Genomic DNA, 144,179 nt, shown 5'->3' with positions numbered 1-144,179 from the left:
TAAACTAGGATCAAAAACTCTCCACTTAATACACTGATATGCCATAGTAAAAAAAATTAATGCTCCCCTGTGCATTGCTCCTTTTCTCTGTATACACTTACCCTTGGACTAATTCCTTTGTCTTGTTCTTTTGACTCTTTGCTGAAAGGATATACAGACATACTTTCTGTGCTTGGAACTGCCTTCCGAGATAGCTTTCTACCCCCGCTCCTTTACCCCCTCTTCAGCTCTACAAACAGCATAAATGTGCACTAGTTAGCCCGATTCTTGCTCTTATGTCATATCTTGATTTATTGAACAAGTTCCTGTTTGGACACTTGATGTTCCCAAGGCCAAGGGAAAGTACAAAATCTGGCTATTTGGTTATACAGAGGGTTCCATGCTGTTCACAGCCTAATTCATTCTTTGGCAGAAACATAGATTCTTAAGCTCTAAACACAGATTCCTAAGAGCTCAAATGAGCTCTCTCAAACTAGTAGTAGATCACAGAGAACACTAGAGCTATCAAGGATCTTACAGCAACAATACACTACTAAATACACTACTAAGTGACTGAGCCACCCAGGCGCCCCATTGAGTGATTTCTATTAGAAAAAAAATACAAACCCAAAACATGATCAGTAGAAGAAGATATATTAACAGCATTTCATCCAGGATAAACTTACAAATGTATAATTACTTGAAATTGTATTGAATTTTAAATTCAAGTGGAAAAGCGTACTATGCCTCACATGTAACTTAATTCTCTTTAAGTATCACATTTACATTAAGATGCTCTTGTCTTTCAGAGAACAGGAACTGATTAAACGATTAGGATGTATAATAGAACCAGTTTTCAAGTACAATAAAATATAAGTTTCATTTCCATATAAACCAATTATATAACAGGTCTTATAAAGTATCCATTTTTGTCTTGCAAAACCAAATGCTAAACCACCTCGACTCCATTTCTCATTTTAAGATAATGCTATCTTGTCCAAAACAATGTAGTTGTAGAAAGACAAGAAATCACATAACTCTTTAGAACAATGGCATTCAGTGGTTTCAACTTGATTAAACAACATCTAAAACTTCATCCATAACCAGGCATTAATAATTTTGCAATGGTTCACAGAGATTTATGGGAACAAGGTTATGTGGTTGTTGTGCTCCTCTTATAGATTTTAGCCACACTTTTAAATTCTGATCCTTTTTCTCCTTGAGGAAATAGTATACCACACAGTAATTTGTAATCACTTGATTCTTAAATGAGATGTGACAAGTCTTTCTTATTTATAATATGAGGTGGCAACTAAGCTAATTCCTTAACAAAGAGTAGACATGAAAAACCTTCCTTAAGAGGTAATCACAGATTTTAGATAGATTTTCTAATGCCCAGTGTCCCATAAAAAGACTTGGAGGTACTTTGTCTTTCTGGTATCATTTTCAAAGCCAGCCTTTTTAAAAATCATAATAAACAGGTGAGTCAACCCACAATGCAACCACATCAGACAGATCTATGGAGAATAGGGGAGAATAAAGGAAAAGCCTTTAAAGGAATATGTTTGATCTCAGGTTAAACTTTTTTTTTAAGCAATGATTTCATGTTTACATATTAGGTAAAATCTTCCTACTGTACTACTGTGCAGAAAAACTGTATTATAAATATAGAGAGAACTCAGATAGGAAATTATATTAACCTCACTGAGACCTTTTTGCTTAGCTTCTGTTGATGTGGTTTTGAAATTTTAAATACAGGATTCTGAGTTTTTCATTTAATCATTCACGGGCTAATTAGTATAAACTATCAAACATGTTATTTAGCATCACCAATAGCCATTCTCAAGCTGCTTCAAAATTCTCACTTTGATGACACATTAATGAGTTTAAAAGAAAAACAGCAAAATAATTTCATAATTAATCATTGAAGCACTAGTAAAAGAAGGCAAATACAGAGAGAAGCATATGATGTTATACAGGCTAAACATAAACTTTCTTCTCACCTACACTCCCCCTTGCAGTAAATTATGATGTGTTATAGTGATTCAAGGCCACTAGGATGCACTGTAATGAATGGTAGAGGCTGTTCACACCTCCTTTAGGCTATGAAAACTAATCTGTGTTCTTTTCCCTTTGTGTAACAGTAAATATTTTGTTCCGATACGTAGCCTCCCACCATAGAGTGACTTGAACTATTACAAAATCGGTCCAAGTCCTATTTTTGCAATTACTAAATGCTTATGCAAAAATTTAGCAAAAGAAAAATGTTCTAGCAAGATAGGAATTCTGGCATACAGTATTCTTTTCTTAAGGAAGAGATTTAAACACCAGTTTGATGAATGTCATCAAGCCTAGAAATATTTATAATCTCTTCCCATAGAATTGTATATCTTCCTGTAGTCTTATTAAGAGTCACAAAATGAAAAAAGCAAGTGGTGTCTTGGAGGCCACAGTTGAATCTCAAGTGTCTTAGTGGGAGAGAGCCAAAGCATAAAAGACTCTTAAAAACTGAGAACAAACTGAGGGTTGATGGGGGGTGGGAGGGAGGGGAGGGTGGGTGATGGGTATTGAGAGGGCACCTTTTGGGATGAGCACTGGGTGTTGTAATGGAAACCAATTTGACAATAAATTTCAAAAAAAAAAAGAATCTCAAGTGTCTTAAAAGCTGAATTTCCAAGGCTGTACTGTGTATCACAAGGGGATACTGTGTATCACAAGGGGTAGGGGTTAAGTCTAAACCTAACTTCTAGCTCCTCTACTCTTAGTCCTTACCACCCTTGTGTCCCTTTCTAAATCTTTCTAGTAGCCAGAAAATCTTTCTGTAATAAAAGGAGTGCCATAATTCTTGAAGAAAACTGAGCCACCTGATGTCAGCAGAGTTCTTTAGAATCAGAATCTCAGCCTCCTCCATTTAGAAACCACTTTCTAAAAGTGACCCCAAGGTTGGCCAGTAGGTCATGACACTCTTGACTCATAGTCAATGGGAATTTGGAAGAGATCAGTGGAAGCTGCAAACATATGGGTTTTAAAAAGTTAATTTTCTAAGCCTTTAAGTGCTACCAAATGACCACCACATGCTCATTTCTACATCTAGAGTTACAAATGCCCCTGAAACTGAGATTTACACTTCTCCAAAGTTTTAATGAGTAGTGCAAGTCAAAAAAGGGATGAGAGTATAAGAACAAGGGGAAGAGGACAAGAGAGGGCCATTCAGAAAGGAGATTCTCAAAGAGCCCTCAGTGCGCTAAGGAAGAGAAAGGAAGACAGATGTTGGGCCCTTTCACATTGCTGCTGACAAGTAAACCCTATCTGTTAAAACTACAATAAATCTCTCCAGTGATGTCCCAAGTTTGATGACCAAGAATCCTTTGAGAATGCTACCGGGTTAACTCTAATATAATGAAAACCCCCGCAAGGGGGGGAAGATCCTGAGATGTTAGAACCTGGAAGCACCTTAAAAGTCATCACCTAATTTAAGCCCATCATTGTACAGAAAAAAAGAAAATTAAGGCTCAGGCTGTTGAAGGCACTTGCTAGCTCTACAGCTAGTTAGGGGGTAATTAACAATAGAGACCATAGGATTTCCCAATCTGGTGTCATAGGGATCCTTCTCCTGTTTATTTTAACCCTTTCTGTTCCCAGGCACTGCCGGAGGTATTCTGAAACACGTCCCTGTGTGTTCCCACCCATATCCTCTTTCGCTTCCCCATTTCCTCTTCCATACAGTCAATCCGAAAATCTTTGCTTTCGGGTTTCACAATTTCTAGAGGAGCTTGGCTGAGCAACTGGGCATGCTCAGTAGCCGGATAGGCTCCCCCCCCACCCCGCCCCCCGACCTCCCCCTTCTCTCGCCCAAACAGAACTTTCAAGAGCTCAAAGAATTGCAGGCAGGTGAGCCTTACAGCAGGGACGCTCACTGGATGTGAATCTGTCACCTACCTCTTCGGGTGAACATTTACGGTAAATGCTCCCACCCTGCACAGGAGCGACCCTCTGAGCAGTAGCCATGAAGTCACTATCCACCCGGTAACCACGGGGGCATGTTTAAAGAAGCAGACGGCTTCGGATGTTAATTTTTGTTAAGTAAATGGTGCTGGAGGCCATGTGAGAGGAAGCAGGAGAAACCAAAACAGAGATTTAAAAAACAAAACTAAAAACTGCCTGCGAGGTGAGACGTGCGAGGGAGACGTGATTCCGAGTCCTGGCCTCGCCCCAGGCAGCAGAAAAAGGGCAGGGCCGCAAGGTGCGGGCGGAGCACCCACCCCTTCCCCTCCCGCCCCCGGCGTCTGGAGCTGCAGCCCTGCGGGAGAAAAGTCCTCCCTGTCCCCGCGCTGGCCCGCCCTTCATCCCCAGCCCGCACCTCGCACCGGATAGGGTCCGCGGGCTCCCTCCGCACGGGCTGGCTCGGGGGTGCTGGGGAGCCGGTACGTACCGAAGAGGCTGTGGTCCTGCCGGGTGCCCTGCACGCTGCCGTCGGGCAAGATCTGCAGGTGGAAGCCCGTGCGGCAGTAGAGCTGCCGGCGGCGCAGGATGCCGTGCAGGTGCGCCAGCTCCGCGGCCCGGGGCCCGCCGCGGGCGCCCCTCTCCGCCGCGCCGCGGCGCTCGCCCAGCAGAGGCGGCCGCTCCCCTGCTGGAGGCAGCAGGAAGTGCGAGCCCACCTGCTGGCCCAAGCCCTCCAGGCCGCCGAGGAAGCCCCCGACTTCGGCCAGGGGAGCCATGGAGGGGCCCGAGGGAGAGGCGGACGGTCCGGAAGACAAAAGACCCCCCCCCCCCAGAAAAAAAAAATGTAGCGGGGATGGGGGAGTGACTGGAGGAAAAATATAGCAAAACAAGCGCAAAAAGGCCCGGTTACTCCTGTGAGGTCGCTGACTGGACTTTGCACTGAGATAGCAGGGGAGTTTTCACTGTCTTGGAGCGATCTTCTCTCCTTGGGCGGGTGGGAGCCGGCTGCTGGCTTTGCAGAAACATCTATAGCTGCCGCTGCCAATACCGGGCTGGGCCTGGGGCTGGGACCGGGGGCTGAGGCTCCAACTCCGCCAACTGATCAGATCAGAGTCCTGTGTACATACACACCGAGTATATATGCGGGTCCTCTTGACATATGCTAATCAAGTCCTTTCATGCGCGCTGGGGAGGTGCTGTTTGAAATCTTAAACCGGCCTCCTCTCGACACGTTTTTGCTCTTCGGAAGTGACCAAAAGGGGCCCTTGACGGTCCTCTATCCATGCTGTCGCAAAAACCATTCCCACACTGGGCCAAAGCTAGCCAGCAACTTTGGGGAGGCGCAACTAAGGCCCCTCTTTGGGGTTGTCTTTGGAACAACCGTGATGCCGTTCAGCTACTGCTGTGCAGCCGCCTTTGATGTGAACTCCTTTGCAGTGATAGATGGCTGCTAAAAAGGAGCCCAGCTTGGCAGGTATATAGAAGAAGGGGAAGGGGGAGGGAGGTGGAGGAGGCGGGAGGAGGGGGTGGAGGAGGGGATGGGTAGGAGGAGGAAAAAGGGGAGAAGAGGAGGAGAATTGGACTCCTTGGGAGCCTGCAGTGGACAGGTGCAAAGAAAAGTACGAGACAGAGAAGGAAAAAGGGCGTTACCTGAGGCTTAGGCCTGCCCAGACACACATGAAAGGAAAATCAAAGCTTTGACAGTTTAACTCACTAATTTTAAAACACTAATAAAATGTACAAGCATTACTTTTTTCTTTTATCATTTAGATGGGGGATTTTCTTTACATAATCAAGGTTAGGTTAGGAACACAACCCCCCCCCCCCTTCCCAGGTTCGCTTTAATGTTTATCTTTTCTCAGATAGCACATGATCTAACCAAGATTGCCCTATATCTACATGGAAGTTTTAAGTCGTGTGCTAAGGTCATGGGCTTTTCATCAACACAATAAAATAACATAGTATAAACAGGAATGTAGGGATTAAGGGTACACCCAAATACGTTGAAAAAAGATGGTTTACATTCTTATATTTGCCACAAATAGAAAATGAGTAGTGCCATAAACGATGAGTGGCCTCTGGGGCCCTTATCCAATCTAAGAGCATTTCCCTGTTCTGTTTAGTTGCATTTTCTTTAAGGTTAGATTTTGTCGTTGGTGTTGTTGTTGTTCATATTTTAATTATAAAAATGAGTCGATAGTGTTGATTCTCGACGTGTTTTTGAGTCAGGAGAAGTTACTGGTAAAAATGGAAGAGTGCCTGTGTGTATTTGTAAACTAAAAAGTCATTGAAGTGAAGGAGATGAATACTTATCCATGTAAACCGTAAAACTTTGGTTTTGTACCACTAGTGAAATTCAAGATCTTCCCATTAAAATTTTTCAGTGGCAAAAGAGTTGAGAATCATTCGTCAGATTTATGTTCCCCCTAAGCAAAAAGTGTTAGGGAATCACTAAAGATTCATTTTTCAGTCTTATTTCACGGTCTGTTCAGCAAAAGCCTGAACCTGGGAGCACAAATGGATGTGACTGCTTTATTTTATTTGCTCGGCAGGGTTTTTGGCTAATTAGCTGGCAGGTGCTTTAGAGTAGGTAAAGTTACACCTTTTCATCACTGCAGCCCTAAGTACTTACCCTTGTGCAACCAAGTTATAAAAGAATCCTGAAAGCAAGTGATTTACTGTTGATAGATATGAAATAAAACAAAAACACTAGCTAAAAACAATAAACAGAAAAATCACTCTAGAAATGTATATTCTAAGTCTGTTTTAAAGGTTGTACCAGGTAAATGTCGTATTACTTCACTTTTCAAATAACAGCGGTCTGTCTTGTAGTAGGACCCCCAAATCCACCATAAGCAAGATTTCAAAGCACATCTGTGTAAACATTATCACATCAGTGTAAAACATCAACCAATGAGCTTTTACTTTGAACCAAATCTTCTTAATTGCAGTGTTAAATCAAAGAAAGTTAGATCAAAGTTGTGTGAATCTCATAGCAGGATAACTAAAGTAGCCAGCGCATACATTGATTACTTTTAAAGAGGAGATACTTAAAGGTTTTAAAACTAAGATCAGGTGCTTTTAATGAGGTTTGTTTCAAGGTCTAAGTTCTGTACAACATCCAATACTGTTAATTATTCCGCAATGGATATCTAGCATCGTCACCTGCTCCTTGAGGTACCTGTTCAGTCTCTGAACTATTTCCCCACATGAACACTTTAAGCCCTGCTGTATGATCTATAGCCCTTAGACTGGTTAAGTCTCTTGTATTACTTCTAGATATTAATATCAGGAAATTTTACACATGGTCACCAAAAGCCCCAATACTCTAATAATAGAGTTACCTTCTCTTTGTACAACTTGAGCATTTTCAAGTGCATTACCTTAACTGATCACCACAATAACCCTATGAGATCAACACATCCCACTTTATAAAGAAAAACAAAAATGTCCTGGATTCTAGCTCCAGATTTAGTCCAGAGTCCTACATCTCAGGGTAATTTCTTTAAACTCTCTAAATGCCCCTGTTTCAGCTTTGTAAAGGAAGTACAATATAATTCCTGCCTCATTCACTATGCCTAGGCTTGCTATGGGAATGTGGTTTTAAAACTATAGTTTTCTGTGCATCTAAGATGCTAGACTTTTCAGTTGTTGGGAAAATGTTTGCTTCATAATATAGCAAATGTGATTTGTTTGAAATACATAATAAATCTTTTTTCCCCCAAACCAAACCTTTAATGTGTAAGTTTTGAATGGTGCTTAATGCCATTTTATAAAGGGCCAGAATAGAAACAAAAAGATAAGGATTTCTTTTGTTTGTACTAGTCATGTGACAGGAAAAGATAACACTAAAGTTTTTTTTTTTTTGCACATGCTGTGATGATATCATGGGAAGTTAAATAATTTTGAAGAGTGTTTTACAAGAGTGCATTATTCAACTTTTAAGTATACACTGCAATCTAATCAACTTCACCTATACTTCCTAGAGACCACACTTGCCTTGCTGTTATACAAATATGTGGTACAATTTCTACTTCCACAAAATGTAGTTACAGTTTTCCAGGCCATATAATTCCTATATAGCTTTTCAGCAAGCATATTGTCATGAATCTTTGTTTTTAACACACGAAAAAGAAGTCAATGGCTTTTGATACTTCTACATGTGTTTAACTTGAGAGAAAGAAAAAAAAAACGGATTTAAAAGTTTTGACTTACACCCTCAATAAAATAAAAGTACGTTTGCCCAACATTATTTATTATTTGTAATTACAAAATATTGGCAACAGCGTAAATTTCCATACACAGGACACTAAATGAATAAATTACAGTACATTCATACAATGGAGCATTGTACAGCCGGGAAAAGAATGAGAAAGATGATATTATTAATGAAAAGAGCAAAGCTTTTGCACACTTTAAATATAGTGTAAAAACATGTATATGCCTTTCTTTTTTTTTTTTTTTTCAAAGTTAAACATGGGATAGACAAACCAGAAACTAATGATATTGGTTACCTTGTTCATTCATTATCTGGGATGGATGTGAATGGATTAGAAGACATGAGGGAGTGACACTTCTTTGAGAGCAACTTTTCATAGAGCTTTGACTTTTGCAGAAATATGTTTTCAATTTTTTTTTAGGTGAAATAAAATTAAAAAGAATCAAGAGGTGGGGGCAGGGAACGAAACCAGCAACAAATGACCTAAGTGAATTCAAGTGACACAAAAAGGAGTAATGATCAGTTAAAAAACACTTAGTAATTTTCAAATGGAACTCTTTGACCAAATAACCAAGGTCTAAAGACCAAAAGAAAAATACATGAACAAATATTAAATTTCAGTTACTAAGACTGTTTTTCTTAGTTGTAGAGGTTAGATTACTGTTTTGTAAGATCGAACAAATGAGTAAATATGTTGACGATGAGACTTCAGTGTTTCACAGAGAATGGAGATACAAATATGAAAACAGACAAGACTAGAATGAATCCTGTAGTAATGAATTGGAATTGCAGTGATCAGTATCAGCATGTGGGGCGTGTGTGTGTGTGCGTGTGTGTGTGTGTGTGTGTGTGTCAATGTGTACCTCCATTCTGACAACTAAAGAGGCCTAGATGCAAAGATACACCAGAGGCAAATGAGCACATGTCTCACATGAGCACATGTCTAGATCTTAGTTTCTTGATTTAATCTTCCATTAAAATGACCCAGGGAAAATGTCTGGTCCCAGGACTGGGGCAGCTCTCTTTCTTTCTTAAGACTATTTTTTAAGAGCAGTTTTAGGTTCACAGCAAATAAGAGTAGAGATTAGAGATTTCACATCTTCCACCAGAGTGGTATATTTATTACAATTGATGGACCTATACTGACAGGTCATTATCACCTAAAGGTCATAGTTTGCATTAGGGTTCACTTTTGGTGTGTTGTATATTGTGTTCATGGGCCTAGGCAAGTGTATAACGATATGTATCCATCACTATACTATCATACAGAGTAGTTCTATTGCCCGAAAAACCTTCTGTGTTCACTCACTCATCCTTCCTCCCCTTCCAACTCCTGGCACCACTGCTCTTTTTACTGTCTTCATAGTTTTGCCCTTTCCAGAGTGTCATGTACTTTGTATCATACAGTACGTAGCCTTTTCAGATTGCCTTCTTTCACTTAGTAATATACACTTAAGATTGATTCCTCTATGTCTTTTTACGGCTTTTATAGCTTATTATCCCTTAGTACTGAATGCTATTTCATTGTCTGGATATACCACAGTTTATTTATCCATTCACCCACTAAAGGTTTTCCTGGTTGCTTCCAAGTTTTGTCAACTATGAGTAAAGCGTCTATAAGCATCTGTGTGCATACTTTTGTGTGGACATGACTTTTCAACTCCTTTGGGTAAATATCAAGGAGTGTGACCTCTGGATTGTATGTTAGACTATGTTTAGTTTTGCAAGAAAATGCCAAATGTCTTCCAAAGTAGGTGTACAATTTTGGATTCCCTCCAGTAGTGAATGAGGGTTCCTATTTGCTGCACATTCTCACCAGCATTAGATGTTGTCAGAGTTTTTATATTTGACTGTTTTAATCGGTATGTAATAATATTTCATCTTAATTTGTGATTCCCTAATGACATATGATGCAAAGCATCTTTTTATATGCTTATTTGCCATATGTGAGGTATCTGTGAAAGCCTGTGGCACATTTTTAAATCTGGTTATTTGTTTCCTTGTTGTTGAATTTTAAGAGTTCTTTACATATTTTGGATAATAGCCATTTATCAGATGTGTCTTCCGCAAATATCTTCTCTCAGTCTGTGTCTTGTCTTCTCCTTCTCTTAACATTGTCCTTCACAGAGCAGAAGGTTTTAATTTTAATGAATTCCAACTTATCAAGTGTATCTGTCATGAATTGTGGAGAACTTTTCCTTATGGAAGAATATCAACTAATAAATACTGAAGGAATGATGGAACTACAAAATGGCCATTTTGCAGCCTTCATAGGATCATTGCTAATCCAGTGATATCATCAATGCATGCTAAAACTAGGGGGTAAAAGTTAGATGAAGAAGAGACTATTTACATAATCTCAAGTACTCCCTCAAAAATTGTTTCTCGATCACAAAAAGAAAACAGTAGCTTCTAGTGGATTAATCTAGAGAATACTATTTTAACCACATCATAAAAGTAAATAACGATAATGGGACAAACCAGTGCCATGTGCCTCTCAATATCTTAGGGAAGGATACGATGTCATTTATTTGGGGTTCCTGTCAAAAATGCATAATCTACTCATGAGGAAACATCAGATAAACCCCAATTGAGGTACATTCTGTGAAACAACTGGCCTACATGCTTCTAAAATGTCAAAATTAAGAAACACAAAGAAAGGTTGAGGAGCTGCTCCATACTAAAGGAAACTAAAACAGACGTGAAAACTAAATGTGTCGTATGATCCTGGGATGGAGTGTGAACCAGAAAAAAAATAAAACTATAGGGGACATTATTGAAACAACTGGCAAAATTTTAATATGGATTGTGAGTTAAATAATAGTTTTGTATCTACATTAAATTTCCTGATTTTGCCAGTGTACTGTGTTTATATAAGGAAAAGTCTTAGGGAATCCAAAATAGAACTTTATGGATAAAGGGGCATGATGTCTGCAAAATTATTCTCCAGTGGTTCAGAAAAAATTATATATGCAACCATAAACAGAAAAAGAGAATAGATAACAAATCAGGTGGAGTGAAATGTCAACAAAGAATGTGAACAGAGGGCCACTTGTAAGTATGAAATTACATCAACAAAAAAATTTTAATGTAGATTTTGAAAGATCACATCTCAGATATTAGAAGCACTTTAATTATAGGAAAGAAAAATGTAAATTCAACAGGTATTATGTAAGATAATTGACATAAAACCAGAATTCCTGGGCTATTTGCATAGAAGAGTTTCAGTCTGCACAAAATCCTAAATCTGGATCAGAACAGGTTTGATATTTTCTGTGAACAATATTGACCACACATGGAAAAAGGAAAATTAGCTGACCATGAAATCACATAATTTTGGGGACCAAATTTAAGCGGAATAAAATGTTGACACAAATTGAACATCTTTGTTGTTGCCTACTTGTTTCGGGAGCATCAACTACTCTAATCCAGCCCCCCTCCCACTTTACCCATCTCAGAGAATAACGAGAAATTAACAACACAGCTTGATTTTTACCTTGTATTTTTTTCTTTCCTTACTCACTTTTCCAGATACAAGCAAGCTATTGCCACTGAATGGTTATGAGACCTTGAGAAAGTTACATCACTAGAGCCCATGAGCTCAATTTTTTCCTCTATAAAATTGGACTAATAACATATATTCTATCCAACTTGCAGAAGTATTGTCGGAATCCTAGGTGTATGAAAATCCATTAGTGCTACAGCATCTAAGTGATTATTATTTTTTTAATTTTTTTTATCTTTGAGAGAGAGAGAGAGAGAGAGCGCGCACAACTGGGGAAGGGGCAGAGAGAGAGGGAGACAGAATCCAAAGCAGGCTCCAGGCTCCAAGCTGTCAGCACAGAGCCGGTTGTGGGTTTCGAACTGACAAGTCCTGAGATCACGGCCTGAGCCTAAGTCGGATCCTTAACAAACTGAGCCACTCAGGCACCCCAGTAAGTGATCGTTTTCATGACAACAATCATTGCCAGTTTTCCCTGGGTTTGGGGCCACTTGGAAGTAGCCTATTTCACGGCATCTGGCAAAATTTACATAATTTTTTCACATGTCATGTGATCTTCTGTCATCATTTGAATATATCATAAAATTATAGTGTGAAAGTATTTCCTATTTTTCATGTCATGGAAGGAAATTGCCAACTCACCTCAACCAAACACCTTCATTTTGCAGATGAGGAAAGATTGCTTTCAGGAAAATGCCACCTCGTTAATGGAGAAACCCTAATTAAAATTAAAATGGTTCACATCTATTTCCAACGCTGTTCCGACCCAACCTGCTGCAAATACCCAAGTATGTAAAAGAAGTCGATTCTCTGGAGCAACTGAAATATACCTGATTAAAAAAAAAATGTGATACAAGTTGACATCATCACTCGTACACGTTACTTTATTTGGTTCCTCCCAGAATCAGCAATTACAGAGTGGATTAAGAAAAATGATGATAGTTGCTTTTTTTTTCATTGCTTATTACCTATGAATGCTTATTAACTATGAATGTATCCACAGATGCCACTAAGCCTCTTTGTTTTTCGTTTCTCCATTTTCAAAGTAAAGAAACAATATTTTAAATAGAATGTGTTTTGTCCTACTGAAACATAATGCACATGAACACCAAAAGAATATTATTATTATAATAAGTAAAAATCAAATCATCAGTATTCAAATGAATTGCATTTTTTGAGGGCATAAAGTTACCATCAAAAATCTGATTTTTTTTAAAATGACACTCTTCCAAATAAAGAATCTATTCATAAAATTCAGGAAGTCGATAGATTTAAATAATTAATGAGTTTGTTCATTGTCTCTCCTTAGAATGAGTTAGAAATAAAACACACCATTATAAGCATGGAGATACAAGAGTTTAATTTATTGTAACATCAATAATATGGATGAATTACATTCTTTTTGAAACAACAGAAAATGGAAAAGTGATTAATTAAACTAACTTGAAATTTCATATCTTTCCAGCAAAGTAATATGATAAGAGTAACTGAAGCTTTATTTACCCATTTTTCTCCTCTAATTAGAGGCCTCCGATAACCAGTCCTGTTTTTGCAGAACTGGAGCCTTGCGGAGAGCAAAAACTGCTCAGAGGACTGGAGCTAAGTAAGTGCTGGAGTAGAGAGGAGAATGGGGAGAAGGGGAGAGGAGTGAGGGCTCAAAGGCACTTCTGACATTTTGGCACACAATTTAGGAAGACGTAAATAGCTTTCTAGAACGGTCACTCTGCACAGCATTAGTTAGCACATGGGAGGCTAGCGATGCTTCTGGTAACAGCTGTGCAGGTGACATGTTGCCAGCTACCTCCACCCTGCCCTGAAGGCGTGTTAGAGAAGACAAGGCAAACCTCAATTACATTACTGAATGCCAAGAATACAGGTCCCAGTAGTACAGCTATTGAAATACGTCACATTTACATGCAATCTGGTTTGAATGTCAATCCAAAGGGAAACACATTCCTAACCGTGGTCCTCATCCTAGAATGTATGGTCCCTGCAGGCAGAGATCTTTGTCTCTTTTGTTCATTAACGTATATCAAGCCCCTACAAAAGCACCTGGCATATTTTTTTAGACTTGATAAATATCTATTGGTTAATGGATATATATACACCTGAAGATTTCTCCATAAAACATGAAGGACTTGCTTAGATGTTTTAATTGATTTTTATATTTTCCCCTGAGAGTTTCTAAGTCATAGAATGTATATTCAATGGTGTAAAATTTAATTTGGCTGTTAGAAAACATGAGCACGCTAGGAGAAATATTCTTTATCCTAAGAAATAATAATCTCTGCTCATAACCCATGCCCTGAGGGAAAGGACCGTTCTCACCACAGTGGCAGAGAAGCAGCTGGTCTCCCATGGGGTCAGCCACTAGAGGACGGTGTGAGTACACACGCTGCGAGACCCTTGGTAAGGCCAACAGGGACCTTGATAGACAAGAATGAATGCTGCCAAGTTTCACTTCAGCCTCTAGTCATACTGTTGGTAAATTCCTCCTGCAAGTCTCCCTTCCAAAAAATGAAAACAGAAAACGGCACAATTATAACGAGCGTGTCATTGGCGAAGATAAAAAAAAAAAAAAAAACCACAGAAAAACTGTGAAGGTGTCAATAATCTTAGCAGGAATAAAATGCAGCTCAGCACATACTGTACAGCTGTCAGGAACCCGTGAAGTGTTGACGCTGAAACTATTTGACTCCGGCTATTCTTGCGAACAAGGCTATAAGTTTCTAGCCGGCGATGAAATTGAGAAGGAGTTCAAGGACAGGGAGCAGAGTCAAGTAAATGGCAAGGAACGACTAAGTTGCGAGTAGGTTGCTGTCATACCAGACAAGTAAGAACAGCAGTTCTTTGAGAATTTTAACACCCTTAAACCTGCGTGTGTCAGAATCTACACCCAAAACACATGATCACAGCAGCAAATAGCCTCCCTCTGGGTTTTGGACATAAGAGATGAAAAGTTTGGACCGCAGCCTTTTATGATTGACTTCAGTAAACTCAGATCCACGACTATTTCCTCAAAGTTATCAGTGTAAATACTAATGAGGTGTAACAATTGGAATGTTTTTTTCAGGACAATCATTGAACCTAGTTTATTGGCCTGTTTTTCTGAATGTGACCAATAATTTTTTTTTTTACTTTTTTTTTTAATTTGAGAGAGAGAGAGAGAGAGAGAGAGAATGCAAGCAGAAGAGAGGGCAGAAGGAGAAAGAGAGAGGATCCCGAGAAGCCTCCACACTGAGGGATCCCATGACCCTGGGATCATGACCTGAATCATAATCAAGAGTCAGACGCTTAACCAACTGAACCACCCAGGCGCCCGCACCAATAATTTAATTCATACCTTTATTCTTTATTATCCTAAAGAAAGCACGTCTATTCATGTTAAATTTGCATGGATTTTTTTGTAATTTTATAAAAACAAGTATTTGTCTTTCATTAAAAAATATATGTTCTTTTTCTAAGTGTGTTTATTTTAAGATAGAGCATGAGCATGAAAGGGGCAGAGGGAAAGGGAAAGAGGGAATCCCAAGCAGCCTGAGGCTTGATCCCACGACCCCGGAATCATGAGCTGAGCCAAAGTCAAGAGTTGGACGACGCTTAACCAACTGAGCCACCTAGGCACAAAAATATATAAGTTCTTACTACACAACAGGTACTGTCTGTGTTTGGTAAAAGGCAAAACCCAATCTCTATCTTCCTGCTGCTTATGGTCTAGCTGGCTGATGTAAACAAGGAGAACAGTATAACAGTGACACTATGAGGAGGAAGTTCAGAGTACTTCGTTGAAAGCACACAGCAGGTTAGGCTAAACTGGCCTTGGAACTGGGAAGCATTTAGAAGAAGTTACACCTAAGCAGAGTCCTGTTAAGAAATGCCAAAGAAAGGAGGAGAAGCGGACAGAAGCCAAATCCGGAAATATGTCCCAGTAAGGCACGACCCAAACAATTTCCTCCTCTCTAACACTCAGGCCTTAGACTAAATTATCTCTACGGTCCCATTCAATCTAACATTTTATGATTGTTATCCAAATTTCAAGGTAAAATTTAATTGAAAAAGAAAATTCAGTAGCTTTGCTGTAAAGATTAATTTTCACAAACCTCTCTCTTCAAATCATTAAAAAAAATTTTTAACGTTTACTTATTTTTGAGAGATAGAGACAGAGCATAAGAAGAGAGAGAAGACACAGAATCTGAAGCAAGATCCAGGCTCAGAGCCCAACAAGGGCTCAAACTCACGAACCGAACCGTGAGATCATGACCTGAGCCAAAGTCAGATGCTTAACTGACTGAGTCATCCAGATGCCCCTCTCTTTAAATCATTTAAATTCTCGTTTTGGGGCGCTTGGGTGGCTCAGTCAGTTGAGCGTCTCACTCCAGCTCAGGTCATGATCTCATGGTCTGTGGGTTCGAGCCCTGCATCGGGCTCGACAGCTCAGAGTCTGGAGCCTGCTTCAGATTCTGTGTCTCCCTCTCTCTCTGCCCCTTCCCTGCTCATGCTCTGTCTCTCTCTCTCTCTCTCTCAAAAATAAATAAACATTAAAAAATTTTTTTTTAATTCTCCTTTTCTTGAAACCAGAACTTCAAAGAAGATAAGAAAGGTTCTAATGATGAAACTCAAACACTGACATTTTATCAAAAGAAATATGTAGATAATGATATTTCTCTGTATACGTGAGATTCCAACTTCTGAAATTCCCTTAAACATAATTTCTGTAGATGTATCTGCAAGTTCCCATTATATGTGACTTACTATTTTTGTCTCTAACATAATCCACTTACAGCATATGTAAACTGTCTTTCAAAGTATGATTTTTTTAAATTAATATCACATTTAAAGCTCAACTAAATTTCAATGCAAAGCTGTGTCATGGTCAGTTACCACCTTTAAGACCTCTCTTCCAAAGCTCTAGTTTCATGTTTCAACATGGCCTCTTCTAGCTGGATGTCATAGGAGTCCTTCATAGTTATCAGAGAAAGGTTAGAAGAAAATTAATTTTCATCTGCAGACTTGGAAATAAGAAGAAAGGAGCATTCACAAAATGTTCTGAAATTCATTTCTCATTTGTTTTCACTTTTAAAAGACTTAATGATGAGTTGCTCTATTACCCTGACTTTTAGTTCATCCTTCTTCTTCATATGGTTCATTTTCAGTTTGAAAAAGTGCATGGGTTGGATAATGACCTTGAGTTTCACACACCGTTGTCATCATCATTTGATGTTTCTCTTTATTTAAAATTCACTCTAGGGACACACTCTTCACAGGCACATAGATGTTTAATAAGTCCGTGTAATTATTATAGTTAGCCATAGCCAAGAGGTCAATGATTAATTCTAGATATCATAGAACACAGGTCTCCATTACATAGGTTTTGATCAAAGCATATGCCCTGAAACAAATACCACACACAATAAAATTCTAATTAAATATGGTTTCCTTACATGACATTGGAAGGATGGAGGAACAGACCTACTTAATCTGGAATAATTTGTTGAAGGAGACCCATGCACCTGCATGATGATGTTAGAGCAGCTCATTGAGTGGTTTTCTACAAAGTCTTATCATCAAGTGAAAGGTTCATTTCATTTCCCTTGATGTGGTGGTCTGAGGTTTACAGGTTCCCGAACAGAATGTTTGCAATAATCTGGAAAAAATTGCAATCCTTTCCAAAGGGCAAGAGTTTTGATATGCTTCAGTTGCCAAGGAACTTATGAACACCTATATTTTCAGACTTTTAGTTTTTAGATCAGTCTCCAGTGTTTGAGGCACACTGATTTATTTTAACAGAAAAAGATATTGCATGGTGACCTAAATCACTTGATTACTTTGGCTTAAGTATCACTACCTTCCTGTGGACAAAATATAAATTTTAAGTGCAATAAATATTAGGTATTCTTTAGATGCATTATATTACTGTATTGTAAATTTGAAATAATATATTTTGATCAAACCTGAAGATTAACATTAACATAAAGCAAGATCTAATTAGCTGGTAAGATCAGAGCTGATTCTTATTGAGTATCAGCTGTTAAATGCACAGCTTTTTAACTGGAGCTTTGCAGACTCTGCTCGAGTGGTCTCCACCTCCTCCCTTCCAAAAAAGAACAAAGAGTAACCTCCACCCAAATAATCTGACGGTTGCCAGAGGGGCAGGGAGGGGGGATGGGCAAAATTGGCAAAAGGGGGCAGAGAGACAGGTTTCTAGTTATGGAATAAATAAGTCATGGAGCTAAGAGGTACAGCATAGAAAATACAGTCAATGGCATAGCATTGGATGTGACAGATGGTTGCTACACTTGTGATGGGCGCAGCATAGCGTACAGACTTGTCCAATCACTATGTTGTATACTGAAACTAATGGAACGTTGTGTGTCAATTATATTCAATTTAAAAAAGAAACGTAGTCTCCAGCTGGTTCTGGGTAGTCAGTTGTTGCCATCCAGACCCGGGATGATTCTTCAACTTCAAGTCTTTGGAACAGCAAATATAATTAATTGGAAAGAGTAAAAATAATTCCGCAGTAATATCTTTATATAGGTTGACTGAAACCAATTAATAACCCCAAGAAGGGAAGGAAAGTTGTTAACCCCTACTGGCTAAAACATGGGTCAATTAATTTGCTGTTTGTGGCTAAAGATAAATTTTTAATTCTAACCTTTTTTTTTTTTTCTTTCTTTGGCTTAGTCTTATGTCCTATTCATGGTGTTTCCTTCTGTGTGAAACATCGGTCTTCAAAACTCCCAAACACTCTAACGGATGTGATCATCATCAGGTGCCCACTACTAGTGTGCCGAATCCAGCTTGATAGAACAATTCAGCTCAATAGAACTGATTATTGAATTTTCGGGAATTTAGTGAGCCAGTTGTTAGAGGTCGAGACATTATTAAAAATTAAAATATATAAACTTAAAATTAGATACATTGTATTAAATCAAAGGTAACAAGTACTAAACACTTATCACTCCCCAATTATTTTTCTATAGCTATTACATCTTTCTATGTGTATAGTGGAAATTCTTTATGACAATGTACTACTCATGTTCATAGCAGTGGACCACGTAGGTCTCACTACATAGGTCTCTAGAGCTGATCTCGTTACCATCCTTCCTGAGACTCAGTACCACTTTTCCCTGGGGCGATATGATTTTATCCTAAAAATATGTCTTTATTTGAGCTAGTGACATTTCTTTGTATTTCTTGCAAGTTAACGTGCCTTAAAAAAAATAAACTGTTTCAAATTCTGTTTCTGATTCCAGTATAGAAACTATATAGATGTAGGGCAGAATATCAAGGTGCAAGTCCTGATTGTGTGACCCAGAGAAGATTCTTTAACTGACAGCCTCTCAGTTTCTTCATCAGAAAAAAGTTAAAACTGCAGACATTTTAGTGGTTTTTAAGGTTTAAGATTTTACAGAAATGTTTCAGGCCTGGCTATGGGAGTTTAGAAGGAGGCTTTAAGTTCACAACGTCTGAACACCCTCCTATGTTCAGCTAGAAACATTCTGCTGTTATTTACTTTGTATTGGGGGGTTTCTAGATCAGATTTCTTTTGACAGTTTCCAGTCGGTACTCCCCAGCCTACCCCTAAGAACTTTATAAGTTTACAAACTTTCCAGATCAATCTATCTCTATACATTCTTTTCAGTCTGCTAAATCTTTCAAGGGCAAATATAAAATGTTCACATGCATATTACAGAAACATTTAAACATTTTCCACTTTTTCTGTTCTATTATTTACGCTGTCTTCTCTGATTAGAGAGTTGCAAGGAAACCAAGGTGGTCCCATAACACAGCTCAGCCCAATCTGATAGCCTGCTTTTCACAGACATATTCATTTACCAACGTACTTCTTCCTGTGAATTCTGGCCCTGATCTGAAAATTTTGCTCAGCACAGTGTTCTGCATAAGCAATACCAATCGATTGGCTTTGGCAAGAAATGAAACTGGTTTGCCATCTCACTAAGCTTCTGTATGTATGTATATGGACTTACTTTATGCTATATTTGATTTCTCTGATGGTCCCCTCTTGGTGTTGATCTTCCCATCTGTTCTGAAGGCTGCCCTTCTGTTTGGTTATCTGCCCTTTCAGCAATTTCCCATCCAACACCTGACAGTTTGGAATAAGAGCCAGAGACAAGGGTATATAGTGGTTGTACCACCAGATACCTACTGGGTCTGTCCATATGGACATTGTACAGGAGAAAGTGTTGTAAGTCATAGAAGGTAAAACACTGAGTTGTGGCTTAAAGTTCTTGTTTTGGTATTTTCTTAGCAAATAAGGAAAATATCTACTGAGCATCTTCTTAAAGGTTTTCAGGCACTAAAAGCCTTTTAGTAAGATACTCCTTGGTTAAATCTCTTCAGACTATATCAAAATTATCTACCTTTTCCATTAATTTCCAACTCTTCAATCAACTCTTCATAATTGAGCCAGTCCTCTAGTATATAACATATTCATGTGAGAGCATTAGGAAGAAAATCTACTTTTTATTTCATATAAACTTTTTATTGAAGTATAAGACACATTAAAAGTATATACAAATTATAAGTAGACAGATTTATGAATTTTCAGGGTGAAAACACTATCTACTCTGCATCAAGATCAAGAAATAAAATATGAACAGAGCACCAGAATCCCACTTAGCCATTTTCTAGTTACTACTCTGCATCAGAGGAACCACTATCATGATTTCTTATACCACGTGTGTGTATGTATATGTATATATTGTTATTGTTTTTGAACATTATAAATGGAATAATATACTTGAATCTTTTGTGCTCACCTTCTTTGACTCAACTTTCTGTTTGTGAAACTCATCGACGTGAATGCATGTAGTGGCCGCTCAGTAATTTCTACTGCTATATAGCATTCAGTTGTGTTTGAAAACACCACACTTTTAAAAACCAAATCCAAAAAATAATAAAAATAAAAAATAAAGATAGAAACCATATCTAGGCCACTGTTGATAAACATGTGGAGACGTTTTAGTCTTTGGCCCCTTACTACTATCTCTCTATGTGTCTTTGGGTACAAATAAATATTTATTTCTGTTGAGTGTTTCACCTATGAGTGAAATTAATGGATGATAGGGTATACATGTGTTCAACTCTTGTAGTTACTGCCAACAGTTTTAGAAAGATTGTATCATTAGTCATGCTTGCGTAATGGACGGTCATTATATTGCTCTGAGGGTATTCTCTTTCAGAAGACAGCTTTTAATGGGCAGAGAAGTTTCGGTCACTATAAGGCATGGAAATGACTATGGGGCAACTGAGAAAGGCCTCACTTATTTTCAGGCACGAGAAGGCTTTGCTAATAGCAGGTCTGAGTGACTGTTCCTTGTTTCCCAAATATATAAGAAAACAAGTTCTTGCCACCCAATGGAGGACAAAAACAGCAAGAATTGAACAGTGAGACACTTGGCAAAGACCCTGGAAATCATATAAAGTCAGAAACTGTACAAATCAGACTGGACAGATATAATAGTCAAAGTGGGTTTATTTCTTGTCTTAAAGTTAAGAACTTAAATGTGTACAACTGACAGCTTGGTTGTTGTCACCAGTGAGATCTGTAATAACAAAAAGGGAAGGAAGTATCAAGGTCAATTCACTGACCTTCAGCCATGGATCATGCTGGGATTCCTCCAAAGACCAAAAGAATCTGATGGAACCCTGTTGCTTTAAGGCTTGAAGTCCAGCAGGATTATGCCAAAATATGATATGTACAAGGAGGACTTCAAATCACAAAATTTATTATTCCCAAATCAACCCTTCTCCACAACCACACTCTATCTTTGATCCTTCCTTGCCAACCCCTTGCTTTCTCCTTTCGGTCTTCTGTTTGCATTAATTGTATTTCCAGATATGCAACTTGGTTTATCAGCTCCTTTAGCCTCTGATGAAGTACTTTATTTCCTTGTCTCCTGAATTGCCTTTCCATCTTGGCCTCTTCCCCCTACAATGATAAAAAATTCCCTTCTTCATTTAATAAACACTTATTGAGGCCCTACTCTGTGCCAGCAGCTGGACTAAATACATGCTCTGGCCTAATAGAACTTAGACACAGCTTAGTTTAGACTAAGGGGGGAAACAGGGGACAAAACGTTGTCAGTTTGTCTTTGGGGGCAGAAGATAGTCAAAAGAAAAAACAGACCCTTAGTGACTTGGGTCATTTGTTTTCATAGCACTGGATGCTGAAGAATGGAGTTCCAGACTCCTAGTGGCTAGCCCCATGAAGACCAAAGACCAAGAAAACACTGTGACCCCAGAAAACACATCTCCCCCACCACTTTCTCCTTTAAATTTGTTAATTGTACCTGAAGATGGGGACAATATGTATGACAACTTTCCCAAGAGACAAGGGACTTCCTGAAGCTTTGCTCTTTGGCTGGTAGCTTCCCTCTGTCGGAATTGAGTGCACCTGCTGGTAGGGGGCTCATATGCCCCGATGTAGAACCTTAGATAAAACTGCTCCTTTTTTTAACTAGTCAAGATTTCGGTGTTCAGAGTGAGTAACATAAGGTGAGAGGAATATTTTAATAGGAGTTTTGTTAAGCAAGACATTTCTGCCTAGGCATGACACATATTACACTTAAAGTTCACATTTCCAAAATGTAAAAGTCACTCATTTTTTTGCAATTTAAAAAGTAGTGAAAAGTTAAAATAACTAGGTGATAGTATGGAATTTTAATAGGGAAGTATTAAAGCAATTGTAGGGCAGTTGTAGGTTTTGAAAAGAGAAATGACATGTGAAAAATGCTCTGAAGTATTTATATATGCTTTACTGGTATGCTTGGAGCATTTGGGTTAATTAGGACCGTGGGCTTGGAAGGTGATCACCTATTCAATTCTATTATTGTACAGGAAACTGTGTCTTCCAAAGCATTATAAGGTTATGTTACTGAGACAGCAAAATCAAGAGTCCAAATCTTTTGCTGGCTAGTGTATCACTCTATATTGATAATATGCTTCCTTGAAAAACCTTCTTTTGGCTTGATCCCTGCTGTTGTAAACATTTAAAAATGCTTCAGAACATTTCTTTTTGCTTAGACCATAGTGAACATAAATGAATGTTTTTTTGAATGTGTAGACTCTCACTGTGGAGTAGGGACATTTTTTGGATATCATTAACGTGCAGGAGAATTGACAAAATTTGAAGAGGGGCACCTGGGTGGCTCAGTTGGTTCATCGTCTGACTCTGGATTTTGGTTCAGGTCATGACCTCTCAGGTCGTAAGTTTGAACCCCGTGTCGGGCTCTGCACTGACAGTTCAGAGCCCGTTTGGAATTCTCTCTCCTTCTCTCTCTGCCCCCACTCCACTCGTGCTCTCTCTCTCAAAATACATATATAAACTTAAAAAAAAGAAATTTTGCTTTTCGAGGGAAAGTATTGTGGACAGTTATAAACAGAATAATTTTTGCATACAGAGAGAGCTCTATCCAAAGCCCTGCAGATACTTGACAAACCTAAATCCAGCACCTCTCACAGCAGAACTTGGTTTCTAGCCAGAGAAATGACTTGCAGGGGCTATATTAAATTTATTTGAGCTAGAAAGAACATATATGCGTACTTGAAGTGTGTAGATGGAGACTTTCTGTCATTTTCCTGATCTGTAATATGATGCTACTGTGTTACCACCTTAATTCCCCTTAGAGCTCTTCAGCTTTTAATATGCAGGCAATAAAAATTCATCAGTCTGTCCAAGAATTCTGCCATTAGGCCCTGTTGGAAATTTATGAGGAAATCCGGAAATTGTGTTCAGTTCAAAGTAAACAATGCCAGAAAAAGAACTGTGTTATATATCCACAGAGTAAATGTTTCTTTAGGAATACTAAAATTTCCCAAAATTCAGAGAAGGCAGGAATTGAAGGAATCTTGGTGATAATACAAGGAGACACTGAGCCTTCCTCCCAGCATTATTTAAGAACTACAGGATAGAAGTAAAAGAAACATAACGTGATAGCATCCTAACATAAGCACGTTTTTGTTCATCTGCTACAGAGGATTTTTCTGTTTAGTGACTTTAAGAAAATTTCATTAGCCTTCATTAAAAGAAGATATAACTGAGTTGTATCTTATGGATTCCTTATAGGCAAGGGGTTCATGGGAAATGGAAATAGCAGGTTTTGTGTCAGAAAATCTCATTTTGTTTGCCCTTAGTCTTTATAAGAATTGCCTGAATCAACTGATCTAATTCCCTTTGGACTGCAGTTCAATTGAGACAACTGGATTTTGTCATTTACACCCTTAGACCCAGAATATTTTAAGGGATCCTGGCACCATTCCAGAGTCTAGAGACCACAGCTAGCATTACTCAGCCTGCCAAAATTGGGCTCAGGGGCGGGGAAGTGATGAGAATGTCACATACACTTTCTCACAATAGTGACACTGCCAGTGTAGCAAACCAACTTGTATAGCAATTAACAAAAATAGATGACACAATCACACTTACTCTTTTATATTTATACCAACAGCCTCCTCACAAAAGGCTATTTTTCAAGACACTTCTGATTTGTTGGATTAAGGTATGGTAATGTTTAAAAAACAACAACAACACCTATTAACCCTAACTAAAAATCGTTAGCATTCCCCCCATTAAAAGTCCAGAATTGGACACCCTCGCCCACGAGGGCTCTTTTAAGTTCTGCTGACTTGGCCGTAGCCTGCGGTGTTGGGTTCTCGCGCAGTCAGGTGCTGCCGGGGGGCAGGCGCAGTTATTTGTGACTGCGGGGTGGAGACCGGCGTGCCGGGCGGAGGAGTAGGCGGGATCCGCCCCCTTCGCCGGCATCTCGCGGCCGGAGACCCCCGGTCGCCCCAGCTGAAGGCCCCCTACGGGGTACCCCAGGCCGCACGTTTGCAGGGGTCGCTCTCGGGCAGCATCGAGCCTCCGCACACCGACTTCTCGCGAGGTTTCGCCCCCCCCCCCCCCCCCCGCCCGCTCCTAGTTCTGGTGCGGGCAGCTCCCGCAATGGCTGCACTGCGGAGGCTCCTGTGGCCGCCGCCTCGGCTCCCGCCTCCGCCCTCCCCTCACCATCCATTCCCAGGGGTGTGGGGGCGGCCGGCAGGGATAGCCCCGGGCCCGCCTGGCCGGCCCTTCTCCTGCCGGGAGGAGGAAGAGGGGGCTGTGGCTGAGGCGGCTTGGAGGCGGCGGAGGCGCTGGGGGGAGCTGAGCATCGCGGCGGCAGCCGGCGGGGGTCTGGTCGGCCTCGTGTGCTACCAGCTGTACGGGGACCCTAGGGCCGACTCCGCCTGGACACCCGCCCTCGAGCGCCCCTCGGAGAGCTCGGCCTCAGAGCCGGAGGACCCGCCCCGCGGCCGGGGGCTGATTCCCATCCCCGTGGCGGCTGCCAAGGAAACGGTAGGTGCGTGAGCGCGTGCGCGCTCTGGGGCTGCCCCGAAGGTGACGCTGGAGGGTAGGGCCCCCAGGTGTTCCACCTGAGCTCGGGGAGGGGAAGTGTGACAGTCATGCTCGGTGCGCTGGGGACTGTGGGCCCCTGTGACACCGGACATCGGAGGTTGTGGCAGCGTGAGCTCTGCGGCCGCAGACGGGGACCTCCTGTGAGTGAGACTGAGACCTAGGCCAGGCGGGCAGCCCAGGGGTTGGTCACCCAGGTGTTGGGAAGATACAGATGATGCTGCCATTGAGGCCAGGACCTTAAAGGTGGCTGCAGGTACCACCTGCCAACCAAAACCTCAAACCAAGACAAAATAAAACGAGAAAACGGCCGCCAAGAAGTCAACAGGCAGAAAGTGGGGAGCTGGGTATTTGAGAGATAGGAACTGTCAGGCTGGGCCGGACAACAGCAAATGATCCAGGAGGTCCAGTGCCGTAGGAGGAGCTTTGAAGCAGTGGTCTGAGGTCTTAGGAGCGGCTACATTATTGTATAGCAGTTTAGTAGTCCCAAGGGTATTCTACTTCCGGCCCCCCAATTCGGGCCTCAAGACAAAATCTTTTAAGTATAGGACAGCACAAATAGGAAACTGAATGAAGCTAACTCCTACAGAAGATCTTCAAATGGAAATGTTCAAGTACCATTATGTCGTTAATAATATAAGGTAAAGATGAGAATAAGACAAGTTAGTAAAGGGGTACGATGTGGTTTTTTTTTGTCCTATCAGTATGTTTAATAGTCATGTAAATGACTAGGAGTTATCTAGGAAAATTTCCTTTTTAAGACTTAAGAGTGTGAAGGGCTTAGATGACAGTAATTTAGAAAAGAGACAGCTATTCTGTTTTTAACTTAAATGAAAGGTATAGATGCTTTATTCTTTGCCCAAATATATGTTGGTTATATGATGTAAGTGCATTAGTTCTTTTGGTGGAAGTTGTTAATGCATTTAAACCCAGGAATCTACTGTATGGACCTTCTAATTGCAAATCACAAATACATAGCATAAAGTACTTTTATAAGATGAATATTTAAAATACTAGCAGCAGATACCCTCAACTGTCATCTCCAGCTTTTCTTTTCCCTTCCTCCTGATTGACCAAGACAGAATTTTTAATCAACCATGGTTGATCTGGGAACAGATTGGGCAGGTAGGGAGCATTACAACAGTATTTTCTTCTTTTTAAAAATTAATATTCCTTTTAAAGTTAAGAGACAGTATCATGTAGTTTTTAAAAGACCAAGCTTAATGGTGTCTTTCTCATAGAATTAGGGGAGTTAAATGAGTTAATACATTTTAAATAGTTAAAATTGTAGTGAGCATTACACTAGCATATAGTGAGGGTTCAGTAAATTTGTTTTTGTAATTTTATTCATGTATTTACTTACGTATATTTATTATGACATAATTAGTGTTTGTAAAAATTCCTGTAAAAATAATACCAAAGCACTTTTGTCTTACTCTTCCCGAGTCTCCAACCATACAATTTGATTGTTACTCCTTTTGTAATCAACTTTTTTCCCTGCTCTGAAAACTTTTATAATTTCTTTTTACCCCTGGTATTTGAAACTTTCACAATAATGAGCTTTGTGTGGGCATTTTTTTTCCATTTATTGTATTGGAACTTGAGAAATAGAATATGGAAATTCATGTTAAAAGTTCTGTATACTTTTCTTGTATTATTTCTTTGACAATTTCGCCGTATCCATTTTCTCTGTTTTCTTTTTCTGGAACCTCTGTTAGCTTGAAGTTACACCTCCCAACAGATCCTAATCTTAATCTAATCTTGTATTCTGACTTTTTAATCTTTTTGTTTGCTTGCTTGTTTGTATGGGAAATATCTTTGACTTTATCTCCCCATCTGTCCTGTTGAGAGTTTTATTTCAGCTAGGCTGGTTTTAAATTCAAAACTATTTGTTATTCTCTAATGTTCTTGTGGTATAGCATTTTGTTTTATTTTTTGGCTGCTAAATTTATGGCTGCTAATAATCTATATTAAGGATATTAATTATAGTTTTGTTTTTAAATTCTCTTACCCTTTATGCATTGTATTGTTTCTTCTAGGTTTGATTTTATTCTTGTTTGATTTTTTAAGCCCTCACTTTCAATTTGGAGGTTTTCCTCACATATCTGGGGTTGTTGCCTATCTATATATGAGAGCTACTCAGAACTATTTGTTTTGTGTGTGTGTGTGTGTGTGTGTGTGTGTGTGTGTGTGTGTGTATTAAAATGTTTATGCTGTCAACCTGTGGTCTAAAGCAAAATTGGGGTAATCATAGAAATTATTGAATATAAAACTTAATATGCTTGTCTATAAGGCTGTTTCACGATGTTTATTTGCTGATATATATACTTACAATTTACCTTCCTTTCTGTCAGTATATTTTCTTCTCTGAACTATTCAGAATGGATTCAGCAGCATTGGCTGATCATTTCAAGAGAGTTTGGGTGGGAATAGAGTATGCAGCAAGCACAATTAACATGCATTTACATGCAAAACTAAGTAATGTGCAGAATTTAAATTTTGCCTTATCCTGCAGATAGTTGTTTTTTTTTTTAACGTTTATTTTTGAGACCGAGAGAGACAGAGCATGAACGGGGGAGGGTCAGAGAGAGAGGGAGACACAGAATCTGAAACAGGCTCCGGGTTCTGAGCTGTCAGCACAGAGCCCCACGCAGGGCTTGAACCCACGGACCGCGAGATCATGACCTGAGCCAAAGTCGGCCGCTTAACCGACTGAGCCACCCAGGCGCCCCTGCAGATAGTTTTTAATACTTGTATGTTCTTCATACAGAAGAAAGTGTTCCTTGCTTCACAAGGTCATGAGATTCTCCTGGGGCCCAAAAATGCTGAGGCTGGACTTCTAGGCCTGATGCCTTTATATTGAACAAAATCAATCTTCCAAACCCCACTTCTGTTTGAACTCCACACTGTTGATTTTTCTCTTGGAATGGCAAAAAAAGGACAACTTCTTCTAGAAAAAGACATATACTCACAAGATAAATTTGTATAGCATCAACTGCAGCCATCTTTACCACATTTGGACTGTAGATGTTCAATTAATTGGTCCACTTAAAATTTTGGTGAAAGCAGGGAGCTATGAAATAGTACATATATAATATAGACTTTATTTTATCAATTTAAAACATTTAAGTGTAAATGCCTCTGTTAATTTGGATGTGAAATCAGGTTATTTTCTTTGAGGAGGAGTCAAATGATTGGTGTTCTCCTTATCTTTGCATAAGTTGCTTCTATAATTTATCACCTGTAATTTCCAGATTCATTTATACAAAGTACATTTGTAAACTAATGGAATCTCAGAACCCTTCTAGATTATTATGATTTGTTTTTAAAGCCAGGTATATTGAGTTATGTTTTTTGGGTGTATGTGTGTATGTAATCACCATCTGTCACCATACATTATTACAATCTTACTGACTGTAGTCCCTATGCTGTACTTTATATCTCCATGACTTATTTATTTTATAACTAGAAGTTTATACCTCTTAATCCTCTTAACTGTTTTGCTTATCCTCCCACCCACCTCCCTTCTGGAAGCCACCAGTTTTTTCTTTGTATTTAAAGTCTGTTTATTCATTTGTTTGTTTTGTTTTTTAGATCCCACATAATCATGAAATCATATCAATTTGTCTTTCACTGTTGGACTTATTTCACTTAGCATAATACCATCTAGGTCCAACCATGTCACAAATGGTAAGGATCTCGTTCCTTTTTATGACTGAATAATATTCCATTATGTACATGTGCATGCCCCATCTTCTTTATGTATTTATTTATTAGTAGACACTAGGTTGTTTCCATATCTTGGCTATTGTAAATAACACTGTGATAAACATACGAGTCATGTATCTTTTTGAGTTAGCACATACCTTTAGTCTTATACCTTTTTTCTTTGGGTAAATGCCTAGTAGTGGAGTTACTGGTACTCAGAAGCTATTGTACTTGAGGATGGCTTTTAATTTGGTGACCTAGACTTTTTAATAGAGTGGTATCCAAATGTCAGTGTTTTGTAAGTCCTTTTCTCTGGTGTCATTGAGTTACTCCAAAGAATAGGAAAGGTTGGAGGAGCTGTAGTCTAGATGCAGGTGCACGCGCACCTGTATGTGAGAGCCCGTGTGTTGGAGAAGTCTCCAATGATGTTCTTACCTATTGTTATCTAATGCTCTGTTTGCAGCCCCATCACTTCCTCTACTTTCACAGCTCCTTGGATTCCCAAGACCTTCCCTTTCTGGGGTCTGTAACTCGAATCAGCTTACTTCCATTTGGTCTCTTCCTCCACGATACTCCTGTATTGCCTTTGTTCCTCTAACTCACTTATCGCTGCTGCATCTCCTCCATTTTATAAAACTTTCATAAATTCTCTTAATCGTTTTGGTCTCCTCTCCTTTTCCCTGGCTTAGTTCATGTATGCTTCTACCTTTATTTTTTTAATTTTTTTTAATGTTTATTTTCGAGAGAGACAGTGGGGGAGGGGCGGAGAGAGAGGGGGACAGAGGATCCAAAGCGAGCTCCATCCTGACAGCAGAGAGCCTGACATGGGGCTTGAACTCACGAATCACAAGATGATGACTTGAGCTGAAGTTGGACGCTTCACCGAATGAGCCACCCGAGCGCCCCTGCTTCTACCTTAAAAAAAAAAAATTCCGGGGCGCCTGGGTGGCTCAGTCGGTTAAGCGTCCGACTTCGGCTCAGGTCATGATCTCACGGTCCGTGAGTTCGAGCCCTGCGTCGGGGTCTGTGCTGACTGCTCAGAGCCTGGAGCCTGTTTCGGATTCTGTGTCTCCCTCTCTCTCTGACCCTCCCCATTCATGCTCTGTCTCTCTCTGTCTCAAAAATAAATAAACGTTAAAAAAAATTTAAAAAAAAATCCTTTACTGTGATATTAATGTGTTTAAGAGAGGAAGGGGTTGAAAGAAACTCATGAGGTCTGTCTGCCTTTTTGTCAGAAATATTTTAAACCTGTGTTGCCACTTCATTTATTATGCTTTTCTCCCCCCCTTTTTTTTATTATGCTTTTATTGCGAATTTCTTGAGGTAGTACAAATGATTCCTTTTGAGGTTTGAAACTGTACTAAGAAAGTTGATGCTTAAAGCCTCTTTTACTCATCATGTTACACTAAATATAAGCCTAGCAATAAATTAACCTGTACATGTGATGAGAGTGTATAATTTAACTGATAGGCATGAACAGCAGTAACTTACAGATCCACAGTTCTATTACTGTAACCTTGAAGATTTTTGTTTTTAAAACATTGCCTCTCAACTTCCTGCAGAAGGCTTTCCCTGACTCTATTAAAATACCCTGGCTTATCCTATACCCGCAGATGATGACTTTTGCAATTCTATGTTAATTGTCTTCTCTGCTTTTTTCAGCCCTTTAAGAGGCATTGTGTTGGTCTTGGTTACCTTTATATCTTCATTGCTTGGTACGGGGCCTAACCCTGGTAGACACACAATAAATATTTGTCAAGTGAATAAGCCCATGCTAAACATTTACATGGGACATACACACTGAAAAGCACAACCACATTCTGTGAGAACTAATAGTTTTAGTATTTTGTCCCACTAAATGCTGGTTATTTATAGCATTAGAATTGGGAAGACTTTAGTCAAGGTCAAAATTCCAGGCTTTGGGAGACCAATCACGTGACACTATTTATTTTAATTGTGCAAGTTTGGCTTGCCAAAATTTCTCAGTAGACATGGCCTTTATAAATATTATAAAAAGATGTTGACAAGATTCTGCTTAGAACCTTACAAAAGCTTTATTTTTATTAGGGGAAAAAATTTTGTTCTAGAACTGCCTTTTTGTTTAAGGTCCAGAGTAAAATAATTTAGATTGCTTAATATACTTTCATCCATATTTTACTTATTGTACAGAACACATCTATTTTTGACTTGCATCTCTTAAAAAGTTTTAAGCAACTTAATTTAGTTTTACTCTCAAATGGAGAAGACAACAATATTTGTATCTCTTTGGTAGAGTTCTATAATAATTGCCAATAATCATGCATTTTTAATTTCTTTCACTGTATATCTTTCCCAACTTCTTTTTAAGGTAGCACATTTTGAGACATGAGGTTATGCTTATTCTTTCCCAGAATATTGAAGAATTTGCTAGATGTATAAATGTAGAAGATTCCCAACTTTTTATAGACTGAGAGAAGCCACAAAGATGTAAAACTGAAGATAGGCTAATTCTGTGTAGAAGAACATTGTTGTAGAGAAGGCTAAATTAAGTGCCTGATCCCCTCTTTGGTCACTCTGTGACAAATCCACCAAATTCTACCCTCTTTCCTTCTAGTGGCCTGTGTTACAGATTCACATGCTATGATTTAGGTGTATGTATATGTCTTTTTTCTAAGTAAATCACAGAATAAAATTTGGATGAATTTGAAAAAAAAATATATCCTCTTTCTGGTTACATCAAACTAAGAGTTATAAAACCATGTGCCTCTTTTGTCTGGGTTGCAATGAAAGATAGTTACAACATTTTATAGGTATCTTTTTATTCAGATTCACGCTGGGAATTAGGAATTGAAACTGTCATGACTTTCCACTTAAATTAAAAAAAATCTCATCTCTAATTCTCTTCTAAGACTTGGAAATTGTCAAATAATACACAGCAGTCAGTTTGAATGAAGGTGTATACAGGTATTTTCCTTTGATCTATATAATCTCCCTTAAAAAAAAAAGAAAAACATTTAATTCTATTTTGAATTGGAATTCAGGTAAATAGTATTTGGGCTTAATGTGACTTCCTAATTGATTCTAACATTCTCACATGTAATTCTGTTTATGTAATTTGAGGCTGGACTGTTTATGAGTACTAAGTAAAATGTAGCTTCTCTCTCATTGATTGAATAAATAATTTATCTTTAATAATTTTTGAAAAATGGATGCCATTTTCTACCTAATTATTAAAGACACTTGAGATTATTAAAACAATTATATTAGTCCTAAATTTTTGAAGTGCCATTGAGGGAGGTTTCGTTCATTCTCCATACAGGACATAAGCTTTGTAGGTCATAAGGTTTTAATAAATTCTTATTTAATAACTGAATGACTGAATTCTAAATCCCAAAATAAGTTATAATATCTTATAATTACAGTTCTTTAGAAAGCTTGCTTTTATAAAATCATCTCATCCATGCAAATTTGCATTTGACTTTAGAGATTAGAAAATTAGTGCAAGATAAAATAAATAATGGATGTATTACCTCATTGTGTTATCTGTGAGGATTAATGATTGGACACGGAGTCATAGCATTTGTAGTAGATGTGAATTAATAACTAATTTCAGTTTCATGAAGTAGTAAATGCAGAGTACATACATTTTTGTTTCCTTCTCTCGCTCTAAGCATATGAAAAGCCAGATTTATTCTCTTTCGAGTCCTTAGTCTTTCAGTATTAAATGCTTTGTTTATCTTATTTTGAGATGTTTGCTTATACTCTTGATTTTGGCTCAGGTCATGATCTCCAAGGTCGTGAGTTCGAGCCCCACATGGGGCTCTGTGCTGGCCAGCACGGAGCCTTCTTGGGATTCTGTTTCCCTCTCTCTCTGCCTATCCCTTGCGCTCACCCTCTCTCAAAAATAAATAAATAAACATTAAAAAAGAAAGAGTCATAAAGATACACTGATGGATTTTTAGCATAAGGCATGAGGATGATATAATCAAATTTGCTTTTTTGGACTATTACTTGACTGGATGGGGAATTAGAGGGAGGGATGGAATGCTAAAAAGGAGGAGGCCAGGTAAGATGCTGTTGCTTCTCTGATGAGAACGTCAGAGGGTATGATTCCCTATATTCTTTAATTAAAAAAAATACGTGTTGGACAGTTTTTATCCATAATATTTCTTTAGACAATAAATGGTTATGACTTTACTAGAAGAATAGCAATGAAGCAATGAGAATTTGCCGCATTGGAGAGAGATTAAGGAGGTAGGATCAACAGGATTGGATTTTAGGGATGAGAGAGTTGGAAGAGTCTGGGGTGATCCTCACGTGTTTGTCTTGGGCTCTAGGTGGACTGTGCAGCAAGTTCACAGAGACCGGGTCCTCAGGAGGAAAAAGTCGGGGGGAGTTGCAAGGATTATGTTTTTAATTTGTACAGTGGATCAAGGTGTCTTTTGGACAGCGGAAGAGAAATCTCCAGTTGGATACACATAGGTCAGAAGCTCAGGAGAGAAATCTGTACTATAGCAATAGATTTGGAAATCATCAAGTGCTGAAAGTCCTAAGAATGGATGACATTGTTCAGAATATGTAGAACATGAAGAGAAAAGCACGTAAGGAAAGAGTCCTGGTGAGCATCAGTGATTTAAAAGACTGTCAGAAAATAGAACTATGCAAAAAGCTGAGAAGTAAGGTCTAGACAGGTAAAGCCAGGAGAGTCGTGGAAGCCAACAAAAGATAGTACTTCAGATAAATGCTCCAGTCAGCTTCAGTGAGCTCAGCCAGAGGAGGTCGTCTTAGACGAGAAAGTGAAAGTGTTCACTGGATTCAGCAATGCGATCATGGGTGATCTTGGTGAGGTCTTAGAGGTGAAAATCAGATGATAGTTGGAGAAGTTGAGATAAAGTTAAAGAAAAGAGGATGTGGGCAAGATAAGGTATGTGTTGGCATTCCTTTTATAAATTTGGCCTTGAAGGGGAGGAAGGAGAGAGAGTAGTAGATTAAGAAACGTGGAATTGATTTTTTTGCTTTTGGATGAAAGATCCTTAAATATGTTTAAAAGCTGAAGGAAAGAAGAGGAACACTAAACCCCAAGGAAGAAGAGGGGATAATTGATTTGCCAGGGACCAAGGTACAGATGAGAAATGAAAGTTAAAGCCCAAAAGAAAAAATGTAATCTTAGATAATAGGAACAATGCCATTTCCAGTGTGTAGGAGGAAGGGATGGAAAGACACAGAGATTATCCATGTTCACTGGCAACTACCTGAAGGAGTTCTTGCCTGATGGCTTCTGTTTGCTCTGAAATAGAAGATGATGTCATCTTCTGAGAGCAAGATAATAGAAATGTGTAGAGAAACCATGATAGAGATTTGGGGGAGAGTGGCATATTGAAGTGGCCATTAAAAAAACAAACCAACAAACAAGAAACCAACTAGAAAGCCATGAAATCTTTTAGTTTCCTCATGTTTTCTGTTTGCAAGGTTAAATACGAGTTTTTAAATGACAAAATGAGTTTTTAACTTGCTCATGAAATGTAGTTTTTCAATGAATATTTTTACATGATCACAGCTTTTGCTGTTTTAATCTTTCTTTATGTTATTACACTTTTTAAGATATATAAACCTTAGTAGTATGATCTAATTAGTACTTTTTTTACCCATGATGTAATATTTAACTCACATAGGAAATGCAGCAAACTTATAATACAGTAGAGATTTTATTCTTCTGTTTAAACTTGATGGGCAAGTTTAAACCGGAGATTATTAGTTCTCACTGATCTCCTGTAATTGTTGTAGCAAACACTGAGAATTTGAGTAACTGCTTTGTTTGGTGTAAACACTCTTGTGTTGAAGAAAAATGTGTTTAAAAAAATCAAACAAGTTTTATTTGTGATATTACCTAGCGTTAAAAAAAACACTTAGTCATTTGTGTACTAAACAGGATTTTCTAGATATGCTTTTTATCTTCCTCTTTGAGTAACCCTTTACCTCTTTATTCTCTGACGTATTGATAGATTATGTAAGCTAAGTAAAATGTGGAAATTCAGTGCTGTATCATTACTTGATTATCATAGTAAGTGTTCATTGAAGAATTATTTTTCCAAATTGGGAAAAGTAGAATTCATGTTTTCTGCTTTATTCCCCATTCACTAAATTACATTTTACTCATTTTAATACTCACCTCCATCTCCAGAATTTAGAATATAGCAAGTGTGTATAAAAGAATTTCAAATAATTCCACTTTTTCTGCTCTTTAATAAGGATGATATCTATCAAATTGATAATATAAATATTCCGTAGTTGAGATATTTAGATTATCCCTTTCTCTGGAAGGGATATAAGGGATTATTCAAAAGGCTTAGAACAATTCAAAATGAATTTTCCTAACCAGCTTCACATCAGGTCAGAAAGGTTCCCATGGGTTTAAGGTCCAGTTTAAGCTAGCTCCAGCCTGTTAAAATGAGTTATATTCAAATAGGATCATCTAAACTTCTTCCAACTACAGCTGACCCTTGAACAACAGGGGTTTGTATTGTGCAGGTCCACCTATATGCAGGTTTTTTCCTCCGTAAATACGGTACCATAAATGTATTTTCCTTATGATTTTCTTAAAACATTATCTTTTCTCTAGCTTACTTTATTTTATCATAAGAATACAGCATATAATATAACACAAAATATATGTTAGTCGACTTTTCATGTTATAGGTAGGGCTTCCTGTTAACAGGAGGCTATTGGTAGTTAAGTTTGGGGGGAATCAAAGGTTATACATGGGTTTTCAACTGCACAGGGTTTGGCGCCCCTAAGTCCTGCGTTGTTCAAGGGTCAACTGTAATTTTATTCTAAAACTTTACTACTCTAAAGATGGGATGAGACTTATGATTCTCTCTCTATATACAAACAACATTCATTTTTCGTCCCCAAGAGATTAAGAAAGGTTTTGAAGCTATTACTATGTCAACCTTAATGATGGAGCCCTAAGGGCAGTGGTAGGCGGCTTTTGGACCAGGGTTTGTGGTGAAAGGAGATCAGTGTGACTCAAACTTTCTTTGTCACATGGCTTTCTCCATACTGATTCCTATCCAAATATCCAAATAAATGGGTCACATTAGGATTTTATGTCCTCCTCGTAAAGAATACAGTCCTAGTGACTGTACCGGTTCAGTGCTGTGCACATGTACTGTCACATATGTTCTCCTCTGATCTGCCAGCCCTGGTGATTACTTGATCCTCACGAAAGCCAGATAAGAGTTTTGATTCAAGTATTTTATAACACAGACTTAATCAAAGTGAATACATCCTATTTGGGGAGTAAGATTAAAATCTCTAATTCGTACTTTGATCTGATATTCTAAGTTTTATTAGAAATACAAATACTGGATGTTATTATGAACTAAATATTTAATTATCAAAAAATAATACATATATATCACCAAATATTTAAAACATAGAATTTATCCTGAATTATTATAGTAGTTATTGTCAAATTTTTATAAAACTGCAGGCAAGCGGGCAAACTTACCAAGGTTCCTGCCATTTGCTGGCAAATTCTAGGAGAGTAGCACTTTGTGTCTTTGGTGTTTTACCTGCATCCCTCGCCCAGCAGAATTCAGAACGTGGCTTAAGCCAGAGATTGGGTTGCACACTGATCTTAAGTAGAATGGTGAAAATTGAAAATTGGAAGGTTATGAAGAAGTGAACCAGAGAGGGATTATCTGAATATCAGATAAATAAGAGCAGAAGTTACTCAGGTACCCAGGAGTGTATTATTTGATTTTAGGCTGATAGAGAAGTTCTCAAAATGTGTCTCTTTCGTATTTTTGGTGGTGTGTTTTATTAAGGAAGTTCTCTTAGAATCTACAAAGATAGTGGCTTTTTTTTTTTTTTTTAGAAAGCGGCATTCTTAAATGTACTGTAAAATTCAAGTATCTGCAGCTGTGCCTTCTTAATTATAGGAGCGCAGAGTGGCTCCCTAGGGAGTTAGTGTAATTCCTGTGGTACTAGTACTAGGACTCAAGGTATGGTGAGACAGAGGGGTCAGAGGTACCTAACCTAGAAAAATTGGTGAAGGAGGGCACTGTGGTATCCTGCTGATTCACTCATAGCACCACATCCTAATCCAAAAGCGATTGTGATCCTCATGTAATTGTCTAGCTTGGGACGATATAGAGCTTCCTCCCTTTCTTTTCTCTCACTTCCTCCCTCCACAATGATCTGCTTACTCATTTCTACTTCCGAGTGCCCTTTCCAACAGCTTTAAACTCAGGGATTAAAGAGATATGGAAATAACATAGGCTGAAATAAGAGAAAACAAGGTACAGTAAAGAGCAGATGGCTTGGGATCAAGAGAAATGAGTCAAGATAATGACTTTGCCTTTACTTACCTTGACCCCCTGTATAGCAGGGTCAGCACCTTTTAATTGCCTTTCACAAGTCTCAGAAAAGCACTTTTATTTACATTTTATTGGCCAGAATATAGTCAAAATAGTCATTTTTTTTAGCTTATGTAACTGCAACAAAGCCTGATGGATGTTACCTTTATTTTATGTGCTATTGTGCCTAGCTAAAAATCAGAGTTCTCTTCGTAGGGAAAAAAGAGAATGAGTAATAGGTATCTATCAGTCTTTCTTAGGTGTGAAGTATATTGTATTAGGAAAATGACTTTTTTTTTGAAACTGACTTCTAAATGAAATGAAAATGCTCATAAATAATGAAATGCCCATTTAATAAAATAAACGGTTTAGACTTCTGGTTCTTGTAATACAGCATACTATAAATCTGTCATAAAAATATTTCAGGCATTCTTTTAAATACCTTACTGTACTCAGGAAATTAAGGGAAATTGCCAGGGGCAGAAATAAGGAGGAAACTAACTAGAACAGCATGAGCTGTGGCTTACGTGGGCGAGCGATGGGTTATTATTCATAAAATTATAGGGACTTGGATTTTAATGCCGACTTAAGGACAGAAACAAGACCTTGAAAAGTTGAAGCTGAGACACCTAGAGCCCTCATCAGAAGAATGGACTAGAAAAATATCATTCCTCTCATTTTGATGACAAGGAGACCTGTAGATGTCTACCTGAACTCCACATGGAAAAAAAAAAATCTGAGAATGTATAAACATGGTCCCTTACTACCTCATATGGGTTCAGAGTTAGAACTTATGTTACCCAAACAGAAAAAAAGCTGATGTCGCTGACAGAAAGAAATACAAAACTTTTTTGAAGGGAAATACTTTGAACATTAACTATATGTAATTCCTACAGAGAAGGTCTGGAAGAGGATAAACTCATAATCCAAAGTTACAAAATATATGAAGTTTTATTAAAAAAAAAAAGTTAAACTGAATGGATTCCTAACAAAGAATAGGATAATTTGGTTGAATCTGTAATTTAAGTATTTGAGAATGATTAAAGATAGTGAAAACTCAGTATGAAAAAGAATAGGTAGATTACAATAAAGAATCAAATAGAATTTCTAGAAATGTGAAATATAGACATTGAAGGTTAGGTAGGTAAAGCAGCATACAGGACATAATTGAAGAGGCAATTAATAATCTGGAAGATAATTTTGAAGAAACTACACAGAATATAACACTTTTAAAGAATTGGTAAATAGTAAGGAAAATTTAAGAGACATGAAAAATAAACTGGGTCTAAAATTTGTCTCTTAAGGGGTTACAGACTGAGAGAGAGAAGCAATATCCTAAGAGAAATAGTTAAACAGTTCTCAGAAAAGAACAAAGATGTTAATTCCCAGATTTAGAAAGCATAAACAAAGATACATCTGTATTTAGTCAGAATGTAGGAAAACTGTAAAATCAAAGATAAAGAGAAGCAGGACAGGTTTATACTAGGGATAGTAGTTGGCCTGATTGAAGGAAGGCTAATTTGTGGCAGTGGATAGAAGCCTGAAGACAGTATAATATGTCTTCAAAATGCTGAGAGAAAGTAACTGCCATCTTAGGTTTCTGTACCTAACTAAATTGCCATTTAGGAATGAGTATAAAATAAATTAATTTTTAAGGATTGAAACAGTTTACCAGTTTCACATCATCTTTGAAAGACCTATTAAAGAGTGGATATGAGGAAGAAATTAACGTAAAATAAAGGGTGAAATTCAAGAAGGAATAGTGAATAAATAAATAAATAGAACTACTCTATAATCCAGCAATTGCATTATTAGGTATGTACCCAAAGGATAAAAAATACAGATTCGAAGGGATACACACACCCTGGTGTTTGTAGCAGCATTATCAACAATACCCAGACTATGGAGAGACCCAAATACCAAATGTCCGTCGACTAATGATGAATGCATAAACGAGATGTGGTGTATATATACAATGAATATTATTCAGCCATTAAAAAGAATGAAATCCTGGGTTGCCTGGGTGGCTCAGTCAGCTAAGTGCCCAACTTCAGGGTCAGATCATGATCTTGGACTTAGCACAGAGCCCAATGTGCAGCTCGAACTCACAGCTTGGAGCCTGGAGCCTACTTTGGTTTCTGTGTCTCCCTCTCTCTCTGCCATTCCCCCACTTGCTCTCTCTCTCTCTCTCTCTCTCTCTCTCTCTCTCTCAAAAATAAACATTAAAGGGGTGCCTGGGTGGCTCAGTCGATTAAGCGTCTGACTTCAGCTCAGGTCATGATCTCACAGTCTGTGAGTTTGAGGCCAGTGTCAGGCCCTTTGCTGACAGCTTGGAGCCTGGAGCCTGCTTCGGATTCTGTTACCTCTGTCTCTGTCCCACCCCTACCTATACCATATCTCTCTGTCTCAAAAATAAATAAACATTAAAAAAAATTTTTTTTTTAATTTTTTTTTTCCAACGTTTATTTATTTTTGGGACAGAGAGAGACAGAGCATGAACGGGGGAGGGGCAGAGAGAGAGGGAGACACAGAATCAGAAACAGGCTCCAGGCTCTGAGCCATCAGCCCAGAGCCTGACGCGGGGCTTGAACTCACGGACCGCGAGATCGTGACCTGGCTGAAGTTGGACGCTTAACCGACTGCGCCACCCAGGCGCCCCAACATTAAAAAAATTTTTAAAAAGAATGAAATCTTGAGTTTTGCCATGACATGGATGGAACTAGAGTGTATTATGCTAAGTGAAATAAGTCACAGAAAGACAAATACCATATGATTTCACTCATGTGGAATTTAAGAAGCAAAACAGAGCATATGAGAAGGGGGGCAGAGAGAAGAGAGGGAAACCACAAGAGACTCTTAATGGTAGAGAACAAACTGAGGGTTGATGGAGGGAGGTGGGTGGGGAGATGGGCTAGATGGGTGATGGGTACTGAAGAGGACACTTGTTTTGATGAGCAATGGGTGTTGTATGTAGGTCATGAATCAACTGAATTCTGAAACCAATATTGCACTGTATGTTAACTAGAATTTAAGTAAAGATTTGACCAAAAAAAAAATTGGTAAAAAAATGAGGTAATTCTTAAACATTGCATACTACATCAAAAATAATAATATTATATTGAAAGTAGTTAAAACAAGGTAGCTCTCAAATATTGAACAGTGAAGATAAGACTTGATTAAAGGTAAAGTGTTCTATGTGGGAAACAAAAATAAACTTAGATGTCTACTTCATGTCATAATAATCCAGGTGTCCTAAATGTGATTTAAATCCAGAGTCCTAAATGTGATTTAAAAAAAAAAAAAACTTCCAAGATACTGAGAGGAATATATATGAAGATAAAATTTTGACTCTAGGTGGGGGAGGATTTTCAAAACAAGACAAACAGCACAATCTAGAATGGAAAGTACTGCTACATTTCACTTCATTAAAACAAAAATACCTAATAAAATAGAAGGAAGTCTTGGAATGGCAGAAGATATTTATAATACATAGGACTTTCAAAGAATAAGTATCCAGAATAAATAGCAATGATCTGCAAAGTAAATTTGAAAAAAGACAACACAATAGAAAAATGAACAGGGAGTCTGAACAGGCCATTCAAGAGAAAAATACTCAGAAGACCAAACACATGAGAAAATGTTCAACATCACTAATAATAGGGAAATACAATTATAACCATTATGAAGTATTTAAAGTTTTTTCAAATGTATTTATTCTTGAGAGAGAAAGCGAGCACGTGAGCAGGGGAGAGGCAGAGAGAGAGGGAGAGAGCAAATCCCAAGCAGGCTCCATACTGTTAGTACAGAGCCCAAAGAGGGGCTCGAATTCATGAACTGTGAGATCATGACCTGAGCCGAAATCAAAAGTTGGATGCTTAACCGACTGAGCCACCCAGGTGCCCCTGAAGTACCATTTCTTATTAATTAGATTGATAAAATTAAAAACACTGACAATAACTTTTGGCAACAAAAATTCTCATACTCTTGGTAGGAATACAAATCTTTGGAAAATAGGTTAACATTATATAGTAAATTGGAGAGTCACATGTCTAATAACTCAGAAATTCTATTTAGGTATAAACTCTTGAGAAATGGAAACCTGTGCACAAGGAGACATGTTTAACAGTTTTTTACATGTCCCCAACACCTCAGTTTTTAATGCCACAACAGCTACTTGAAAATGTGTTTCTCTCTACCTGCAGCACACCTCACTTTGCCCTGTCTCAAGTGAATGACCTCCATTTTTCACAGAGGAAATGATCTATTAGAAGTAAATTTGCTCATTTATCACTTCTTCACAACTAAATATGCCTTTATCTGTCCCTCACTTCTAGTTCAACAGGAATGAAGGAAACTTCCTGCGAAACTAAAGAAAGTTTACAGTCCATGATTTTTCTCCAGCTGTACCCAGTAGCCCAAGAGGTGGAATGATAATGTATAATTCTGTCCTTGAGTTTTGAAGTTGGGAGTCAGACAGCTTTGAGGCTAAATTATTAGAGGGGGCCATCTCCTTGAATGTTGAAGTTCTCTCTGACATGATTTGGAGTGATGGGGAAAATCATGAGTTAGGTTTTAGAGTCCTCTTTAATAAGTGAGTAGGAATGCCTACAGGCTGCCATTGACAAGGTGGTAAATGACAGAACCAGGGCATATCTGCCTCCATCAGTATTAGTGACTCAGAACTTATTTGCCAGATATTAGTGCCTAAGTGAAGTTGGTGGCAGAGAAGAGCAGAGAGCCTTTGTCCTCTCAATGACAAAATACATGAACAAACAAACAAAAAAACAAAATTGATAGAAGACAGGCGACCAGATTCATTTAGTTCCATAAGAATGTTAAACTCCTGGGAGTATGTTTAAGGCAAAGTTTTACTGATTAAGGAAGATTCTTGAAAATGAAAATATTCCACCCTTGGCCACATAAAATCCTTGGATAGCTTCTCCTTAATTTGTAGAATATATCACATTTGTAATGTACCCTTCTCCAAAAAGAAATACTAGAATATCTAATTATAAACTTTCATTTTCTGTTTCTTGTCAAGACATTCACATCGTCTCCAAGATTTAGGATCAATTTAATATACAGAATTGTATTCAAATATGATCTTATTAGGGTAAGCTAGTTTATACTAACAAGTAGACTTTCAGGTTTCAGTGGATTAACCCAAATAAAAGCTTATTTATTGTTTATGTAATATTTCTAGGGTTGTGTGTAGGTTGATAGAAGTCTCCTGTATGTGGCTCACCTTCACGCAGTCATTCCGAGATGTAGATTGATAGTGACTCTACCATCTTCAACAAGTGGCTGCTAAGGTTCCCCAGAGTGTCAACAAATGAGTTAACCAAAAAGGTGGTGGTAGTGGTTGTTGGTGGTGGTGGTGGAGCATAGAGGAATACGCAGGGACAGTTTCACGGGCCAGGCCTGGAAGTGGCACGTGTCACTTCTAAACTGAGTCAGATGGGTCATATCTAAGTGCCAGAGATCCTGGGAAATGTACTCTAGCTGTATGCCTAGGAAGAAGGATTAATGACTTCATTAATATAATTAATATATATTTGTACCACCAATTACTTCAAACTTTTTAATTCTCATTATAGGAACTGATAGCTCCTCAAGTTTAAATGGAATTTTAATTGAAAGTATGTATATTAAATATCACAATGTTAGGTGTAGATTTTATGTTGTCCTCAGGTAATCTGAGTAAATTGCAGTCTGCAAAAATAAATGTCACTGCATTGATGAAACCTAAATAGTAAAGGAGAATCTGCCTCCCTACCTCAAGCCTTACAAGTTTCCTTGTGGTAGGAGAAATTAGTTGGCTTAATATTTACAACCACCACCTCTTTGAACGTGATCTGGAGCCACTTTCCAGGTGTATACTTCATAATGTGCTAGAAATTTATGAGCCTGCTATGGTTCCTGCAAAGAAACACTGCATAGTTCTGAATTTGGGGATAGCGAAGAACTTACTCTGTTTCCTTGAGCATCAGCCTTTTACTCTTTCTTCATAGGCAACTTTCTAGATGGGAATATTTAAACTTTCTCCTAGATTATGAAACTGAATCTCGTATAATACTCTCTAAGTATAAGACCTTGAGAATGAAGTTAGAAACTATGTATTCATTATGTCTTTAAAAATGTTTATAGGGGCGCCTGGGTGGTGCAGTCGGTTAAGCGTCCAACTTCAGCCAGGTCACTATCTCGCGGTCCGTGGGTTCGAGCCCCACGTCGGGCTCTGGGCTGATGGCTCAGAGCCTGGAGCCTGTTTCCGATTCTGTGTCTCCCTCTCTCTCTGCCCCTCCCCCGTTCATGCTCTGTCTTTCTCTGTCCCAAAAATAAATAAAAAACATTGAAAAAAAAATTTTAAATAAATAAATAAATAAATAAATAAATAAATAAATAAATAAATAAATAAATAAATTTAAAAAAATGTTTATATCTCCAGGCACCTGGGTTGCTGTTGGTTAAGCATCCGACTTCAGCTCAGGTCATGATCTCATGGTTCGTGATTTCAAGCCCCATATCAGGCTCTGTGCTGACAGCTCAGAGCCTGGAGCATGCTTCAGATTCTTTGTCTCCCCTGTCTCTGCCTCTCTACTGCTCACACTCGAAAATAAATAAACATTTTTAAAAATTGGGTTCAGTTTTAATGTTCTGCCACAGTCTGTCTTTGTAACAGTAACTGAGTCATTTAACCTTTCAGGGTTATCACTCTTCTTGAATGTCATAGGAATCTATGACTTCTATGAAATGTCATAGATAGCATGATTGATTTGAATTTGTAAGGCCCATTTGAGCTGTATAGTTCTTTAATCTTAACATCACTCTATTCTTCTTAATATTTTGATTATTACTAGTAGTTGCTTTAATCTTGTTCCCATCTTTTAATCTCTCTAAACTTCATTTTTTGAAGTTTTTATTTTTATTCCGTTAATTAACATGCTATATTAATGTTTCAGGTGTACATAGCAATTCAACATTCCATACATTACCTGGTGCTCATCACAGCAAATGCACTCCTTAATCCCTATCACCAATTTCACCTGCACCCCTGCCTACCTCCCCTCTGGGAACCAGCAGTTTGTTCTCCAAAATTAAGAGTCTGTTTCTTGATTTATCTCTCTCTTTCTATTTTTTCCCTTTGCTTGTTTGTTTTGTTTATTAAATAACACATATAAGTGAGATCATGTGGTATTTGTCTTTCTCTGACTTATTTCACTTAGCATTATACCCTCTAGCTCTGTCCATATCACTGCAAATGGCAAGATTCCATTTGGCTGAACAATATTCCATTGTATATATGTTTTAAATCCGTTTTATAAATTAAAACATTAGTTTATAAACTTTGTCCCAGATAATGCTTTTTAAGCTTTTATTCTTATTTATTCAAGGGACATTTAAGTTCTCTCAGAAAATAAAATGCCAGTGTGTTGGGAATAAACTGCCAAAACTAAGTCATATTATACAAACTTGCTAATCCTTTTCAATAATAATTTCTACAGTTGAAAAATTGAATTGTTTTTAAGATTTTATACATTTAGTGCTTTTTTCTTATTCTCTTTTTGAAGTTGCTTTTGCTAAATTTAAAAGGTATGTAAATATTGTACAGTTGACCCCTGAACAATTCAGGGGTATGGGTACCAACCTCCTGTGCAGTCAAAATTCTACATATAACTTTTGACTCCTTCCAAACTTAATACCCTACTGTTTACCAGAAGCCTTACTGATAATATAAATAGTTGATTAACACATATTTTGTATGTGATATGTATTATGTGCAAATATTATAATATGCATACACTTTATTCTGACAACAAGGTAAGCTAGAGAAAAAATGTTACTAACAAGATCATAAGGACCTGGGGAAGATGGTGGCGTAGGAGGACACTGGGCTCTCTGTGTCCTGCTGATCGCTTAGATTCCACCCACATCAGCCTAAATAACCCAGAAAACTACCAGAAGACTAGCAGAATGGACTCACTGGAGAAAGCGTAGACAAGAGGCCCATGGAAGACGGTAGGAAGGGCAGAGAGATAGTGCATGCTACAAGGACTGGCAGGAGGGAGCCGGGGTGGTGGAGGGGCAGCCTACCCGGCAAGACAGACCCCCAAAGTCTGGCTTGCAAAAACAGAGGGGCTGGACTCCATGAGTTCTGACAGCCAGCGGGACTTAACATCTGGAATGTTAAAAGTCAATAGCTCTGCTCTCAGCGGGGAGGGCGAGAGGACACCGGGAGGGAGAGTTGTTGAGCCCTGGAAGACAGAGCTCAGCTCGTCAGGGAATAAAGGGGCTGGTAAGTACCATTTCCCTCTCCCATACCCCAGCCGAAATCCCAAAGGGAACCAGTTCCCATCACCAAACTTGCTTGCACCGTGCAAACGCCCAATGCTGTGCTTCTGTGGATCCATCCCTCCGATGGGCCTACCTCTTTCCCGGTGCTGCAGGGCCCCTCCCACAGGGGGCCGCCAGGGGCAAAGCGAGCTAAGCCTGCCCCTCCCGCCCCTGTGCACCTTGCGAATCTACCCTGGCTAATATGCCAAATCCCATTGAAGCAACACCACAAGTCTGGCAGTGTACAGGTAGCCCAGGCATGGGCCACACCACTCCACAGTGAGTCCTGCCCCTAGGAAAAGGGAAGATAAGGTACTCACCAGTCTGACTGTGGCCCAGCAGTGGGCTGGGGGCAGACATCCAGTCTGACTGCAGCCCTGCCCACCAACACAAGTTACTCCAGACAGCACAGGGGAAGTGCCCTGCACTTTGGAGCCACCCCAGGGACTACCCAAAATGAGGAAACGGAAGAACTCTCCTCAAAAGAAACTCCAGGAAGTAGCAACAACTAATGAATTGATCAAAAACGATTTAAGCAATATAATGGAACAAGAATTTAGAATAATAGTCATAAAGTTAATCGCTGGGCTTGAAAAAAGCATAGAGGACAGCAGAGAATCTATTGCTACAGAGATCAAGGGACTAAGAAATAGTCATGAGGAGCTAAAAAATGCTATAAATAAGGTGCAAAATAAAATGGAGGCGGCCATAGCACAGGTTGAAGAAACAGAGGAGAGAATAGGTGAATTAGAAGATAAAATTATGGAAAAAGAGGAAGGTGACAAAAAGATAAAAAAATCCAGAAGTATTAGGGGAGAATTAGAGAACTAAGTGATGCAATCAAATGGAACAATATCCGTATCATAGGAATTACAGAGGAAGAAGAAGTGAGAGAAAGGGGCTGAAGGTGTACTTGAACAAATCATAGCTGAGAAGTTCCCTGATCTGGAGAAGGAAACAGGCATTGAAATCCAGGAGGCACACAGAACTCCCTTCAGAGGTAACTTGAATCGATCTTCTGCACGACATATCATACTGAAACTGGCAAAATACAAGGATAAAGAGAGAATTCTGAAAGTAGCTAGGGATAAACAGGCTCTGACTTACAAAGGGAGACACATAAGAGTAGTGGCAGACCTATCTACTGAAACTTGGCAAGCCAGAAAGGAACTGCAGGAAATCTTCAATGTGATGAACAGAAAAAAATATACAGCTGAGAATCCTTTATCCAGCAAGTCTGTCATTCAGAATAGGAGAGATAAAGGTTTTCCCAGACAAAAACTGAAGGAATTCATCACCACTAAACCAACTCTACAAGAGATCCTAAGGGGGATTCTGTGAGTGAAATGTTGCAAGGACCACAAAGTACCAGAGACATCACTGCAAGCATGAAACCTACAGACATCACAATGACTCTAAACCCTTATCTTCCAATAATAGCAATGAATGTAAATGGACTAAATGTTCCAACCAAAAGACATATGGTATCAGAATGGATAAAAAAACAAGACCCATCTATTTGCTGTCTACAAGAGACTCATTTTAGACCTGAGGACACCTTCAGATTGAAAGTGAGGGGATGGAGAACTATCTATCATGCTACTGGAAGTCAAAAGAAAGCTGGAGTAGCCATACTTGTATCAGACAACTAGACTTTACATTAAAGGTTGTAATGAGATGAAGAAGGGGCATTATATAATAATTAAGGGTCTATCCATCTGGAAGAGCTAACAATTATAAATGTCTATGCACCAAATACAGGAGTCCCCAAATATATAAAACAATCACAAACGTAGGCAACCTTATTGATAAGAATCTGGTAACTGCAGGGGACTTTAATACCCCTCTTACAACAATGGGTAGATCATCTAGACACAGAATCAATAAAGAAACAAGGGCCCTGAATGATAACATTGGATCAGATGGATTTGACATATATATATAGAACTCTGCATCCCATAGCAACAGAATATACTTTCTTCTCGAGTGCACGTTCAGTATTCTCCAAGATAGATCACATACTGGGTCACACAACAGCCCTTAATAAGTATAAAAGAGATCATACCATGCACGCTTTCAGACCACAATGCTATGAAACTTGAAATCAACCACAGGAAGAGTCTGGAAAACCTCCAAAAGCATGGAGATTAAAGAACACCCTACTAAAGAATGAATGGGTCAACCAGGCAATTAGAGAAGAAATGTAAAAATACATGAAAACAAATGAAAATGTAAATCCAACAATCCAAACGCTTTGGGATGCAGCAAAGGCAGACCTGAGAGGAAAATACATTGCAATCCAGGCCTATCTCAAGAAACAAGAAAAATCCCAAATCAAAAATCTAACACCTAAAGGAAATAGAAGGAGAACAGCAGATACCCCAAACCCAGCAGAAGAAAAGAAATAATAAATATCAGAGCAGAAACAAACAATGTAGAATCTAAAAAAACTGTAGAGCAGATCAATGAAACCAAGAGTTGGTTTTTTGAAAAAATGAACATAATTGATAAACCTCTAGCCAGGCTTTTCAAAAAGAAAAGGGAGATGACCCAAATAGATAAAATCATGAATGAAAATGGAATTATTACAACCAATCCCTCAGAAATACAAGCAGTAATCAGGGAATACTATGAAAAACTATATGCCAACAAACTGGACAACCTGGAAGAAACGGACAAATTCCAAGCACCCACACACTTCCAAAACTCAAACAGGAAGAAATAGAAAACTTGAACAGACCCATAACCGGCAAAGAAATTGAATAAGTTATCAAAAATCTCCCAACAAATAAGAGTCCAGGACCAGATGGCTTCCCAGGTGAATTCTACCAACATTTAAAGCAGAGATAATACCTATCCTTCTCAAGCTATTCCAGAAAACAGAAAGTGAAGGAAAACTTCCAGACTCATTCTGTGAAGCCAGCGTTACTTTGATTACCAAACCAGACAGAGACCCAGCAAAAAAAAAGAGAACTACAGGCCAATATCCCTGATGAATATGGATGCAAAAATTCTCAGTAAGATACTAGCAAATCGAATTCAACAGCATATAAAATGAATTATTCACCATGATGAAGTGGAATTCATTCCTGGGCTGCAGGGCTGGTTCAACATTTGCAAATCAATCAATGTGATACATCACATTAATAAAAGAAAAGAACCATATGATCCTGTCAATCGATGCAGAAAAGGCACTTGACAAAATTCAGCATCCTTTCTTAATAAAAACCCTCGAGAAAGTCGGGATAGAAGGAACATACTTAAAGATCATAAAAGCCATTTATGAAAAGCCCACAGCTAACATCACCTCAATGGGGAAAAACTGAGAGCTTTCCCTCTGAGAGCAGGGAGATGACAGGGATGTCCACTCTCACCGCTGTGGTTTAACATAGTGTTGGAAGTTCTAGCATCAGCAATCAGACAACAAAAGGAAATCAAAAGCATCCAAATTGGCAAAGATGAAGTCAAGCTTTCACTTTTTGCAGATGACATGATATTATACATGGAAAATCCAATAGACTCCACCAAAAGTCTGCTAGAACTGATACATGAATTCAGCAAAGTTGCAGGATAGAAAATCAATGTACGGAAATCAGTTGCATTCTTATACACTAACAATGAAGCAACAGAAAGACAAATAAAGAAACTGATCCCATTCACAATTGCACCAAGGAGCATAAAATACCTAGGAATAAATCTAACCAAAGACGTAAAAGATCTGTATGCTGAAAACTATAGAAAGCTTATGAAGGAAATTGAAGAAGATATAAAGAAATGGAAAGACATTCCCTGCTCATGGATTGGAAGAATAAATATTGTCAAAATGTCAATACTACCCAAAGCAATCTACACATTCAATGCAATCCCAATCAAAATTGCACCAGCATTGTTCTTGAAGCTAGAGCAAGTAATCCTAAAATTTGTATGGAACCACAAAAGACCCCGAATAGCCAAAGTAATTTTGAAGAAGAAGATCAAAGCAGGAGGCATCACAATCCCAGACTTTAGCCTCTACTACAAAGCTGTCATCATCAAGACAGCATGGTATTGGCACAAAAACAGACACATAGACCAATGGAATAGAATAGAGACTCCAGAATTGGACCCACAAAAGTATGGCCAACTAATCTTTGACAAAGCAGGAAAGAATATCCAATGGAAAAAAGTCTCTTTAACAAGTGGTACTGGGAGAACTAGACAGCAACATGCAGAAGAATTTGAAACTAGACCACTTTCTTACACCATTCACAAAAATAAACTCAAAATGGATAAAGAACCTGAATATGAGACAGGAAACCATCAAAACCCTAGAGGAGAAGCAGGAAAAAACCTCTCTGACCTCAGCCACAGCAATTTCTTACTTGACACATCTCCAAAGGCAAGGGAATTAAAAGCAAAAATGAGCTATTGGGACCTCATCAAGATAAAAAGCTTCTGCACTACAAAGGAAACAACAAAACTAAAAGGCACCCAATGGAATGGGAAAAGATATTTGCAAATGACATATCAGACAAAGTGCTAGTATCCAAAATCTATAAAGAACTCACCAAAAACTCCACACCCGAAAAACAAATAATCCAGTGAAGAAATGGGCAGAAAACATGAATAGACATCCAGATGGCCAACAGGTACATGAAAAGGTGCTCAACGTCACCCCTCATTAGGGAAATACAAATCAAAACCACACTGAGATACCACCTCATGCAGGTCAGAGTGGCTAAAATGAACAAATCAGGAGACTCTAGATGCTGGAGAGGATTTGGAGAAACGGGAACCCTCTTGCACTGCTGGTGGGAATGCAAACTGCTGCAGCCAGTCTGCAAAACAGTGTGGAGGTTCCTGAAAAAATTAAAAATAGATCTACCCTATGACCCAGCAATTGCACTGCTAGGAATTTACCCAAGGGATACAGGAGTACTGATGCATAGGGGCACTTGTACCCAAATGTTTATAGCAGCACTTTCAACAATAGCCAGATTATGAAAAGAGCCTAAATGTCCATCAACTGATGAATGGATAGAGAAATTGTGGTTTATGTACACAATGGAATACTACTTGGCAATGAGAAAGAATGAAATATGGCCTTTTGTAGCAACATGGATGGAACTAGAGATTGTTACACTAAGTGAAATAAGTCATACAGAGAAAGACAGATACCATATGTTTTCACTCTTATCTGGATCCTGAGAAACTTAACAGAAGACCATGGGGGTGGGGAAGGGAAGAAAAAAAAGTTAGGGAGGGAAGCAAACCATAAGAGACTCTTAAAAACTGAGAACAAACTGAGGGTTGATGGGGGGTGGGAGGGAAGGGAAGGTGGGTGATGGGCATTGAGGAAGGCACCTGTTGGGATGAGCAGTGGGTGTTGGATGGAGACCAATTTGACAATAATCTTCATAATAATAAAAAAAAAGATCATAAGGCAGAGAAAATACATTTACAGTGCTATTTCAGAAAAAAAAAAATCTGTGTATTGGTGAACCTGTGTTCAGGTGTGAACTGTATATCCCACCACTCGGAATTAATAATTGTTAACATTTTGATATTTTTTCTAGTTTTCTTTCAGAGATAACTACCGTCTATGTGTGCTACCTTTTTTAATGGCAATATTGAGGAACATTGGCCTCTAATAGAGTTTCTCTTCACTTTTTTTTTAATAAACCTATAGTTTTAAGACAAAACCTGACAATGTGGTAGGAAGTTTACATTTAAACAAAGTTTTCAAGGAAGCCTAACACATGCCTAGAAAGATTTTATAATGGATTTTTAGGTGCAGGTCTAGACTGTGTCAAGAACTAATGGATCTCATGATTGAAGACAGCTTTTCAGGTATCAGGTAATTCTTAGGATTAGAAAAAGTCTTGTTTTGTGTTGTAAAGTGAACCACTGTGCCAGTGTGAATGTTTAATGTCCTGAGACCAGGGCTTTTGAAATCATTCAACTTTTAAAGTGCTTCTGTGAACTTGTGCTGTCAGTGCTGCGACCAGCGGCTTTAGGGTTCAAAATTCAAGTAACAGAGAGGCTCCAAGACTCTTCCATTCTGAGAGCATGGGCCTTTCTTTCCCTACTTTCCCACTTTCTATACCACTTCTTTCTCTCCCCAAGTGCCTTGGCCAGTGGCTCGGATGAACAAGCTGCTATTTATAACTTTATAATTGAAAAAGAAGCGTGTTGTCAACATTAAGAGTTAGCACTGCTAAGACAGAACAGTGGGCCTGTATGTGCTCCGATAGAAGACTTTCCCTCCTCAACCAGTTTCCATCCCACAAGTGGCAGCTGGTGATTTATTAACTCACTTAGTTCTTTCCTGGGAATAGCATTAAGCTCAGGAAAGGAACACCTTGGGTGATAAGTTTCAGGCATTTTAAATAGTTTCTTATAGTCCTCATTTAGGTCACTGGTGACATTTTTCTTTTAAGATAAAATATTCTGGACGTAGAACAAAATCATCATTAAGTTGTTCTTTCCGTTGTGACACCATTTTCCCAGTCAGGCCCCAAATTTTAATAGAAATGATCCTACCTATCTCCCTTCGTACTCCATCCCTTGTACCCACAAATTACATACCAGTGATTACCAAAAACTACACTACACACACGCTACACTGTAAAAATGCAGCGTTAGCACTTTGGGGAAGCAGGCTGTGGGGTGTGGAGATGGTCTTTGAAGATCTACAGTATCTTTTGCTGTCCCACACACCCATTCTGCAGGTTTTGTCCTTCCTGAAAGGCCTTCTGCTTTTCTCAGCAAAACCCAGAATGAGCTGCCTTGCACTACTTCTCCCCCTTCCCCTCCACTGGGATGGGTGTGCAAACTACATGGCGTGGACGGGCTTTACTTGGGCTGCTGTAGAGCACAGCACACTGTGCTGACTCTTCAAAGGACATCCTCTCAAGCCACTCCTGTGGTGTCAAGGCAAGTAGAACTCCCTCCTCCCCACTTGAAGCCTGCAGTCAGGTATGACAGGGGCCGGTACTCGGGAGAGTGCATTCTTGTCATCTCTTTGCCACCATCCTCTGAAAGGCAGGAATGCCACATCAGCCTTTCCTCAGAGAAGGGTATGACCCCCTCCCCCCTGCTGTGGGCACTTGACATTGGCTTCCTTGGTGGGGACCAGGTCGTCCTTATCAGATTTTTTCCATTTCATCAGGAACATGAGTTCTCCGCTGGAGTCTGTAGCTCCAGTAATCTGCTCCATCCAGCTCCAAACCACTGGCAAAGTCCCATGGCTTTTCTGACTCTTCTTTCTTCTTCTTTGCTTTGTTCTCTGCCTTATTTTCAGAGCCAGAGTCAATTTTGTGCTTGCCTTCCTCTGATTTATCTGTCCCATGTACTGTTTTCTGTGACTGTAGAAACTGGGCATTGAGGTCAGGGCAGTCCGGGTTGTCTTCTGACTCCCATGTGTTGTCCTCCTCTCAGGACCCCTTGCACTTCAGGAGTATCCCCTTTGCCTTTTCCACTCCATGTTTGGGAACCTTTTACACCCACGAATTCTTCCCCCTCTTCTAGCACCTCCTCCTCTTTCTTCTTAATTGGTTTCTTCCCCACAGTGCCCGCCAGCTTTCTGGTCTAAAGGGTGATGCTGCTCAGAGCTGTGCCCAAGAGCATGAGAGGAAACTTTGCCACACTGGTGGTGTGTCAGGCCGGTGGGGAAAGTGGCCTCCAGAAAAGAAACAAATCTCTTCACTTTTTAAAGCTTGTTTTTGTCTTAGCAATAGAAACAAAGGTCAATACAACATGATGGTTGAGATGTAGTCTTTGGAGTCAGAATACCTAGATTTGAATCTCAAGTCTTTCACTGCAGAACCTTGCCAAAGCTAATTAAGTTTACATGCGTATGCCTCACTTTCCTCATCTGTAAAGTAGGGATAGTAATAGTACCTACATTACAGAATTATTAAGAGAGCTTAAAATGGTCAGGCACATAGGAAGGTCTTGCTATGTGTTAACTTTTTCTTTTTTTTTTTTAATGTAATTAGATAGCGACTTTGTGTGTGGATAGCAGCACGGTTACTATGTCAGGTAACCTTCAGATCTACCCTTCATTGCCCTGCTTGTACTGCTGGTGTTGGAACTTGCCAACATTTCTTTTTTGCCAGTAGAGCTTGCAGCAGGGAACTGTAGAAGTGGTTTCTTTCTCGGACACTGGCATACCTGTCTTCTTGTTCCTGGGGCAGCACCGTGAAACACCCAGTGATACTCATCTTCAAGCTGTTCTATGCCAGGGGCCAGTCAGAAGATGGAAACCACATGGTAATTTGAATGCATAACGTTCAATATGAAGAATTATTAACTGTTTATGATAGGAAAGCTACTGAGAAGGAATCAAAATTCAAAAGAATATTCTAGGGCCAAGAGAGAGAACCCAAGGAAAAAACAAACTTGGAAGGGCAGCTGCCTCCCCAGGTTGGGATTTAGGCCTCGTGAGAAAAAGTGTGTTCACAGCAAGAGCTTTTCCGCAGTGGCTGGGCTGAGGCTGGCAGACAGGGAGATACCAGCTAGAACTGGCAACCTGGAAGTCACCTGCTGGTGTGCCCTTGGGCCAGTGTTGGCAGACAGGGAACCATGTGGTGGAATGTGCTTGCAGGAGATCTCCCACTGGGATGCAAATAGGCCAAGGCTGGTTGGTGGGCAGGGAACTTGAAGTTGTGACTGGTAAGCGGGGAACCCCTCCACAGGGATCTAGGTAGGCCAAAGACTCTAGGACTGATCTTACTTAATGTTCGCTTGTTTGTTTGTTTGTTTATAAAGGATCTGACAGAGAGGGTTCCTCCCAACTCAGATCTCCCAGTATTCGAGTTCCTCCAGAATAAAATGCCAGCTTGAGGGAAATGATCTGCCAGAACATTTTTAAGACCTGTATAAGTGAGTAGAGAAAAAGGGCCGATGAGTCACTCTGTGGTTGGTGTTCTGGACCGAATGTTTGTGTCCCCCCGAAATTTATATGTTAAAACTCTAGCCCCTCGTGTGGCTGTATTTGGAAATAGCATCTCTAAGAAAGTCATAAGGTTAAATGAGGTCATAAGGGTAGGCTCCTGGTCTGATAGGATAAGTGTCCTTATAAGAAGAGACACAAAGGGAGGGAGCTCACTCACACTTTCTGAGTGTGCCCACACACCGAGGACAGACCATGTGAGGATACCGGAAGAAGGTGACCATCTGCCATCCAGAAAGACTTCTCACCAGAAACTTTCTGTGCTGGCACCTCAATCTTGGACTTCTAGCTTCCAAAACTACGGGAAAATGAATTTCTGTTTAAGCCGTCCAGTCTGTGGTATTTTGTTATGGCAGCCTGAGCTAACCAATACAACTGGGTAAGTTCAAGGTGATTCATTTAGGGTAAAATAGTACAGACTATTAATGGTGTGTTATGTTCATTTCTTTGATTGCAACCTAGAAAAACTATCTTAGAGTCATGTAGCCAGGCCTAGAAGACAGTGGCTTAGTGCACAGCTAGAGATTTTGTCATTAAGGGTCAGCCATCACTCTTAGGAAATAAATGAAATACCTACCACATACCGTATAATCTAGATGTTTGGAAACTGAGCCAGAAAAACTGAGAGAAAGGTGCTAGAGTAGGAGGCAGATGGGAGCCTCAAGGAAATACCAGGCCATCGGAATAGTTTTATCATCTTGAAATATTTAGAAACTTCCAACTTACAGTGCCACAGAGGCACTTGACACGGCAAACTTTACTCATGGGGCTGAGCTGCCCTAAGACTATTTCTGGACCCTGCTGATTAACAGAGGATTCTCGATGAACTGTTTCTGTTGGCCAGGGGAGAAGGAATTGTTCTCGTGTAGTTTTCATTTGTCTTTGTAATTTGTGGAGCTAGTGTTTATTTGTCCATTTGTCAGTTGAAAATGCTAAGGTTCAGAGAGCTTATTTTTCCTAAGGTTACCTAACTGGGAAGTGGTGAACATAGGCCTGAAGGAGTACAAAACAATGCACTTTTATTCCAGTGTGCCAAGCTGTCTAGAGTAGAAAGAAGAACACTGGATTTGGTCCTAGACTCGGTTGCTATCTCTATGCTTGAGGAAGGTTTCTCTAAACAAAGCTAGTAACTCTTGTCTAAAATTGGGCCAATAATATATGTGCTGTTTGCTTTTGAAAAAACAATACTCCATTCCACAACTTTTTCTAAAGTCTGTGTGTGTGTGTATTTCTTTAAAGCGTGAATTTTGTTTCTCTTTTTTACCCATTCTTTCTTAACTTGGTTTATTTCACCCACTTAGGTGTCCTCTGAATCTTACTATAGTGCCACCTCTTTTTTTTCCCTTTTTTGAGAGAGAGAGGGAGGGAGGGAAGGAGGGAGAGCAGAAACAGGGGAGAAGGGTAGAGGGGAAGTGAGAGAATTTTTTTTTAATTTTTTTAAGTGTTTAATTTTGAGAGAGAGAGGGAGCATGAGCAGGGGAGGGGGAGAGAGAGAGACAGAAAGACAGACACAGAATCTGAAGAAGGATCCAGGCTCTGAGCTATCAGCACAGAGCCCAGTACAGGGCTTGAACTCACGAACCGCAAGTACATGACCTGAGCTGAAGTGGGATGTTTAACCGACTGAGCCAGCCAGGTGCCCTGAGAGGGAGAGAATCTTAAGCAGGCTCCATGCTCATTGCGGACCCTAATGTGGGGCTCTGTCCCCACAACCCAGGAATCATGACCTGAGCCGAAATCAAAAGTTGGTCACTCAACTGACTGAGCCATCCTGGCACCCCAGTGTACTATCACCTCTTAATCTACCATATCCTTTTTTAGTAGCTATACACTACTGCATTATTTAACTATTATCTCACTCATGGAAATTTTGATTGTTTCTATTTTTTCAATATCAGAAACATTGCTACAGTGAATATCAGGTTTCTTTGTAGACACACATGTTAAATTGCTAGGTCCATCGCTACTAAATTTTAATAGCAACTATTGAATTGTTCTTCAAAATGGTTGCATCCAAATATACTTCATCCCGATCGTCATGAACTTCTAGTGTCCCCTTTACTTAATATTATCAAATTTGATTGTTTCCAATTCGAGTGTGAAAAAATGATTTGCCATGATTGTTACAAATTACATTTCTAAAAAAAAGTTCCATTTCTGTGATTACTGGTGACGTAGAGAATTTTTTTGTTTATAGTTTCCTGGGAATTGCCTTCTAATATCTTCACCAATTTTTGTTTTTTATTGACTTCTAGGACATGGCAAAATTTAAATCCTGTTCCTACTTTATAGGTCATAAATGTTTTCTCTCATCTCAGGCCTTTAAAATATATTTACAGACCTATAAACTTAAACACATATATCATTTTCTTCGTAACACATATGTGACCATACTGTCCCTATTGTTCTTGCCTTTTAGACTGATATTATATTAAGACATTATTATATCGATAAATCATAGATCTCTGATTCTTATCTTATATTTAGGTGCTATTCCAAACTATGGATATAATGTAATTTATGTTTAATATTGTTTATTTCATTTTCAGTGCTTTTTAAAAATCAGATTTGATAGGGGTTTATTTTATTGGTCTTTTCAAATAATACTTTTTAAAATTAAATTTATTTACTGTTTTATTGTTTTACTTCTGCTTTTATCTTTAGTAATTATTCCCTTCTATTTTCTTCAAATTTATCTTAATTTATTTTTTGGCTTATTGTATTGAATACATAGTTTATTTACTTTAAATTCTTATTTTAAATTCTTACTTTAAATACATTTAAGGTTATTAATTTTCCCCTGTCAGTAATGGCTTTGACCAAATTACACAGATTGTTAATTGTAAATCCCTAAGTGTCATTTATTTTCAAAAAGCTTGTAATCTCAGTTTTAATTTCTTTTTTAACCCAAGAATTGCCCAATTGTGTAATAGTATATCTTAAATTTCCCAAAGTGGTCTTTTTTATGTTGTTTTTTTTGCTAATAACTTTTAGCATTTTTCCATATGAGGGAAGGAATAAAACTTGAATGATTTTTTAAAATGACATATATCCAACTTACAAAAATATAGTACATAGATAATATAATGTATAGCTATACATGCACTGACAGCTTAAAAAATAAACTGTTAGCATATATACCTCTGTCATAATTCTCTCTTCCCCAAAGAGATAACCACTGTTCTAAACTTGATTTTTATCATTCTTGTGCAAGTTTTCATAATATTATTATAAGTGAATGTACCCTTGAATAATATATACTGATTTTATAGTATCTTTTTCTAGTTTGTATTTTTACTTAGTATTATCTTTAAAAACCTTATCTGTATTGATACAGGTACTCCTGGTAAATTTATTTTTCCTATTCTCTAATAGTCTATGAATATTTCATTGAGCCTATATAACTTCCACATTTTTATCTTATTGATATTTTTATGAAGAATAATATATGATCAGTTTATATATTTTGTTTATTAAAAACAAATAAACATCTTATTTGTTTTGTTACACAAATTTTTTTCTTACATGATTTTGTGATTTGACCTATCCATTTCTAGTAGAGATTTGTTGACATCTCAGCCATGATTGTGAATTGGTCAAATTGCATTTTTCTACCAGGTTTTCCATTATAGAATTTTAAACTATTTTGCCTTATGTGTGTAATAGCTTCTTGGTGAATTTTTCTTTGCCCCATTTAATGCTTTTGGCCCTTAATTTTGTGCATTTTCAAGAATTCTTGACAATGTTTAATTCTGGCTCTTGTAAGGAACATTTATATGACTTCTTAAAAATACAATGTGAGAGTTGCTTTTTTTTTTTTTTTACTGTTTATTTATTTTTGAGAGAGACAGAGACAGAATGTGAGCAGGGGTGGGACGGAGAGAGAGGGAGACACAGAATCTGAAGCAGGCTCCAGGCTCTGAGCTGTCAACGCAGAACCCGACGTGGGCCTGGAACTCATGAACCATGAGATGGTGACCTGAGCTGATGTTGGATGCTTAACTGACTAAGCCACCCAGGTGCCCCAAGAGTTGCTCTTTTTTTTTTTTTTTTTTTTTTTTTTAATTTTTTTTTTCAACGTTTATTTATTTTTGGGACAGAGAGAGACAGAGCATGAACGGGGGAGGGGCAGAGATAGAGGGAGACACAGAATCGGAAACAGGCTCCAGGCTCTGAGCCATCAGCCCAGAGCCTGACGCGGGGCTCGAACTCACGGACCGCGAGATGGTGACCTGGCTGAAGTCGGACGCTTAACCGACTGTGCCACCCAGGCGCCCCAAGAGTTGCTCTTTTTTAATGAGAGTTTAACTCACCTATATTCATTGACATATTTGCATCTGTTTTTGCTGTATTACATGAGCATGTATAATTTTTTTCTCTTATGCCCTGACATTGTATTAGTCCTTTTTTTTGATTCTTTTCTCTCACTCTAGTGACTTGAAAATTATACATCCTAATTCTAGTGTTCAAGTGGTTACACATGCTTTTTGTTTTGTGTATTCATTTTTGAGAGAGAGAGAGAGAGGTAACAGGAAAGGGGCAGAGAGAGAGGGAGAGAAAGAGAATACCAAACAGGCTTCACACTTTCAGCACAGAGCCCGATGTGGGGCTCGAACTCACAAACTGTGAGATCATGACAGGAGCCGAAATCAAGAATCAGATGCTTAACTGACTAAGCCATCCAGGTGCCCCGGTTACAGATACATTTAACAGAAATTTTTAATTTATATATCTGAAATTTGAGGATATGTCCATATCAAAAAATTTCCCATTCCACAAAAGACAAATTATTGAACATATTTTACTGTATTGCCTTCCCAACAGCACAGTTTTGAAGTCAATTACATTGTTAATACCAGCTGATTATTGAGTTTTTAATATTATGTTTTAATTTTTAAAGGAATCCTTATTTAACAATTATAATAAGTTTTATAACCACATTCATCCATTCATTTATTTAGCAAATATTGGAGAACCTGCTACAGGCCAGAGACTCTTGTAGGCTTTGGAGAGGCAGAAGTTTACCACTATAAACAAATTCCTGCCTTTGTGGAATTTATATTAATTCAGAAGGGTACATGTAAAAATTTTGGATTTGTTAGTGTATTTATAATATGTAAAAACTAGATGAGATCATCAAGGGGGTAATCACAGATTTTAAAAAGAGATGAGGTCCAAGGACTTGCAGAGAAACGCCAAGAAGGAACTGCCAGAGGAGTAAAAGGAAAATCAGGAGAGTGGTATCTTGGAAACTGAGACAGTTATTTCAAGGAAAAAAGAGATATCAACTGTGTCAGATGCTGTAAGATGAGAACTGAGAATTGGCCTTTGGATTTAGCGACAAAGAGGTCATTGACGCCCTTGGTAAACAGTTTAGTGGAGTGGTAGAGGGAGGAACCTGCTGAAGTAGAGGAAGTCAGAGACAGGAAATGAATGCAGGAGAGAAGGTGGGGAAGAAGGGAAGGGTAGCTAAATGGAGAAGTGGGGCAGGAAGCCTGCTAAGACGGAGGAATACCAACATGTGTATGCTGGAGGGAAGTACCCAGTAGTAGAAAAATAGTGAGTTAGGTGGGCAGGGCAAGGGAGGTATTGCTGGAGCAAAGGCCTGGAATAGACCGAAAGAGACGCGATGTAGGCGGTAAACCACGACGCGTATGGCCTCGTTAGAGACATGCCTTACTTGCATCATCCTCCTATCAATCGTCCTCAAAATACTGAGACAATATTTGTGAAAGTGCTTTGTAAACTTGTAAAGAACCTTAAAATGTACGCTACTATAACTACACGTAGAGACTTTAAGTGGTCAGTTGCCTTTTTTTTTTTTTTAATTTTATAACTTTGTTTGTTTGATCTCGGCCCAGGAAATACTGTTGGCTGGTCTTCAGCTGTGTGTACTTCCACATGGACACACGTACCTAGCATCAAAACATTTCACCTAGAGTACTTTGGGATTTTCCCACACTGGGAATTTGATACTTAACCTTTCGACCACCCAACAAGCAAAGAAAATATTACCCCTTTTATCTTCTTAGAAGCTTTTAAATGAGCCTCAAGCCATTTGAGAAAGCCAAGTGTAGTACTTCCATGAACATCTCTTTAGCCAGAATAAAAATAGATGTGAATAAAATTTCATGATTCTTATCCTAAAAAATATAAAATAAAAGTCTAAATTTAAAAGAGCTTTGCTGTTTGGTGTTTTATGAAAATGTTAGTACAGTTGCCAGTATCAGGTGCGACCTAATAACAAATACTCAGCCTTCTACATGAAATCAAATAAATGCTTAATCATTCTTTATTTTTAAAAATTAGTATTGATTTGATTTAACATCAAACAGTTTTTTAAAGAAACTAATAAGGATGAGTAATCAAACTAATTTTGGTTAATACAAATGGTTTTTATTTTTCCTTCCATTTTTCATTCTCATGGCTCTGTTTCTCACTGCTAAAAGGTAATACATTATACAGTGTTTAGATAATTGATATAATTGTTTCAAGTTACCTCTTTAGGGTATTATCAGCTTGTAGGCATCAGTTTCTCTAATTGTCAAGTAGTGAATCCTTTATCTGGCATTTAATCTTGCCTCCCTGGGAAAATCAGACGTTACCACAGGGTACATTTTCAAATTGCTGACCTGAAGTAACATGAGACTGTGCCTTGGCAGTGAACCTTCCCTTTCTGTTATTCATTGGAAGGATAATGATGTACTCTGTTGCCTGCAGGCCCTTGTTTCACTACCTTAAGAAGTAACATCTAAGTACTAGCTGCAGAGGTCTGAGTTTGGAAATTCCAAAGAAGATAATTGCATCGACAGAATATTTTTATTTCTTTTGGAAAGATGAGGTAATTAAAAAATGTAACTTTTATCATTTCTGCCACTTCTTAAACCACTCATCTTGCCCATGTCAACATGACTCAGACATTCCACGAAGCTACCTAAAAGTGATCATTATTTGTTTTTATGAATACATTATGTATTTCATTTTATAGGTGTGTTTGAAATTTTTATTTCCATGTAGACTCTCCCATTTTTATAAGTAGGAAAACTGAGATTAAAATGTAGCTCACAATTTTTCAGTAAGACCAAAAAGACAAAGCTTTCTAGAGCTAGAAAAATAATTCCCTGAATGTTTTTAGCAAACTTGAAAAGAATATTTAGCAATTCCCATAAAATAATTTCCTAGGAGGTATAAAATATAATTTCCTAGGAGGAATAAAATGAGAAGGCAAATTTAAATTCTTTTACCTTCAGGTATCTCTGATTTCATTTTTCTGCTCTGTGGCTTTGCACTTACAAATAAGGTAGCTTGTGTGGCCAACCCTGAGGTCCGTGCTTGGGTAGTTTTCAGTAGCAGTTTTACAAGATCTTTTTGACACGAAAAATTCAATTATCTTCACAAAATTTGCCATATCTAAAACTTGTGCAGTGATGCCTTCCCTTAAACTTAAAATGTCTATATTTTCCTTGGCCCGCATGAAGCCAAGAAATCGTAATTGTATTAGGTTTAATACAGTAAATATTTGTCAAAGTCACATATGCTGTAGTTTCATTATTTTGAAGTTTGATGATACTTTATTTTCAGAGTGAATTTTACTATATTAATGAAAGAAAGTTGTTAGAATTTAAAACGTGTATGTGTGTGGGGGGGTTTTCAGGCATTTTTTTTTCTGTTGCTTAGACTTTCGATTTAGAGTTTTTTATTTTGATATTTTGAGTATATTTTATTTTTAGGTTTTTTATTTTGATATTTTGAGTATAGCGATCTGTTACCAAATTTAGTTTAGGAATAACTCAGTTTTAGAATTGCAGAGCAAAAATTTGAAGACCATTATATTTTTCCCTGTAGATCATTCAGTTCAGATTTTGTAAAGTAAACTGTAGGACAGTAATTACTTTTTGGCCTCCCATAGATGATGCGGGGAGATCTGTGGAGGGGAAGCACAAAGCATCTGTTTACACTCAGCAGCTCCCACCATCGAGAATGGAGGATCAGACCCAGTGCTTTCTTAACCTCGCTGCAGTGTTTTGTGAAAAGGTCAGAGATACATAAAAATTTTGCTAAATTTGGAAATACAGAGCTAGGGAGAGTACACATGCAAACATTAAACTTCAAGCCAGTAGTGGCTGTGTCTAAGACTTTGGGAAGAGATACAGAATGCAGGAGATGAAATGTGTGGAACCGTCAACCTAAGTCAATCACAGCAGTTTAGTGTCCTGCAAAATTGATAAAGGTGATTTGGAAGTGTTCCCTCCCCTGAGGCTTCCAGTCCTACAGAAGTGGCTTGTTCTAGAAGTGAATCTCTCCAAGTCTTTGTTAAACGTACATATAATTCTAATATTTTTCTCCCTTGTCCTTTATATCCTATGAGTTGTTGTTGTTGTTACTCCAAGTTGGTATGACAGACTGCAGGCTGTTGACCATAATCTCTTTTCTTCCCCCAAAATAGTTAGGGTTGTGGATGCCCAGTTCTTTTGTTTTGTTTTGTTTTGTTTCTTCTTCATTTTCCTTCATCTCTTAACACTTAAGTGTGGCCATGTGACTAAGTTCTCTTCAACTGAATGTGAGCACAAGTGATTTATACCACTTCTAGGCTTGGCCAAGAAAAGTTTCTCACATGAACTTCTTGCATACAACCCCCCACCCCCTCCCGCACCTCAGGTGATAATGACGTCATCTTTAGTCTCTGAATCAGAGTTCCCTGATCCCATCCCCAACCCTGGTCCTGAGCTCTTATGAGAGTAATGAACACACTTCTGTTGTGTTTGAGCCATTACATTTGAAGAATGTAGCCTATCCTATCTTACACAGAAGAGAAAGGATTGATTGGTGAAGGCTTTGATCACTGAGAAGGGAGGAAATGATTATTTTTTGATGAAAGTGGATTAATTTTGTCAGCTGGACTGGTCTCCTATATTCTTCTCATATGAAAGCTCACCTAACTAGACACCTATTAGGTTTACCCTGACCACAGACGCTAAGACAAAGGAGCTTAATGGCTAATTGGCCACTTTTGACTTTATTAATGGAAGTGATCTCTATGATTTAATTCTAGGCTTATGGATTCCTATCTTATACCCCAGTGGCCTTATGCCAATTTTCTGGGGACTAAATTTCTTCTTTCTGAATCCAGGTTTCTCTTAACTTGGTCTCCTCATCTCTTCTTTAAATAATGGCCTTAGGCCAATTTGCCTGCTGCTTGAATCTGCCTGTGTCACCTGTATTCCTGGCTGATACCACAGTCTGGGTCTTGTACTTAGTTCAGGATTATGCCAAATAAATCATATGCTCTATTTCCCTTACCTTTTCTGTTCTGGCTTCTCTTCCCTCCACTGCTGTACCCTCCTTTTTAGTCCTTCATGTAGCAAAAAGGGTAACCTACCAAATTTGAGCATCTTCTAAATCATATTTGTATTTGTGTTTTTGTCCAACAATTACCACATACTTCTATGTTATAACTACCAGTATTCATTCAAACTGTAAAAGCTATATTCTCATCTCCCTGGCCTTCCCTAATCCATATACTGTTAAAAATTTCACCAGATGTACTGTCCATTTGTTTTTATTCCTATAATCAAAAGTTAGAATAATTTGTGAGTTTCATTAACCCTTTGTGGAAAGATATTATAGGAGCAAAAATTATTCTTTATTGTAGAAAAGAATTGGTAATACGCACTGAAAAACGCTAAGTGAAGTAATAGGCAGCTGGTAACGTTGCAATTAGAGTTGACCCTTAAATAACACAGAGGTTAGGGACACCACTGCCACCCCCAGCTGAAAGTCCCTATGTAACTTTTGACTCCTCCAAAAACTTAACTACTAATAACCTACTGTTGATTGGAAGACCTTGCCAATAACATAAGCAGGGGATTAACGCACATTTTGTGTATTATATGTATTACAAAGTGAGCTAGAGAAAATGTTAAAATCATAAAGAAGAGAATGTACACTTACAGAGCTGTACTGTATTTATTTTTAAAAATTGTGTAAGTGGATGTGTGCGGTTCAAACCTGTATTGTTCAAGAGTCAAGTGTACTTTAAAATTTTAAGTATGTGGAACCATTTTAAAATCCAAATATGCAGTTTTTTATATGTTGTAGTCACTTGGGAGGGGTGCCTGAAAATTGAGTGTTCTACATTTTAAGACTCAAGCCACAAATTATTTTTGCCTGCATCCCTACTTAAGAAGATATTCATTTAACCAGAATTTTTACTCTATTAAAATAATAAAATGAAAAATCTCATGTGTCTTCTTATTACAACAACTAAACTTAAGCATTCACCAGCATTAGTTTTAAAGATATGTTTGAACAACTTTTAAAAAACAGACACCCATAGGGGCACCTGGGTGGCTCATTCGGTTTAGCATCCGGCTTGGCTCAGGTCATGATCTCATGGGTCCTGAGTTTGAGCCACATGTCCAGCTGTATGCTAATAGCTTGGAGCTTGCACCCTTTTTCGGATTCCATGTCTCCCTCTCTCTCTGCCCCTCCCCTGCTTGTGCTCTGTCTCTCTCTCTCTCTCAAAAATAAAAAAAAAAAACCATAAAAAACAAACCAGATACCCATAAATTATGCCATACCTTTCTCACTAAAACTTTAGAGTATCTTTTTTTTTTAATGTTTATTTTTTAGACAGAGAGAGACAGCATGAGCAGGGGAGGGGCAGAGAGAGACACACAGAATCCGAAGCAAGCTCCAGGCTCTGAGCTGTCAGCACAGAGCCCGACGTGGGGCTCACACCCACAAACCGCGAGATCATGACCTGAGCTGAGGTGGAACGTTCATCTGATTGAGCCACTCAGGCGCCCCTAGAGTATCTTTTATCATCTCTGTCTGGATTCCTAGTTTGGAATCAGAAGCTTCTCTTTTGATTGTGTCCTTGTTTACCACCTGAGCCAGACTCAGTCAGTATTCCTTTGCTAAGGAATCACGTTTTCATCCACAAGCGTATATTTGTTTATTTCCACAATCATCATTTACCAAGCCTCTTAGATGTGCCAGGCATTATGTTAAACACTGGTTAAGTCCTTATAAACATAAGAACTACTCTTCCTCTCAAGGAATTCATGGTTAAATGGCAGAGACAGATATGTAAACAGATCATTGCAACTCAGTAGGAATGGGGGAAAGGAGTGCAAGTACCAGACCAGGGATGTATAAAGAAAATAACTAGGATTTCTTGAAAGTATAGTATTGACTCTCAGGGAACTCTCAACACTCTCACTGTTGTCAGAATTTCAGACATGTTATTACAAGGGATGTGATTAATTAGGACTGATTTGGTGCAGTATCTTAGGAGAGAGGGCATGGCAGCAGAAGTTTTCTGGCAGGTATCCTTTCTGAGAGTCTGAGCTGAAGAATCACATAGACCATTTGATATGGAGCAAAGATTCATCTTCTTGGTAATAGCTGCAAAAGTATCAGGACTCACTTCCAGAGAAATTGAAAAGCTGAACAGGAAGCTGAAGCTAATTGAAAATACTATTGGAGCTGACTAGAGCTCAGAGACTATTATAGTTCCCAGGTACAGAGTGAAATTAGACTCATTGTTGTTTCTATGAACAGGTTAGGACCAGATGTTGGTTACTTATTAGCTTAGTTGGTTCCATGAGGTAGTGGCAGTAGACAGCCATGTTGCTAACTAGCAGATCTCTATAGCAGACACGAAAATGAAGCATCAAGGAGACCTGATAAAGTAGCAGTTTAACACCAAGTACTGAGGTGGGGATAAGCATGCATTGTAATCCCAGGGGAACTACTGAAGTATTCAGGAAAAGGTCTCAGGCGCAGGTTGGCAGGAACGCAAGTACTGAAAGTGGAAATAAGGGATGCGTTCTGATAATAGGAAGGAAATCGGAAGCTCAGTTCTTGCTTCCAGAACAGAAGAGACACCACCATCCAAATCTTCAAGGTACAAATAATATTAATTATATTTAATCTCCAAGAATTTTTTATTAGAACAAATTTTTGAAATCGATAATTAATGAGCTATATACTTCACAGGTTGATGTGCTCCTTACTGCCTAACAAAAATTATGTTTCAGTCTCCCTGGATTTAAGAGCTTCTTCATTGGGTCTGCTGATACCAGCAGCTATCTTTCACCTGATGTATTCCACCTTACAATAAGCCATTTACAAGAGGCATCTCCAGGAAAGATGGAACATGGAAACTTTGTGTTGAACTTTATATTGTGTCTACTTTGAAGAAATCATTTCGTAGAAGCATACCAGTCTGCAGCTCTGTGTATGCTTCTGCTACCCTCCAGCTTCTTGGAGAGGCCATTTCCCTTATAGCCATTATAAACTTGAGGGTTTTCTCTACAGTACTCCTTAGCAATGTAAAGGCTATCACTTCCTCAATTTCCCAAATGTGTGTTTTTTAGTTTGGCCATCAACCTACGGAAATGAAGAATTTTTCTTAAATGACCGTGACTTCTGTAACTCCTGTCAGTGTTTTCCCTGCAGTTCACAGATGGTCTAGTTATACTTTACCACTTTTGAAAGCTTATTTGTTAAGTACATAATATTGGATTGATAATAAAGATTTTCATTTTGGTAATGTTTTTACACCTAATGTTATATAATTCAGGTTTTTTGGTTTTCAGGTTAGTTTTTCCAATCGCCTTAGGTACATTATACTTATGAATGACTTTTTCTGTACTGGGAATTTGTGATGCAAAAGTATTATTTACTGAAACAGTACATGTTAATGAAAAATGTTTAGGTTAATTTTAAGCTTTAGGAATTAACTTTAAAAAGATATATTGGATTGAGATAAGCAAAAAAAGGTATTAAAGTAGATCAGCCAGTGAATACACATGTACTTAGCCTGTTCCTTGTAATATCAGGATTATCCATAGATTCACACCAATTGCTACAGGGAAATGGCTGTATTTGTTTTTTTAAATGCTCAGAACATTAACATGATACAAGATCATCATCATTTGTAAGCTAATAAGGCTTCCAAGAGGATTAGTAAACTGGTTTGAATATCATTTTTCCCTTTATTTATTGGTTCTTATTTTTGAATGTTTATAATAGTGATGTTAGAACTTAAAAAGGTTTAGATTTTCTAAACTTTAGAAAATTCAAAAGCAAAGCTGTATCTTTTAAAGGTCTGAGAGTTCTATCTCATATTTTGGGAATCTACTAATCTGAATCTGTCCCTTTCCTCTGAGTTTCTAGTAATTCATGGACCGCTGCTCCTTATCAACCTCCTAAACACTACAAAATTTAGTGTGGTTAGAACTGTACCACATTAAAAAAAAGAAAAAAATTACTAAATTCTTCGTCTGTGCCGTTAGGTCATTCATTAAGAAAATAGTCTGTTCATAAACTCTGGAGAAAGAAGCACATGGACAGTTGGAAGGTTTGAAAGTGATTAGACATATATGTATGTAAAACATGATCAAACTAAGATTATTCATATTTGACTCTAAAACAGTTTTAGATTAAGTGATCTTCCAGCTGATTATTTTATAATGAACTCATTTGCATATAGGAGGCACACAAGAAGTATCTATTGAATGAATGAATTTACATTAGCTCATTAGTTGATTTTAAATACTCATCTTGGAAACAAAATTGTTAAAAGATTATATAAATAATAGAGTTTTGTCCAATAACTTTTGAGTTTTTGTTTGAGGATTTCTGTTCATGCTTGTACTTGTCTAGCACATTTAAAATTTTTGTTTGGGGACTCATATTTATGCTTCTGTTTTGGTTTAAGAAAAACGGTAAAGAAGCAAGAAGACCAGATGATCTCTGGTCATGATGACCATTCTAATCCAAATACATTTATTTCCAGGGAGCATAGGAAAACAGGTAAACACCCATTGCTGATTTCAGGTAGACGATAATGATCAACATCAACAGCAGACATTGCATTTAGTGGCAATTCATTAGAAGCATTCTCTTCAAAACATGGCACAAGATAAGAATGCTTACTGTTACTGATAACTGTTCCACATCTTATTTAGAGATGTGGACCTCTCATAATTAAGGCAATGAAAATGACTATAAATATTAAAAAGGAAAAACTACCAACTGTCATTATTATGAAAGAATTTATTATTCTTTACTTAGAAAATCCAAGGAAAAAATTATTAAAATGAAGGAATTTAAAAAGGTAATTGGATACAGGGAAAATATACCAAAGTCAGTAGCTTTCCCATTCATTAGAAATAGCCAGTTGAAAATGTAACAGGAATAAAATGTTCCATTCACAATTCACAATTACATAGAAACTATAAAATGTACCAAAAATCCACCAAAGGTATTTAAAACTTATATGAAGAAAACTGCAAAACTTTACTGAGAGACATAGTTGAAGACCTGAATAAATAGATCTCCGTCTTCCCAGATGGGAAAAATCAAGTCTCCTAAGTTATACCAAAATTGAATGTCATCCCCAACAAAATGCTGGAGGTATTATTTAAATAGAACTTGACACATTGATTTCAAAGTTCAGTTAGAGGAGAAAATTGAGTATCAGTCACCATGAATATTTTTAAAATATTGATAATAAGATGAAATCTCACTTTACCTAATATCAAAGCATAACTACATGCTATTAAAACATGCTATTAAAACTACATGCTAATTAAAACAGTGTGGCATCTGAGTACGAAGAGACAAGTAAGTCAGTGGAAATGAATAGAGAATATAAAGCCAAGGAAAGGGGGTGCCTGGGTGGCTCAGTTGGTTAAGCGTCCAACTCTTGATCTCAGCTCAGGTCATGATCTGAACCCACAGTTTGTGGGTTCAAGTCCCGCCTTCGGCTCTGGGCTAATAACATGAAACCTGCTTGGGTTTCAGTCTCCCTCTCTCTCTGCCCCTCCTCCACTTTCTCTCTCTCTTTCAAAATAAATAAATAATAATACGCTTTTTAAAAAGCCAATGAAAGCATTGATTTCCTGTTTTGTTCTTCATCTCATCGCATTCTTCAGCCAGATGAACCCATTCCTTACAGTTGATGGTAACCAAACTGTTCTAGGATCATTCTAGTATACTGGGTTAACATGGGAAAATTGGTTTTTACTTTTTACCAGGTTATGTTACATTTGAATAGTGCCAGTATATATTACTACACTATATCATTTATCACACTAAATTGAGAAGAGGCAATGGAGGAAGTAACAAGTCTACAGTAGTAGGAAGCCATTTTAAGCACCCAGGCTCCAGTTATCTCTTTTTTTTATTTTATTATTATTTTTTTAATGTTTATTTATTTTTGAGAGAGAGAGAAAGGCAGACTGCAAGCAGAGGGAGGGGCAGAGAGAGAGGAAGACACAGAATCAGAAGTAGGCTCCGGGCACTGAGTTGTCAGCACAGAGCCCGATGCGGGGTTCCAACCCACAAGCCATGAGATCATGACCTGAGCCGAAGTGGGTCGCTTAACCAACTGAGCCACCTAGGCGCCCCTCCAGTTATCTCTTATACATAAATCATGTTCTTCCCTTTTAGGGTATATTTTTTTTTGTTTGGGACACAAACCATTCCAAATGCCTTCCCACTTCTTCTTTTAAGGTGGTGGTAAATAAACCTGAAGTCACCACCTTATGCCATTATCAAAACGATGGGTACTATTATTGCTAAGGCAACAGTGGGTAGAATTCATACAGTGGAGTTTTTGTTGTTGTTTCAAAAATTTATTTAAATTCTGGTTAGTAAACATATAGTGTGATATTAGTTTCAGGAGTAGAATTTAGTGACTCATAACTTGCATATAACACCCAGTGCTCATCACAACAAGTGTCCTCTTTAATGCCCATCACCCCTTAAACCCATCCTCCCGCCCATCTCCCCTACAGTAACCCTCAATTTATTCTCTATAGTTTAGAGTGTTAGAGGGCACTTGGGTGGCTCAGTGGGTTGAGTGCCCAACTCTTGATTTCAGCTCAGGTCGTGATCCCAGGGTTGTGGGATCGAGCCCTGTGTTGGGCTCTGCCCTAGGCATGAAGCCTGCTTAAGATTCTCCCCCTCCCTCTCTCTCTGCCCCTTCCCCTCCCATTTGTGCATTCTCACTCTCTCGCTCACTGTCTCAAAACAAAAAAAGAAAAAAAGATAAAGTCTGTCTTATGGTCTGCCTCTCTTTTTTCCCCCTGTTCATCTGTTTTATTTCCATATATGAGTGAAATCATGACATTTGTTTTTCTTTGGCTGACTTATTTTGTTTAGCATAATACACTCCAGCTCCATCCATGTCATTGCAAATGGCAAGATTTTATTCTTCTTGATGGCTGAGTAAGATTCCAGTGTGTGTGTGTGTGTGTGTGTGTGTGTGTACACCACAACTTCTTTATCCATTCATTAGTCAATGGACATTTGAACTCTTTCCATAATTTGGCTATTGTTGATAATGCTGTTGTAAATATCAGGGGACAGGTATCCTTTTGAACCAGTATTTTTGTATCCTTCAGGCAAAAACCTAGTAGTGCAATTGCTGGATCATAAGGTAGTACCGTTTTTTTTTTTTAATTTTTTGAGGAACTGCCATACTCTTTTCCAGAGTGGAAGCAACCAGTTTGCATTCTCACCAACATTGTAAGAGGGTTCCCCTTTCTCTGCATCCTCACCAACATCTGTTGTTTCCTGTGTTGTTAATTTAGTCATTTTGACAGGTGTGAGGTGGTATCTCATTGTGGTTTTGATTTGTATTTCTCTGATGATGAGTGATGTTGGGTATCTTTTCATGTGTCTATAAGTCACCTGGATGTCTTCTTTAAAAAAATGTCTATTCATGTCTTCTGTCCATTTCTTAACTGGATTATTTGTTTATTGAGTATTGAGTTTGCTAAGTTCTTTATAGAACTTGGATACTAACCCTTTAACAGATATGTCATTTGCAAATATCTTCTTCCATTCCAAAGTTGCCTTTTAGTTTTGTTTCCTTTGCTGTTCAGAAGCTTTTTATCCTGATAAAATCCGAGTAGTTCATTTTTGCTTTTGTTTCCCTTGCCTCTGGATCTAGTAAGAAATTGCTCCAGCTGATGTCACATTTAGGTCTTTCATCCATTTTGAATTGATTTTTGTGTATGGTGTAAGAAGGTGGTCCAGTTTAATTCTTTTTTGCATGTTGCAGTCCAGTTTTCCCAACACCATTTGTTAAAGAGACTGTCTTTCCCATTGGATATTCTTTCCTGCTTTGTTGTAGATTAGATGCCCATATAGTTTTGGGTCCATTTCTGGGTTTTCTGTTCTATTTCATTGATCTATGTGTCTGTTTTTGTGCCAGTACCATACTGTTTTGATTACTACAGCTTTGTAATATAACTTGAAGTCTGGAATTGTGATACCTCCAGCTTTGCTTTTCTTTTTCAAGATTGCTTTGACTATTCAGAGTCTTTTGTGGTTCTGTACAAATTTTAGGATTGTTTGTTCTAGCTCTGTGAGAAATGTTGCTGGTATTTTGATAGGAATTTCATTAAGTATGTAAATTGCTTTGGAAAGCATAGACATTTTAATAATACTTGTTCTTCCAATTCATGAGCATGCAATGTTTTTCCTTTTGTTTGTGTCATCTTCAATTTGTTTCATACAGTGGAGTTTGAATGAAAACCTTAAACTCTTCTTGGTCAGATTTCTTTTGATACCATTACTCAGGTGGTTAAAGGATTCAACCTGTGTTTTCTCTTTCTATCAGTAAAGGATGGATTAGAGGCAAAAATCACAGGTAGGGCATTACTGTAAAATTTTAGAGAAGTAGTGAGTGCTTAAACAAACATGGTGGCAGGGGTGGATGTGAGAAATTAGAGGGAGAACAATAGGTTTTGTTGATTGATTGTTAGTAGAAATTGAGGAGAGGGAGGAGTTCTTAGCATTAGGGCATGGAAGGTGGATCCCATTCCCAGCTGCAATGGTCCAGCAGGTTTGGTGTCCTGGGACCAGTCACAGCTGCTTAGGGAGGAAAGTTTGATGAGAAAACACAGGTACATCATGAGCAGTAATGGCAACAGCAGGTAAGGGCAGAAGTCACAGATCAAGTCCATATTAGGTCATAATGAATAAAGATGCTAGAGGCAAAAATTGTGGTTCAGAGTGTTAGACTGAGGCATGACTTCAGATTGTGGTGTGGAAACCATGAGAGCTCCACACAGAGGGGACCTTCAGGAAGTTCATTGGAAATGGGTCTTGGTTGATTATGGCCAATTAGGTCCAAGAAATAGCCTATCAAGAAGAAAGGAGAGTAAACTGTGGTCACAGACAAGATTGATTTCCCTGTGCTAAGAGGAAGAACCCCCTGGGATATATGTGTAGAAAAGGACCTAAGATGTTAAACTGATCGCTGAGGAGTATTGAAGGAGATTATTGCCCATTATTGACATTAAGTTGTTCAGTGTCTCACTTCTCACCCATGGCAGTGCCGGAACAATTTCACAATACCTGTGGATCACCTGAGTGTTATTAATACATCGCTGAGCCAACTTGTCTCTGGTACTGAGTTGCTTTATTCTTCTAAAGCATCATTTTTATGTCATTGCTCTATGTAAGAAGATTCTATGTAAGAATCTTCTAAAGCCATGTTGTCTATCATTTTAAATTCCAGTGCTTTAGTCTGGCATTCAGAAATCATTTTTCCATGAATGCAAATCCTCTGCTCCAAGGAGGTTATTACCATTTTCAAATATGCTGTGTAGACCTAGAGTGTTCATATCTCTTCCTGACATTAAAATTCATATTTTTTTCTTCCTGAAGCCCTCTTATTAACCTCAACCTTTACAATGCTTTATTTCTGTTTACTCTAACTGGATTCACTCCTTGCTTCCATGTTTGTACCTTTTGTCTCTCCAACTAGTATTTTTCTCCTCCGTATAGGTCATATATTTCTTAAAGGCAGAGACTATATAGTCTTATCTTTTATACATACCATTAAAAAGTAGGGAGTGAACCTTTCTTTTAGTTTTTATTTGACTACTTGTACAATGTTTTTAAAAATCTTAGTGTTCAGAATAGTGGGAAAATATTAGTCATTTGCCTGGCTTTTCATTTAATAAAGCATGACTTAGAAATATAAAATGTGGTCTCCTTGTTGAAAGTTTTTATGAATTGTTTTGATGCGACTTCTCAAGATTTAGATACTTCAATAACTTTAATAGTCTATACACAATCGGCATTATGACTTAGTAGACATAGAAGAGACAATAAAGAGAATAAGCTTGCCCTCTTAAATAAGAATTTCTTATGAAATGTGTAAAAATGTTATTTTTGTATTTTTGATAATCATGTAAATTGCTGTTAACTCCATAGAGGCAGAGTGAAAATATGTATGAAAAGGTTTTGTTTGACCAACCAAATCCACTCATAGGAATTTACCTCAACTCTTTGTAGATGTATTTAAATATATATATTCTAGGCTGGTCATTATAACATTGTTTTGTAATAGTAAAATACTGTGAATCACTTAAATATTCAACCATGTGCAATGCATTAATTGTGCTATGCTACATTCACTATGAAATATTATACAACTACTAAAAAATAGTCTAGTAGAGTAGTGACATGGGAAAACAGTCTTGATATATTAGTAAGTTAAAAATAACAGATAACTGAACAGTATAGTGTAATCCCATTTTTTGCCAAAAAAGAAAAAAAATCTATGTATCTGTAAATGTTTAAAATTCTGTCTTCTAAATTGTATACAATAACTATGCATCACTTTTGTAATCAGGAAAAAAACCTATTAAAAATAGAATTGCTGTAATTCAGAGAGAAAATAAATAACAGTGATAAAGATAAAATTATTTATCTATGAGGACTGGTCTTGCAATTAAGGAAAACAAAAGAGACTTCCTTCCCCCTCCCCCCCCTTCTAATTCTGTAAAATCTTAACCTTAGGTTGAATTCAGAATGATCATTGGTGGTAATTGTACTGTAGTGATCTAGAGTTACCAACTTCAGATCTAATCTGAGCACTGCCACTAAGTAGTTTCCTTAGGGGTAGCCCTGAATAGCGTTCTGGGTTTCACTTTCTCATTTTATTTTATTTTTTAAAATATTTTTTAACGTTAATTCATTTTGAGAGAAAGAGAAAGTATGTGCATGAGAGCAGGGAAGGGGCCGAGAGAGGGAGAGAGAGAATCCCAAGCAGGCTCCATGCTGTCAGCCCAGAACACCACGTGGGGTCAGTCTCACAAACTCTGAGATCATGACCTGAGCCCAAATGAAGAGCGGATGTTCAACCTATTGAGGCACCTAGGTGCCCCTAACTTTTTTTTTTTTTAGAAAATCAATAGACTCTAGCAAATAGATTTCTAATTAGATAAATAATGCTACATAGAGAACACATAGCAGGCGTTCAGCAAGAGTTAGTGTTCTTCTAAAGAAACTACTAGCTCAGAGATCTAATGTTCTCTGAAAGTAAAACTTAAATAAATCACAGGTCCTTCAAAGTGTCAGTTCAGAATTTTCAGGGCCTTAATGATATTTATTGTAGGATCTTTCACACATTAATTCATTTTATTCGTATGGGTAACTTATTTATAAAATGATTTAGTTCTCCAGAAGACAGTATTTTCACACTTTTTCATTTACTCTGTTGATTCACTTTCAACATAATTAAAAGCATTTAGCTTCTAAAAGATGTTATTTCCCACAGTCCAAATTTATCTGCTTTCTTTAGGTTGCTATCAGCAGAACAGACATTGAAGACCTAGACCTCTATGCTACATCTCGGGAAAGAAGATTTCGTTTGTTTGCTTCTATAGAATGTGAAGGGCAGTTATTCATGACTCCATATGACTTTATTTTGGCTGTTACAACAGATGAGCCCAAATGTAAGTATATTTTCTGAATTCTCTTAATCATTTTATAAGATTTTTTTATTATCTCTAGTTTGTAAAAGGGTAGAACAGTATAAGTTTTCAGAACAACTAACCCAAGTAATGTGGTATTTCAAAAGACGTGATGCTGTGCAATCTTACTAGACTAATATTTCTTATAAACTCCTACTGGCATCTCTTTCCTTTTCACAAACTTTTATTTTCTTTTTCTCAGTTCATCAAACTTAAAAACACCTTACTCTTCATATTTTTTTAAGTTTATTTATTTATTTATTTTGAGAGAGAGAGAGAGAGAGAGAGAGAGAGAGTGTGTGTGTTCCAGCGGTACAGAGGCAGAGAGAGGGGGAGAAAGAGAATCCCAAGCAGGCTCTGCACTGTCAGCGCAGAGCCTGACTTGGGGCCCAAACTCAGGAACCGTGAGATCATGACCTGAGCCAGAGAGTTGGACACTTCACTGACTGAGCCACCCAGGAGCCGCATATAATAGGTTTATATTCTCCCTATTCAGTTCTTATATCTAGCATGAACAGAGTAATTCAGAGGACTGGATTTGAAGCTAGACCTAGGCCAAGAATTCTACCTGTACCTCTTCTGTATTTGTCACGGCTCCTACACTGTAAATATAGACTAATTGTTACTCATCTTTCCATATGTTAAGAGCAATGGTTCTCAACCTCTTTGGCATTATGTACATTCTTGCAAATTTGATCAGTGTCTGATTAATAGAAGACAGCTATATTCTCACCTCCTTTTTTTATTTGGTACATTGCAGTGTGTTGTTTTTCACGAAGTATATTAAGAAAATCTGCCTCACAGATAAGTAGGCAAAGGGAAGAGCATTTTAATAACTTTTTCAGATACTTGTAAATATTCTTCTTGGTTATTCTATCAACACTTGGCTAGTGGTAGTGTCTGAAAGTTTTGTTGCAATGTGGAATTTGAAACTTCTGACATCTGTTATGTTAAAATCCAGTGGTTTATATTGTGCTTTGAATGGATCTTTTACCCTTATAATCTTGTAACATCAAATGGAAGATACTGGTTCACTAAGTTATGCAGATCTTCTAAATGTTGACATATTTATTATACAATTTTTGAAAAAATCACATTCATGGATATTATCATAAAAATCTTTACATATTGGAAAGCTCATGGTGGTATATACACGTTTTCCCAAATTCTGATTTTCACTTGAAAGCTCAAATGTTTTGACTGGCAACAAATATTGTTGGTGGTTATCCTGAAGTGATAGCTGACTGTTCATTTGTAAGAGAAAGCCTGCCAAATACCGAAGTCCAAATAACCATAATTTATCTGTCATTTGTTCTTTCAAGTAAAAATGTGTTCCATGAAAAAAGGTTCAGTTCGCAACTCACAGAGTCACAGTGCTTGTTCTCAAGACAACCACAGTACTTTGGAATACAACAGAAGTGCTTTATGCATACTTCCCATTTCATCTCACAGCATGTTATCGCATGTATGTAAAGACACCTATCAAATGCCAGGTATTGCACTAGGCACTGGAGATAAAATGGTGAGGGGAACAAAAAAATAAATAAATGCCCTCCACCCTCATGATGCTTACAGTCTGGTAGAAGGAATCAGTGCTGATCAGTGAAATAGACAAATCAACAGCAAATTGTATCCGTGTTTAGTTCCATGAAAGAAAGATACTCGAGGCTGTGAGAGTATATTTTTGAGAAGTAATGTAGTCGAGTAGCTCAGGGAAATCTTCCCTGGGCAAATAAATATCAACGTGAAATACGAATTGTGAGTAAGAGTTAACTAGGCAAGTAGGATGCTGAGAGTAGACAGTTTCAGCCGAAGAAACAGCATGGATCAAGACGCCATGACAAGAGGGAATGTGATACACGGGAGGGGAAACCGATCTGGGCGGCTGCAGGGCAAGGAGCAGGGAAGGATATGGTACGAGGTGCGGCTGGGGGTGTGGGGTGGTGCCAAAGCTTTGAGCCTGGAAACTTGTATTAAATTTCTGTTTTTATCCCAAAAGTAATGGAAAATCATGGCAGTAGTTTAAGCTGCAGAAGAATTTGGTATGTTAAAAAAGAATTCAACTGACTACATTTTAAAGACCTTTTTGTCTTTATTCATTGATTCATTAGTCAGGCAGCATCCCATCTAGCAGACAGAACGGAGCTCCAAGGAGCTGTACAAAAGACATATAGGCAGAAAGGAACAGGAATAGGGATGTCATACCAGGCAAAAATGTGGGTCGATTATCGCAAGGTTACTCCCCTTTAGAGGATGGCAGGGGTCTGTCAAGCAGATTACCTAACTAGTGCTGATTGACTGATTTAAGATTCCATTTCTGGCAGAGCAGAAACTGTAATTAAGTTAAGTTTTGGCTTGGTGACATGGGTCTTAGCATAAGCAACTCTGTTGGACCTATTGCCTTGTTTTTAACAGGTACATACCATAATTAGATTGTGTTTTGAAAAGATTTTTCAGAGTGGAGATAGATTGGAGAGGGCCAGGGTGAGCGTGAGCAGATCAGAGAGGAGACTCTTGTCCAGGCTTGAAAAGCTTCTAATGATGGTAGCAATGGTGATGATGGACTAATGAGTACTAAAAATTTCTGGCTGGTTTAACTGTATGGATGACAGTAGGGACCAGGTTTGAAGGGAAAAATTAAACTTCAACTGTGGACATGATGGATTTAAGATGCCTTAGACATCTAAAGACGAGATATTGAAGACACAGTTGTGTCTGGCTTTTGATCATTCATTTCAGTTCTTTGAAAAGCAGTGTACTAAAGAATCAGTTGTTTGATAATCTACTTGAAACTGCCAAACAAATGCCTGAAGTTATATTAGAACAAATTATAGCCATTTGTTTTTTCTTCAGAGACAGGGATGTGACAAAACCTTAACATGAAATCCTCAAGTTCTAATATACAGCATGGTAAACATAATTGATTAAGACCATATTGTGTAATCATAAAAATTTCTAAGAAAGTAAATCTTAAGCATTCTCAGCATTAACCAAAAAAGTAACTCTATGAGGTGAAAAAAAAATTGTAAAAGTTCAAAAAAATTAAATCCTAAATAATTTGGCAAATTGGCTACTTTGCAAATTAGCTTTTAATCAATTAATTTTTGATACTTTATATTATTTCCATTGGAGATGAGGGGAGAGGGCTGGGTAGAGTATATATTTAGGGTTCATCTGTACGTGGTTATTAATGCAGTATGTATGGATGAGATTGCCCAAGAGGCAGTGTAGTAGGAGAATACAGAGGACCAAGGACTAATTCTTGAGGAATTCCTAGACTTTAAATGGTGAAGGTACAAAGGCTTAGAAGATGAGTCTCAAAAGGACACCTAGGAGTATCCAGAGACATGGGAAGAAAGTCAGGAGTATGGAGGCATAAAGGCCCAGAAACACGAACAGAATGGTCAAATGAGACGTCAAGTTAGATGAGGGCAGAAAAATGTCCACCAGATTTAGTAATTTGAAGGTGATTGATGATTTTTAAAATGATGTTTCAGTGTAATGATTAGGGCAAAGACCAGATAGCAAGAGTAGAAGATGAAGAGATGAAGACAGGCAGTATAAAGGACTCTTTCAAGATGTTTGGCTGTGAAGTAGAAAGGAAAGGAAAGATCATAGTTGAAGTAGAGACTTTTATCCTGCAATATTTTGCCAGGAGACGCTGAGGATAGCACTACAGGAGAGGAACAAACATCTGAGATGATGAGAGTCAGCGGTAGTCCACTTTGGGAATATGTAAGGTAGTAGCCAGAGAGAAGGCTATAAATTAAGTAGGACTCTTTTTGAGGAATTTGAAGGCTGTGGTAGGGATTAGAACTCTCTGTGTTCCTTTAGCCACTCTTTCTTCCCTCCCTTCTGGAAATATTTATTGAGAACTTACCATATGCCAGATACCATATTTTGCCTTGGAATTGGTTGATACTTTTGTCCTCTTAAAATATTTCAAGCTTCATAAATGTAGAGACTGTACATAGAAAAGACCCTTATACAAAAATATATATGTGTTCTGTACTTTTTTGTTTAATTGATGTCATACAATGGGGATTTTTTTAAGTTAGCATATATTTGATAAAACTATTAATGTATTTTTTAAATATCAAATGGCATTTTTGCGTCAAATTCTATAATTTTTGTCAAACACATATTTTTTTAAGTTTATTTATTTTGAGAGAGAGAGACAGAGAGATTGAGAGCACAGGTTGAGGAGGAACAGAGAGAGAGGGGGAGACACAGAATCTGAAACAGGCTCCAGGCTCTGAGCTGTCAGCGCAGAGCCCAACACGGGGCTCGAACCCACCAACTACAAGATCATGACCTGAGCCAAAGTCAGACACTTAACCAACTGAGCCACCCAGGTGCCCTCAAACTGGAACTTTTAAAATATAGTTAAGAAAAATCACTAAAGATCAAGATATTTGTAAAAACTTTTTTTAAAGTATAGGGTTATAAAAAGAAATATTTGCCTCAGAAGAGAAAATAGGTTTCACAGACTGAATATTATTAAATCATATATATACGATTTATATATATGTATACATACATATACATATATATACATATATATGTATATGTATATATATGTATATATATACAAATATATATGTATATATATGTATATATATACAAATATATATGTATATATATGTATGTATATATATATATATAGGCATATTGAGATGAGACAGACTTGTATTTAAATGTTTATTTATTTATTAGACTTGTATTAAAATTTTTTTAAATGTTTATTTTTGAGAGAGAGAGTGTGAGCGGGCGAGGGGTAGAGAGAGGGGGAGACACAGAATCCGAAGCAGGCTCCAGGCTCTGAGCTGTCAGCACAGAGCCTGAAGTGGGGCTCCAACTCAAGAACCAGAGATCATGACCTGAGCTGAAGTCAGATGCTTAACCGACTGAGCCACCCAGGCGCCCCTGGACAGACTTGTATTTAAACCTTAGCATTCAGTTTCTAGCTTTGAAAACTTTGTTATTCAATCTTTAGTCTCATCATTTATAAAAATAAAAATAATAGCAACTTCACAAGGTTTTTGAGGATTGAGTGATATTGGTTGTGTTCAGTATAGTACCAGACACAGTAAGCACTTAATAAATGTTGGTAGCTGTTATTGTCATTGTCACCATCATTGTCATTGTTTGAATCTATAACCATAATTAAAAACAAATCTTTGATACAATTTTATGGTGACACCAACACGAATAAAAGGGGTATGCTGTGTGAACATTTGCTTAATAGTTATAGTTTAAATAAATGTTAATTGAGATATACATTTGATTGCTGATCATAGCTTTGTGTTTGAAATCTAGAAAATTTCTTATTTTACCTACCTAAATAGAACCTAAAAGGTAAATTTCCCTTCTGGAACTAAAGTAGGTAATTGATTACTTTCACATAGTATTATTTTAATTTTAGTTTTAGAAAATATATTGTTAAAAAATTTCAAATATACATAAAAGTATTAAAAATATAATGAACATCAACCTATAGCTGAAGAAATAACATACATCTATTAGAGTTGAAGTCGCTCTTCACCCAAGTTATATTTATATATGTAGTAACTTAATACAAAATAAGGAATTCCGAAAATCAGAAAATCCTTTGAAGAACAATCTTAATGGCTCTTTAGTCTTTATAAAAAAAAAAAGCTAATAATACTGAGCATGGTAACACATCCGGCAGAATGAATATGTCTTTTGTGAATAATGTACCCTGGAAATCTCATAAACCCTACAGAGCTCGAGTGTGTCACTTCCTCTTCTGATAAATAGCTTCTGAACATTGCATAAGAGCGTGTGCATGTACTTTTGTACCATTTATTTTTCTTCTGTTCTCATTGCCATATTTCAATAGCAACAGAATAATAAATATTATTTACAATGTTCTGTTCATTATGGAAAGGAAGATATCTTTATGAAATAGGTGTATTATAGTTAAGGTTAAATGCTGAATTCTTCTTTGTAAATTTGTGATTTTAATCTTTTGGTTACATGTTTGTATAAACTATCTTAGGTAAAGAAAGGATGTTGTTGCTACATAGAGAAGAAATCTATCTCCATAAAAATCAGCTTGCTAAATTTTAGAATATATTTCTGTCCTTCCAATCTTAAAATGACTTAAGAGAAAGGTACATGGCAAAAACTACCTATCTCATAATCTTCACTTTGATATACTGTTTATAATAATTGTGGTTAATTATAAAGAAATAGCCACATTGCCATGTAGAATAATTATTGGTTGTCATTATTGTAATGTAGCTGAAATAATTAATATTTACCAGTTCCTAATGCAGCTGTGTTATAGGACTTAATCACATAGAAACCTGGAGATAATTCTTAGGCAGGCATTCACAGTTTTCAAATCTGAGTAAAGGAAATAATAATGTTGACTGTCCATTTATTCCAATATTATAAGACTTATAGTGTTTTATATCTTCAAGGGTGTGAGGAGGAATCAGTAGGTAGTAGTACCTACTTTATTTCCTACTTTAGTAGGAATCAGTAGTGATTCTAGGTATTTTATTCGACTATAACACTCTTGTTCCAGAAATGAATCTTAAGTATAGGGAAAAATGGAAAACAGGATGAGGGTCTCCCTCTCACATTACCTGTTCTCTCCTTCCTCTCTTTTTCTCATTGCCCCCATTCTTCCACTCCACCGTAGAGAGACCAGGCATTTGAATCATACCCAGAGATACTAGCACAGCAGAGATCATGGGTAGTCAAATTATAAATTCTGTGTTAATATTTTTATTCTAGTATGAATATTTAACAAATATCAGTGTTTGTGTTGTAAGCCTAAAAGATTTTTTAACATGGATTAAGTTAACTTTATAAATCCAGAAACCCCCAAAGTAAGATAATGATTATGGAAAATGTTTACTACCCCACTGACATTATTTATTATACCTAGTTTATAGTACATGAAACAAATACGTAACATAAATAAACCATATCTTGGATCTACATCTTGAAGTTAAAAAAACATTGCCTGTTAGACATAAAGTCTGGTGTTATGAGTTATGGCTGTAGATTGGTTACTGAATTTGGATATACATTGCATGAAATATTTATTATCTAATTCTTTTATATTTATTACAGTTGCTAAGACGTGGAAGTCACTTACCAAACAGGTAGGTTAAAGCTCTTGGTGTCATATACATGCACACTATGTATATGCATACCCACTTTGGAAAATTGTTTGGCGTTATCTTCTAACACTAAAGATACACATACACTATACCTAGCAGTTCTACAACAACATACATATGGTACTAGTAATGTTAAGCTTGAATATACTCTATGTTCTAGTAATTTTACACTAATGTGTGTACATAGAGAAGCTTATGCTTTCAGGAGAGATTCACAGGAATACTATTAGATTATTCATAATTGACCAGAAAGACTACAATATATCAATAGTAGAAGTGATGAATAGGCTTTTACATATTCATACAGCAGTTGCTATACCAAGTGAAAACAAATGAATTATACCAGTGCTTAAACTCGATGAATCTTGGAAATGTAATGACAAAGTAAGAAATTGACAAATATATAAATTACAAAACTAGGGGGGAAAATCATAGTGTTTAAGAATGCAGTCATTGGTGGGAAAACCAAGGAATGATAAATTTAAGACATTATTTACCTCTGGGAAAGATGGAGGGGAATATCATAAGTAAGAGCTACAAAGAGGCTTATAAAGTACTGGTAGTTTTCTGTTTCTTAACAGTTTCTACTTTATTTTTTTAAATTTTTTTTTAATGTTTATTTACTCTTGAGACAGAGACAGAGCGTGAACAGGGGAGGGGCAGAGAGAGAGGGAGACACAGAATCTGAAACAGGCTCCAGGCTCTGAGCTGTCAGCACAGAGCCTGACGCAGGGCTCAAAGCCACGAACTGTGAGATCATGACCTGAGCCAAAAGTCGGACGCTTAACCGACTGAGCCACCCAGGTGCCCCAACAGTTTCTACTTTAAATTTTAATATATTCTTTTTGTACTTCTAAATGTATGATAAACTTCAATATTAAAAAAATCAGTATTAGTATAGCATTCTAGGGAACTTCTTTAAACAGTTAAAGAGAACCCTCCCAAAGCCTGTAGCAAATGCAATGTTTACATGTGAAACTTTAGACATTCTCTTTAAAATTATGTATGATATAGGGGTGCCTGAGTGGCTCAGTCGGTTAAGCATCCGACTTCAGCTCAGGTCATGATCTCATGGTCCATGAGTTCAAGCCCTGCGTCAGGCTGTGGGCCGAAAGCTTAGAGCCTGAAGCCTGCTTCAGATTCTTTCTCCTTCACTCTCTCTCTCTGCCTCTAATCCACTTGTGCTCTCCTTCTCTCTCAAAATTAAATTAACATTATAGTAATAATAATATAAATAAAATTAGATATGATATAAATATGTCTCCTATCACAACTGCTAACTCCCTGTTTTACTACAGATCGAAGCTAATGCTGTCTATTAATTTGCTAGGGCTGCGGTAGCAAATACCAAAGTTTGGGTGGCTTAAATGACAGAAATTTATTTTCTCATGTTTCTGAAAGCTGGAAGTTCAAGATCAAGGTGTTGGCAGCATGGGTTTCTTCTGAGGCCTCTCTCCTTGGCCTGTAGGTGGCCATCTTCTCCTCTGTTATCCTCACATGTTGTTGTTCTGTGCATGTCTGTGTCCTGATGTCTTTTTATAAGGACACCAGTCATATTGGATTAGGACCCACCATAATGACCTCACTTAACAATCTTAATTACCTTTTTAAAGGCCCTTTCTCAATACAGTCACATTCTGGTATACTGAGAATTATGACTTCAAATGTAAATTTGAGGTGGACATAATCCAGGCTATCACATGTAGTATGACAAGAAGAAAGAAAGAGGTTCTAAGGATTAGCACAGTAGGAAGCCATATGATTTAGATAAAAATGTAAAAATACATAGATTTTCAAATGTCTTCAAATGTAGTAAAAGTTTAGCAAGGTTGCTGCTGAGTATAAGATCAATTAACCAAAGTTAATAAAATGTTTCTGCACCAGCGATAGCAATTAGAAGCTGCACTGTCAAATAAGATACTTTTCACAATAGCAAGAAAAACTATTACTTTGTGTACCTAACAGAAGATGTGCAAGACATTGTTATATTTTTTAAAAGATATGAATAAGCCAAGAAATAGATCATGTTCATGGATGATTCATTTGGAAGAGTAAGGATCCAGAATTTTCAGAACAATTCTGAAAAGGAAGGAGGGGAAAACATCAGGATGAGAATAATTGGGCCTGTGTCATATTAAGATTAATAATAGAGTTATAATTAAAATAGTATTGTATTATTGCAAGAGTTTTTTAACTAGATGAAAATAATAGAATATAGAGTTCATAAACAGACCCATGCATATATGGAAAGATCTGTAAATCACTAGAGAATGAATTGACCTTTAGATACTGAAACAATAGTCTTTCCAACATGGAGGCAAACAAATTAATACTAAACTGATCACCATATACAAAAGCAAATTTCAGATGGATTAAGTTCTTATTTTTGACAAACAAAAATTCTGAAATATTAGAAGTAAAATAAGGGATACAAGAGGATTCTTTAGATAAGACACAAAGCAAAGCTCAAAGGATATTTGGGCAAATTTTATTAAATTAAATATGAAAAGCTTTGGCATACCAAAAGAGCATCAACAATGCTAAAAGATGTATGATAGATGGGAGAATATGCTTACAGTGTATTAACAGAAAACATTGAGTGTCTTGTACTCATCTAGAACTCCTGTAAATCAATAGAAGAAAGATAGCCAGCTCAATAAGAAAAAAATGAGTAAACATAGAATGGCCAATAATATATGTAAAGGAGCTCAGCCTCATACTAATCAGGGATATGCAAATTAAGCCAATAATATGTTGCTATTTCACACCCGTCAGATTATCAGCTGCCAGAAATCTCACAATACCAGTAATTAGCACCGACAAGAAGAAGAAAGAACCAAGGTAGAATGCAAATTTGTATATTCACTTTTGAGAGAAATTTGTCAATATCTAATAAAGTTGAAAATATATAATCAAAAGCTCTACTTCTAGAGATGTATACTAGAGAAATAGTTACACCAGCAGTCCTGTACATGTTTTCTGTTTTCTTCTTTCTGCAGCATCAGTTGTAACAGCCAAAACACACAAAACAATATAAATGTTAGTTGAGAAATGAATAAAAGAATGGTCACCGAGGCATATCAAGGACAAATTCAATGTGCAATACACAACTATGGTGAATAAATACATTAGAGCTATAGGTATCAACGTGAGCCAAGATCAAGAGTTGGACGCTTTACTGACTGAACCACACAGGCGCCCCTGCAATATAATTCTGATGCTACCCATCCAAAGTTAGTTTCAGACTCCATAGATTTAAGGACACAGTCCCCGACAAGACTGCTCTCATTTCAGATGCCACATGCAAGTTCAAGTGTCCCGAGGCCACCCACACTTCTGACCAACTGGCTACAAATCCAAGAGGTTCCTGTAATTCTCCTCAAGTTCAGTAATTTTCTAGACTGACACAAAACTGACAAACATTCCGTATATATTAACAGTTTATTCTAAGTGCCACAAGTCAGGACTAGCCATATGAAGAGACTCCTCGGACAGGTATAGGAGGATCCGAAACACATGCCTTCCGTGCCCTCTCCCCACCTCGCACATCGGCGTGTTCACCAACCTGAAATCTCCACTGAGCTTGGGCGTTGTTTTTATTGAGGGTTTCATTATCTAGGTATAATTGGTTCATTGGCCAAGTGATTGAGCTCCATCTCTAGTCCCTTTTCCTACCCCACCCCAGAAATCAGGAGAGCTCAAAGCTCCAACTCTCTGATCCCACTGTGATTCCTTCTGACAGTCAGCAGCCCACCCTGGGTGTGACTCAAGGATTCAGAGTCTCCTAGGAGCCAGGGGCAAAGGCCAAGCAAAACATTTATTACACAGCACCACTACCTATAAGAGACCAAGATAGGCACTGAATGGGGAGGGAGATTCACATTCCAAGTGGAAATACAGATTTTAATACATTTTAAAACTTCTTAAAGTCAACAGGAGACAAAGATCAATGTGTTAATTGGATAATCTAGACCAGAAGAACATGAATTATTACTAAAGTAAACTGCTTGGTCAGTAAGGATCTGGCCCATCATTTAGAAGTTGTGTGACCTCGGGTGAATTTCTTATTCTTTTTAAGTCTCAGTAAAATATGCAGAGTGAGGTTTGTTTTTTAAAATTAAATGAGAGATTGTATTAGCCCATTGTTAGGCACATGGAGGGCACTCAGAAAAAGGTAGCTATGATTTTTTTGATTGTAAACTCAAGTGGAGTTTAAACTAGAAGAGATGGAATTGAATACATGGAAATAGTTAAAATGGAGGAGTGAATATTTGTTTAATAGATACGGTATACATTAAAATGTGTATAATTCCGTTGAGATAACACTACAACGGAAATGAAAGCAGGGTTCACAGATGGACTTCAGGGAAAACCCCTAAAAATAACTCTCCCAGGGATTCTTTATTTGCCTGCTAACTCAGCTTTGTAATGAAAAAAAAAAAAGTTTATAATGTCACAGAATATTTTTAGATACAACCGCATCAGGAAGGATTTGTCTAAAGTGTTTCTCAAAGTGTAATGTGTAAAAAAAAAAAAAAATCACCTGGAGTTCTTACTAACAATACAGATTCTGTTTCAGTAGGTCTGGGAACTGAGACCTCCTTTTCTTACAAGCTCCCAGGTTATGCCTGGGGTATTGGGGAACCATCGTTGTGTAGCAAGAATCAGGTCTGGAATATAGAAGTGGTTTCTAGTGTTCTTCAGTGTGTTACTTAGCAAACTACCTTTTTTATTTCAAATTATTTCAATTTATCTTACCAAATCCCTTAATAATTTTTCTTCACAATTAACCAAAATATAATTTTCATTTAATTATTTTTAACTAAGTATTAACAATAAATTCAGAACTCCTTTGGTGTCTGAGCAATGATTCAAATGTTTAAATTTTCAAACTAGTTCCCCAACCTGCTGTGATAGTTTGATTTTAAAAAGGCAGACTAAGCAATTGCAGTCTGTGTTTTTTACTGAATATTTAAGTTAAAATTAGAAAAAAAAATTGAAAGTGGCCACCATAACTCAGTACCCTTGAACTCCTGCTTCATCTGATGTCACCATTCTTTGAGTCACTACTAAAATATTACTCATTCTTTCCCAGTATGACCGTCTGTCCATTTACTTCTTCCAGCTCCTTAAATCCAAGACGGCTACAGAGAAGAGACAGTATGTGAAGCCAGGTCACCATCTCTGACCTTGATAAGGAAATCCACCTTAATTATGGCTTTCATGAAACTCAGTGTTTTATCTTAAATTGATTTTTTTATATATATTCTTCCAGTTGCTAAACTTATCTTAAATTTTTGATAGCTCTAATTGAATTTAACTTAGCTTCTTTATTATTTATTTTATGGTTAGACTGTGGGCAAATACTAAGTTTTGTGGTTGAATGAACCACAGGTATAGAATAGAATAAATACAGCCATGTCTCAGGTCCTTTAAGTGAAGAATTTTTATGCATAGGCATTTAAATACTTTTTATTTATTTTATAAGTAAGTGGTTTACCATTAATATTATGGTACCTTATGTCATAGGAATTAAATCAAATGCTCTCAGAAACACCACCAGTTTGGAAAGGATCCTCAAAGCTTTTTCGCAATCTTAAAGAAAGAGGTAAATTAACTTTAATACTTATGCATTTTTAAATGGACACTATATTATTTATACTATTTATATATATTTTTTCCTCATACTTAAAGTAATTTTATTCATGTGTGTATATGTGTGTGTGTGTGTGTGTGTGTGTGTGCGTGCATAGAGAAAAAACTGAAAAGAAAAATAGTAAAATATTAATACTGATTGTTTCTGGGTAGTGGGATTAAAGGTGGTTCTTATTTTTATATATATTATTCATGTCTTTCAAATTTTTTACAACAAAATGAACCTTCATAGTACAAAAAATTATTTTTTAACTATATTGAGAAGTGTAGGTTAGCGGCGCCTGGGTGGCTCAGTCAGTTAAGCATCCAACTTCGGCTCAGGTCATGATCTCCCAGTCCGTGAGTTCGAGCCCCGCGTCAGGCTCTGTGCTGACAGCTCAGAGCCTGGAGCCTGCTTCAGATTCTGTGTCTCCCTCTCTCTCTGACCCTCCCCCGTTCATGCTGTCTCTCCCTGTCTCAAAAATAAATAAACGTTAAAAAAAATTTTAAAAAAAGAGAAATGTAGGTTATATTTACTTACAAAAGCATTTCTTAAAAATACTGATCTCCAACTATTTTTCTTCCTTCCATTTTACTTCCAGGCAACTATAGATATTTAAAAATTTAATCAGTATGAAAAACTTATTGGATGTCTTTTGGCCACCCAGTTGGAACATGTTTCTTTTAAAAACAACACTCACTGCAAAATCCACCTGTTTCATCATACTATCTTAGCTATATCTATTTGTCTAAGTCATGGATTCATACACTTCCTTGCAATCAAATTATACTGATTTTATTGCTGTTTTCTTTGACACTGTACTTTTTGTTCATATTTGTAGAAAACACTAATTAACAAAATCTCTTTAATCTTACAAAGTAATTTTTCTTAAAAATACACTTTTTAACATGCACAAGTATAAGAGTATATAAAATAAAAATGTTAAAGAAATTATATGAACAATTATTGGTTTGAAAATAATTATAGTATACTCTAGCATGAAGACCAGTATTTTAAAGGAATAGTTATAGTCTATATATTTTATCTGAGTAGAATTAGAAATTCAAATTGCTTTCACCTAGTTGACATGGAATCTGAAAGGAGTAGACACTTTACCTTTTATTGTAGGATTTTTCATAACTAGGGTTTTAAAGTTAGGGCCATGGTATCTTTAAAGCTCTTAGAAATTTTTTCCTAGAAGTTGTCTTAAAGGTCATTCAAATCTTAGGGTGGGATGATAGAATCAGGAAAATTCAAAGCTCAGAGAAGTTAGCAAATTTAAAAATATTTACTTAATACTTCTAGTGGGAAAATACAAATTGGATCAAGTATAATCTAAGAAAAATAAATGCATGGAAGAAGGAAATTCTTTGTAGTTAAGGAGAGCGTTAAATCTGGAAGCCCTAGGTTTAGGCCTGTCCTAATCTTCTTTATGTTGTATGCATATTAGCATGTTTTTCGGGGGACATGAGCTATTCAGTGCTCTCCCACAGAATTATCTGTATAGTGATGGAAATGTTGTATTTCTGTCTTGTCTCCCATAGTATACTGCCCTTAGCCCCATGTGGCTTTTAAGGATCTGAAAATGTGGCTACTGTAACTGAGGAAGTAAATGTTTTATTGTGTTTAATTTTAATTGTTTTAAGTTTAGGTAGCCACATCTGGCCAGTGGCTACCCTGTAGGACAGTGCAGAGCTGTGTCACAGTGATTGGATTATTGAAGCAATCCTTATACCCGAAAAGTTTTAGAACCTTTAGGTTAGGCGAAGTAGAATGTTACAGGCAGCCTTGCTTTTTTTATAAATAGGTTTAAGTGGCAAAGGAATTTTAAAGCTAAATCTTTAGAGCTATTAAAGATTAGTTTACAAGTGAATTATATCTGCTTAAAATATTTCCCAGCAAGAAAATGCAGTTTTACAAAAAGTTAATTGAAATGCAACATTTATGAAAGCATTATCCAGACTTAGTCATAACAGCCAACTGTAGTGCATCATAATAGAGGAACTAAATAGTATAATGTTTTTAAGGAACTTCCCTTAGAAGTTTTTTTGTTGAATTTTCAAAAGAAACCTAGTTGGCATCTTTCTTACCCTCTTTTTTAAAGATCACAGCATTACTATATGCTTAGCATATGTATTTATTTTATTTTACTTTTTGATCTTGGGTGGCCTTAAAATAAATTGAAGGGCCAGTTTAATAGTTTTCCATTTTTGTAATTGGAAAGCATTAGCATTAAGAAGTTGCAGTTCATGTTTAGTAGTATTTTCTCTTTTCCTTGATCATTTTTATTAAATTATATCATGAGCTTCACTTTGTTCTCCATGCCTGTGGATTACACCACCTCAGAAACCATTTGGTCCTACAGACGGGTACCTACCATGATAATTGTGATCAGTGCTCTCACTGTTAAGAAGTAATCATTCCCTGAGGGAAACCTTGAGTTAATTATCAAATAAAAGATGTGTAGTAGTTATTAGACTTCTTTATCCCAACCAGCATCTCTGTATTCCACCAGGTCAGTCAGAACGACAGTCAGTGAGATGGGATTGTGAAGACATAGAGCTTCCTTTCCCATCCCATTTTCCTTTCTGTTTCTCTTCCTTTCTTCCTTTCTCCCTTTCTCTCTTTTTCTCTTTCTTCTTTTTTCTTTTCTTTCTCTCTCTCTCTCTCTTTGTTTCTTTTTTTTTTTTATGAGGGATCCCTATAGAATCTAGGTATTGTATCTTTATATACGTTGGCCATTCCAGAATCTTTCTCCCATAACATTCATGGCAGTCAACCAGAACTATCTGTCTATAGGTCACAATATTGTAGTATAAACAAAAGAAGGGAATGCTTTCACAGGGCTTCTAGCTAGTTCCCTTCAAGTCTTCTGACAAACTGCCTGACAGTGACTCCTGTCCTCTTTGTTCTGTAACAAAGAGGGGAGCCTCAAAGAGCATCAGGGAAAATGGAGTTTCAGGGTTCACGATCTGATTATTTAAGGATTTTTGTATACCCTTTTACCAAACTTTAGGACTATCTGATATCTGGAGAAGTGTTAATTGACTTATTCCTGACTGTGATTTTCTCAGGATCCTCTTGGAAATTCAGTGAAGCATGAATTCTAGTTTGGGGCGCTATGCCCAAAAGTAAGAATTTGAGTAACAGAATATATATCTTTATTTACTCTGAACACCTTTTGAACTTTGTAATTCTGGGATTATAGAGAACTCAGGATGCAGTATTCAGAAAGTGTAAGCCATTTAATTAAAACAAAAATTTCTTAAGAGTACGTTTAATAGAAGCATTAAGTTTGTCAAGAATAATAAATGATAACTTGAAAGCAGACAAGTTTCATTTTTTAAGCAATACAGAAATTAGATTTGTAAGCAAGATTATCTAAATGTTTTTTCTGAAAGTTTAAGCACTTTACAGTTTAGCTTTTTTATTTTATGCTAGATTCATCCATTGAAAACTAGCAGCAAGTTTACAGCTAGCTATAAGTAAACATTGTAATTTTGCTTTCCTTGTCAAAATATCTAGGAGCATTAATGGGAATTTTACATGGGTTCTACAGAGGCATTGTGAAACAAATTAAAATTTGGGTTTTTTTTGCCGTGATTTTAGAATAGTTTAGTCTTGCTTAAAACAATACTTAGCATGTTCTTTAAAGCGGTAAGTTCCTTATCAATGTTGCATATTATAATAATATTTTACTTGCTGAATATAAAGTAATATTTTATATATAGCATTACTAATACTATTTTTCTTCTAGGTGTGATTTCTTACACAGAATATCTTTTTCTCTTGTGTATTTTAACAAGTAAGTGTACTCATAAGTCTATTTTTGGATCCATTTTTCTTTTTTAATCAGAATCTTGGAAAACAAATCTTAGATTCTCCTACTACTGAAAATCAGTTTAGGTTTATCCATGCTTATTTTGCAAAAATCAGCAAATGCTAAGCATAGCGCTATCAAGAGGCAAAAACGTAACTATTTTTATGGGTTCTGGAATAGTAATAAAGTGCTCATAAGTTATAAATTTTACATCATATATCAATCCTTGTGGTTTAATCTACATGAAAGCCTAAAGATCAGGTCAGATGGCAATTTGTAAATTTCCTGCCACCCTCACAGAAATCACATATTTTTTAAGACTAGCATGAAAGAATGAGTCTTTTAACTAGTGAGTGTGTCAGAATACCCATCATTATCCTAGAACAGCTTTGTTACTCTCTTGCTCTCGTATGCAGCAGTTTTTATGAAATCTACAGAGGGTTGACTCGTGTTTTTAGTTAAATTTCATTGCATTTAATGCAGGATCTTACCTGCTCTAGTTCACTGTGCTCCAGCCACCTGGCTTTTGTGTTCCTTGAATTCTCACCTCAGGAATTTGTACTCTCTGCTCTTTCTGCCATCAGTGCTTCTCTCCTCAAGATCCTCATGATAACAAACATTATCCAGGTTTCTTTTGAAATGTGAAATGTGAACCTTTCCTGACCATCCTCCCTCTCCTACTGCTCCCTTTTCCTCCCTTTACCGTGCTTTATTTTCTTCATAGCACTTAAAACTATTTGAAAGGATTCGTGTATTGGTTTATGTGTTCTTGTCTTTCTCCCCATACTTGAATGCAAGGTCCATGATGGCAAAGGTTTTCTCTTTTTTGTCCATTTCTGTATCAAGAACAGTGTCTAGCACATGGTCACCTCTCAAAAAACTAGCTGGTGAATGAGTGGAAGAGAGTAAATGAAAGAATATCGCTAGAGGGATTTCTGTTTGTGGGGATATATGGAGATGTATGGGAACAAGAGTATCAGTAAAACTCTGTCGTTAGAAACAAGTCATAAAATTCCTTGTACCTCTATGATCAGAAAATTCAGAGCCACTTTGTTACTCTAAATTTACTAATGAATGGTGTTATGTTGGAGTTCTATCGTAGGAAGTTTGGGGGGGAGTACGTGTGTTTCAAAAATTATCCTTTATTCTTTTTTGCATTTTTTTCTTCCAAACTCAAAATTAAAATGTTGGTGCTGAAGCACGAGAAGTGTTGTATGGTGGTTAGTGGTAATACAACTGTCTGAGGTTGTTTCAGACTGGAAAGCCATTACAATTCAAGCCCAGTCAATGATGAATACTCCGTGAAAATCAAAGGAGTGCCAACCAGTATCTCAGAGACTTGTTAAAAAGCTGTATTGTCAGCTAGAACAACTTTGGTTGCAAAACTATTCATTTGAAATACCTAACACGGCGGAATGATAGGCAAGAATATAACAGAACTGGCTAGGGAAGCCACTTACTGAGATGGGACAGGGTGTGGTTAAATGTGTAAGGAAAACACCTGGTGCATGTGCTTACATGGAGGGGTTAGGATCCTGGGACACAGTGAATCTTCCTTTGGAGTTCAGGACCCATTTTAGAAACTTGCAGGAATTTCACTGAAAAATTATGGATGTTTTTTAGATCAGAACGAAGACCAAACGTGAAAACAGAGCTGACACAAAGTGGGCTACGGAATCTGTGTTACCTGTCTGTAGTTTTCTCCTCTTTGCTTGTTATTGCTTTAACTTTATTTTCCCTTCCAAGCAGTATGTGTAAGGACTTCCTGTCTGTGTGTTTTCAGGATCATCTGAAAGCTTAAGACTTGGTTATTAGGGATGATGAAATTTTTTCTTTCTTTCTCAACTGAATGCTAATGAAAGTAAGTTTACATTCCTAAGCTATAAGCAAGAAATGAGCCTGCATATAAGACTGGCTTCTATTTCCATTAGAGACAGCTATTACCAGTTAAGAAAGTAGGGTAACGTGCTTCTCTTTTGCTAGCTTCAAGGTTTTACAACAGGTAAATACCAAATGTATCTGTGGGGGGCCTCTCTTCCAAACTTTTTGCACATCATCTCAAAAGAAAGGGTCAGATGTTTCTAAAAGGCATGTGTACTGAGCTTCTCTTTGAAGGACACGTTCAAGTTTTCTTCTTTATGCTTTAGAAGGGAAAAGATATTGAACCTTCTTATAAGATTCATAACATTAAAGCAGCTCTTAGTGTGTAAAAGTATGTCTTTCTCAGAAAAGCAATTGTTCCTTGTATTTGGGGGGAATTGAGAATTATTCAAGCCTCTTTTATTTGATATTTCTGTTTTTGAGGCTTCTAGAGGTTTAAACTGAGATATGTAATATCTTGTGCTTGACATTTATTTTCATAGGTCGTTTGCACAATAATTTCCCTAAGAATTGCAACTGGTCCATTGTGTCATGTTTTAACTTTTTTCTTTCACTCTAAGTAGTTGAACATATGCGATGATTTGATATTTCCCTTTAAAAAAAACTGACAGACTTTGGATAACAAAAAGAAGTATTTATTTTTGCAAGTAAGGTAGTTAAATTTTACTGTCTGTGCTATGCAACAGTTACCACACAAATACTTCTAGAGTGTATTATCAATTTTGTTACTAAGTGTGCTAATACAGGAAGCAGAAATATGTATACATACATAGCTTTTCTTATATTTAACTAATAGTAACATGCTGCTTTTAAATCCTTGGTTAAAGAAAGTATTTTTGTACAGTATATACAGAACTGCTTACAACTGTACTTTATAAACATTTTTCCATTTCACAAGTACTTTTCTATTTTTTCTGGCAGAGCCACATGCAGGATTTAGAATAGCTTTCAACATGTTTGACACCGATGGTAATGAGATGGTGGACAAAAAGGAATTTTTGGTGGTATGTATATTATATGCTGCATTTTATCAGTAGTTAAGTATTGAATATTTATATTCTTATGTTTTTGCATTATTTGAAATAATGTGGAAGGAAGAGTGAAAAAATTATGCTTTCACCTTAATTTAATAAAGAAGTATATTCTTATGTACTTTAAATAATTTTCATATTAAAAAATATATAAATTATATTTATTATATAAAGGTGATTATAGTTGTTACACGCTTTCTGAGCATTTGAAATGAGCCTGATGTTTCCCAGTGGGTGGGTAACGAGCAGTCTGGGGGTGTTGTCTGTGCTCAGTTATTCTCAGACCCCATCTTCTCAGTGCCCCCAACCACAGCTTTTGCCACAGGAACTTCCCTTCCTTCTCATGATCGGATCTGTGGTTTTTCTTTCTGCTTTTCTCTTCCATTTATCACTGCCTTATGTTCCGGTCTGGTCCCCATTTTCCTATTCCCTTCTCCTGTCTTTGAATGAGGTCTGATGTAAAGTGGGGAGAGTAAGATTGTTCTTAGGTATTCACCTTCAGTCCCGACCGACACAGGACTGGTGCTGGTGTGGCAACATCACAGCTGCTCACTCATCTTACCACCTCCCACTTCTAGAATCTTCTATTTCTTTTCACCCAGGGATTCTGCATCTACTTCTATGTCAAAAATGTCTGTTTTTCTCCCCTCAAAGTAGAGATCCTTCCAGTAACAAGATATACACCCTTAGCCCCTAGTAAAAAGAAAAGAGAAAGATGGCATATAAATAGCCATTTTGTTTTATATTTTCCTTTGTAACCAGCCATTAAAAATCCCTCAAAAAACCTCTTAAACAGCTTAGTATTTTCCTCAGAGGCTGGAACATGGAAGAGAAACTATGAAATCATTCTTTTCTGTGGTAGGAAAGAGAAGAGATAAAAATCCTTGTCGAAAGCTAACTAGTAGCCATTCAAAAAGAAGCAAGCCACTACTTGCTGGGATCTGTCCCATGGCTTCCTCTAACACCCATGCAGCCCTCGCTCGGACAGTCCCTGAACCAGGCCATTGGACCGGGAACCACAACAGACCCCTCATTCCAGTGTTTTCCAGGATGATGGGGGGGAGGGGGGTAAGAGTTTTCAGGTTCAGTGCAAAGATAGAGATATGTTCCTACCATCCTAAAGTCAACAGATTTAGTTTAATATGGTTTTGTTATGATAGCATGAAACTCCATTTTAGGACTTTCAGAATGGGCCTAGTACTCTAAATAATTTTTAATAAACTTTCTGTAGAAACTTCCAAGTTCTACCCCATTGATTAAAAGATTAACTTTTGGAACTCAGTCCATTGAAAGTTGCCTGTATTAGAGATGTCCCTTGGAAAGCTGTCTGTGGAGACGGGAGGTGAAAACGTTCATGCAGGACCACGGCTTCTGCTCTTTACTCTTGTGAAAGCGACGGTGTGCTCCTTGCCTTTGTGGTGGCTGTACTGCTGCCTCAGGTGTGATGGGTTTTGTTTGTTGTTTTAGTTTGTTTGTCGACAGCAAAGAATTCCTGAAAGAAGGAGGTAGAGTTGAGCTAACTTAGTTGTTAGAGTCTAAAATCTAGGATTATCCTGCCTATTTATGAAATGACTATTAATAACCTTTGCTGAAAACTCTTTTCACAAAGAAAAAGTGTGGAGATAAATGTACTTGTTCACAAAATCATTTATATTATGTACTGTATTTGTGTTATTACCTATGTTGGGAGGTAATACATTTCATCTGACTTTCAACTATTGCCTTACGAAATGAAGAGTTGAGATTGCTGTTCAGGTTACACAGACAAGAATACTGACCTCACCAGAAAGCTGTGATAGAGGTAGGATTAGGCTTCCCTTTGTGAAATAGAATTTTAAAGAGGAAATAACAGCATTAATAATAATAAATGACATCTCTTGAGAAGTTACTCTGTGACAGGCAATGTGCTGAGTAACTATGTGTAATATTTACTCTGCACAACATTCTTACAAGACCTGGCGATTACACCTCAATAAAGCTGGAGAAAAAAAAATATTCCTGTAAGGGAAGGAGTTACCTCCTTGTTCTGGATGTGCAAAACATTCCGTGAATGATTAGACTAACTTACTCAAGGGGTTATAGGCAGAGCCCTTGCTCCCACCAGCATTCGGTTACCTGAAAAGGACTTCCGAGGCCATCTCATTCCACGTGAGCAAACTGGGGCCTTGTGAGGGATGAGTGACCTGTTCACCATCATGAAGTTAGTGACAGAAGATGGGCTGCAACCCACAATCCTGAATTCTGTTCCAGTTTTCTTTATACCCCAGTAGGCTTTTTTATTTGTGGGTCACAGACTCCCTGTCTCTATGTCTTAGAGATAAAGTAAAGCTATAATCTTGTACATTTAACTTAACCATAGGTTGCCAGTAGCCAAGGGTGTGTTTTCTTTTTCTCAGGAAAAAAAAAATTGGTACCAGAAAATATATCTGTAGCAGTATGAATGTTCTCGGTAGATGTTTTTAGAATATACCTAGCACAGGGTGGTAAGTGGGGCTCTGGAAACTCACTGGATATTTGATTCTTGATCACTTTCTTTGTCAGCTTCAAGAGATATTCAGGAAAAAAAATGAAAAGAGAGAAACTAAAGGAGATGAAGAAAAGCGTGCAATGCTGGTAAGAATAATTTATGGTAGTTTCAGGTGGGCCTTCTAGCTGAGAGTCGTTTTATTCGTGCTGAGAAACAAGAACCACAGTGGGTAACTTTACAGGTATCCCTTGCAGGAAAGCTTCCTAAAGTTCTTACGTAGGAAAACTGCTTCAGATTTCTATGCATCTGTATCAATATTATCTTAAATATTGATATTAAACATCTTTGTCCATAATCACATGCATTTTTTCATTTTCATCCATATTGTTGTTTTCCATGAGATTTGAAGGGTATATCATATAATAGACGAATACAGATCATTATGCATGAAAAAATTTAAAGGTGAATTGCAAAGATTTAATTCTACATGTGAGTGGCTTTAGTGGCACTGTAACAATATGGATGTTGAAGCAAAACCAAGGAAATAATATATTTTTTTGAGTTCTTAGAAATAAGAGATTCTTCTGGGGTGAGTAATGTTTTCAACTTACTCTGAAGGTAGAGTTAAGCAGCCTTTACCTCCATTTCCCTACCAGTTTTCTTTCTGTTTGTCCCAAGTATTTCCGCCCGACAGTATCCCAGGCTCACATAATACAAATAACAAACAGGTGCTGAGATCTTACTCACAGGGACTGTGCTGGATGCTTGTCGGCCCACCAGTTAAATTAGTTACCTTATTATCTGTAATTGTGGCAAGCTATGATTTGAGTCTATGGTTGCGCAGCTCCAAATCTGTACTTTAACCATTATAGCCTATTTCTTCGTCTGGTCCTTAGATAGCAGAAACACAGTTTTGTTGAGATGTAAGTGATGATTGTTTCATTTTAAATTAATGGCCCTGTGCAGCAGCTTAGTTGTTCTACCTAGAGAGCTGCAACATTTTTTATTATTCTCATTGTTATAAGGATATATTTCACGTTTTTTTAAAAAAGCATGTATTATCCGTAGCAGATGGTGCCATATTTAATCCCAATAGATTGTGTATTTATATTTACATTAATAAAAGCAGATTATCAGGATTATGGAATACTTATTATTTCATAAGCTATTTGACTGTGATATAATTATCAGTTTTTGTTGAGTCACCCTCAGTATTCTAATTGACAAAGCTTATGGAAGACACTCTTTCTTACAAAATCAAAGAGCTGGTTATAATGTTAGTCAGGTATTAAAAGGGGCATTACGAGTTCTCTAATTCAGGTCTCGTGATTTTCAAATTATAATTCATAAATCCCACATGAATTAGCTCTATAATGCCATTTTTTTAGAGTATTAGCAATAACATGAGAGAACTAAATACCTTCGTAAATTTTATTTTCTGTAGATAATATATGGAAAGTGTAAGAAGTTATTTTAATTTTGATAGATTAACTATATTTAACTGCATAAGCAAATTGTTAATAAAATATCATTTAGGAGGCTGAATTATGTTGATTAATCTTTTGCTATACCTCGGGAACAGAATAGATCATATTTCAATGGACAGAAATTTAACTGGCTTTTTTTTTCAGTATAGTTGAAACACAATGTTTACATTAGTTTCAAAAATTTAACAGTTTTGTTTATTTATTTACCTATACTGCTTTCAGAAAGGGCTTGTGAATCTTGCAAGGAAAACACAGTGCTGTTCTAATCATTAACATTTACTAAAATACGTAAGTCAAGTAACAAAGGGAGAGAGAAAAGGGAGCAATGACAGCAGACAAACCACACTGGGAAAAGCTACATTGTCAGCACAAAGCTTGGCTCTGAGCTTTATTGCAGCCCAGGAATAGTAAATTTAATGCTGGTTTAATGAAAACAGTTCATAATAGCGATATAGTAAAACCTTATTAACTTTGATTAATTAGGGAAAGTCTATCCGAATTTGAAACTTAAGTTATATCAACATACCCTAAATTGTATAATTTTATATGCATATAGGTCACTGAAGCTTCCTCTAGGAAATACATGGAGGAGACTTGTTTTAAAGAACAGATAAAAGTGACTTATAAGTAATATACTGTATAGCTTGTTTATATATAAGGAAACACTAAAGCCATTGATCTCCACAGGTACTTCATAGGTATTTACCTTACAGAGTTTAATTAGTGCTCCTGAAATTTATTTGTATAATTTAGCCATCAGAACTATTTCTTAAAGCAATTCAGAAATAATCTTTAGACAGCCTCTGAACTAAATAAACAGCACTCTAAGACAATACAGCTCTCTATGGTAATCTATTGTTAATAGATGCCACATTTTAAATAATGCAAATCTGAACTGGTAAGATTTTTGAATCTTTAAGCAATTGAAATTTAGCTTATAGTGAAAATAACATTGATTACATTAGAGAGACAGTAGAGCACAGGCTCAGGAGCCAGATTTTCAGAGTTTGAGTATCAGCTCTGCCATCCATTATCTGCCAGACCTTGAACAGGTCCTTAGCCTCTGTGTGCCTCAGTTTCTTCATTTGTGCCATGGGGATAATAGGAGTAATGGCCACATGTGATTGTTACGGGGATCAAATGAGCTAAAACATGTCGCCACTTAACAGTATATGAAATATACTAAATCCTCATGAAATAAAACTGTGCTTCGGAAGTCAAGAGGGAAACAACATATCTTGAGACACTCTGTGCTATGTCCATTATAAGTGTTGCTCCCATTTAGTCCTCATTACATTTCTGCAGGTAAGTTTCATACTGTTTTCCAGAGGAGGAAGCCATCTTAGAGAGCTTCATTGACTTGCCTCAGGTCATGGCACTAAAAAGAGCAGAACAAGATTCCACTGCTCATGGTGTCTCATACCATATCCACTACCATGCTGCCACATCTAGAGTTTTCCCCTAATCCATATGGAATTGCTGAAGCGTCTCAGTAAAACCGTGTACTTCAGAGGAGTGTTTTACTCAAAGCCATAGTTCTGTCAGAAAGTTAAAATGAAGATGGTTGAAATGAGCACAGATTCACTTAATATTTAATTGTATGAAATTTGAAAAACTTTGCTACTCATCTTTAACATTTATCCCACTTGTATTGTGTGTGTGCTCTATATAGAATGTAGCATAATGATTTGCCCTTCCTAATTGATTATTTTGTCGTCTTTTTCTTTTTTTCTTTTGCTATACTTGGGTTCATTCTGAAATGTGACACTTCATTTGGCCCTTTGTGCTCTATGTCAGCGTCTTCAACTTTATGGATACCATTCTCCTACTAATAGTGTATGTACAATACTTTAAATGTTCTTTATGTAAATATCCCTCACCTGTTGTACTTGATGATGTTATTTCTTTGTATCCCGCTATATCTACTATTGAAAATGTTGAGGAATTTATTGAATATAATAAGGTGCGGCCAAGCCAATTTTTTTTATTTCCTTCCTAGATTTATAAGAAGACTAAAATTTACAAAGCAGGTGTATATCTTTAACTTTAGATTAAAATAAGGGAAAGGTGAGTGAACAACTACCAAAAGCTCTGATAGAATAATCAAAATTTTATATTTTTCAGCAGTATTTGAAGAGTTAAATACAAATTATGGAGCAGATTCTCAGGCTATGCTCCTGCAGAACACAGGTATTTTAAGTACTAGATCTCTCCGTCTGATAACAGTCTTTCTCAGTTCTGATAAAGAGGAATACTAATAGATAGACTTTTCTTGGTCATCACTATTTCTGTAAAATTTTTCTAAAATCTTGAATGCCTGCCTACGGCCTGTGGTCTGTACAAAAGTCTGGTATGATACTTGACATGTTTACTATATCATGTTATTTCTCGAAGAGGATTACCACTTTCAGACTCTTCTTTTCTTGAAAAAGTTGACAGTTCTGCAAAGGCTCTTCCATATATGCTTATGCTCAGTTTTCTTCTCCTTCCCTTCCTCCTGGAAACTCAGAGCTCGTTGGTTAGCCCAGCTACTAACAACGGAACATATAGGCCATGGCCCCTTTTGAATGTAAACATGCACAGTTCATTTGGTTTCCCCAAGGATCCTGAAGTCATTTAGAAGGATCCTTCAGTAAACAAAGTCCCCCAGAGAGAAGCCCCTGAGTTCAGGGTTACTGACTCCGTCTCCTGCTGAAAGTGTTAGAGTTACAGTGTGCAAAGCAGGCGTGCGGTCTCCTGTGTCGGAGACTTAGCCAGAATTCCAAACTATAAAAATTAACTCTGTTCTAGCTTTGAACATACACTGGAGGATGATTCAACATAAAATAAACCCACGGTATCTTGCTTCAGTCACAAGGATTGGACCTAGAATGGGTTGGAGAACAACCCAAGTCCATGGGACCCTTCTGACTACTTGTTTTGACACCTTACAAGTGTTTTAAATTTTTACTACAAAGTTCACTACTTTTTCCATTAAATACAGTTTTCCATTTTCTTGAAAATTTTAATGTTCCTCTGTTAATCATTTCAAAGCTTTGTGAAAATAGATAAAATGAAAATCTCACAGGTTATTTTTTTTAAGTTTGTTTATTTTGAAAGAGAGCGAGTGAGAGAGCGGGGAAGGGCCGAGAGAGAGGGAGAGAGAGAGAATCCCAAGCAGGCTCCGCACTGTCAGCGCAGAGCCCGCTGCGGGGCTAGAACTCATGAACTGTGGGAACATGACGTGAGCCAAAACCAAGAACCGGACACTTAAACAACTGAGCCACCTAGGCGCCTCCATTTTCTTTTAAGTTTATTTATTTAAAGAGAACGAGTGAGAGAGTGGGGGGGGGGGGTGCAGACAGGTAAAGAGAGAGGAAAATCTCACAGATTATATGTACTGTGAAACTTAATAAATGTTAATACTTGTGACTTTATTACTTATTTTTCTAATCTCATGTGTCATTGAATGAGCCATTTTTCCAACTGTGGCATTTTATATTTTTCCTTTAAACTCAAATGATTTTCATATAGATGATTTTCAGAGTACTCTTGTCAAAAGGAAATAGATAGTAACATAGCTCTAGTTTAAAACTACACATACAAATTGCAATCACTCAGACATTAGTTGAATAATATTGAGAAGTAGATTTAAATTGTCTATTTCATTTTTATTATGCTTGTGTATTTAATAAGAAAGCAAATATATGATTTTCATCTTATTGTAATATTTTAAACTTTTTTATCACATATTTTAACTGAAAATATTTTTTCCATCTAAGAATATAAAATACATATTTTAAAGTGGTGTAACTTGGTGTCATTTTTATCCAGTCTTATTAAATGGATTACATGACTTTTTAAGTCCCTTAGGTCTTAGTTGGTTATATAAACTGACTTTTTTTCCCTCTGATAGAGCAGTTTTTGCTCAGAAAGGTATGATTATTTTCAAAACAATACAAGCAAACAAGGAAAATGTGTTTACAATTAGAAAAAAAGGTCAGTTGGCCTGAAAATTTATATCAAATATCATTAATGCATATAGTGCACAAATGTATTAGTACGATGTTATAAATTTACTGGCAGTTATGTGCTAGTTTCCAAAATTGTACATCAGCTGGAATGCTAAAGTGCGCAGTGTGAGTATAGTTCATGGAGCTGAATACCGCCCGAGATCCTACCTTAGGAAGAAGTTCCTTCAGGAAGGGTGCAGGGACCCTCCTAACTTTGACTATAGAGAGATTCTGTGGCCTCTGTAAGAGCCTCTTACAAAATTCAATCACCCTCACAGTAGATTCTGCCTGTGTTATGTCAGATTATTTCTTGCCATCCTGTAAGGTTGAGCATACTCCTTTGTATCCAAGAAGATAGTTACCTTGTTGCCTTTTCTGTTGCAAACATCTGTGATTCTCTCCATGTTTCTCATATATTCAGCTCTTGATTATCTGGCCACAGCAATGAAAATAAATGTAAAAAACGCAAAAGAATAAATAGTGCAAAATCAAGTATATTTTACTTTGAAATACCCTATTTGATTTTTAAAAACTTTTTTAAAGATTGTTTTAATTACTCTGATTCCATTGTAGTCAGAAAATGCACCAGTTTTTATACAGTTTTTGTCATGACTAAAACAGTGTCTCTGTATTCTCCAATATGGGTGCAGGGTTGTATTCTGTGTAAGATCAAACATGTTAATATGTGTTTTAAACCTCTATCATTATTAATGTTTTTGTCAGCTTGCTCTGTCAATTAGTATTTTAAATTATACATTACGATAGACCTAATTTCTGCTTGTAATTTGGTTATTTTTAAATTTTATATATTTTGAAGCATTGTTACTGCCTCTCACAAGAATATAGATTTCTTACATCTTCTTAGTTAATTGAATTGTGTCTTTATATACTATCCCCAGATCTCTAGAAATGGGTTTTTTTGCCTAAAAATCAATATAGTTATCAAAATAAATATATCACCTCTAGTCTTATTAATATTTTGCATTATTTTCTATTTTTTTGAGTTTATTTATTTGTATTTTTGAGAGAGAGAGAGCACAAGCTGGCGGGGGGGGGGGGGGCAGAGAGAGAGAGAGAGAGGGAGACACAAAATCCAAATCTGAAGCAGGCTCCAGACTCAGCTGTCAGCACAGAGCCCAACGTAGGGTTCGAATTCACAAACTGTGAGATCATGACCTGAGTCAGTCAGACACTTAACTGACTGAGCCACCCTGGCACCCCATATTTTGTTTCATTTTCTGTTTTTTCCTGTAGTAATGATGAAGCTTTCCCTTAGTCTTAAAATATATTTTTTAGTTCAGGGATGCCTCAGTCATTTAAGCATCTGGCTCCTGATTTCGGCTCAGGTCATGATGTCACGGTTTGTGGGTTCAAGCCCCGCAGTGGGCTCTGTGCTGACAGCAAGGAACCTGCGTGTGATTCTGTCTCCGTCTCTCTCTGGCCCTCCCCTACTTGCTCCAACTGTCCCTCAAAATAAATAAAAACAAACTTAAAAAAATAATTAAAAAAATACAATATATTTTTTAGTTCAGAAACTTACGGCAAATAAAATGTAAATATAAAATAAGTAATAAAAATATAACCCACAGATCAGTAAATAAAAAATTGCCGTGCCCCCAGACACCCCTTCATAGGTCTTTCCAGTCACAATCGCTCCCCTTCCTCTGTAAGATAACCACAATCATGACTTTTATGTAAATCACTGCTTTGCCGTGTGGGTTTACCACCTACTTAATGCACCCTCAACAACGTGGTTTAGTTTTACCCATTTTTGTGCCTCGTATGAATGGGATCATATTACAGGAGTTTTTCTGTTTCTGCTTCTTTGACACGACAGATTGTTGGTGTCATCTACACTGTTGCATCCAGTCCTAGTTCACTCCCTTTTGTTGCTGTAAGCAGCACTCCTCGAACATTTTTGTTCTCGCGATCCCTTTACGTTGTTGAAAATTATAGAGGACCCGAAAGAGCTTTGGTTTATGTTGGTTGTATCCATACTTGCCATATTAGAAATTAACACCGAGAAGTTTAAAAGTATTTATTAATCCATTTAAAAATAATAAACATAAACATTTTTTTAAAGTAACTTTAAAAACGTAGTGAGGAGAGTGGTATTTCACATTCTTCACAAACCTGTGTAGTGTCTGGTCTAAGAGAAGACAGCTGGTTTCTCGTGGCTGCTTCTGCGCTCAGTCTGCTGCAGTCACATTATTTTGGCAACAAATGCTATCATTCGTTTCCCTTGAAGTGACAGGCGTGCTTGGTTCAAAAAAATGTCTGCCAGATACCAGAGTCTGAATAACTGTAGTTTTTCTACCCACTGTTCTTCCAAGCAAAAATGACAGTTCCTAAAAAAAGTGACCAGTTCACCTTGCAACACAAGCCCTTGCACGCAGGCTTTTTCTCAAGATAACCGCTGTGCTAGAGAACACAGAAGTGTTTTATGCTCCTAGTTTCATCCCAGTGAATATTAAAGAGACGTGTGCTCACAGGTGAATTTAAAAAATTGTATTTTATAACTACTAATATGCAAGTGCAGCAGATACATTCACAGCAAATACATTCTTAAGTGAAGTTTTTTTCATGTGAGTATATGGAACCGAAGAATGTCATGACTTTGGTGTTTGGTGCCAGTGCTGTTCTTGTACTAAGGCAGCGAGCAAGCAGGTCTCCCCACCATTGCTTTGGCACCATCAGTCTACACAGCAGTGGAGACAAATAATGTCTCTACGATGCTTGTAAGAAGACGTATCTACTTTGTGTTTTGTCCAGCTTTTTCAGTTATTAGTGAGAAGGTTGGCTGTCATTAATGGAAGCCTAGTACATCTTTTTCAGTCTCTCTCCTTACATTTTGATGTGTCTTTTTTATGTTAAGTTTATTTATTTTTGAGAGAGAGAGAGAGAGAGAGAGAGAGAGAGAGGGAGAGAGAGCATCCCAAGCAGGCTGTGCACTGTAAGCATGGAGCCCAATGTGGGCCTCAAACTCAGAAACCGTAAGGTCATTGTCCGAGCCCAAGTCAAGAGTCAGATGCTTAACTGACTGACCCACCCAGGCGCCCCTGATATGTCTTTTTTAAAAGCGTATATTTTATGTATTTTATTGGTTCTTTTTTATGTGGGGTGATAATTTGTGCTTTTGAAAATTTCAGTCAATTTACATTACTGGGATTATTAATTTATTTAGATTTATTTTAGCCATTCCATATACTCTTCTCCTTTCTTACCTTTCTTTTGAATTAACTAAGGTTAATTTTTCCTCTTTATTTTCCTCTATATTAGTTTAAAAGACATTCACTATATTTCCTCTATTTTCACTATTTTTCCTCTTTATTTTCCTATATTAGTTGAGAAGACATTCACTATATTTCCATAAATATCCATAAGTATACTTATGGTAATGAAGTCTTAGATATGCCATATCTTCACCTCTTCCCTAAAAAATAGTCTTAAAGTGCTTTGATATCTCCCATTCCCCTCCTGGCCTGGACACTTGTACTTGTACGAAGTTTGGGTTTTTGTCATTTTTTTAAATCCTTCAAATTAGGCTTCTTAAATATATACTATCAGTGTTAGTTTAGAATTACTTATATATACTTATATATATATATTACTTATATATATACTTATACTTATATATATTTATTAATCCCCTTTTTAACCTCATCCCTCCTAAACCTCACAGTCTTAATCTCAGAAAATTTATCTTCAAGTGAGGGTCCCCCTGGAAATGTTTTTATTTTGCCCTTATTTTTTCCTAATTTTATTGAGATATAATTGACATATAACACTGTATCAGTTTAATGTGTATGACATAATTTGATATATGTATATATTGCAAAGTGATTACCACAATAAGTTTAGTTGACCTCTGTCACTTCAGATTGTTAGAAATTGTTTTCCTTGTGCTGAGAACTACTCTCTTAGCAACTTCCATTATACAGTACAGTGTTATTAACTATAGTCACCATGTTGTACCTTACATCCCCAGGACTTATTTATCTTTATAACTAGAAGTTTATACCTTTTAACCATCTAAACACACACACACACACACACACACACACACACACACATACATACATATATATATATCTGTGCCCTTATTTGGAAAATAACCTTACTACATCTATTGTTATAGGTTGACATTTATTCTCAGCAAATTATGATATCATTCCAGTTTTCTGGCTGTTTTTATTGAAATTGAAAGTTCAGTTCCAAGTCTAATTATTATTTTGTAGTTAATCTTGTTTTTTCCTTTCTAGCTACTTTTAAAATTGTTTGCCTTTTGTATTCTACAATTTGACTACAGTATACCTTTTTGCCTTTATTTAGCATGAAATGTATTGGGCTTCTCAAATACAGGGATTGTATTTTTTCATCAATTCTTGAATATTCACCGCCAGTATCTCTCTGGATATGGTCTCTTTCCCATTTTCTCTATTACTGGTTTCTGGAACTTTCATAGATACTAATGTTCTCTTCTATGTCTCTTAACTTCTCCTTAATAAGTTGCCATATTTTTTTTCTTTTCATGTTGCGTTCTGTATAACTTATTCACACTATATTCCAGTTCACTAATTTTCTCCTTAGGTATGTATAATATGATACTAAGTTTCAGTGGTTCCACCTTTAATGTCCAGAGGTTTTATTTGGTTCTTTTTTCTGATCAGCCAATACATTTTCAGTAGTCTGTTCTTACTGGAAAGTCCTTTCAAATACAGCTTTATATTCTTTAAACTTACTAAACTTATTTTGTATTCCATACCTAATAATTTCAATATCTGAAGTCTGCAGGTTTTGTTCTCTGGTTTGTTGTTTCTGCTGGGTCTCACTCACGGTGGTTTATGTTCTTTTGTGTTTAGTAATTTTGTATTTTGAGTATAGATGTGTTGGAATGTGTCTGTGGAGATTCTTTAAGGACTGGGTTAGGGGTGTGTTTTTTCCAGGAGGGGGTGTGTGTGTGTGTGTGTGTGGGTGTGTGTGGGTGCGGCTGTGGGTTATTCTGTGATACACTGGAGAGAACTGCAGTCCTATGTAACTTTATTTTTTTAAGTTTATTTATTTTTGAGAGACAGAGAGTGAGAGAGCACAGGAGGGCAGAGAGAGAGGGAGAGAGAATCCCAAGCAGGTTGCACACTGTCAGTGTAGAGCCCTATGCGGGGCGCGAACTCCTAAACCGTGAGATCATGACCTGACCTGAAATCAAGAGTCGGCCGCTTAACTGACTGAGCCACCCAGGTGCCCCAGTCCTATGTAACTTTAAATTACAATTCTTGGATTATAGTTTTTCAGGCCATAGTTGTCATAGTGGCCCAGATTATTTTTTATTTGTTTGCTTTTATTTTTCTATGTATGTTTTTGAGTATCACTAACAGTAAAGACAATTCACTGTCTGATTCCATGGGCTGCTGCTTTGTTTTTGTTTTTCCAGTTTGCCTAATCTCTAAGTGTAACCTTTCTCAGATCCTAACTGTATATAGGTATTTGCCTATCTGCATGTGGACAACTTTAGGGAGCCATTATTCTGCTTACCACGATGGTATGTTCCCTTCTTGAAATCAGTCGTCTTTTTTACTAAATTGTTTTCTCTTCCTTCTGTCTTTCCTTTCTCCCTTCTTTTATTTATTTATTTATTTCCTTCCGCCCTTCCTTCCATCCTTCCTTTTTTTCCTTCTGTCTTAACCAATTCGTGTTGCTATAACAAAATACCTTAAACCGAGTGGCTTATAAAGAACAAACATTTCTCACAATTCTGGAAGCTGGGAAGTTTAAGATGATGTTGCTGACAGATTCAGTGTGGTAGCTGATGAGGGCCTACTTCATGGTTCATAAATAGCACTTTCTCACTGGGTCCTCAAGTGGTGGCAGGAGGCTAATGAGCTCTCTCAGACCTCTTTTATAAGAGCACCAATCCCATTCATGAAGGCTCTGCCCTAGTGACCTAATCACCTCCCAGAAGCCCCACTTCCTCCTAATACTATCACCTTGGGAGTTAGTATTTCAACATAGGAATTCTCAGACCTTTGCTCCTTCCTTCCTTTTATCCTTTGTATCATTAATGTCATGGAATGCCTTCGGTAGGATGCTACTTTGGCTCATCCAAAAAGACAGAGGAAATTCTTGACCAAACTTCAAAGTTTAAGGAAGTTCTAATAACAGGCTCTAAATTAAGCAAAAAAAGATATCAGTCTTAAAAAGTATAGTACATGTGGGATATCATTTTGCCTTTGCCATTCATTTTTGAAGTTCTTCTGAACTGTCTATGTCTTCTGTTACCTCTTTTAATAATTTCTACACCTAACAACATTCTAATAAGGAGGCCTAAAGCTCATATAGTAATCAGACACTGGGAAGACTTCAAGAAGTCTTTGCAAATTTTCCCACATTTACATATCAAAGCATCATGATACCTATTTAAGAACCCTCACAATGCTTAGTGAGTTATATTTGGGCATTTCCCCTCTCAGTCTTTTCTTAGTCTGCATTGCATATATTCTGGTTTTGTATTTGCTTTGCCTTTCTTGCTATTAAAATCATCTAGGCTGATTTTCATTGCTACTTTAAGCTTGTTTTAAATATTGTGTTATATTTTTCTGATACTAAAGTTTTCTACTAGTTTTGCATGTTCTGAAAATCTACCCTTGATTTCATCCCCCAAATTAATCCCTGAGTCATTATCAAAAATTAAATCCTGTCTCCTGAACAAACACACCTATGACTGTGCCAAGAAAATCACTGATGTATTAGCTTTTTCCCCCTCAGTACAAGGAATGACATATTAATATGAGGAATGACAATAATTGCTGTAAGAATATTGTCCCTTTCCCCAGAAACTCTATATAATCTAAAAGCCTATGGATAAAACAACATATATTGGCAGTTATAGCAATTCTGTTATATATTCTATCATAATTTAATCTTTGGAGCTAAATGTTGAGTGTGAAACCTTTCTACAGGAGGGACCATTAAGCTGTTATATTCTAAGTAAGATATTTTTATTGAAAAATATATTATCCTGATAGATAAATATATTATCCTGATAGATAAATATACATTCTTAAAATATTTTAAAATATGGGTAGCAAAAAGAGGAAAATAAAACGTATCCCAATCTCGTCATTCAGTATGTTTGAATACATTTACATCTTTTCTATGCTCAGAAAATGTAGAGATCCACATCAGTATAGTCTATCAAACTAATTGTATCCCTTAATATGTTATGAACATCCTTCTGATGTCATCAGTGTTGGAGTGTGTGCATGTGTGTGTGCATGTGCGTGAGCGGCGATGGTGACCACTGTTGGAAGGAGAGAGGCATGGCTTCACAAAGTGAATCATTCCTGTTACCCTCCAAATAACAGGGTAGTAAGCCTTATTTTCTAGTTTGATAGGTTTAACAATCCCTTTCTTTACCATAACCTTCTCAGTTACAATAAAAAAAATGTATCCATGTTGAAAATATTAAGATAATCTTTGCAGAGTACCTAATCTAGCTAACATTTACTGAGGTGAGGTTCTACCATACTTATATAAAGACATGGACTTTGTTCTAAATTCAGCTGATTTTACTCACTTGGCTTATAATTGCTTAGTTACATTTTATTTTGTTACTAGAGGGGGTGATGAGCAGATCATCTGGTATATTGCTGCATTTACACTGATGGTAATAAGTACTTCTATGTTTATATAAGTGATTTCTGCTAAATTATACATTATTATTAACATCTAAGATTCTATTAAAATATGAGCAGTAAGCAGTGTTTTTTTTTCTAGTTAATAATAATGAAGTAAAGTTTAGTGTGTTGAAATAATTCCCAAATGCATTATGATTTTATTAGTGGCACCAGACTTTTAAAAATTAACACACACAAAAATAAAAATCATCAGCCGCTCCTAAGTACACCGAGCAGCATTTTCTTCTCACAATAACCAGAATACCAAGCCTGAGCACCTGTGAAATCTTCCCTGATAAACCGTGCCAGAAACTGCGTGTAGTTATGTTTGTTTACAGAGACCCACGTTGAGCTTGTAGTTCTGCATTTTCATATGAAGATTAGACTGCATTTCTTACTGTTGGTATCCATCGCCTTCTTCAGTCTATCCAGTACTGAGATAGAAGATTAGGAAGTCCCTCATCTATTCACAATAGACACAGCTACCAAATCCCTGAGTAACTTTAGGTGGCTTAACGTAAACTGGCATATTTATTTTGTATATGTTTTAGATTAGTTTCAGCTTTGTTCCTCTAAATATGAATGTGGTCATTTTGACTCTTTGATGCACTGACACAATGTACACTAGCCAACAATAACTGATTTTTAAATTAAGTATCATTTTTATAGGTCGCTACAAAATTACCAAAATATTCTCCAAATGAATTCACATAAGGTGTAAATAAAATGCTTATTTCACACTTTCTTAGAAGTTACGCATGTTTCGGTAGGCAGCATGGGGGAGGGCCGAGGAATGCGATTCTTTTTGACAAAGCCACATTGTACGTGGAAATAGTGGTTATATACCATTACACCTTTGAAAAAATACCCCGGGTTTACCAGCAATGTAATATAATACTGTTGTGCGCAGCAGAAAACAAAACAGGTAAGTTAATGTGTTTTCTTTTCAAGGTTGGCTAGAAGAGACTTAAAGTGTATAAATTATCATTCTTTGTGACTGTTCTTTAGATTTCAGATGTACTTCTTAAAACTTCTACAGGTACTTAAGACAGATGCTGAGGAACTGGTCTCCAGAAGCTATTGGGATACACTGAGACGTAATACAAGCCAAGCACTCTTTTCAGACCTCGCAGAGGTACAATTAAACCTCAAGCAGGACGTTGTACTATTTGCCGTTTTGTAAATCTGGTCTTCATTTCATTTCAGAGTTACAATGATGAAACCAGCAATAATTTTGTATTTTCCCTTTTCTCCAGTAAAGCAATAATTCCCGTGTCCGAACAGTATGTTCGAATATGTCCTCTGTGCTGGCAGTGGCTGCAAAGCCACCTATAGTGGTCTATATTAAATCAACTTGTGACTTTCCAACTTAATTAAAAAGAAATATTGCTATTTTTAACTTAAGGCTCACTTTCAGGAAATTTGAAAGTACTATTTTATTGTTTCACTGAATCTTTTAACCTTATAATTTGCAATGTTACATGAAGGCTGAAACTTCTAACTTGGTAAAAGATAGCTAATGCTTTAGCGTATGGTAGATTTCAATATTAAATTTCCTAATATTAGCGTGTAGCTTACCAAGGGGGATAGGGGAGGGATGTTAGGAGAAGTCAGTCAAGGAAGGGAGGGATATTTTAACTTGACACTGTTTAGGATTGCCAGTGCATGGAAAATTAAAAAGCGGACTGACGATTACTCATTATTGTTCTTGAATTCCCTAGTGACATGCACCTTATTGCTGCACTCAGGTGGGGTGCTCCCACCACCGACTCATTATGCTGCTGTTATTAGGGATTTTTCATTTGTTTTGTTTTGTTAGCGATTTGTCATTTTTAAAGATGGGCTATGTCTTTTACATTAAACACTATTTTATATTTTCTATTAATTTTTAAGAACTTTATTAGAAATGGCTGTCAGTCTTACCACAAAGAACTTTTCAGTAAATACTGAGATACATTTTTCATTATTTTTCTCTTTAAAGTTAGCTTCTCATTTCTTTTTCTAACTTTGACTTTTTTTTTTTACATTTTTTTAATGTTTATTTATTAAACAGAGAGAGAGAGCGCGCGAGACAGAGGGTGAGTTGGGGAGGGACAGAGAGGGAGGGAGACACAGAATCTGAAGCAGGTTCCACACTCTGAGTTGTCAGCACAGAGCCCAACGTGGGGCTTGAACTCACGAACTGCGAGATCATGACCTGAGCCAAAGTTGGACGCCCAACCGACTGAGCCACTCAGGCAGCCCTAAACTTTGACTTAAAAATTACACCTAAAAATCTGAAGACGTGAACAGGAATCCAGGTGTGACCTCTGTTACCCATATACAGTGTTACCCTGTTGGCACCCCTAGGCTAGGCAAACACTTGGCAATGTTAGTTTTGTCAATTGTGCTCAATTTTACAATACAAAAACATAAATAAAGCATTTTTCCCTTTCTCCAGTTTGCCTCTGATATGTAAATATGATGTAATTATGACCAGTAATTAACCCTTTAAAATTACCTTTTAATTTGAACCATTTTTAAGGCATAAAGTGGTCATTGATGTTCCATTTACAGGTATGTTAGAAGTACTTACTTCTGTAATCATTTGTGCAGGCACGTGGTAGTAAATGCCTGAAGTAAGAGCAACTGGGGACATGAGCCCTGGAGTCCTACAGCCCAACTGGGACCTAGCTTCAAACTAACAGTCGTGTCCCTGCTCTCTTTCCATCGGAGACTGTCCACCTCTCAGCCTCCAGCCTGTCTTTAATCTAAGAAATTCCCACAGTTGGACACAATCTGCTAATTCGATGTTGAATTTAATCCAGGTCTGGGGAGGTTTAATATCAGAAGACTAGTCAGCTCTTACATATACTCAAAGATTATATGTATGCATAAGACCTTTTGAAGATGTTTTTCACTCGTCAGAGGTGTGCTGGAGCTAGATTTTATGGCTTCCTAGAGCTAATTCTGCACATCTCTTCCCAATTCAACATTCCATGACATCCTGTTGGTCCTTGAAAGTGGCCATGATAGAGGAATTAATACCATAGAAATTGGCCAACACTACAAATCGGGGTTGTTGGGTTTTTTTTTTCCTAAAGAGCTTGTGTACAAGCACACTATTGGCTATGATCAACCTACACTTCACTCATAAGATGCTAGATTACTTAATGAATTGATTCAAACATCATGAAAGTAGATCAGATAGAAGAAAGAAGAAAATAAAACTTATATTGTCTTCTAAAGTAAAATAATTATTTGGGGATTATCTCTGTTACTACCGTCCCACATGAGAGAGGATAATTGAGAATTAACTGTAGTTAAGTTACAGCTCATCGTAATTCCTTATCGGTTCCTACTGATGCCAGTGTACATCAAATTGTTTATAGTATCAGTATTTCAGAATTCACATTAGTTTGAAAGAAAGCTTAGAAATCTGTTTGATACGCCACCCTTGGATAGAGTTTGATAAGATTATTATACCACTGTAATCAATAAAAATACGTTGAAAGATATTTTAAAAATTTGTAATATTTGACATTTTTAATTCCATGCAAATGTATCAATTTATTTTATTTTTGATGAAATCTTTTAAAGTAATTTTTAAGCCCCAAAAGATAAGGGTCTTTCATAAATGGCCATAGGGTTCTTTTGTGGCTTTTTCTTGCTTTGTTATGAAAACACCTGAATTCATTTTATTTTAACAATGAGCACAAGAATCAAAGGGATAAAGTCTCTGTTTTGTCCCAACTCCCCTGTGATTTAAGTTGCATAACTCTGCCAGGATACTAAGGGCACTGGTATAGTTTTCAATGACTCCCAACAGTGCTCTGTTTCATTGAGTGGGGGGAGAAAAGTTTTCACCATTTCCATTTTCTAATTTTTTTTCTCCAATGTCAAACTGTTACTTATGCCTCTGTGGGTCTGGATTATCTGGATAAGTGCAACCTAAGTCTAATAAGATTTTGATGATGAAAGACTGTAAACGAAGATCTGCTCTGTTCAGTGGGCATGAGAAAAGCTGGAAGAATGAGGTCATTATTTAAAACCTGTGTAAAACAAAGCCATCTCATTTCACTGTGTCAGGTCTTGAGGTAGAGGACATCACAGCACTAAAGGAAAACATTTCATGAGGGTGTTATCAGAGTTCATTAACTTTTGGTGTTCTCATTTGAAGGCTTTTTTTTCAGGTCTGTATAACATATATGGGCAGTTTCCATTAACAAAAGAAGTAAGAGTACACCATGTAAAACTTTTTTTGCATTAAGCTTCAACATTATCTTTTCTGTCTCGTCTAGTCCTTTTTCAACTTCTTGAAATATATTGATTTGGCAAAAATAAACAATAGCCAACATTTGTTGAGCATTTACAGTATGCCAGTTATAGTGCTAAATGATTTACATGTGTTACCTGAGCCTCACAACACTTCAAGGTAGGTACTGTTATTATTCCTGAGGGTAATAATGTCCTCAGAGAGGTTAACTTCCCAAGGTCACCTAACTAAGCGGTTAAAATTCAGGATCCGAAGCCAGAAATCTGACACTTGAGCTCACCGTCTTATGTGCTCACCACACCACTGCTTATTTGTGAAGTAAGCAGCTTTTTCTAGAACACCATGGCCCCTCTTTTTACCCACTTTATACCTCCCCCACATTCCCTTCCTCTAGCTTCTAGATGGATACCCCCCCCCGCCCCGTTCTTCATGCTGACTTCTGATTGGATAGAGCTTCCACTTGATGCTCCATTTAGTCATGCCTTCTCAAATATTTCCTCCCCCTGCTTCCTTAAGCTGTTCCATGCATAATGATGGATTAGACTTGGACTTGATGATACACAATCACAAAAGAATGTTTATAATTAACATGAGAAATCTCTTTTTTCCCAAAGGTCTTAATGCTTTACACCAGAGCAGCTTATGACTGCCAATAATAATACTTGTATACTTGACTTACATTCATATCCTAATTTTATCCTCACATTCATTGTCATAGGTAGGTTTGTGCCTCTTGTATCGATAAGGAAGCTAAAGGTCAAAAGATCCATAAACTCAGATCTTCTGATTTTAAATCCTGTCCTTAATGGCAGTCTGCCTCCTCCACCTAAAGCCACTGGTGGAAGTAATAGTGCCTTTTGAGCGCTACTGAAAGTTATACTTGTCTGCTATCAGTAGGGAGTTCTGAAAGGCTGGCACCACTCATATTCCTCAACATCCATCATCTGCTTGTTCAATAAGGTATATTTAAAAGATAGTATGGGACACCTGGCTTCCAGGCTGTGGTGTTTTCTCCCTGGCGATCAGATCTTCAAAGAAGTTGGATATATTACAGGAAACTTCTAAGTTATTCCAACTCCTGAAAATCCTGGGAGTTGTCAGCAAACTAAGAAGCAGTAGAGATCTTTCAAACCAGTTAAAGGAGGTTATATGCTAGGGATTACCTAGGAAAATCCAAGCTAAATAAATATAAATAAGACCTATAGTCTTACTAAAGAATTTCACCAATCTGAGATCATTTAAAGTGGAAGATACCTTACCTGTTGGAGTTTTTAAGAAAGACCTGAGTAATCACCGTAGCAAAGAGACCACTTTAGAAAAACAGGGATTGAAAGAAGGCATGTGGGAGGGAAAAGACAAATCACGAGATGTAGTCTGTATAACATTGAACTAGTCATTAGTAGTTAATAATAGTTGGTCTAGGGAGAAGGGAAATAAAGATCCAGCAAATATTATGAAGGATAAAATTGCTGTCTTCATGAAAGATTGGGAAGAGAACTATAAAGAATCAAAGGATTACCAAAAGTTAATGTGTGGAAGATGGGTAAGATGAGACATTTTGTCAGGGAACACAGATCACAACTTACTCCTTTGTAGAGAAGTATATGCTATTTCTTCTGTTTTCTATAAAATGCCAACAGAATTCTCACCAAGAAGTAATATTTCAGATATGTACTTTTAGATGGATATTTATGACTGTGGTTTTTTTTTAATACAGAAAATAGTAGTTCTTATTTGACCTCTTATTTTTCTTACATTCTCCAAGATAATATATGGGAGAGTTACGGTCATTTGAATTTTAATTTTTATACCTGAGTTTATAAGATAGGTATGAGTTATTGGCCAAGTGAGGAAGGAAGGAGAGAAGAGAAGGAAGAGAAAAGAATCAAAGGGGAGAGAGGGGGGAAAAAAGGAAAATTGATATTGCTACATTAAAGGAAAGGACTGTTTTCATAGGCCAGTAAACTTTATAAGGACTAGAATTATGTGCGTTGGAAATTGCGGGAAAAAATCCTCTGGAATTAATTTCTTATCCATTCAAAAAATAATGTAAGCCTTTTAAACAAAATTATAGATGGTGTAATTTCCAAAGTAATAGTTTCAAAATATAGTATCTTCAATTTAAAGTATCATAAATGTGGAATGCAAAAGGAAAATGTGATGCGTAAAGGAATCTATCTTGTGAAGCTTCTGACAGTTCTTTTGTCAGCCCCATGTTTCGTACATCTGAAGAATTTACCTCCTTTGACATCCTTAAAAAACATTGATTTTTTGGGGTTGATTAGGAAAATCCAAACTAAATGACTTATCTAGTGAGAAAACATTTAGGTGATTAGTAAAGGATTTCAGCCATCTTAGATAATTTAAAATATAGATAACCTATATGTATACTTTGAGTTTGAAAACTCCTTAAAATATAATCCTAATCTTTAAAATTTTTTGAGGATAAAGATCAATTTCAGTCATATTTCTGTTTTCAAATATTGAACTTCATTTTGCCTGTAATGGCATTTATTAATGCACCCTTATGCTTTTCATTCCAATGTTAATGTTTGTATGTTCTTGGTATTTATATGGTGATAAAATTCTTTGAGGGATGTTGGGTATCCCTACTCTGTTTATTGCAGCTAACCTTTAAATTGTGATTTTTTTAAGCGTGCTGATGACATTACAAGTTTGGTAACAGATACTACACTTCTTGTGCACTTTTTTGGAAAGAAAGGAAAAGCTGAGCTCAACTTTGAAGATTTTTATAGGTGAGCTTACCTTTATATTCGTATTGAAAAATGTTAACATGCTGAAGTCAGAAAGGTCTCTAGGAACGATCTGGTGCAGAAATACTCACTTCTTGGCTGCTTTCATCTTAACTGAATATATCTCTATAACAAATACGCACTTCCATCAGTACCAGCCTACTAGTGGTTATCTTGGTAAGTGTAATAGGAAGTTGCTGAATGATAAGAAATGCCTGGATATCTGGATTGATTATGTCCTGTGTATTCCTGCGAAGGTATCTCCCCAACTCCTTAGTCTCAGTGAACCACATTAGTAAACCTGGATATAGTGTCCATGTAGTAATCGCCTGGCACTGCACAGTAACTCTCGAAAGTCTCATTGCTCCCTTGCAAGGTCTTTGTGTTATCCCCATTTCACAGATGGGGAAGCCAAAGCCCCCACCATCACTCTTCGTTTATCATATTCATTCTTTATATATTTTGTCATAGATTCATGGATAACCTACAAACAGAAGTTCTAGAAATAGAATTCCTTTCCTACTCTAATGGGATGAACACTATCAGTGAAGAAGATTTTGCTCATATTCTTTTACGATATACAAATGTGGAAAATACATCAGTATTTTTGGAAAATGTGCGTTACAGTATACCTGAAGAAAAGGTATCTAATCACCCATATCTATTTTGTTACATATGATACTATCTTGTAATTATATAGGTCTATAAAGTATATTGTCTTTTTCTTAATTCTTTTTCTCTGCTATGGATTAATAGATGTTTCGGATATATTTCATTCTTTTTTCCTCAGTGTCCTAAGTGCTCTGGCTAATTTTCAAAATTTGATAAATGTAAAATTCTGGGTCAATATCCATGTCTTTCTTAGAAATGCTGAAAACCTTTAAGATTATTAGCAGTTGTGTAATTCAAATTATGAATATCATTTTTGAAGAGAATTCTCCTGAGCTATATGCTTTGACTACCACATCAACATCACCTCATATAAAACAGTTTATATCGACATCATTTCAGTAACACTTAATTCCATAATATCCTTAAAAAAAGGTCATTTGAAGGCAGCCTTTGATGAGTGAGGGATCTTATCAGGAAGTGAAGTGAGGTTTTCAAAGAGTATGGATGGCACGAATGGTTAAGAACCTGGGACAACTGATTGCCTATTTGTTTAGCAGCAAATGTGTTGTCAGCAATTCTGAGCAGTCGCATTATCTAGTGGTATTTGAATGCATCATTGCAACCAAATGGAACTGGTGTTACAAGTACCCCTTCAAGCATGAGATGTTTTGGATATATTGCCTTCTATTTGTGTTTATAGAAGGATCAAGTTAATCTATCCAAGAAAAACTTGCAAATAGTTTGACTTTGTTTAAAGTGGCTACACTGTGACAGTGCTAACAATTCTCCAGGTCTCCTATGGAATGAGAAAAAAAGGCTTGATGCATTTGGCCATTAGTTTACATAATCTCTTAGAGGACTTTTATCTGTTTTGTATGATAAACTGAATTTTTTCCAATTGATACCCAGATCCCTAAAAATAAATATCGGAAATTGTACTACTTTGTCAAGCTGCTAGAATATTTAGAGCTTTAATGAATCTGCTTTTCTTTGTCTTTTACCAAATGGAAACAGCAATCTGTAACTCAAAAAGTTCAGTTCCAGGGTAAAGAGTGTATGGGAACTCTTATACTGTTTTTGCAACTTATACATCAAAAAATTATCTGAAAATAGAAAGTTTTCCTTTAGGCTAAATTCAGTTTCTGAAAACTTAAAATTGATAGAAGTATCTTAGTTTTACAAATCATTACAGTTAAAAAAAAAGAAAGAAAGAAAATTTGGCAAATGAACCAGCCTCAATTCTCCTGATGTTTGTTTGGTTTGATATGACGTCATCACTCCTTAGAACAGACTTCCAGATATGGACATTTTTTCTTTTAGAAAAAGTGAAGCCGAGTCTTCTCAGATACTTAGACACTTGTTCAGGGAATCAAACCCAAGACTGTAAGCCAATGATACTCCTACCACACCCTACGTATATCTTTCCCTTCCTCTCCTTTCTCATCCATTTCCTTCCAAAAGAATAACAGGTACTGCTACTTGGATAGCACTTGGCATTTCTAAAATACTTTAATTTTCATCCATGTATCTAGCAGATACTGGGCGTCAACCGTTTATGAGACCTTATTCTAGCTACTGTAGATAAAGTGACAAGATCAGCAAAATCCTTCTCATGGAAATACCTCTTAGTGGAGAGACACAATAAACAAGTAAACAAAAAATAAATAAATGATTTATTTCCCGAGAATGATAGATGTTAAACAAAAGTCATGAGGACTGGAGAAAAGGAGATGGACTGCTGGGGAAAGGTTTTTTTGAAGAGGTAGCTTTTGAGGAAAGACTGTGAGGAATGACCTATGCAAAGAGGCAGAGGAAACAGCAAATACCAAAGGCGTGGGCACAGAAAAAGCTGAGTTTATTTGAGAAATTGCAAGATAGGGTAAAGTAAGGGCATAGGAAAGTAGTAGGAGATGGAGAGACTGAGATGGGTTAGGTCTTCGAGGAATTCAGATTTTATTCTAATGGTGATTGTAAGAGTGATGGGACACTACTACATTATTAAAATTTGAAACAGGAGTCAGCAAACTACCTACCTCCTCTGTTTTCAGAAATAATATTTTATTGGAACATAGCCACACTCATTCTTTGAATGTATCGTCTGTGAATGCTTTTGCGCCCTAATAGTAGAGTTGAGTAGTTGCAGCAAAGACTATATTCCTAAACAAATAAAAATACTTCCCCTCTGGTCTACTCTAGGAAAAGTTTGGTAGCCTTGCTTTAGAACATAGGCCTGTGTGCATTCATCCGTCAAGTATTTATTCAGCATGCATTCACTGTCTGCTGTGACACCTAAATATGGTGTGACTCATGGGCCACATATGATCTGATTCCTCCTTCAAAAGATCATCATGGCTGGTATATTCAGAGTACACTTCAGCTGGCCCAGCTTTGAAAGGAAGAGGCAAGTTAGGATATTGTTATAGGAGTGCAGGTAAGAGATGAGCATGGCATGGACCAGGGTGAATGTAGGGAAAGGTGGTGAGAAATTGGATCGTTTAAAGAGGAGAGCTGATAGAACTCGCTGCTGGATTAGATTTCAATGTGAAGGAAAAAGAAGAATCAAGAATTCCTAGGGTTTTGGCCTGAAACACATTGTGAAACAGCGGTACCATTTACTGAGCTAAGCAAGACTTCAAGTTTGGGGTTTTAGGAAAGAATTAATGGTTTCACTTTGGACAATTTAAGTTTGAGATTCCTATGAGATACCTCAATGAAGAAGTTATGTACGCAATTGGATATGTGACTCTAGCATTTAGGGGTGTAGTCATTAGTGTATAGACCTCCAAATTATGTCATTCCTCTCCACCCTTTAGTAATCATTGTCAATTTCCTGTCTCAGTGGATTTACTTATTGTGACTATTTCATATAAATAGAATCATGCAATATGTGACCTTATATGGTTGGCTTCTTTCATCATATTTTTGAGGTTCACGCATGTAGTAACTTGTATCAGTCAGTACTCCATTCCTTGTTATGGCTGAATTATGCTCCATTGTATGTATACTGTTTGTTTATCCATTCATTTGTTCATAGACATTTCTATATATATATATATATATATATATATATATATATATATATATATATATATATATATATATAAATTTTTAGTTATAGCCATCCCAGCGAGTATGAAGCAGTATCTATGTAATTACCATTACCTTCACCCTAAATAGAATTCTTTATTTCTTCATATAGCTTTGAGTTAGATTCTGGTTTCCTTTCTTTTCAGCCTCAGTGACTCCCTTTTGCATTTCTTGTAGGATAGATCTGCTAGTAACGAACCCCCTTGAGTTTTATCTGAGAATGTCTTACTTTCTTCATTTTTCAAGGATAGTTTTGCCACATGTTGTTTACCTGAGAACATCTTAATCATTTCTGAAGGATAGCTCTGCCACATACAGAATTCTGCCACATACAGAATGGTTGGATGTTTTTCTTTTAACACTTGAACTGTCCTACTTACCTTTGGCCTCATGGTTTCTGATGAGAAATCAGCTGTTAGTCTTATTGAGGATCCCTTCTCTATGAAGAATCACTTCTCTCCTGCTGCTTTCAAGATGGCCTTTGTCTTTTGACAGTTTGAGTATGTGTCTTGGTATGGATCTTTTCAGTCCTTCCTGCTTCAAGTTCATAAAACTTCTTGAACGTGTAGACTTAGGTCTTACATCAAATTTTTGAGGTTTTCAATCATTATTTGTAAAACTATTCTTTCTGCTGTCTTCTCCCCTTTTATTTCTGGAAGTCCCATAATTTGGGTATTGGTACACTTGATGGTGTCCCCAGGTTCCTTAGGTTCTGTTAATTTTCCTCATTTTTTTTTTCTTTCTGTTCCTCAGACTGAATACTTTTAACTATTCTATCTTCAAATTTGCAGATTCTCTATTTTGCTTATTTAACTCTATTGCTGAATACCTACTCAACTTTGTGTTTTCAGTTATAGTACTTTTCAGCTCCAGAATTTTTATTTGGTTCCTTTTTACAATTTCTATCTTGATATTCTCAATTTGTTCATAGGTAGTTTTCCTGATTTCCTTTAGTTCTTTATCCATAGTTTACTTTAGCTCTTTTGAGTGTATTTTAGTTGATTCAGAGTCTTTGTCTACTTAGTCCAGTGATTGGACTTCTTCAGGGATGGTTTCTGTTGATGTATTTTCCTGATGAATAGGCCATATTTTCCTAATTCTTTGTATGCATTGTAATTTTTTGCTAAAACCTAACCATTTTGAATATTATACTGTGTTAACTCTGAAAAACCAAACTCTCCCCTACAGCTGTATACGCAAAATAGCTTGGCGAAGTCACTAAATAAATGGGGGAAAGTGCATTTCTTGTCATGTATAGTCACTGAAGACTGTTCTGTTATCTAAGTGATTAGCCAGAGAACTGACAGAGATCCTTACATCCCAGAGCCAGGAAGAAAAACCTAGAGTGTTCTCTTTGGAACTCAGCTCTGAGCTGGAGCATTCCTCCTGCACTGACCCAGGCTACCGAAGCCTCTTCCTTTGCCTTCATCTCCTGCCTCCACAAAGCCCACAGATCTGCAAGAGGTGGTAACTTAACATCCATAGGTATCTTCAAAGCATGTGGCAGTTCCTGGTTACGTTTAATTTCCCAGGTATCTACAGTGTCCCTGTTAGCCCCTATTCTAATACCATTCTCCTCAGCCTTCCCTTTGTCAAGTTTTTGGATTCTGTCTGCCACCTGTCCCATCTGTCACCCCTTGTGTCAGGCAGGCACAGAGTGTGCATGTCTTTAAATCTTTTGATAGATGTCACTGTCCCCAGGAAAGCCCAGGAGGGAGGGGCAAAACAAAAGTCAGCCTCTTCACTAGTCCCTCAGAGAACCACCATACAGGTCAAATCACATGTGGTAACATTTTAATAACAACATTTTAATTACCAATACATTTTATATTAAATAACACAACATTTAATAATCACATACCATAGTAGCCCTCTGGCACCAGGAAGCCACGCCGGGAACATCAGCACTATCCCACAGCACCGAAAGATAAAAATGGTAGTTCAGTGGACAGAAACACCACAGTGCTCTCTCCCTGAATTCCAGCTACCCTTCTCTTCATTAACCAGTCCCCTCCTTGCTATAAACTATGGATTAGATTCCAGAGTTTGAAAAAAGTTAATCCTGACAGTCTTTCCCAACTAATGGCTGGAGGGACCAATTTTTTAAGCACCCTACCCTGCCATTTTCCATGGCATGACACTCCCCAGTCTCGTCCTAGTCTTCTAATAATTATTTCACGCTTATGTACCTCAACCAAAGATAAACAGGTGCACACACTGGGAGCTCCATCATGGCTGCACATAGAGCATGGTATCTGCCAGTACAACCAGTGTAATCACACTGCAGCTTGAGATCTACAGCATTTTCTAGTTTGTCTCTTGATTGAATTATGTCTTATCCATTCTCTCGGTTTTGTTCCCTGAGGCCTTGCCACAGTTCCATCCAAATGGACTTACACACATGCTTGTTCACATCCTGAATGACACATTTCAATAGTATATGTAAATTTTTATTATAAAAGACACATAACATAAAATTTACCATTTCTCCCTTTTAACTATTTTAAAGAGTAAAATTTGGAGACATTCTGTTCACAATGTTATACAATCATCATTAGTACTAGTTCCAGAACTTTTTCATCATCTTAAACAGAAACCCCATAACCCATTAAGCAGTCACTCCTCAGTTCACCTCCCCCTAGCCCATGGCAACCACTAATCTGCTTTGTTTCTATGAATTTATCTATAATGGATATTCATAAAAGTGCAGTCATATAATTTGTAATCCATTATGTCTGCTTCTTTAACTTAGCATAACTTTTTCAAAGTTCATCCATATTTTAGCAAATAATGGCGCTTCATTCCTTTTTATTGCCAAATACTACTTTATTATATAGATATATCACATTTCCTCTGTTTGTCAGTTGGTGAATTGTTTCTGAGTTGTTTCCAGCTTGACTATTCAAATAATGCTGTTATGAATATTCGTATACAATGTTTTCATGTGGACATGTGTTTTGAACTGTCAGAGAATTAGATACATACTTCAGGGTAAATAGCTGGGTCACATGGCATCCTTAATTTTTAACATTTTAAGGAACTACCAAACTGTTTTCCACAGTAGCCACAGCATCTTATAATCTCATTAATAATGTCTGAAGTTTCTAATGTTTCTACATTTTTCTCCACAGTAACACTTGTTATTGCTTGCCTTTTTAATTTTAGCTATCCTAGTGGATGTGCAGTGGTATCATTGTGTTTCAGTATGCATTTCCCCAGTGAATAATGATGTTGAGCATCTTTTCCTGTGTTTGTTGGCCATTTGTCTATCTTCTTTGGAAAAATATCTATTCAAGTCTTTTGCCTATTTTTTAATCGTGTTGTCTTTATGTTACTGATTTTTTTTACTTTTATTTTTTATTTTCTTCATTTTTTAAATCTACATCCAAATTAGTTAGCATCTCGTGCAACAATGATTTCAGGAGTAGATCCCTTAATGCCCCTTACCCATTTAGCCCATTCCCCCTCCCACACCCCCTCCAGTAATCCTCAGTTTGTTCTCCATATTTATGAATCTCTTCTGTTTTGTCCCCCTCCCTGTTTTTATATTATTTTTGTTTCCCTTCCCTTGTGTTCATCTGTTTTGTCGCTTAAAGTCCTCCTATGAGTGAAGTCATTTGATATTTGTCTTTCTCTGACTGACTAATTTCACTTAGCATAATACCCTCCAGTTCCATCCACGTAGTTGCAAATGGCAAGATTTCATTCTATATGATTGCCGAGTAATACTCCATTGTGTATATATACCACATCTTCTTTGTCCATTCATCCATCAGTAGACATTTGGGCTCTTTCCATACGTTAGCTATTGTTGACAGTGCTGCTATAAACATGAGGGTACATGTGTCCCTTTGAAACAGCACACCTGTATCCCTTGGATAAATACCTGGTAGTGTAATTTCTGGGTCATAGGGTAGTCTATTTTTAGTTTTTTGAGGAACCTCCATACTGTTTTCCAGAGTGGCTGCACCAGCTTGCATTCCCATTTATGTTATTGATTTTTAAGAGTTCTTTATATGTTCTGGATACTAGAATCCTGTCAGATACGTGATTTGCCAGTTTTTGCTCCCATTTTGTGTGTTGTCTTTTTACTTTCCTTGATAGTATCCTTTAAAATGCACAAAAAATGTTTACTTTAGACAACGTCTCATTTGTCTGTTTTCCTTTTGTTGCTCATACTTTGGGTGTCATATTAAGAAACTATTACCAGGAAGAAAATACAACAGCTCTTCCTCTTTGAAAATAAAGAATATATTGATGTAAAAAAAAAAAAAAAAAAAAACAAAACAAAAAAACAAGAGGAAGAAACCATTGTCAGTTCCAAAGTTATGAAGTTTTTGTTTCTGTTTTTTTGTAAGATTTTTATAATTTTAGCTATTAAATTTAGGTCTTTGACCCATTTTGAGTTCACTTTTGTCTATGAAGTGAAATAAGAGTTCAACTTCTTTCCTTTAGTGTAAATAAACAATTGTCCCAGCCCCATTTGTTAAAAAGATGTTAAAAAGAAAGAGGTTCTTTCTACAATAAATGGCCTTGGCACTCATATTGAAAATCATTCTATCGTAGGTATTTGGGTTTATTTCTTGATTCTCAGCTCATGTCCTTTTGATGCTTTAAATTTTTCCGTTATTATCATCATGTTATTTTTGCTACAATGTAAGATACTTCTTTTCATTCCACTTCTCACAGTTAGGACGTTTTCCTTTCAAGTCCAAATGGTTCATTATAAAGTGATTCTGGTGGTGAGAGGAAGAAGAAATGACTCTACCTCCTGACGCTATCATTCCCTCACTGCTGTTAAAAATGGAGTGCTTTAAATTATCAAAATGAAAAATGGAGTGCTTTAAATTATCAAAATGAATTCCCTGTTCTTCAAGTTTATGATTCTCTATTTCCAAACACAAAGAATTTAATCTACACAGAAGAATAATTATATGGTGTTGAATCTGACCTATCTTTCTGAAACATGACATCACTCTTCTGAAAAATCTAAAGATTCAGATGGTGAACATTGTATTCTGTCATACCTCGATCTGCTTTTTAATCTTATGCTCCCTAAAAGAATTGACATTTTTGTTTACACTTTGCTTAAAAATTGCTGTGGCAGCTGGCCACAGCATAAACTGATATAGAACCAGAACAGTGACCGGTTTCCCTGGCAACAAGCTCTCCACATCAAGACAAACCCCTTCTGGCTCACTCCCCCTAATTGATTCAAACAGCCCTTCCTGGAAAACATGGCAATTGGGATCAGGTCACAAAACAAAATCCAGGGTTGGAGTGGCCATAAATGAATATAAGGAAAGAGGAAGAGAAAATAGTGAAGAGAAAAGACAGTGAGAATTCTCCTTGCAGGTAAAAAGCATTGCAGGTGAAGTGGAAATAATGTATACCAAAAATTGGTATTGTTATTTTGATAATAAAATAGATAATGAATATGATTCTGATAATCATTTAATCAGTAATTGGCTTATATGAACGTAGACTTTTCTGGTTCTTTCCCTGCCTTTCCAATGCTGCCTTGTTAGTTTCCCTTTCCCTTTTCACGTATGTTAAGGTGAGAAATTATTAAGCCTAAGCTCTTAGCCCTATGCCCTTTTTCTGTTTATTTTGTCAATTATATTAGTTTTGCTGAGAACATAATAATTTAAATGTAGCTCTTCATGGCCAAATGTACATTGTCTGAGATACATGGTGCGTTGAGCTGGTAGCAGTGGTAGTCATTGCAGTTTATGGAAATGACGTTCCGGAGTCCTCTCCGTGGGCCCAGAACTGTAAGTGTGCACTCACGGGGCCTCCTCGTGCTGTCCTGGCAGAGTTATCGTGGCAGAAACAAGTGAAAGTACCCTGCCTCTGGCCTGTTCAACATTTTGATTTTCGCATTGTCATTGTTACAGACGTTAATGGCCAAATGCTGAGTTATATTTAAGGAATATGTGTACAGGAGAAACTGGTGTTTTAGGGGTGGTTTTCCTCTCGTGTTTTTCTTCTTAATCATCATACTTACTCTTAGGGTTTAAAAAACTTAGGCCTAAAATACAGTTTTCCAAAATTGAAGCTTGTTGGGTTTTTTTTCCTCTGTTTATTCAGCTTTTTACTTGTTAGGACAGAGTGGCTGCTTCCAAGTTTCTTTCATGCTAGACTAGAAACCAGAGTCCTAGGACACTTCTGTCACCTGAAAAAAGTGCAGTGTTGCGTTGTGCCCGTTCCCTGTCCACCTGCCCTTCCGCAGCCCCTCAGCAGCCACTGATCTACTTGCCGTCACTTTACATAACTCTCGTCTGTTCTAGAATTTCGTATATTGAAATTATATCGCATGTGGGGTCTCGTGTCTGGCTTCTTTCACTTGAGCTTCATCCGTGTTGCCAAGCCATAGCTGGGCCCTTTGGTATTGTTAGACCACTACTTGTGTATGCATTCACCTGTCATCTGGGGTATTTCCAGCTTTAGGGCATTATGAATAAGGCTGCTGTGAATATTTGTGTGCAACTCTTTGTGGAGACGTGTGTTTTCGTTTCTCCTAGGCAAACACCTAGGGATGGAATGGCTAGATTATATAGTAGCTGTTTGTTTACCTTTATAAGAAACAACCAAAGAGGTCTCCAAAGTGGTTGTAAAAGTTTTATTCATTTTTATTGTATCATTTTTGAAACTTTGTACAGATATGACAGTGTTTTAAAAATATTTTCACCTGTCATGCTAATGGTAGCAACCCTATGCAGTGGAAATAAATCTGAGTGAATTTTACATTCCATTTGAGGAAGGAGGCTTCAGAATGTGCCCTGGAAATGTTTACCTACATGAGATATGGCAAGTGCCTAGTCTATTTATGTCTAGTAAGTACAGATGCTTATTTTAATAAATTTGGTAATACTAAATATATTTCCATGTATTATCCCAATATAGGGCATCACATTTGATGAATTCAGGTCATTTTTCCAGTTTCTGAACAACTTAGAAGACTTTGCAATAGCCTTGAATATGTATAACTTTGCAAGTCGCTCTATAGGGCAAGGTAAGTAATCGTCTTTCAGTACTTAGAGGCAAAAAATAATGATCCTATCTTGTTTCTAGGAGCTTTGATAACAAATTAATAAAGTATTTCATATTAGCCATCAAGTTACCTGAAAGTGATACATACTTTGATGGGAAATCTGTTTTCCAGCAGAGTTTAGGGAAATATGCTAAATTTTTCCATTAAATTTATTATTGGCCTTCATTTCATCTTATAGAGAAGACTTAATGATGCTTGTAAAGATTCAAAGAGGAAGAAACCTCATGGCCGCTGGTAGCATTGAGGAGTGCGTGTGCACCTATGGAAGAGCCAACTGGCCACGCTCAAACGTCATCACAGGGTGATGTTTGTATTTCTAATCTTTTGCTCAGTCCCTGCTGATCAAGAAGCCTGAATTTTGCCAACAGAGCCCCCCCCCCTTTGCTGTGGACTTATGTTAATCAAGTTTTAAGAATCACATATAAAATTGTATGTTGATTTTGCTTAATTTACAAAGAAATACACTGTCATAGAATTCAGAATGCTGTCGTCCTCAGGATCAGCTTCATTCTTTCCTTATAGACAAACTAACGAGTCTAGTCCGTTTTCTAAGATTCTGTAGCTGGGACCATTTTCCCTTCCCTAATGTGTCTTTTGTTTACTATTCTTGCCATATGAGGACTTGCCACTTACGTCTTTGAGGTAATTCTACCTGTGTCTGCCATAATCTAATAAGTGCTAATTCCCAAGTTTAAATCTCAGAGGACAGTCTTGTTTTTCTATTACCAAGTTCTGGGGAGAAGCCAAACTGTAGTCCCTTAAATGCTCATAAATTCTCTCTCCCCCCAAAACATAGATACTGAATCCCTCACCTAGCTTCATTCATGTACTCGCTGAGTTAGAGAAACCTGAAAATTTGTCCTATTTTCACCCTTGTCTAGTGCAGATGTTCAAAAAAGACATCTCAGCTCAACTACTTTTGTGTTTGAAAACCAAAACTTTGGGAGCCCTGCTTTCACAACTGGCAGTTACTGCCATGATGAACCCACTAGTCAACCTTGAGAGGAAAAAAAAGTCAGCATCTGCTTACCTGGTTCAGAATGGAAAGTTGCTCTTTTACTGTATGGAACTAGGAATGAAAGCAATCAAATGTGTGCCCTGGCAGGTGCTCGGAATCCGTCTCTCTTTGTTTGCTGTTGCTGCTAGCACTTACTTTCAGGTGTTTACCTCTCAGAAGGACCATTGCGGTAGCCAACCCTGTGGTATTCCTGCCATTATCCACCTTCCTCTCTGATGTTTCCTAGACAGCTCACAGAGTGATCTCTCTAAGACGTGATCCCTTCTACGACACGCCTGCTGTGTAAACTCCTCCGTCCCACACTTGCCTATTGAAGACTGTCCAGGCTCCTCACCTCAGAGTCCCTGTGCAGAGCTTCTCCAGCTTCTGCGTGTCCCCTGGGCTCTGTCCGGACCAGACCACTCGTTGCCCTCCCTGCGTGCCCGAGACTCTGCTCTTTCCCCCCACGCCTGTGTTCATTCTTGTCCCCTCCTCTGCCATTTCCCTCATCTCCACAAGCAGAATTCATCCATCCCTCAGGGTTCAGCTCACATACAAATTGCAGCCTTTCCTAATCACTGCTCTTCTCTTTCCTTTCCTTACGACTCCACACTACAGACAGAAGTAGTCACTTATGTCCAAGTTCTCATACACTTTGTTAATATTTGTGTGGTCCTGTGTAATGGTTATTTGGACAGGTGTCTCGTCATTTGTCTGAACTGTAGGTTTCTTGGTAACATATTCAGCTTAATTTCTAGTACGTCTATCACTGATAGTAGGTGTTCATTAAACATCATCAAATATGAATGCATTATTAACCCAAGATACAGCTACTGCTTGGCCTTTTTAATTCAAACCACATAAATTCTCTGTTCCCTAAAAGATAGCATGATTAATGAAAAGTCGTGTGCTACATAAAGTCATGACCCATGGTCAGAAAAACTTCTTTTATAACCTTTCTGGTAGTTAACACATATTATAAAAATAATATTAACTATTTCCTCCTTTTCTGTAACATTTATCCAGATGAATTTAAGCGTGCCGTCTATGTAGCTACTGGCCTCAAACTTTCACCACATTTAGTGAACACAGTCTTCAAGATTTTTGACGTTGACAAAGATGATCAATTAAGTTATAAAGAATTTATTGGAATTATGAAAGACAGACTCCATAGAGGATTCCGGGTAAAATAAATTTGAAGCCTATTGATATCCTTTTTAAAAACTGAAAGAAAAAACTCATCTCCGTTTCAGAAACAATTTATACAGATTTTTAAGGATAGAAACATGAAATGTCATATTTGAAAAGAAAACACATAAGGTCATACCTATTTTCAAAAACACTTTGAGATGATTAAAGTTAATGCTTTTTGAAAATATAAATCAGTTTGAATTTCAGTAACTTACTTTCATATCCAGTTAATACGTTCCTCTCCGTTTGTGGGGAGAAATGTCAAATATTTTTTGATTAATTCAGGCTGCACACAGGCACTTCAGACTTGGTACTAGACAAAGACATAGCATTTTGTACGATGCAGATTTCCACTAGGCAATTTGAGGCTCTTCGGTCACTGCATATTCAGTACTTTTTAAATGGAAAATACACTGAACACCTTTGTTTTGTCTGTTGAAATATTTTTTTCCTGTTAACATCTTCTACTGAAAATTACTAGAACTGTAGTGATTTTTTTTCCTCAGAAACATGGTTTAAGGAATGAAATATAGCATGAATCAACAAGTGTTTGCACATTTAACATGTTTGTGGATGTGCCACAAACGGAAGGTAAAAAAAAAAAATTTTTTTCTATTAACAGCCAGCATGTTCAATCTTCTGTCTTTGATAAGAATACCCCTAAATGTTGTACATCTAAAAAGAGAAAAAGTTATATATAAAAAAATCGAGATTCATCTTAAACAATGTTTTTAAAGATTTTTAATGATTTTTTAAAATTGGTAAAGATACTGTGTACTTAACTGCCACCTAGTGGTGAGCTGTTAACACTTCCAACTGAGGTCACAAATACCTGAAAGGACATACACTGAAAATCATTTATTTTTCCTCAAAAATTTTAGAGTAGCAGAAGCAGATTAAAATATAAACTATGCTACAAATCTCTGATACTGTGTTTATCTCTTAAATGTTATATGTTTTTATTTTTGCTTTATTTATTTATTGCATACCTGTGGCCCCATAATATTTTATGTACATTTACATACTGGTAATCCTCTGTTCCGCAGGGTTATAAAACAGTTCAGAAGTATCCCACTTTCAAATCCTGTCTAAAGAAGGAACTTCACAGCAGATAAGTATGTAGCTTCCCTGTTTGTCTAAATTTGTTCAGAAACAAAGAATCATAATTTATTTTTCTATTATGACACTTAGGAAATAGCTGAAAGAAATAGACTTAGAACTTATTTTTGTATTTTAGCCCATTATTTCAGTTGAGGAATTACACTTCTAATGATTTTATTTTAGACCAGTAATTTAAGAATTAATCATTATGACAAAGCATGAATTTACAACTATTACACTGTGATCCAAAAAGGAACTAGAATAAATACTCATCTGACTGGAATTCTCTTGGATGTCTTGAATGAAAAATTTTCTGTTAAGCCTGCAATTTTGTATGTGAGCAGATACATTATGAATCCAAATAGGATTTTTATGATCTGGGACCATTAGCGTCTAAGGGAATATTAGTTAACTATTTTATAGGACCATGTCCAAACATCTGCTGTAATAATAGCAGCTGACTTTTTTAGAATTATTTTAGGCGTCTGGTCCTCTAATAGGTATTCTTGTACATGTAGTATCTCATTTAATCCTCACTGCTAGATACTCCATGTGACAGCAGAGAAAATAAAGACATAGTGAGTAATTTGCCCAAGATAACTTGCTGGTAAGTGGCCAGCTAGGATTTGAGCCTCATTCTGTCTCATGGCATGGCCGTGTTACTTACTGTTAACTAACCATCACCATCGAGTGCCGTAGTTGAGGAAGATGCCCGAGATTCGTTCCGTTTGTGTCGACCCAAAGAAGTAACTCCTATTTGTTGCTGATCTCCAGAATGAGAGGTTTACTTTTTCTTTTTTTCTTTTAAAAGTGTGCTATTGTAGCTACAAAATTTTGGTTTATTGTGATTTCTTATTAGTTAGGTCTCATCAGTAACAGTTTTGTTCGTTTATATACGCTTGTCAATATACATTCTCGCTGTTTCCCTCAAGCCTGAAACATTTGTATTTGTCTATAGCAATATTTCCCAAAGTGGTTCCATAGGATATCAATGCGTATTACTCTAAAAAAACAACAACAAAAATCTACTTAGTCAATCAATTAAGTTTGAGAAGTATCCTAATTAACATGATACAGTAGGTTTCTTCCCCCTTAGAACTTATCAGATCTTAATATGCCACTATTTATGTGTCTTTCCAAGAGAAAACCAAGTGTTCACCATTTTACAAAGCTTTCAAAGCTTTCTTTCTTTTTTTTTTTTTTTTTTTTATGGAACTCATTTGGGAAACTCATTTTGGCTCTAACATGTTCAGTGGCAACTAGGCTTATTTATTTACGGTGGTAACTGTTGAGCTAGCAAAAGAGGTCAGGTCTCCCTCCTCTCTATTTTAAGGAAGTTTCCACTGCCTTAGAAACTTCACTAACATTAAAACAAAAAACAAGTAGGACCGTACCCTTTGTTTGTGTAGGTAGTGTTCCCCACCAACCCAAAATAGTCACGCTGACACTACTAATCCTGTGTAGTAAGTAGTACATGGAAACCTAGATAAAAACGACTATCTTTATTCTAGACCTTTCGGTTAGCCAAGTTACTTAGCAAAATACTGAAATTTTAAGTTAAAGGAAATATCTTATGTTAAGTCTTTGAATCTTATATTGTCGAGTGTTTTTATTATGTGCCTACTGTTTCACATTATTATCATAATAATAGTTGATTAATGTCATCACCTTTTGGTTTCATCGTAAATAAATATTGCTAATATTTTTTCTCATTAGGTACTTCTAAAACAGAGTTTAAAGGATTATTATCTATATGATGATCCAAGAAGCAAAAATTTCAGAGTAAAAGCAGGTCTCAGATCACAGCATGTAGAAATGAAGGAAAAGAAGAAACACTAAATATAGTTTTTCTTGATTGACTTCTTGAACATAAGACAGATGATATGCATCTTCTCACTAACTGTAAATGTTATGTGTTATCAAGTTGAGCTTTTGCATTGATTTACTGAACTCTGTACTTTTTCATTCCTTTCAGAAGTATATAGATACTTCCAATGACTATGTAAGAATGTATTTTAAATACTTTTTATTTATTAGAAATTTACCTGATTTCAAAATAATATATGACTTCTGGAATCTAGATCACTTAAAAATTAATAGCAACAACATAATTTTCTTTGGTTTTAGACTGTGAACTTATTTTCAGAAAAATGAGTATTACTTGAGATTTATCTTAGGCCCTTAGAATTGTTGATGAATCCCCATTATTACCAGGTTTTTAATTACATTAAAATAATTTTGAAAAACAAATAGAAATTAAGCTACTATATAAATATAATATGATGGTTTACATCGTACTTTTAACTTTTAAAAGTACTTTACATATACTGTGTGAATCATGTAAAAGTTTTTAAAAGTTTTCATTTATTGGCCAAAGTCATCAGAATGTCTGATACTCTTTTATGTGTGCGGTAAAGCAATTTCAAATGCAGATTTTTTTTTCTCCAAAAAAGTCACATCTTCATGGTAGAAACCGTGGTGGCTACAGCAACTACTGTCCTTGTCGTGACCGCCTTTAGCATGCCGCTGCTCCTGACAGCAGATGGCATGTGTCGGCAACGCCAGTTGCAGTGATGTCTTGCAGCCGTGTGACGTGCTGTGCGGGAGTGTTGCATGGTACCGATGTAAGATGTACACGAGTGATGTCTGTATTTGGTAGAAGTTAAGATTTTGTTTCTTGCAAAAGGACCACGTGCAAAAGTGATGCCAAACAGCTGGTCATAATGAATAACTTAAGTAAATTCTTTCAAAATGATATTTCAAATTCATTAAGTCAAAAGACTTAAAGAGAAAAGAAAAACTTTCTAGAGAGAAACAAAATTAGGTTTTCACATGGAGAAAATAATTTGATAGCATTTAATGGAAGTTTGTTCAGTTAGAACGTATAGTTTATAAAAGGATACTGTACAAAAATAGAACAACGAAGTTAAGTTAATATATTTATATATTGTATGTGGAAGGTAAGTTCATTTATCTTCTTTTCTAAGATGTATTTAATGTAAATTGCACACACTCCAGCTATCACCTTGCTTTTGCATATGAAAATAGGAAATACAGACTTTGTTTTTGTAAGTTATAAATGTGAAATTGGTAGTTCTGCATCCGCCTATTTATAAAAGTACTGTTATTTCCAAGAAAATGTTATGATTAGCATTGGCTATGTATTTGTTAAACTTTGTACATTCTTTATCTGGCATTATTTATTACATTGATATAGAAATATATATGATTCATGGATTTGAAGATTCCATGCAGTATAATCATTTAATTTCACCTGCTTTGAAGGTTGACTCAGTTGATTGACTAAATGAAAATGCCAACCCACTCATTTAACATGTCCGAGGTCTATTCTAACTTACACTGAACGTTCTCAGTAGTAATTATTTGCTATCCAAAATAATTGAAGACATGCATCTTGAAGACATCTTTGAAGACAGTTGAAGACATCTTTGACTAAAAGTTATATTATCTTGCACACATGGAGAAATTGCTATTTAGAACACTTCTGTCAGTATAGATTTAAAAATGAATTAGCTCATTAAAATTCTTTATAATTCTGTCACTCTCCCAAGGCACACTACATATGCAGGCTTTATTTTTTATCAGTATAAATGAATATTTATAAGGCTGCAACATAATATTAAAAAGGGAATAAATAAAATATTCTGATAAATTAAAATGAAAAAGTAATAAATTACAGTGATTATATATTATTACCCTTGAACTTTATCATCTATAAATTGGGAGGTAAAAATATCTCACTGGATTGTTGTTTACATCCATTAAAAATTTTTAATGCTTTAATAGTAACATATGAAATACATGTGTGCCGTTATTCTCAGTATTTCCATCTACAAATTATTCTTTAGAAACATGAAACTATACATAAATTTTAGTATCGTACTCTACAGAAAGCCTACATGGTAAAAAGTTTATGCTGTTTTCTCGGTATCATTTCATATTAAGAAGTTCATTTAATTTATCCAGTTCATTGTTCTTATGATAAAATATAATTGTAAAGCAACCTGTTGTACATTCTTATAGTATCTTAAAATAAATGTACCTGCCCTTGAATCAAGAAACTTAGTTTTTTGTTTGTACATATATCTGTGGATTAATGTCTTTCTTCAAACTTTGAAAATTTTTGTTGGTTACCAAACCGACATTGATCTTGGTCCCTCTGGTATGGTAATACATGCCAGTGAGATTAATCTTATCAACATTTTAATAGGTGTAAATAAATCACAGAGCCATAAAGCTTCTCAAAGTGTATAATAGGAATTCATACATTATAGAATTATAGTCATGGGTACTAAAAAGCTTTTCAGAAAGTTTTTCATGGTGACTTAATGGAGTATGAATTTTGCTTTACAGAACTGATTAAGTGGCTTAAAATCCTTAAGCCAACACTACAGCAGCCCCCATTTTACCGATGTTGGCATTTTGTAGGCATTGTTTTACGAAGACAGCTCCTAGAGATTTACTAGTTTTCAGAATACACTCTACCTGATGTTTTATAGCCTATAATATGTTAACAGTTTTACATAGTGCTTTTACTTCCATAGATGTAAAAATATGAATTGTATAATATTCACAAAGTATAAAATAAAAATTGTAAGTGTTAAGAAAGCATTGTGGGTTTTTTTTTCTCTTAATTGGCAGCATTGTTACTTTTTACTAGTTCATGAAATAATTGTGTGTCCTGCAATCAGTCACATCTTATATTCCGTGAAATACCATATGATGAACATCAGCACAAAGAATTCTCTTTATATCTTTGTGATTATCATTAGGTCGCGATCAGTATTTTTGGCACGCATCTTGAAAACCAAGGATTGTATCTATAATTGTGACTGTCAGCACATAAATGTACAATGCTTAGAGGAAATGAAAACCTTATTTTAGGGGCGCCTGGGTGGCTCAGTCGGTTAGGCATCCGACTTCAGCTCAGGTCATGATCTTTCAGTTTGTGAGTTCAAGCCCCGCATAGGGCTCCGTGGACCTGCTTCGGATTCTGTGTCTACCCCCCCCCCCCCCCCCCCGCTCTCTGCCCTTCCCCAGCTCACACTCTGTCTCTCTCTCTCTCTCAAATATAAATAAACATTAAATTTTTTTAAACCTTACTATAAAAGTTTTCTGGAATAGATAAAGTTTTTCCAGTGTCATAAAGGAAGAGAAGGACAAACAATTGTGAGAAATGGAATAGAGAAGTAAGAAGAGACTGGAGAAGGGATTGGAATGAGGACAGATTTTTCAATTGGGATTGAATAGACAGTTTGTAGGAAAATAAATTTAAAGAAATTCAAGTTAAATCAATAATGGCAATACATCCTTTCCCATACCAGATGGAGGAGATGGAATGGTTTGGAATACGCAGTGTTGGTTAAGCGTGTGTAGCAGTTGCTGGTGAGGCTAGAAATTTGAGTGCAGCATCTTCAGAGGGCAATATAGAGTCATGCCTCCGAGTTCTGACCTAGAATTGTACTTCTGGGATTGTACTGTCCCAACACACACATTCACAAGTTTGCATGTCACCAAATACATCTTTACAATGAAATTGCATGTAACTGTGAAAAAGAATGAAGTCCGCTGCTCATGCTGATACTGACAGAGATGATCTGCAAGGTATTTTCTAAGAGCACAGCAAAGTACGGAGGAGTCTACAATATACTGTTTCTGTTCGCAGCATAATTTCATTGCATAGAATTACATTTTAATGTATCTATAGATACAGATACAATGCTTAGAGGAAATAAAAACCTTGTTATAAAAGTCTGGAAAGGATAAACTTTTTCCATATATATATAATATATATTATATGGATAATATATATTATATATATATAATATAGATGGACGATATATATACATATTTCTAAAACTCAACTCTCGAGGGTTGAATAACAACCAGCATCTCTCTCCCCATCAACCCTCATTTCTGCTTCTCAGAGGCTGTCACTTTCCAATCTTGTAGCAGTTTCTTTTGGTGTCTCCCTTCCTATTTCAGGTTAATATGTTATACTGATATTTCTTGATTGATTTCATTTTTTAGATTACTAACTGTTGACTTCCTACAAAGGAAGGTGGGGATTTGGCTGTCTCATACAATCCCCCTCTAAGACACACATTTCCCTTCCCCTATCCTTTTAGTATATGTAAAGCATAACTTCAGTTAAATCAATTATTACAGCATCATCAATTATTATATTTCCTTTCTTCTACATCTTCTTATAGAGTTAAAATTTTCTCCTTTTCAGTTTGCTTCATTTTTTATATACTTCTCATGTGCCGACCCATCATTAATAATGCCCATACTCCTCTCCAGAATAAACATATATTGTTAATACATTGCAACACATCAGGTAATATGTAAGTTCTTAATTATAATGTTAGAAATGCCTCCTGGGACTCCCCATCTTATTGTTCCTTCCACAGTGGTTGTTTCCAGTCCTGATGCAGAACATTGTAGGACTTCCCTTTTCTGTCTCGAAGATTCTATTTTACCTTCTCCATATCCCTGGTCTTCCTTTAATGTTCATATTTTGGAGTGGAACACAATCCTCCATTACTTCCTGAGAAAGGCTGCACGATAAATGTTTGAGATCTCGTATGCCTAAAAAGGCGTTTACTCTACCTCCTGCGTGGTGACAAGTCGTCCAGGGATAGGAATCTAGGGTGGCACATCTTTTCCCTGAGAACATTGAAAGCATTGCCCTATTGTCCTCCAGCTTTCAATAATTTTCTCAGGAAATCACATATCATTCTGATTCCTGACCTGTTTGGTCTTTTCTCTCTCTCTTCCCCCTCCCCCCTCTCGAAGTTAATAGAATCTTTTTGTCCCTACTGTTCTGAAATTTCAATTTAGATTTCTTTCAATCTAAAATCTTAATTCAGTTCTGCAAAAATAATAATAACAAAGCAATAATTTCTTCGAGAACTTTGTCCCCTCCTTACTTTCTCTGTCCAGTCTCTCTGGAATTTCTGTTATTTGATACTCAGTCCCCTACATTCTGTCTGTAATTTTCCTTTACTCCTTCTTACTGTTAATCTTTTTATCTTTCTATTGTCACCTTTTAAAAGATTTCTTGAGATTTTTTGAGAACCTCCTTACTGTCCATTCTCTTGAGCTTTTTACTTATTCCGTCCTATTTTTTAAACTTGTTCTTCAAATTTACCTCCTGTTCTTACTTTATTTAGTAGCACTTATCCTCTCTGATTATTTTCGTTTCTTTTAAATTTTCTTCTCTTCATTGACTTTTTTTTCTGTTTGTGTTTTGGGGGTCTCATATGTGGGGCTTTTCTCAAATATCTGGTCATCTTTTGCTATATGTTCATATTTTAAAACAAATTACAAGCTCTGTGTATATGGAATTAACTTTTGACTGGTGAGTCTCACTTACTGCTTTTCTGGCTGAGTCACTTCGTATGACCTTGACTTTTCAGTATTGATGGGTCTTTCTCTCTGGTCCAATTTCTTCTGCCTGTCAGTGCAAAGCCTAGCTGCTCTTTTGTTCTGAGTTGTGTAAAGGAAGGAGTGCTTTATTTAATACCCTTTCCTTCAAATGTACTAGTCTCTCTGTACATGGAATACCCATGGTTTGACCTCTGAAGAGGTTTCTCCTGGTGTGTGAGGGGAGAGGGGATTGGTACAGGAGGGAGCTTGAGATCAAAATGCTTTATAAACAGAATTGCAGTCAATCCCATTTACAGTGCCAGCTTCAGAGGTTTCTGGATCCTTCCATTCTGAAGCCTTTCTGGAACTCTGCAGTGTCAACCTGACTCTTTCAGGGGTCTCTATGTTGCAATCTTTTAAGTTCTCTTTGGTCCAGAAGTTAATTACCATCTGTTTCCGAGACTTGAAAATTGTGTGCCTGTACTCTCTTGTCCTTGAGAAAGAAAGCTATGCTTCTCTGCCATTTTATACAGTTTCAAGAAGGAGTGGGGGAAAGGTGTGCCCAAGAGAATATATTTAACCTCCATACTTAGAATATATCGGGAAGTCCCCATACAGAACTGAACAATGGTCACCTGTGAGGATGGGGCCACAGGTCTATTAAATGATGGGGACCATACGCTCATATATTTAATGAGTTGTTACTGGACTGTTTCGGTGTTTCTACCATGTTTTTGTTTATTTTGTCAAGAAAAGCACATTTTTTAAAACTTAGGTTCTCAGTCCAGAAAAAGTCGGAATAAACCATGAAGGTCAGGATTTGGGGGGATTTATTCACCAAATCCAGAGTTAGGTAAGTTACTTCTTGAAGTAGACAGAGATGGTTGTAAGAAAAATGAGAGTCTAATGATGATTGTGAATTTATGGAACATCGCATGATTTCAGCTTGGATGGTGGGAATGGGAAAGGGACTCGTTGATAAGGGCCGACCGTGGAAATCAGTCAGTAGACCTAAAAAGTCGAAGATCGCAGCCATGCTCTCTCACAAAACGTATTTTAGTGATGTTTGCCATAAGAGACCAAGAATTGAACTTGGCTCTTAGTCTAATTCAGTATGACATTTTCTATCGTGTATTTTCAAGGATGAAGCGAGCAGCTTGAAAGTAAGATCAGTCTACTAGCAGATTTTAAACGGAGATAAAATGAGTTTAGGAATGGAAGGCAATGAATAAAGATACTTCCAGTCTGTGGCATAGAAGGCTTTACTCTGCAAGCTCTGGGTGCTATAAGAGTTAAAGATTCAAGCTGGAAAATCTACAAAAAAAAAAAAAAAAAAAAAAAGACCCATACACAACACTCTGAAAATCTATACTTTTTTAATGTCATTGCTCGTTGGTGCTAAGAGGTTCTCAAGAAAGTGAGTATCTTATATACCATTTGTGCTGTAATATTTTATTACAGTGAGTGTACAGATTAGCTGTCTCAAAGATTCTTTTGAAATCAGATTGTACATCAAAACTGCATTGTGCCCTGCTAAGTAAGCAAATTTAAGAAAGAGGAGAAGGTGATGTCAAGACTTATTGCAAAATGAACAAATAAAAAGATTTGCTTGGTGTTCAGCCTATTAAAGCATAGCAAAATGTCAGTCTTCATTTGTCAACTTAAATGTGTTTTTCCAAAACTTACAAAGATTCAGTCTGCCGAAAGTATCCTTTAGCCAGTGTTTGGACTCGAGAAATAAATTAGGCAACCTGAGAATGCAAAACAGATATACCAATAATTTCTCATAGTGATTATTTACCGCATAAATATGTACATTACTAATTCAGATACAGAGAGCTGTTGACTTCTTTGTTCTTCTCCCGATTATAAAATTAATACGTGTATTTTTGTTCCCCAAAAGGTCAGAGATAAATGTCTCTTCCACAATACTAGACCACCAGATACAACACGCACAAGCATTTCTCATCTCCAGGGATTTTTCCCTTCAAAAAAAAAAAAAGGTAAACATAAATTTTTAGAACACCAAGACCTGCCCCTCAAGTAGCCAGAGTGAAGAATTAGAAATAACCCAGAACATAGGTGACAACCAGGAACAACCAGCCAGGGCAGCAGACTTCGCAGGTGCCTGGAACCTGAAGAGGAGGGAGCCTGCAGGCTTTGTGAAGGGGCAGGATTGGCCTGAGGCCACAGTTCTGTACTGGCAGCAGGTGAGCATTTGGAACCTTGGAACAGCAGGCAGGAAGCGAACCTGAATCCAAGGCCCCCTCCTCTGGGCTAACACCTTCAGGCAGGCCCTGAGGGTCCTGAGACCCCTGTACCCACCCAGAGACACACACCGGCTGAAAGAAGAAACCAACACGACTCTCCTGGGTTACAGTCATAACCTCTTAAAGGCAGGCAAACCCAGACACGGCCAGCCACTGTGAGAAGTGACAGAGACCGCAAATTAGACCCCAACAAATCAGACGTTGGAACTGAACCCAGAATGCACCAGGGCTCCCTAGGAAACAAGCTGAAGTCACCAAAATGAGTTTCACAACAACACAGAACATTGGGATTAAACAGATATACTTGCCAGATAGAATTTCTAGAAATATTTAATTGCTGGACTCAAAACCTCAATTCAGAGTTTGGGGTCCAGCCGTGGCTGAGTAGACCTATCCTTCTATCGTGCTGTACATACGCAGGGCTAGACTCCACGAGGCTGCATGGCAGAAGGCCACTACTGGGGGTCACGCCGTGCCAGGGGCATCAGAGTTCAAACCAGCAGGATGTGAAGACCTTAGGGAGCAACCCAACAATTCGATGAAAGACATGCCTTAAGAGTAAGACTTCTCTGGGGGCGCCTGAGTGGCTCAGTCCGTGAAGCGTCCAACCTCAGCTCGGGTGACGATCTCACGGTCTGTGAGTTCCAGCCCCACATCAGACTCTGTGCTGACAGCGTGGAGCCTGCTTGGGATTCTCTCTCCGTGCCCCCCACCGCACCCCCCCCACCTGGCTTATACCCTCTCTCTCTCTCTCTCTCTCAAAATAAATAAACTTGAGAAAAGAGAGTAACTCTACTCTAAAAGCAATTCTAAACCCATCCTAATAAAACCGAAAATTAATCCACAATAGGCACAAGCTGATCTGCCAGTATAGTGACCACCTGCCCAAACAAAAGTATTCTATACCCAAAGCAGGAAAATGTGACCCTTGGCCAGAGGTAAAATGGACCCTAGAAACGGACCCAGTGGTGGCCCAGATGCTTCAATCAGCAGATAGAAAGTTTAAGAGCGCTTATAAATATGCTAAAGGATTTAAAGAAACAGACTTTGAAAAGGGCACAGCTTTGACTCACCAGATGGTGAAGATGCTGAGGTGCCTCCTAAGTGAGACTTGCTGGAAGTCTGGGGTACCGGAGAGTACGGTCCACAGAGCAGTCGAGCCCTCGGTCATCACGTCCGCGGCGAGCCCTGGGGCTCATCAGGTGCCGGCCAGGGCTGCGGGTGGCTGGGCACAGCCAGAGCAGGAGCCTTCTGCCCAAGTCTGGCGCACTTCCAAGGTTGCCCTGGGATCCCCCCGGCCGAAGACAGGATGTGGGAGCAGTGATCGGGGTCGGGGCCCGGTCCCACGCTATCGGGATCCCAGATATACCACAGTTGCCTGAATTGAGCAGTGGGGGAGGCAGGCGGTCACCAAATCCTAGAGGAGGTCGTATCCTGCAAGAACTTAGCACTGGAAAGACCACACAGGGAACAGGTGGAGCCTGGGAGCCTAGAGACTTGGCCACGCCAGGAGGAGAAAATCCCTTCCTCCTCCGATGTCCTTCCAGAACCCTGTAACTGACAAGGTTTAACACCAAGCTGGCTGGCAAATCAGAAACATTTACAAAGCCCATCTTTATTACAGAGCATGCAAAAGGGGGGAATTGGGAGCTAAAAGGAAATTAATTGATAAAAGCATAATCCACCCCTTTGACACTCAGCTTTCATATGTAACCTCTACACACTCTGGAACGCCATACGCAAGTGAAACAACTCAATTATGAGCCCAACAATCCCTCGATACACCACTGTGGCTGTTACCAATTACCCGTCAAAATCCATGCCAGTTCCACTGAGTATTCTGTTGCCTAATGACTAAACTATAAAATTAAGCTCTAACAATCTGTATAGAAACATTTTTAATGGAAAGGAAAGAGAAGAGGAATATTGTTGACATGTACCCATAAGCACATACCTGTAAGAAGCAAAAGGAAAATATGAAAAGCAACTACAGTCATTTCTGTAACTGGTCACAAGGTCCTAATTGTTATCGATGACTTCTCCCAATATCCGCTCTTTTTTTTTTAACATGAAATTTACTATCAAATTGGTTTCCATACAACACCCAGTGCTCATCCCAACAGGTGCCCTCCTCAATGCCCATCACCCACTTCCCCCCCCCCACCTCCCATCAACCCTCAGTTTATTCTCAGTTTTTAAGAGTCTCTTACGCTTTGCCTTTTTTTCCCCTTCCCCTCCCCCATGGTCTTCCGTTAAGTTTCTCAGGATCCACATATGAGTGAAAACATGCTGTCTTTCTCTGACTTATTTCACTTAGCATAATACCTTCCAGTTACATCCACATTGCTGCAAATTGCAGGATTTCATTCCTTCTCATTGCCAAGTAGTATTCCATTATATATATAAACTACATCTTTATCCATTCGTCGGTTGATGGACATTTAGCCTCTTTCCATAATTTGGCTTTTGTTGAAAGTGCCACTATAGGGGCGCCTGGGTGGCGCAGTCGGTTAAGCGTCCGACTTCAGCCAGGTCACGATCTCGCGGTCCGTGAGTTCGAGCCCCGCGTCAGGCTCTGGGCTGATGGCTCAGAGCCTGGAGCCTGTTTCCGATTCTGTGTCTCACTCTTTCTCTGCCCCTCCCCCGTTCATGCTCTGTCTCTCTCTGTCCCAAAAATAAATAAACGTTGAAAAAAAAATTAAAAAAATAAAAGAAAGTGCCGCTATAAACATTGGGGTACAAGTGCCCCTATGCATCAGCACTCCTGTATCCCTTGGGTAAATTCCTAGCAGTGCTGTTGCTGGGTCATAGGGTAGGTCTATTTTGTGTGTGTGTGTCCCTTTAGTTTTCTGTTAACTCTTCCTTCCTACTGGGTATGGAGTCCTAAGAAACCCATAATATATCCTGGGTTCCATACACAGTCCTTCTTGCCTCTACTGGGTAGCAGAACCCAGTTTCTTCTTGGTAATAGGGACTAATCACTCCACCTAGAAGAGCAACCCATCTTTCTGCCTGCTGGTTCAGTGGCATAGGAGTCCACAGTAGCCAGATGGCAATCTCTTCTTTCTCCAATAATGGAAGCATTTTTATGTCCCCTGGTGGAACCATGTTCCTTCTAAGGACTAAGGTCTCCAGACCAGCAGAGCTCAAAGATGCCGGA

At 37.2% G+C, this 144,179-nt stretch overlaps 2 protein-coding genes and 1 pseudogene across 6 annotated transcripts in view; 1 reads left to right on the top strand and 2 right to left on the bottom strand.

Annotated features, from left to right (window-relative positions):
• FGF20 (fibroblast growth factor 20) overlaps positions 1-5,360 on the bottom strand; it is a 9,191-nt gene extending 3,831 nt beyond the window's left edge. The window contains exon 1 of the mRNA XM_027077487.2: positions 4,412-5,360. Within this exon, the coding sequence (XP_026933288.1) occupies positions 4,412-4,697 (286 nt within the window). The 5' untranslated portion in view covers positions 4,698-5,360. The remainder of the gene's footprint in view (positions 1-4,411) is intronic.
• A 19,004-nt stretch (positions 5,361-24,364) lies between these two features.
• MICU3 (mitochondrial calcium uptake family member 3) lies at positions 24,365-134,782 on the top strand. 5 transcript variants are annotated; one of them, XM_027077239.2, is made up of 15 exons: positions 24,370-24,999; positions 74,990-75,143; positions 82,272-82,303; positions 87,851-87,929; positions 91,714-91,761; positions 94,579-94,661; positions 97,230-97,301; positions 100,440-100,478; positions 111,347-111,442; positions 117,218-117,318; positions 117,787-117,958; positions 127,921-128,029; positions 130,092-130,249; positions 131,303-131,371; positions 133,074-134,782. In XM_027077239.2, exons 1-14 carry the CDS (start codon positions 24,610-24,612, stop codon positions 131,369-131,371), a joined length of 1,602 nt encoding a protein of 533 aa, XP_026933040.1. In that variant the 5' UTR covers positions 24,370-24,609; the 3' UTR covers positions 133,074-134,782. The 5 variants fall into 5 exon arrangements, 4 of the variants coding, with proteins under 4 accessions (XP_053072328.1, XP_026933040.1, XP_026933041.1 ...); XM_053216354.1 differs by lacking the exon at positions 24,370-24,999 and adding an exon at positions 53,749-54,299; XR_008295879.1 differs by lacking the exon at positions 130,092-130,249 and having other exon boundaries at positions 24,365-24,999.
• LOC106972631 (chromobox protein homolog 1-like) lies at positions 52,122-53,638 on the bottom strand (annotated as a pseudogene).
• Positions 134,783-144,179: the final 9,397 nt, after the last annotated feature.

Source organism: Acinonyx jubatus, chromosome B1 (genome assembly GCF_027475565.1).
Source record: "Acinonyx jubatus isolate Ajub_Pintada_27869175 chromosome B1, VMU_Ajub_asm_v1.0, whole genome shotgun sequence".
Lineage (NCBI taxonomy): Eukaryota > Metazoa > Chordata > Mammalia > Carnivora > Felidae > Acinonyx > Acinonyx jubatus.
This window is presented reverse-complemented; position numbering and strand designations above follow the sequence as displayed.

Coding starts and splice junctions, on each gene's coding strand:
- MICU3 (XM_027077239.2), top strand. CDS start 24,610: ATGGCTGCACTGCGGAGGCTCCTGTGGCCGCCGCCTCGGCTCCCGCCT. Junction 111,443..117,217: donor TCTTTTCAGACCTCGCAGAG/GTACAATTAAAC, acceptor GATTTTTTTAAG/CGTGCTGATGACATTACAAG. Junction 128,030..130,091: donor AAGTCGCTCTATAGGGCAAG/GTAAGTAATCGT, acceptor ACATTTATCCAG/ATGAATTTAAGCGTGCCGTC.